Source organism: Apodemus sylvaticus, chromosome 4, assembly GCF_947179515.1.
Source record: "Apodemus sylvaticus chromosome 4, mApoSyl1.1, whole genome shotgun sequence".
NCBI lineage: Eukaryota > Metazoa > Chordata > Mammalia > Rodentia > Muridae > Apodemus > Apodemus sylvaticus.
The window spans coordinates 56,108,732-56,236,744 of record NC_067475.1 but is presented as its reverse complement, the minus strand read 5'-3'; the positions used below and the strand labels follow the sequence as shown (position 1 = coordinate 56,236,744).

The window sequence follows — 128,013 nt, the reverse complement described above, 5'->3', positions numbered from 1 at the left end:
CCTTGAACGTATGTAGCTGATAATGGCCCTGAACGCCTACTCCTCCACCTTCACGCGCTAGTACGGTGTGTGTGTGTGTGTGTGTGTGTGTGTGTGTGTGTGTGTGTGTGTGTGTGTGTGTGTCTGTGTGTGTGTGTGTGTGTGTCTGTGTGTCTGTGTGTGTCTGTGTGTCTGTGTGTGTCTGTGTGTGTCTGTGTGTGTGTGTGTGTGTGACACCGTGCCTGGCTTTGGCGCCTCTTTTTCTAGCCATTAGGAAAGTGTGCAGCCCAGCTGTCGTTGGGTGTGATCTGCAACTGAGAAAAGTGAAGCTTAAAAGAGTTAAACTTCCTCTCCAGCTCCCAAACCAGAGACGGTGGGCGGCAACAGGACCCATTAGATTACTGCAGCCTCACCCTGCAGGTGAGAGGGTCTAGCCTCATGACACTAGGCATGAGGATGTAGCGCGGGTTATCACCAGGTGGGTGATATGATAGAGCATGGTGACGGATAGGAGGAAACCTGCCAGAATTCTTCCCTCTGTTTTTACTACAATAATACTGAATATGCAGATACCTTCACGTGAACCTGTAAGAGTTTGCATTTCAAGTTTAAAAATAAATATTGAAAAGCCTAGTAAGTTCAGTTCCCTTCTTTTTAAATTAAATTAACTTTTTAAGTGTGTCACAAGTAAATATCATGCAGAACAAAATACCTGCCCTGCTCTAACCCCTACACAGCCATTGGATGGTAGAAACCAGGTACCAGCGGATTCAGGTATCCATAAAGACATGGAGTCAGCTCCATGAAGACAGCCCAAAACAGAGATTCCAGGGCTTACCATTTTCCAAGAAGCACCAAAAATGTGGATTTGAGGGCAAATATATGTCTCTGAAATAATGATACATGATAAGTAATATTATACAGACAAAATAAGATAGATAAGCCAAAGCCCTCATTCTAGTAACAACCTAGTAACAGGCCTTAGCAAAACCTAGACTGAAGAAATGCCTCTGGACATGATGGAACCAACTAGGGTTTCTCTAGAAGACAGGGTGAGTGAGGGGGAGGCTGTGGAGGACAGCCCCAGACTCACGTGCACATATGGCTGGGCCATCGAACACCAGAGAATCCGACATCAGACTGCACTATTACCTTCTGTTAGATCCTTACCTGAAGATGTTCAGTAACCCCATGTCAGTGGAAAAACCTACTCACCACCACTCAGTTACATTAACTAAGGAGGGTTTTTTCCCTGAGATGTTTATGTGTTAAAAATATCAAATATTTCCAGACAGTGGTGGCGCACGCCTTTAATCCCAGCACATGGGAGGCAGAGGCAGGTGGATTTCTGAGTTCAAGGCCAGCCTGGTCTACAGAGTGAGTTCCAGGACAGTCAGGGCTACAAAAAGAAACCCTGTCTCGAAAAACCAATATATATATGTGTGTGTGTGTGTGTGTGTGTGTGTGTGTGTGTGTGTGTATGTGTGTGTATGTATATGTATATATATACACATATATATGTATATATACATATATGTATATATATACACATATATATGTGTGTGTGTATATATATGTATATATATAAAATATTAATCTCTAACAACATTAATTAATAACAATGCTTGTTTCCCTCTCAATGTCCTAGCTGATATCTGGCGTAAGTTCTTTGAAGCTAATGCTTGCTGCCCTGTGGGAATCGGAAATAGCCTTGATTACAATCTTCACCTTAAATTGAACTGACAGACCCCATGGTGTAGTGCACAGAATGGAGAGATGGATGTATTTGGAACAAAGTCTAAAACATTAAATTAAAAAAGAAATTCATACGTCATGCTGTGTAAGGTTGTGGGTCCCAAGTCCACTCCGTCACAGGACACAGCTGCTAGGGGGCAGGAAGTGGGAGTTTGACTGCACTTATCCCAGTTCTGTCCCAGGGCTGGTGTTGGGCTATGGGGAAGCGGAGGGTCACCGCTCTGGGTAAGCACAGTCTGAGGGTGGGACAGCCAGAGCTGTCTGGGGGGCCGGGGGAGGGGGGTCTCTGGGCCTAAAGCGAGGCCGGGGATGGGGGGGAGCAATCTGGTTCTCAGGTTCTTTCTTGGACACCCAGGCCCCGATTCCGTGGAGGAGCTGAAAATGGAGTGGGGGCCTGCAGGCTGATCTAACCCAGGGCGTGGCTGGGAGGGGTTGGAGGACTTGGGGGGTTGGGGAAAGGGGTGTGGGGGAGAGGGGAGCTCAGGTTGGTCCTGTGGGGAGAATCCTTGGCTTAATGGTGTCAGGCTTGGGCCTTCTATGGGAGATTGGATGTGGCTCTAGAGACAAAGGCCTTCTCCATGGCTACCACGGTGGATACCGATGAAAAGAGGCAGTCCATGGTTTTAAGACATTTACTGTCATGGTGGAAAGTGGATGAGTAAAACCGTACCCCCCTTCTCAGGGCGGGCCTGAGGTTAAACATCTTGCAGGGCAGAGTGTCTGGGAAGGAAAGGTTATTGGCTAAGCCTCCGGGGCTCCAGGTACCGCATTAAAATGGAGGTGTGCCTTGAGCCTGTGTGACCTGTCGTAGTCACCCTACCGTAGTCACCGTCCTCTACCTGTGGAGGGCTCGGGGCGTTGCCCTTACATGACTGAAGGCCACATATATCTGGAGGGCTGCAGCCTCAAGCCCAGGAACAGGCCAAATGGCTACCGTCCCTACAGGGTCCCCGGGGTTTTGAACCTTAGCTCAACTGGGAACAAGGCTGCCTTCCGCGGTCCCACAATGTTGCCCTTCTGTAATTCCAGCATTGTGATGTGGAGGCACAAGGTCAGAAGTTGAAAGTCATCGTTGGCTCCCCAGAGGTTAGGGCCAACCTGAGGCACAGAGTGCGTTTAAGGCCAGCCTGGGCTACATGAGTTCAAGCATCAATTCTCAAACATCAAGGAGGAGGAAGGGACACGCCCCATTCTTTCTGTCTTCTGTACTCTCCTGGTACTGCTGGTGGTGCTCGCATGTGTGTGTTCATACAGGGGTTCCATGTGTGTCTGCATGTAGAGACCAGGGTCAAATCTCTCTCTTTCTCTCTCTCCTGTGTGTGTGTGTGTGTGTGTGTGTGTGTGTGCGCGCGCGCATGCGTGCTACTGTACTCACAGAAGTCTGAGAACAGCTCCCAGGAGTTGATTCTCTTCCACCGCCCTCCCTGTGGGATCCAAGGAATAAACTCAAATGGCTCTGGTAACTCAGATGTTACCTGGAACTTGCTGATTCAGCGTGACTGACTGACCAGCTAGCTGGCCCCAAGGGTGAGCCTACCTCTGCTTCCCCAGCCCTGAGGCCACAGCCTTCACCATCATACATGGCCGTTGTGGATTTGGTTTTGGTTTTGGTCTTTATTTTTTGTTTTTTAACATAGGAATCAAAATCATGTCCGGCCTGCCCAGCACGGGTGTTATTGCCCGAGCCAGGTCGGCAGTTTCGCTGACCCCTGTCCAGACATGAAGTCCACGCTCTACATAGACTGCAGTCTTAGCTAATGGGAGCTACCTCTGTTTGCAAAGCAGTGTCAATTTTTCATTATTTGTTGAATGGGTTTCCTCCCATGGTTGGGTTGACATGCTGAGGCGGGGCTTCTAAGAAGGTAAAAGGCCCAGAAGTCCCACGTGGGAATCACAGCTCGAGAGCCAGGAAGGGGCCAGACAGATGCAAACGAATCCTGCTGGGAACCCCAGAATCCACCCAGTGCCACTTGGCACAGCCGGAAACCGCCGGGGAGACCTGTGCCAAGGAGTGTGTGCTCACGATCCTGATCGGGGAAAGCCAGAGCAGATCAGAGTCCGCTGTGTGGACAGCTCAGTGCTAAGATCACAGACCGGGCAAACATTACACTTCACTTGCGATCGATTGATCGATGCCTCTCAGTTTAACAGGGTCTCGAAGCACCGGGAGATATGGTGAGTGTGTTTTTCTTTCTAATCACAGCTGTTATCAGGCGCCACCTCTGGGAACCTGTGTGTGAACTTGAACATGGCAAGGAACAGACACTGTCTCAACACACAGGTTTCTTGCTGTTAGGTTTCTATTTTGGGGCCTTTGAAATGCATCCAAAAAGCTTTCCTTCCCAGATGTTTGGTTTTCCCAATTAAGGAAAGACATCCAAGCTCAGATGGTTTAGTAGGGGGTGTGGCAAAAAGCCCCCAGAGGCTGGGCCAGGGAGCTGAGGGCGGACTCTTCATAGGGATGAAAGACAAGCAGCTGCCCATCCCCCACCCCATGCTTCCAGGTGGCAGATGATTTCCTAAGCACTTCCCATTCACCAACGCTTAATCTTCCCTGCCGCCCCAAGAAGCAGGAGCTGCGGCTGCCCTTGCTGCTGCTGCTGCTGCTGCTGCTGATGATGATGATGATGCTGATGATGATGATGATGATGATGATAATGATGATGCCGTTAATAACGGGGGAAACTGAAACACAGAAAGTTCAGTAAACTGACCAAAGTCCCAAACTAGGAAGTGAGGCTGTGCAGTCTGTGATGCTAAGCTCTGGGCAGCGGCCCCCTTGCCAGGAATCAGGCATGCCGATGGCAGCAGCTTGCTGAGGGACACCACCAGCACTGTGAGCGAAGGAACCGACCACGGCAGGTGTGTCTGTTTATTTCACCTTTGGACTTTGCTTTCCTGACAGAATTTCAGAGGCTCACAGCTCCTTATCCTTCAGTGCACCTCCCCGCCTAGGCAGCCAGCTACAGGAGTCACACATGTAACCCCAGCATTTGAGAGGCAGAGGCAGGAGGGTTGCCGTGAGTTTGAAGCTCATCTGGACTGCATAATGAGTTCCAGATATCCAAGGCTACCTGATGAGATGAGAGAGAGAGAGAGAGAGAGAGAGAGAGAGAGAGAGAGAGAGAGGGAGGGAGAGAGAGAGAGAGAGGAGGGAAAGGGAGAGAGAACATTCAGGGAAATGGATACTTAGTCGCGCACCTCCTGTGACATGGGCCACATGATCTTCCCAAGACCCAAGCACTATGCTATTCTCAGCTAGGCTGGAGAGCTGGGGAAGGCTGAGGCAGTGCTAGCTGGGTGATGGAGACTTACGGTGCTTTCTTTACAGATGTTGAAGGTAAAGTCATCCGGGGTGGGGGTGGAGCTCACACTTTCCCATCTGAAATCCGTTTGCATCTGTGGTCTAGTGGCTGTGGGCTTCTGGGGAGCAGACAGAGGGGCGTGCTTCCCCTGTCACTGCCTCACTCCTGCCTAGCGCTCACCGCGTGTGAAAGATTCTAACAGGGGTCCAACCACCTCAGAAACACAGACAGGACTGGGTGCCCATTAACTACGTATTAGAGTCTCTGCTCCTGCCAAGGTGGGCAGAGCAGTGTCCTCCAGGGAAGGAAAAACAACCCTCGTGTTCATTTAAGGACACTACAGTCACCACAGACTGGCACCCCACCCTGGCCCACTATGCATGGCCTAGTACTTTGGTATTACTAATCCTATTGCATAATCAAAACTTCCATTCAAAGAGTTATTGCCTGAGGTTGAAACTGAATATTCCAAATATTCCAAATATGGAGAGAGAGAGAGAGAGAGAGAGAGAGAGAGAGAGAGAGAGAGAACAACATCCCTGGAATCCACAGGACCCCCAGTGAATACCAAAACTCTGAGGATGCTCGAGTCCCTTATAGAAAGCGGCGTGGGGTCACCACGGGCCTAGGCTCACTCTCCCACGTGCTTTAACCTTTCCGAGGTTACTTATAAAACCAAACCCAGTGCCATACCACACGGTTGCATGTGTGGTTCAGAGAATAACGAGAAAGTTCAGTGCACGTTCAATGCAGATGCTCTTTTTAATGTTTGCTCCACAGTTGGTGGGATTCCCATGAAGAACTCCCAGGGTTGACTGGATGTGGTTTGGGTTGCATGATGCTATACATAGCGTTAGTTAATGAGGCACCCATTCCCCTCGCCACCACGAAATGCGTGTTAAATAACCGTTAGAAAATGCTGCTGCTGTGGGGAGGAAAGTCAAGCCACAGCGTACACATTCCCCTCAGGACACTCTGAGGGTCTTCTCGACACACCACACCCAGGCCTTCCTCTGGGATCCTGAAGTTGGAGAGGGGAAGACACTTTCCCTCACTTCCGTGCTCTTTCCAACTTTGTGTATTTTAACGTTTTTAAAAATAACTCTATAGTGATGTAATCCCTATAGCACGTCATTGACGCTCACAAACTGTATGCTTCAGTAATGCTGCAGATGCTGACAGATTACACAGCCATCTCCACAATTTAATTTTAGAACATCCTTGTCACCCCTAAAGACACCTGAATCCCTTCACAATGACTCCCAATTTTTCTACCTTCACTCCACCCCAATCCTAACCAACTATGGCTTGCTTGCTTCCTGTCCCTGTAGGTTTGTCTGTTGTGGACATTTCACATAAATTGGATTGTCCAAATGTGACCTTTTATGACTAACTTCCATGGTCTAGTGATTTCAAGGGCCCCTTATGCTATGAAGCACATCTGAGCCTCATTCCTTTTCGGTGCTGAGTAATACTCCATGTTTGGATATCATATTATACTCATCTGGGATAGAGAGGAGCTTTTCGGACCAGGTCAGTTCTTTGCTTTCAGTGCCAGTCCTGGTCAGGGAAAACATCCCAGAAAAGCCTTCAGCGCGCCCATGTGCTTCTCCACATACATAGCAGGGTATGATTTTTTTTTTTAAATAAATTCAACACAAAACCTTGATGCTGGCTCTCTGGCTGGTCTGAGCTGACCTTGGGTCAATGATTTGGGTCCACTCAGCAGGCTCAGCTCTGAGTCAGTGTCCAACCCTGCAGCCTTTCTTCCCTCTCTGATCTTTCTCTTCAGCCTTAGGAGGCTCTGGCAGGAACCTGGAAGCATTCGCCCCACATGGTTGCTACTCCAGCCTCTGGCCTTCGGTGCCTGCCCTTTTGTCCTGGGGGATGAGGAATCTCTAAGTCCCGGCTACCTAGAGACTTGTGGAGGCAATGGGGACAGTCACTCAAATGAGCCAGAGATGGGGAGGAGTCCAATGATTAAAAAGTGGCTTTGCAGAACCTGTTATATCCTGGTGATGCACAACTGGAGGCGGGGAACGGGGGGAGTGGTGGGGCTGGGGGTGGAGGGGGTGAAGTTATCCACGTCTCTCTCATTCTAGAGGACCTGTGAGCCGGGAAACTGTAGCACCTGGGCTAAACTCAGCAGGAGACTGCAGCTTCCACCGCCACTTATAAGACGGGGGCGAGGCAGAACATTTTGTGGTCCTTTGGGCGGGAAGCAGGCTCCTTGACAAGCACTGTTGGGGATCCCCGATGGAGTCCTAACCAGGGTATGCCTGAAGAGCTCCCCCTTCTATTTCTAGACGCACACCATCACCCTCTTTTCATCTTCACATTCCGTGCTACTTCCACTTTGTCCACTAGATGGCGCCAGACACCAATAGTTGAAGATTGAAGCGTTGGGCCTAAGAACAGCCGCTTCAGCTATGGATGGATCTTGAAAGAATGTCAAGGTCGCCTCCCCCGAGTCTTCTAGAATATATTCTTCTCAGGTGCATATTATCCCTATAGGTGCTTTTTATATCCATATTTCTGAAGAGCATATTCCTGAATATAAGTACTACTCATGAATATATTTTCTAAGTCTCCTAACCTCTCCCCTTTCCTATCATTTGCCACAGCAGAGAAGTAAGGCAGACTCATTACACAGTCCTCAAAATTATGACATTAAAAACGAAAATGAGTACAGTCACATTAAATCGTTGGTTCACCCTATAGTTCTGTGGGTGGCCTGCCCTGAGGCTAGGATGGACGGGCAGCATGCCAGTGTGCTGGGGAGTACCACAGGCTACCTCAGTGTCTATTCTATGGAGCACTGGGGCACTGGCTGTAGCCCACTGCACTCAGGGGTGCTCTCTGTGCTGGGAGGGACCAATCTGGAGGTCAGGGCCCCAGGGCAGTTAGTGGACCATGGAGATCTGTCAGACAAGGAAGACCACAGGCCCACAGACTTAGAAAGGAACTTTACACCTAGGACCCAGGCCTGCAGCCTAGAAGGAAAGAGACTGCAGGCTGCATTTAGGGAAGAGCTGCACTGGTCAGCAGAACAGGTGACAGTGTCTATCTAAGGGACAAATGCACAGAAAGGTCCCTGTGCCAATGCCCAGGCTCATGGATCCTGAATTAAGGACCCAGCAGAGGCTGGTAGAGGGCAGGAACCTGGGGCCTCAGAAACCTCAATGAACTCTCCTTAAGGCTCCTGAGGACCAAAGTGGTGTAACACACTGTCCTTTCACATTTTACGTCAGTGTTCGTTTGTTTGTTCATTTGTTTATTTGCTTGCTTGCTTTGGATCGCCGTCAATGCGGCCCAAGACAGAATTGTAAGCTTACTGAAAAGGGGATTTTGTGGTTGCAACTCAATTGCTCCTGTCTGAACTTTGTAGATGACAACTTTGTTGTTGAACACCCTGTGTCTAGAATAAGAATAGGGATGGGAAGAGCCAACTGTGCCAGCAACCTGCGTGTGGAGAGAGCTCCCAGGCCTGGCTCAGGCTCTGGATCCTGCCAGCTCTGGGCTGACAAAAATTACTATCACACGGCACATGTGTGGCCTGCGGGGCGACTCTGATGTAAACCGGAAGGGACTGACTTTCAGCCCTGAGAATTGTAGTGACCCTGCCCTGCATCTCCTCTGCAGAGTTTCCGCACCCTCCCATCCTTCCCAGAGCACACTTACCCCGGGGCCCCCTGAGCTGCCTCTCACCCCAAACTCAAAGAAGCTCTGAAATCCTCTTGTTTTACAATGGTGCCCTAAGGAGTGCTGACTGTACAGGCTGGTTTTGTGTGTCAACTTGACACAGGCTGGAGTTATCACAGAGAAAGGAGCTTCAGTTGAGGAAGTGCCTCCATGAGATCCTAAGGTATTTTCTCAATTAGTGATCAAGGGGGAAGGGCCCCTTGTGGGTGGTGCCATCTTTGGGCTGGTGCTCTTGGGTTCTATAAGAGAGCAGGCTGAGCAAGCCAAGGGAAGCAAGCCAGTAAGCAGCATCCCTCCATGGCCTCTGCATCAGCTCCTGCTTCCTGACCTGCTTGAGTTCCAGTCCTGACTTCCTTTAGTGATGAACTGCAATGTGGAAATGTAAGCTCAATAAACCCTTTCCTCCCAAATTTGCTTCTTGGTCATGATGTTTGTGCAGGAATAGAAGCCCTGACTAAGACGGTGACTTTGGACTTACAGTCCTAAAATAAGGAACTAGTCAATAAAAGAAAAGTCGGGGGGAAAGGTTGATCACAGGTCCTGTGAGCTGGTGATGCACCCACGGGTGGGTGTCCAGGAGGGTGTGGTTTAGGACAGAGGGCACATGCAGGAAGAGACACTGAGGAGCGTCCCAATGTCACAACTTCAGGCAGTCTGAGCCAGGAAGTCCAGGCTGTTCACAAACTCCTCTATGTCGCCTGGCGGACTATGGGGGGTGGGGGGCGGGGAAGGTCTGCTTGTCTGCACATACACAGACATGATGGGGAGTGGAGAAGTTGCAGGGAACTAAGTCACACAGATAGGAAGGGAGGTCACCCGGTAGGGATCCAGACAGAGTCCAGACAAACTAAAAGTTGACATTCTTCAAGTCCCGGGAGCAGCGGTACCTGCCGTCCGGAAACCTGGAGCACAGCAGTCTGGGTGAGCAAGGGCAGGTATGGTGTTGGCGTTTCCTAAAGAAGGGGATCTGAGAGAGAAGGGGGTAGTGCGTTAGTCACAGGAAAGGCCTGCAAATGTCCCCTGTCCACCAACAATAATGGGGACTGTATTCACCTTGACTCAATGATATGTCCACGTCACACAGGTGGTTTGTGGAGGAGCCAGGATTTGAACACAAGGCTAAAGCCCCACCCTCAGAATGTCTGTGGGCCTGTGTGCATGCTCTCGCACGCGTGCAGACACCTCCCGCCCCTGCTGAGTGAACCCCTCTGCTTACCCTGGAGTGTCCTCAGCTCTGTGGTCAGGTTCTTAGGTAGAGCTGTGAAGTGACAAATACCCCCTCTATCCACCAGTTCACATCAAAGAGCACTGCTGAACACACAAGGTTTCCTCAAGTTTTGAAAAGTTATTTTTTTAATATACGTGTTGTCATATGTGTGTGAAGGCATAGTGGGGTGTGCAGGCCTGTGGGGATCATAGGACAGCTTGTGAAGACGGTTCCTTGGCATGTATGTGTCCCAGGGATCGACCTCAGGTCGTCATGTTGTCATAGGAAGTCCCTTTACCTGCTCTGTCACATCACCAGTCCCCAGTGGGGTTTAAATAGAGCAATAAGGAGACTAGGTCCAGCACCAGAGTACATGGGTTCAAATCCCAGACCTGCTGTTTACCAGACTTGTGATAACTGACTACCTATTTTCCCTCACCATGTTTTGACTTTATCATCTTTAAAATGGGCTAATAGCACCTACCACATGTGGCTGGGACTATATATTAACTGAAAACTCATTGTGGAAAAAAGGCGTGTAAGAAGCACCCAGCGTTCGTTTTTTATTAATGCTGCTGTCCCTGTGGGGACTCCGATTCATGCTGAACCGTCTCCCACAGCCCAAGGCAATGAGGATGAAGCAATGACTCAGCTTGCAGCTTCCTGAGCTTAAAACAAATCAATGGCTGGAGGGGCATTGGGAGAGGGGTTGCTGGAAAATTCTCTGACCCCAGAGGAGCACTGCAGCCAAGCCAGCACAAGCTTGAAAGACCGCTAAGGGGAACCGAATGTGGCTGTAGGCCCTGCCCACAAGGTTCCCGCCCCATAGTGGCCGCATACTCCAAAGGCTACAGGCCGTGGCTATGTCATCTAGCCCTACCAAGGGCAAGACCCTCTTGGCTGTCCTGTGCCCTCGGGACTAGAAACAGGCCAAGAGCTAGCTGCCTGTGGCGTAGAAGAGGGAGTCCCTCTTACAGTGTATGTTGCTCTAGCTACAGCTTTGTATAGGAAGCCATTTTGTGTGCTTGAAGAGACCTCATTCCTAAAAGCAAAGGAATTCGCTTTGGGGACAGCTAACCTGCTCCCTTTGGTGTATTGTGCAGACACATTGAACACAACAGATAAAGATCTGAGAGTGGCCAGTCTGAAGGACCAGCAGCCTGTCTGATTGATATTGCCATTCTAATACCATTGCCATCAAAACCAAGGAGGCAGTACCCCCACTCCAATGAGCTAGGACCATGGTTGACTTCAGAGAACTCAGTTCTAGTCCCAGTTGTGTGGACTGTGCCTGGAGCGAGCCACGTGATCTGACATTCCTCAGTTTGCTAACAAAAGCTGGGAATACTTTAAAAGTCAAATTATGACCGTGTTCCTGCAGCCTGTCTAGAAGGGTGCAGGTGGTTGGTGTCAGCACCGGAACCGGTATCCAAACAACATCCGCAGGTCTATGTGAGGCAGCCGCCTGGAGCTGCTTGCTGGCCTTCCTTCATCAGAGGCCAGATCCACTGTGGAGGAAGCAGTTTTAACCTTCCCCGTTTCGCCCTCAGAAGCTGCAGACTCCTGGCTCTACACTGGCCCCAGGATCCCTGTCTGCTGAGCCCACGCCCATTCACACGCAGGCCCATCGAATGCCAGCACAGTACCTTGTGGCTTCCTGGGTGGCACTCCTCTCCTTCCCGCCCCAGGGGGGTACACAACCGCAGGCCCCGCAGCCACAGGCTGATAGCACAGCAGGTGCCGGCCCCACACTGGATGTCTCGTTCACAGGCCTACCGGAGAGAAAGGGCCAACCCGTTAGTGTCACCCAAAGGAAGAATCCGATCCGGATCAGGATCCGAAGGGGGCGACTACGCGCCTCAGATCAACAGGACACCTTGGCCTGTGTCTAATGCCACTGCTTGTCTCTTGGGAGGGACACTCGGACTCAGCAGAGTACCAGACTTCAGTCTGGGGAACCCTTCCTGCTCAGTGGTGAGGCAGTCCCTGTGCCTGTTCCCCGGGAGACCCTGTGTTGGAAGGCATAGCTTTTCTAATCCCAATTGACACTGGTAGAATGTGATGAATTAGAACTCTGTGGTGACGGAGGGAGGCTCCTTCGTGGTCCAAGCCCCTGGTTGTTCGCTGCTGAACTTTTATTGTCCTTTGTCCTCCAGCGTCCATTCCAAGCTGCCTCTCTGTGTGTCTCTCATCCGGTAACCCACAGAAGCCTGGTGGACAGTTATTCCCCGCCCCCACCCCTTCTCTGCTGTCCTCCCTGGATCCCTGACATGGATGCATCCTTCTAGGTTGGGCTTCTTGGACCTACTGGGTTACCAGGTCATGGAAGAAAGTTTCAAACAAGCTAACTTTGCGCTGAAGCCAGGGTCAGGAAAGCAAGTAGGGCCTCATGAAGAACCTGTGGACCTGGCCACTACCCAGAGGCCGAGTGGCTTCAGAGCTGAGTTTTTATTGGTTATTCTCCAGTAGCAGGCCACAGAAGACCTTCAGGCTGCCAGCACGGGACGTGACAGGGCCTGGAAGCTCCAACCTTTCTATCTGAAAGGATGAGGAAGGAAGCAGAAACCAAATCTTTTCATCACCCAGAGAAGGTGCAGGTGGCAGTCATTAGCAGCTAATCTCTAGCTCAGCAGGGCTGCTTCTCACGCCCAAGCCAGCCCCCTGAGAACGGTAGGGGGTAGGGGGGACGTGGGCCCCAGGTGGACTCTTCTCCCCGACAACGACAACGGTAGGCATGGCATGCTGGGAGGTTGGTCCCTACAGCTGGACTCTCACTAAGGAGCAATGGAAGGTGGAGAGGTCAGGAGGTGACTCCTGAGAGTCAGATGAGGAACATCAAAAGGATATGGGAAATGGAGGGCGGCTAGGCATGCCGGCCTCCCTTCCCCTCAGTCCACTGTTCTGCTGCTGCTCATCTAGTCATTCGCTTACCCCTGTGACTGACCTGACCTTCTGTCTCTGGATTCTTATTAACAGATGCCTCACCTCCCCTAGGCCTCTCTACCTGTTGCCACTCTGGAATAGATGTTGGCGCTGGCTTGGTGACACTGTGACATTGGGTGCTCTGAGTACCCCCATCCCTCACTGTGTGAGGCAATCCTAACTTCTCTCCTGGGTCTGAGCCCTGGTCTTCTTGACGGCTTTTGTCAGTCACTTGCCCTGTGTGTTACATTGAATGGAGTCTCTTTCCTTTGCAACCGAGGTTGTGAAAATTAAAATTTATCCAGTTCTGGGAACTGGCTGGCATCACTCCACACTTACCTTGGAGGAAGTTGAAATAAGAACTCTTCCTTTCTTCCTGACCTTTACCTGGTGAGCTCTTAGGAGAAGCACTGTGCTTTGGTTGGTAGTTAGCTCAGCCTATGACACAGCGTGTACCTACATGACAGGAGCACAGGTGCAGTAGGACATCTGAGAGGACGCCATGCTCTGAGTGATGTACTTGGTGCCCCTGGTCTGAGCCTCTGCTTCAAGGTTAACATGCTTGGGGTGCAGTCTGCCAATGGTGGTGCCACCCATCTCCCCCTGGGAGGCCACTAATGAGTGAAAGGGGGAGTTTAAGCATCCGTTCTAATAGCCAAAGTGGAACCGAGAAGGGACCCTGTGTGATGGCTGCCCTGAGGTCACAGCATGCTTGTGAGCTAGCACGGACAAGTGAATCAGACACAGATGAAAACCGAGGTGCACACAGGACAAATGGGGCTGAGGAAGGGGCACAATCTGACCTGTAAAGAAATTTCCTATGGTGCACACCAAAGAATCTCCATTTTACTAAAGACTCAATGTCAAAATCCCAGTGCCCTCCTAATGTATTAAAAATGGTATTCTATTTACCCACAACTTCTCAAAGGCCAACTCTGCCTGCCAGAGTGAGGTCTAGCCATCCGAAGTCACAGGCAACCCCACTCCCAGGCAGTGACTGCCTCCAAAGTCCCTTTGCTTTAGATGATTTGGAGCAGAGCCTTTGCAGTTCTCTGTACACGCTCTACGCAGAACCCCGATCTTGGCCCCCAAGCCAGGTCCATGGAGAATGCTTGAAACTTACCCCTGTGATCACCGCACAGTCGGACACAGTTGCTAGGAGGAGCATGATGAAGACTTGCACAACTACTCTCATGATCACTTGGGGCGAAGACAAACACTGTCCGCTCTGGTGCCGCGCACGGCCTCCTGCACCGCCTTGCACTAGACAAGCTGAGAAGGCCGAGCTGTCCTGCCCTATCTCCTTCGGATTTATATAGTCGGATCCAGGGCTGCCTCTAACTGCCTCATCTCTCTCGTCCTCCCAGCACCGGCATTATTCAGATGAGCTCAGAGGCGGAAGATGAGACCTGAATCTCCAACAGCATCCCATCACCGTCAGAACGGATACAAATGGATGCATCGGGGACCTTGACAGTTGCTCTAACTCTTCCAAGAGCACCACACTTCAAACAGTTGTGTGTGAGTCACTTGATATCCGTTTCTGTCTCTCCATCATTCTTTGCTGCTTGGGCCAGGAGGATGGCTTTAGTGATGAATTAAGAGATTTGCAACATTGATTTTCTTTCCTTACCCACACTGAGCCATGCAGCCCACAGAAGTGCTTAAACTCTCATACTTAAGCTATCAAGCGTTATGTGAGCATTTACCCTGGATTCAACACAGAGGTAGTTGAGAAGACAGAGGGTGAGGTGGTGTAGGTTGCTGAACTTTGAAAGGTTAAAATTCCCAATATGGAGACAGAAACTGCATCTGTGGTGTCGATGCTTCTCACAGATACACAGGTGGGGCTGCTCTCTCATAAGCCCTGGACAGACACCTGTGTGCTGGTTAATCTTTGATGTCTAATTGATTGGATTCAGAATCACTATGGTAACACACCTCTGGGTATGCCTATGAGGGTATTTCCAGCAAAAAGAAAGTGAGGCAGAAAGATCTACCGTGACTGTGAGCTCTATCCCCTGAGCTACGGGCTCAGACTAATGAAACAGTGACCCGGCACCAGCAGTCAGTCATCTGCCCACAGTGACCGGGCACCAGCAGTCAGTCATCTGCCCATACCCCTGGCTACAGATGCCGTGCTACTTGCCAAGCCCTGTTCCTGCCACCTTGACCTCCCTGTCGTGATGGGCTGGACACTCAATCTCTGAGCCAAAATTAAGCCTTTGACAGCCATGACAAGGTACCTAATACAAGCAGGAAATGCCCCTTGACTGTTTACCTGGAGGAGGACCTGGAGATAAGAAAGCGCCCGGGTTCCACCCTGGCAGCACCTGTAGAGAAGTGAACTCAGGCCACACTGGCCATGAGGGTGGCCTTATGTTCAAGTTCAGATAGCTGATGGGAAGGGGACCCTGCGCATAGCCCTTCTTGTTGGAGGGAAGCCCTCCAGCTTTCGCTACTACAGACAAACCAGAGAGGCACACCAGTGGATCCCTTACTGGGCCATCGTCTTCTCTCCACATAATAAGAGCTAGTGTTTTCCAGGGAGTGTTTGTTTGTATGTTAATGTGGGGTAAGCATCTCTGGCCCAAAAATCTAATATTTAGATGTCTCCAAAATAGAGAACTTTCTGACATAATGTGACCCACTCAAAATTCTACACCTTATAACCTTGTTGCACGCACAAAACTATTTAAAATACTATAGGAAATTGCCTTTAGGTATGTGTGTAAGGTGATCATGAAACAGACAGAATTCAAGTTTAGACTCAAGCCCCACCTAAGATATACCATTGTGTATATGCAAATATTCAGATCTGCGGTGGGAGTGGGGGGGACCCTCAAACCTGGGACACCCAAGGATTTCAGAGACAAGGTACTCAATCTGCAGTATTACATGGACAGTTGTTTTCCACTGTCAGAGATTTGGGAAACACCGAGTGCACCAACCTGGCGAGTTTCTTTCTGTAGAACTCTCCGGGGTCTGTCATGGTGGCACAGGAAGCGGCCTGTGGTACTCCTCAAACAGACTAGCCCACAATGCCATTTCCTCAAGGCATTTTGTGGAAATAGGGTTCTCACATGCAAACGTCAGCAGGCATCCATAAACAGTGAGAGAAAGATCCCAGTGGGGCTGGACCTCGTGGCTGCGAGCCAGAGCCCCACAGACAGACACACTGACTGTTGAACCAAGCTACTTGCTGGAGTCATGACTTTGAGAGCATCACTAATCCTCAGAGCCCGTTTTCTAAGGGCTTGTTCTCACCACCCTCCCTGGTTCCTTCCCAGAACACACAATTACCACGAGGAAACTGTAACCAGGAAATCTTATAAAGCAGCAGCACTGGCTGAAAGCATTTTTCTTCCTCTTAGATGGCAGTGCTTGAAGAAAAGCCAGCTTAACTAGCTGGGCGTGAGTGACAGCTGGTGACTGGCACTCCCAGAAGAGACCCTGGCAGCTTATGGGCTGGCATTGCTCCGTTCTTCAGAAATTCAATTAGGCAAGCATTCACTGAGACCCTCCCCTGTGTCAGGACCAGGAGCTGCTGGGCACAGGATCAAATGCACCAAGAGTAAACCCTCTTGGCACGATCAGGGTGGCTCTGTGGACAATGGGACGTGCTATGTATAAAAATATGGGTTCCCTTCTGAGAGAAGCAAGCCAAGCACCTGGAGAAGGTGTGCAGGACAAACCGTTAGCAGATCTCTTCACTTCTGCAGACATGGTAGGAGCTTGTGGGCAGCAGACAACATACAGAAGAGGACTTGTGGGAGAAAGCCATTTGTACATGTGCAGATCGAAGAGGGGTGGAGGGAGGGGAGAGGAGGGGGGAGGGAGGGAAGGAGAGAGAGAGAGAGAGAGAGAGAGAGAGAGAGAGAGAGAGAGAGAGAGAGAGAGAGAGAGAGAGAGAATATGAGTGTGTGGTGTACCTGGTGCATGTCTGGCCACAGGATTGGCAAGAATAAACCCTGACTTGGTTTAGGCTCCTGAGATGGTCTGGAGGTCATAGTCACTGGTTTTCCAAAACAATGAGTCTTCCTTCATGGGCCTTGCTTCTTCAGCCTGAACTGGGCCCTGTCTTGCATAACATGTCTTACAATGTATCACCTCTGTTATTGGTTCCTTATAGTGAGGTGGCTGTGATACATTTTAGAAAAGAAGATAAGACATTAGCAACAATGTGGGGCAGTGTGGCACATGCCTTCAATTTCAGCACTTGGGAGGCAGAGGCAGGTGGATTTCTGAGTTAGAGGCCAGCCTGGTCTACAGAGTGAGTTCCAGGACAGCCAGGGCTACACAGAGAAACCCTGTCTCGAAAAACAAAACATACAAACAAAAAACAAACAAACAAAAAACAGAAAAAGAAAGAAATTAACAACAGAATAAAGGGAACTCCAGCATCCAGCCTTGAGTTCTTAACCTGGAGCAGTTGTCCCCTAATTCCTTATGATGAACTTCAGAAAAGAGGGAAAAAAGGTGTTTATTTTCACTAACTTCTAACTGAATTTTTATGGGGTTTTTTTCCATTTTAATTTTAGGCTAAAACCTACAAAATGATTCATAGAATCTATGATTTTATCACCGAGGAAAAATACAATGATTTTAATAGCATTACTACTGCTACTAACAACTCAAATATCCCTTCTGCCCATCACTACATGGAAATTGTGGTGTCTGTCAGACCATTTCTAAGTTCCTGACACGTTAATAAAAAATCTTACCCACTGCCACATTACAAACATGTTTTAATAGATACTTTTGATAACTGTATTTCAATATAACTGAATTCCTTTTTAATATTACTTTGTACATCTAAAACCATTAAACCAGAACAGGCCATAAGCTTTGACTCGTGGTACAAAATAGCAAGAACTCCTGAGGTAAACACTGTAAATTTAAAGAGAAGGAAAAAAGGACTTGGATTATTGTATATAGGATCATGAACTCAGGCTGGCCATCGGAGAGAATCTGGAACTACACAAGGAAGAAAATGTTAGGGGCTGGAGAGATGACTCAGCAGTTAAGAGCACTGACTGTTCTTCCAGAGGTCCTGAGTTCAATTCCCAGCAACCACATGGTGGCTCACAACCATCTGTAATGGGATCAGATGCCCTCCTCTGGTGTGACTGAAGACAGTTACAGCATACTCATAAAATAAACAAATAATTTTAAAAAAATACATTGTCAAGAAGAAAAGAAGTAATGGGAGGCAGGTGGGGGGAGCCAGTTATTTCCAAAAAGGAACCAGACAGAGACCAGACAGAATAGGGACTGAGAGTTGCCGGGTATCTTAATAAGACCTACAGCTACAACAAAATACCTCTGACTGTGTGGTCAATAGACAACAGAAAGCTACTGCTCATAATCATGGACTCTAGGGAGCTCAAAATCGGGGTGCTGGCAAATCCAGTGCCAAGTGAGGGCCCACTCAGTGCCAAGTGAGGGCCCACTCAGCTTCACGGCCCCTCCCTCCTCACTGCAAGCTGTCCAGCATCTTTCTAAGGACATGAACCCATTTCTGAAGGCTCCATCCTCCTAACTAAATCACTACCCAAAGGATCCATGTCTCTAGCCTCTCCCGTCGAGGATTTGGTTCCAACATAAGATTTAGAGAAAACACAAACTTTGAGACTGTGATAGGATATAGCATCTACATGGAGAGGCCTTGAAAAATACGAGTCAGGTAGATCCAGCCCTGGTCCCTGAGCTCCCCAGCCTTTGTACAACTCATGGTCCCATAATCTTATCTTTAGCACTCCCTAGATTTCAAAAAAACTAGGGATCAAGTACCCTTTAGTCCTTAGAACCAGAGTCCCCACCCATGTAATTTTCACACCACAAACTATCTGAGCTTCAAAATAACTGCAAGTCTTTTTTATTCTACAACTGAAATAGGTAAAGAGGAGACAGAATTGCAGTAGTATTAAAGAGCATCAATTTCCTACAGATGAGAAATCTAGCAACCTGGACTGCCTCCTGCTTGTCACCACCTAGCAACCTGGACTGCCTCCTAGCAACCTGGACTGCCTCCTAGCAACCTGGACTGCCTCCTGCTTGTCACCACCTAGCAACCTGGACTGCTTCCTGGCAACCTGGACTGCCTCCTAGCAACCTAGACTGCCTCCTGCTTGTCCCCACCCAGCCCACACCTCAGGAGCAGACCATGCAACTCTTCCTGAGCCAGTGGGTGCTGTGTGGTTTCTGTCCTGTTCCTGGCACTTCTTCCTTGTATCTTTGCTCAATGGATTTCTAGACAGAACAGGCTCTGCTTCCCCTTCCCATTCTCTCCTGGACCTATGCCAGCCTTCTTGCTCCCATCACCCAGACAGCTGCCTGCGTCACCCTTCACCTTGTTAATGCCTAAAGTACCATCTTCACCATCTCCTCCCTTGCTCTGCCTCTTGTGCCCTCGACATGAGTGCCTCCTCTCTCCTCTCACACTAGCATTTCCTCTAGGTTCCCTGGTTCTCTCTGAACTCTCCTATGCTTCCTTCCACCCATTAAATGACTTTCCTGAGGTTGCAAATTCATCCCAAAGCACCACAGCCCCCATCGTGCTAATGATCTCAAGTCTGTGTTCCTAGGCACTTGGCCAGCAGCCTCTTGGACATCGCCCCGTGTTGGTACCTCTCTGACACCTCTAATAAACCCCTGTCCCCTGGCACCTCTTTCCATCTGCCCTCCTAAGCGCATTCTCAGGGCTCATAATTGTGAATAACAGAACACAGCCTGGCTTGTTTAAATGGAGAGGAAGTTTAATGAGGCCCTTAAGAAACTCATTGAATTGCTGGGTGTCTTGAGAAACAGGATGGAGCTCCGTGTCCAAGAACAAAGCCCAGAATCAGAGCACAGAGCTTCCCAATGAGGATCACGCCTTCTGAAGTCAGATCTCTGTGGACAGCCAGGCCAAGGGCTTTTCCCTAAGTGTTGCTCCATTCTTGTGGAAAGCTCTTAAGTATACAATGTAACTGTGTAACTACAACAATGTAACTAGTTCTCAGCCCTGCCTCTGCAAGGCCAGACTCCCAGATGCAGACAGAAAGTTCTCAGGCAAATGCCAGCCCTGTTTGCCAGGTGCCACGTCTCATCTGCTTGATTAGCGTCCCACAGACGCTGGCAGGTGGATTTCCTAGACTCCTGAATTTCCCTGCAGCCCTTAGTCACTGAGCTCATCACGTGACCGCCACGGCCTCTTCATTTTCCATCTTCACTGCTGCCAAGGGGTGGTCCCCAATTGGACCACCCCTCAGTCTAGATCCTCTGCCATCCATCCTCCTAGAAGCCTGGAGATCTGTCCTCACCTCCCTGAAGGCAGATGTCTCATGGACTCCCCACTGACCTCGATATCAACCCCAGGTCCTGAGCACATGCCCCCAAATCAAGCCTCTGGTTTTGAGCTACATGGCCAGAATATCCTTTCGGCTTTATCTCTTTCTACCATAACATTCACCTTTCAACAAGATGAAACTTCTTCAGCTCCTCGCTGGACCGTCCTAACATCCCTGATCTTTCCATATCCTGTTCCCCAACTCCAATGCTGACCAGGATTCAAGCACCAAGTTTCTGTCTTGGTCCAGCCCCTTACTGGTGGTGTGAATGTAAACAAGTCATCTTTTCTCTCTATAAACAGCCCTAGCTCCCCCAAAGTGTTGGACACTGCAGTGACTGAATGGGTAGTTTTCAAAAAAGGTAGGTCCTTATGTCATTTCAAACTGTGAATATTTTTTTAACTAATTCCTTTTTAAAAGGCAAAGTCTTTAGCCCTGGCTGTCCTGGAACTCACTATGTTGACCACACTGCCTTCAGACTCACAGAGATCTGCCTGCCTCTGTTTCCCAAGGCCTGGGATTAAAGGCATGAGCCACCAAGCCCAGTTTAATTTAAATTGTATGTGTGTAGGTATTGTGCCTGCATGCATATCTGTGTGTCACATGTATAGAGTACCCATGGAGACCAAAAGAATGTGTTAGATTTCATAGATCCCCTACAACTGGAGTTATAGGCTATTGTTTACTGTCATGTGAATGCTGTGAATCAAACCCAGATTTTCTGCAAGAGGAGAATATGATCTTAATCGCTGAGCCACCTCTGTTTCTACACACACACCTCAACCAGTGTATCTGACCATCTCTGAAAGTAGTGTTGAGAATCTAGAGAGGCAACACAGTCTAGTGGTCTGAGTTTGATCTCTAGAACTCACAATGGAACAAAAGAACCTACTTCTCAAGAGTTGTCTTCACACACACACACACACACACACACACACACACTACAAAAATACAAATAGTTAGATAATTGTTTTTTTAAGATTTGTTTTAAAGATTTTGTTTATTTATTTATTTATTTATTATGATGAGTACACTGTAACTGTCTTCAGACACACCAGAAGAGGGCATCAGATTCCATTACAGATGGTTTTGAGTCACCATGTGGTTGCTAAGAATTCAACTCAGGACCTCTGGAAGAGCAGTCAGTGCTCTTAACCACTGAGACATCTCTCCAGCCCCCTTTTTAAAGATTTATCTAATGTATATGAATACACTGTAGCTTTCTTCAGATATACCAGAAGAGGGCATTGGATCCCATCACAGATGGTTGTGAGCTACCATGTGGTTGGTAGGAATCGAACTCAGGACCTCTGGAAGGGCATCCAATGCTCTTAACCACTGAGCCATCTCTCTGGCCCACAAATAGTGTTTTAAAGCAGGGTTTGGGGCTAAGGAAATGACGCAGTAGATAATGAACTTTCCACAGCAACAGAACACGTGAATTCAGATCACTTGCTCCAGTGTTTTTAAATGGGCTCAGAGCACACCTGCAACCCCAGAAGTGCGAAGGCACAAACAGGAGGATCCCTGTGGTTTGCTGGCTGGCCAGCCTAGCCAAAGTGACAAGCTCACACTCCAGGGACTCTCTCCCAAAAAGTGTGATAGAGAGTAATTGACCCGTGGGCCTCCCCATGCATGTCCACATGTGTGCTAGCATGTTCTCTCTCTCTCTCCCTCTCTCTCTCTCTCTCTCTCTCTCTCTCTCTCTCTCTCTCTCTCTCTCACACACACACACACACACACACATACACACATGCACATGCACATCTCAATAGTGGCCAAGAATTCTTGTTGACCACAAGAGAACTTCAGTCAGTCTCCAATGACTCCAATAACTCTCAGCCTAGTGGGAAGATACTTAACACTAGAGGCCAAAGAAGAAAAGCAGTTGGGAAATATTTCCACCTTTTAGTGCTGCCTGAGAGAACCCACGTCAGGACTCCTAGGCAGGCTTACCTGGTACTGCTTCTGTACAGCTAGAACTTGGACCAAAGAAAACAAGTGTAAGGAGGGCTCAGAATGTCCCCCCAGAGGTGTGAGCCATGATCCCTGTCCCTGGATTTGTGTTGTTTGTGGCCCTTGGTTTCCATCACATCAGCATGAACTCTCATCTCCAAATCCCAAAATGCTTCAGCCAGAAGAAGCTTCGAGATCACCATATAGTGTCCTCAGCTTGAAGGAAGCAGAACGCTCACTCACTTGGCTGCACAGTGAACACCACAGCAGGACTCAGGAGGCTGGGTACTGTGGGGACCACCCTTCCCTCATAGCAGGGACCCTCCTGTGTTAAACTAGGGCTGGTGTAGCTTATCCTGTTCACCCAGGACAGGTCATAAGCAAAGCTGACAGAGACAGACAAGCAGGCAGGCAGACAGACAGACAGACAGACAGACAGACAGACAGAGAAGTACTCCCTGTGTAGCTTCTGGCAACTTGATTAAATGTGATCTAGCTACTAATCCCTCTGTTCTGTCCTTAAGTGGGGAAACTGGGCGGCCAGAAACCATAGCTAATTTTCAGAGGCTCCCCTGGGTTGATTCACTGTGGTACAGTGTGGAAACCAGTTCTTTTCCCAGGAGGGAGGTTAGCAGCTATTCAAATTCCTTCAGAAAAGCTTTCTTCTTAGACAGCCTGTAAAGGAGATGGCTTTTACTGCCCTTCCACTGGTCGGGCCTGGCTTTCTTGTCCTTTGTTTAACAGCATCCTAGAGGGAAGGGAGGATGAACACAGATACCCTTGGGGTCTGGGTTGGTTTCCTCTGTTTGTCATAATAATTTAATGACTTAAGAGGCAGAACTCTATTTTTTTTTCTTTTTGGTGTTTGGTTGGTTAGTTTTGTTTTTAGATGAGTTTCTGCATGTGGCCCTGACTGGCCTAGAACTCAGAAAGATCTGCCTGCCTCTGCCTCTTCCTCTGCCTCTGCCTCTGCCTCTGCCTCTGCCTCTGCCTCTGCCTCTGCCTCTGCCTCTGCCTCTGCCTCTGCCTCTGCCTCTGCCTCTGCCTCTGCCTCCCTAGTGCTAAGATTAAAGGTGTGTGTGTCACCACTGTTAGGCCATAAATTTATTCTTTATACAAGCCAAGAGGCCTGATATCTAAAATCAAGGTGGCCTACAGCCTCATGGGAAGAAGGTGTCCTTGCCGGCAACAACACCTGTAGCTCCTCACCTTTGCAGCAGCGTCTCTGTTACCTCAGTTCTGTCTTTCCCATGGGCCACTGCTCTGCTCTTTATCATAAGGGCACTTGCCATTGGATTTAGGATTCATTCATAATCCAGAGCTACCTTATGTCGGGATCCCATCTGTTTGTCTGTCCGCACCTTCAGCAGCTCTACGGCTGGGTGCAGTAGGGTCTTAACTAACTTAGCTAATCAGCATCCTGACATCTGTATCAGGTCCCTGCCACCACATGCGATAAGGTCTCTTTGACTGTGTGGCCTTTTAAAACTTTCTAGGAGCAGTTCTTTAACACACACATATATGCATGCATTCACATGTGACCACATGTGCATACAAACACACACATGTACGTACACATGCATATACACCATACATGTGCACATGCGGACACTCTCTCTCTCTCTCTCTCTCTCTCTCACACACACACACACACACACACACCATTTCTGCTCACTTAATGCCCCAGGCATCTCTGTGTTAGAGGAAATCAGCCTTCTCACTGGCCCAGCCTGCAAGTTCAGGAAGGAATCCCTACTCACCTGTGAGAGACACCACAGGAGTGGTGGGCGACCGAGAATGGAGAGCAATGCAGCAAGCTACAAAGTTTCTGACCTCTTCTCCTGAGGGTCCAGAAGGAATGCACCCCAACATCATGAAGAACACATTCCTTGTTGGCATTCCTACTCAGGTCCAGCCCCCATACAAAAGGGAAGGTGTTCCCAGAGGAAAGTGGGGCTGGCTGTCGCTCAGTCATTTTCGACTCTCCTGGTCATAAGTTACAACAGACACCCATAAGCGTCATCATGTTCACAGAGACTGCCAGAAAGAGTCCTGCCATCATGTATGTCCTTGTCACATGGAGTAGGCTCTGTTATTTCCTATTCTAGTCTAACCCAGTTCATCTTTTCACCCAGGACCCAGAAGGGCCACTGTATACAGGGGCCCATTCCCCACATCTCTCTTCCCAACAGACATCAGCATTTCCTTTGTCCAGTGCCACCTCTCCTCTAAGTAGTTTCCCCAAAGAGCTCATGAGCGTGACTGCATTCCCAGCACCAGTGCGGACTCTCGATCAAAGTCGATCAAGCACACATGGGCTGGGTTGGCCCAAGCGGCAGCAAGTGGAGAGTTTAAAGTCTGTGCTCAGGGTAGAGGCTTCTTCCCACGGTTGGATGAATCAGAGGAGGAAAATGGGAGGCCTTTCTCTTCCACGGCACCATGAGACATTAGAGGGTTAAAGCTATCTGGAGAGAATGTTTTAAGGAAAAGCACTGCTAAGGATAACAAAACAAAAAAGATGAAAACAATCAGGACTGGGTAGGTGGCTGGGTTGGTTGAGTGCTTCCCTCAAAGGCCAGAAGCCCTGAGTTCGATTCCCAGCACAGTTTGACTCTTGAGTCTCTTTTTCCCAGCAAGTGAGACTCCGGCCCTTCGCCTACCAATGGCTGTGCCCTGCCCCAGGCAGCAGGTTACAGACAAGGCTCTCTTTTTATGGTGTCTAAAGGAAGGTGGGGCTGGTTATGAAGGGGTGTCGTTGGGTGGCTGTCTATTCTGATGGCTAGATTAGGTCAGATACTCATTTCTCATCCTGATAGGCTATTCATAACTCATCCTACTTCTCACAGTGCATCTGGTTTTAATCATGTCCAGCTATGCACAGGCATGTGTGGCAAATAGGTGACTTTTTCTAAAAGTTCACTTGAAGGGCAGAATTTGCCCTACTGCAGCAGGCACCCCAAAGCATGAGGAACGGATTATTTGGAGATGTGAATGCGCATAGCCTGACACAGGTGGAGTTGGGGGTGGGTCCTGAGGTTCTCAGTCATTTGTTTGGGGAGAGGAATAAACACAGGTGAAGACTGCTAATTACACTACTGCAACAGAGGGTTGTACGTAGCCAGAACTAAATGGGATGCAAAGCTAAGCTAGCTCCCGTGCTTGCTAGCCTCAGTGGTGTTTGGCATGGGTCCAGCACTCTCTATTGACCCATAGAAGCTAAGATCAAGTGAGCACTTCTAAAACCAGAGCCAACACACTTTGATGGTCAGGAGAGAGCTTCCTGTGAGACTTTGGTTGAGGGAGGACAAATTCAGTAGGAAATTCATGGCTAGCAACAAAATGGGTGGTTGGAACAGAAATGTTTATCCAGGTGGAGATCTGGGCATCCAAGGGACTGTGCTCCCATGGCCTGGGGAAGAAACAACTTGGATCACTCTCTTAAGGCTGAAGCCCAGCCGCTAAAAGGGAAGAGAGTGTTCAGTGCCACCAAGGCGTACACTCGGACATTTAAAATGACGGGATATGAGGGGGGGGGGGTATGTGCAAATCCTAACAAACAAACCCCCTTGAAAATATAGGCTGACTTCCAAGAGGACCTGGATGGAGTGTAGCCCCAGAGGCACAAGGCTGATGGACTGGTCAAGTGAGGAAAGACCTGAGGCTGAGAAAGAGCAACAGAACCAGCAGGAGACTGATTCCCTGCCCCCTAGTCCAGCCCCGCCCTGGGTGATAGAGTTCCAGAACTCCCCTGCACAGTTACTCTCATGGGAAACTGTAATGGGTCCATTAAGTGGCAAGGAGACCTCACCTCGTTGGACACACACACACACACACATACACAAACGTACACACGCATGCATGCACATACACACACACACATATACATACATACATACACACACATACACACACATATACACATACACAAATGCATGCACACACACACACACACACACGCACGCACGTGCACACACACATACATACATACACACACATACACACACACACACATTCTGCACTAAAAATGCAAGGAAGTCAAGACTGCAGGAAGGCATTGTCCCCTATCCATGCACTCAGCCCAGCCTGGAGAATTTGTCCTCCCTCAACTTTCTCGGTAGGAGCTTCATCTCAGCTGGAGCCCTGGCTATCATAATGCCCAGAAATCGTTTCAGGTTGAACGCTGGAAGCCAGAGCACAAGAAGATACACTGGAAGCAAGAATTGGAATCATTCATACCTATATTCCTACCTCTATCCCTACCTATATTCATACCTATATTCATACCTATATTCATACCTATATTCATACCTATATTCATACCTATATTCATACCTATATTCATACCTATATTCATACCTATATTCATTGAGTGCCTACTGTTGCCTTCTACAACCTTCTCAGTAGCCTCTGTGAAATAGGTAGCCCCATGGAAAGCCGGGTTCAGGGTGGTTGAAAGAACACCAGCTTTGAAATCAGCATTTAGGTACAACTCCTGGTCCACTCTACCCAGCCCAGAAGGTAGGTGGATCAACAGACTCCTGTCCAGGAAATATATCTGTTGGAGTGACATCAAATCCCATGGTGAGCAGAAGGAATGTGTCATGGAAGAAGGTAACTCTAAAAACAATATGAACAGAGATCGCTCAGCAGGCACAGAAGAAATTGTCCCATCCAGAATCAAGGTGTCATAATTGTGGGGTGCAGGCCCAGCTCAGTGTGTGTCGTGGGCAATGCGGATGCAGCTTGGAAGTGAAAAATGGGGGCACAAGGCTGGAGGCTTGTACGCTGCACTGCAGGATGAAGAAACACTGGAAGCAATTAGTGTATTAAGAGACCGGGATGGTGAGATGGCCCGACAGGAAAAAGTGCTAGCTGCAAACCTGATAACCTTTGGATCCCGGGAACCCATAAGGTAGAAGGAGGGAAGCGACTCCCACAGGATGTCCTCTGACTTCCACATGGACATCCTTGCATCCGCACAGGTAAACACAGAGATAAAGAACTGCAGAAAACGTTAATTAAAAAAATATATCAAGAGACCTTCAGCCAGAAGATAGATGGATAGGGTCCAGCCTGGAGATTCTGGGCCAGCTGACATCCTTTTCCACAGACGGGGTGGAAATAGAGAGAGCCCAGACACGACAGAGTAGGACGAGGCTCTAATGGATGGACTTGGCTGGCATCCGGGTCCTAGAACAGGTGAGAAGGAGAAGAGTGTGCTTAGAGTTGGTCTGGGAACATTTTGCAGATGTGGATGCTATATTTGCCAATGTGACACATGCAGGAAGAGAATGTATCACTGGGTCCCAGCAGGAAACAGAGCCCAGCAGAGCTAACCTTCCTCATTGCTATGACAAAATACCTAAGAAGGGCTTGTTTCTGTCTCACATTTTGAGGACACAGTCCATCATGGTACCTACTAATGGAGCAGCAGCCGGAGCAGGAAGCAGCTGCTTGCTCTGAATCCATACTGAGAAGAGGGGGAACCACTGTGGTTCCCATACCTTTCTCCTCCTCTCCCCACCCTCTCTATTAGCCCACTATCCCCATCCATAGGATGGCGCTTCCCACATCCAGGGTAGGTCTTCCCTCCTTTGTCAAATCTCTCTGGAAATGTCCTCACACACATGCACGCCCTCTCTCCTAGGGGATTCTAAGTCCAGTCAAATTGACAATGAAGTTTAACCATCAAACCCATCCAATGAGGGTTGTCCATGAATGTGCAGGTGTTGCATAGGCTAAATACAAGTGCAGGGCCCTGCAGCTGGGGACATCACAGTGGAAGAGCTACTGCCATCACCCAGGAAAAAGCAACCTAGAACAGAACAGGGAAAGGCTCGTGTAAGATGCCCTTTCAGAAGATCTTCCACTAAGGACAACCAACCCAGGATCTTGTTGCAGGATATTTGATCACACTGTGAACTCTGAGATTGTGTTATTTATTTAAGAAGAAAAAAAAAGCTGTTTCTAGTTGTGGTGTAGCTCAGCCCTAGCACACACCTTTAATCCCTCTGGCTGAAATACAGACACGCCCTTTTAACCCAAATAATGAAGGTAAAGTTAGTTTGTTCAAGAAGGCACCAGTGTTTGAAAGTGATGTCTAATGGAGTGGCAGACAAAGTGACGAATCAAAGGAAGCCTTGGCGGAATGGGATGAGGCAAACTATCGTGAACACAGAAAAAAGAAAGAGCAGCACAGAGAAAAAAAAGAAGAAAAGAAGGAGGCCATTTTACTGAGAGAGTTTTACAGAGACAGGTGGAAGAGAAAACTAGCTGGACACAGATAAAGACAGAGCGAGCGAGAGAGCGAGAAGGAGCCAGGAGACTAGAACAGATTGCCACAGTTAGAAGCAGAGAGAGAATCAGCCAGATTGGAGAGGAGTTTGAGCCAGAACAGCTGAGTTGAACCAGCCTGCCAGAGATCAGAAAGAACTAGAAAGGGTGAGCTTATTCAGCAGTAAGTCTCAGTGGCTGAAACTTTCTAGGCCTAGATAAGATTGTACAGAGACTAGGAACTTCCAGGACTAGGCCTAGGTTAGCAGACAGTGGCAGTAAGCCTTGGAGACAGCAATTACCAAAGGTGAATGAAAGATACTTTTACGGGATCTCACAAGGGGCATGGCAGCACACTGAAAGCTATTTCCCTTTTCCCACACATCCCTCCTGTGAGGACTCCATGGACAAAACCCAATCAGAAGGCAACACTAGAGCCAATGCTGCTGAACTCCCAAATCAGCCTCCCTGGACACAGCGGAGGGCAAAGGCAGAAATAGACCGAAGCAGCAGACAGACCCTGAGGCTAAGAAAAGACTTGGAGAAGAAGCACAGGGACGACCTTGAGTAGGCTAGAAGCAGAAGGTAGCCCAGAACACCAGATGGTCATGGCTAGACTTACAAACCCAGAGACTGGTAGCTCTAGGCCTTGAGAATCAGATTTGCAACTCCAGGCTTTTAAAGGCAAATACAGATGCTTACAGCTCTAATGTCTCAAAGCCAGGCCTGTGGTTCTGAGCTTCCAAGGCCAAAGACTCACGGCTGTAGGTGCTAAAGTTAGACGGTTTTACTCTAGATTTTGAGTGCCGTCAGCCCAGCAATAATGTTACAACTCCAAGCTTCAGATGCTGGGGCCCTCAGCCTAGACACCAGTGACTCTCTGGAACGCTTCCGGTTCTGCAGTCTAGTTCTTCCCCATGGCTTTTGCAGTCTCCTGCTTTCTGCTGACTCAGTTCTCCACAGCCTCTTGCCTGGTGTCTTCGCGGTTCTACACCGAGTTGTGTATACTCTGCACTTCGCCATCCTCTGGAATCTCTGCTCTTGGCAGTCTCTCTGGAACTCTTCAGCCACATTCCATTGCTAAGTGAGTCAAAGGTTCACTCACAGCCCCGAGAGCCCCAGCTGTACTCACAGGAATCCTTTGCCAGTTGCCTCTCTAGCTGCTGCTATTGCTAAGGATCTAGGGGGGAAACCCCAGGATGTTGCTTGCTGTCCTTATAACTAGCTCATCACAATCAAACCATGATAGAGACCAAAGTCCATCCAGGAGAGGCTTGTATTGGGACCTGATGTTGCAATACAACATGGGTAACAACTTAGGAAGAAGGCCTTCTGGCTGGTCAGAGGAGACTTAAAGAATCAGGCTGCTTCCTTAGAAAAGGGATGTGGAATGCTTATACCTGGCTTCCAGTGTCATTAACCACAGGCTTCATGTGTAAGTAGCCTCCAGTCCACCATTCCCAGGCATTTTGTTGAATCTCGGTGTGGGTACGTCTTCTCTTTGGTGGGTCAGGAAGTAAGCATGGGTGAGGTCACCTGGAGGTCACTGAGATTAATCATGATCTAAGTGAAATCTCCACGAGCTGGTGCAAGTGACTGCAGTGAGGCCTATGGAAACAGAAGACACAAGACATAACTTTGGTAGCAGCCTTGATCACAGTGGTCTTTGTATCTGGAGTACAGATTCTTTGGAGTAGTTAAAGCAGCTGGGCTACCATCATGACAGCCTAGCTTCTGACCAAAGAAAAACTACTTGATTGACAGTCCTTCTCCCAGGGCATCCAAGCACAAGAGGATGGTCTGACAGTCTCAATCAAGAACCAAGCAATTTAGCCTATGGAGGAAAAAGATTGAAGGGTGCTTACCATAGTGGTCCTCCTATGACATTGGCATGCTTAGTAGTTCTAAGAGGATATAACTCCTGTTCAAATACCCTGTCTCACTCCTAGTTCTGTTACCTTGGTCAACCTATTTAACTTCTCTGGTCCTCAGAGAAATGTTGGGAACTGAATAATCAAGACTCATCAGTGGAAGTAGATATCATGGACAGAGGGTATCACATGGCAGAGGGAAGCCTGGGAAAGGTTGAGGAGAGAGAGCTGGTGATGGGGCTGAGATGAGAATGAGGTCTTATGTAGCTCAGGTTGGCCTCAAACTCACTATGTAGTAGAGGCTGGCCTTGAATCACTGATCCTTCTGCCTCCCTCTCCCAGGTGCTGGGATTACACATGCACCACTGCACTCTCAGCATTATGCTGATAAACTATCTGTCTTGTTTCCCATGTTCCTCATTTGCAAATGCAAGCACCTTTGTATGCCAACCTCTGAGAGCTAATATGTTTCTGGCCCTACTGAGGGAGAGAATGAACAATAACACTGAGAACCTGCCTCTGAGAACCAGGACAGCCACCAAAGGTGACAGAAGGCAGAAGACAACCTGGAAGAGGTGGCAACAGAAGAGATGGACCACAGAGTAGAGAGGTAGTTGGAAGACCCTGAGTCAGTTTGCTGGACATTCAGTAGAGGTTACCATGTGAACAGTTGTGTTTGGGACTGGAAGCCAAAGAATGGCGCAAGGCTCAGCCTCTGTACACAAGGACGGTCACCTAACAAAAGCATGGGGTCCCTCCTCAATAGAGCTGCCCAAGTGCCTAAGCACAGACCTCTGTGTGATAAAGTCGGGTATGTTGGAAGTTGTCCTGGCAATTAGCAAGGACCTGCTTGAGCATGCTGAGTCAGCATTTAGGGCAGCCTTTTAATCCAGGGAGCAGTGAGACACAACTAGAGACAGATGTGAGCAGACAGGAGCTGGAGGAGGTATGAGTGTCTGGACTTGAACCTCTAGATGCTGGGCATTGCTACTGAGGAGTTGTTTGAAAGAGCATGGTGAAGTAACTTCTGAGGTAAACACTGGTGAGGTGGGTAGTATTATCATAGTGGTTATGACAAAACTTCTTCCAGGGTCCCAAACCACTAAGCAAAGTCATAGCCCAGGTTCCCAGTGAAGGCATGAGTCGCTCCTCAACGAACGAAGACCCTGAAGAGTAGGCAACCCAGTCCTTTACCTCCTACACAGCAGCATACAACAGCCTTGCCTCCTCTCGTGAACATGGGAAAGCTAAGAGGCATACCAATGTTCCCATGCTCAAATCCAAACAACAAATCCAAAACATCATCTAGAGATTGTGGTGTGAGAGCTGCCATGGGGGAGAGCGTGGTACTTGCTAGACCCCAGGAAAGTGCCCCAGAGCTGCACAGTGTGGTAATCACCCTGGCTGAGCCACACAAACACTCAGGGGTTAAAGCCTAAAATGTTCTCAGCATAATGCAGAGGAAGTACCAGGGCAGAGAGAACCTACTCACCCGCCCATCAGAACTCCACGCCAGGGTCTCACCCTGGAGAGGACATCACCTCCATCCAGTTCTGATTGAATTCAGCAATAAGCAAAGCCACCCAGGGAATGCTGAGATTCAGTGCTTTAGACTGATGATAAATCCGTGCTAGCCAATATCCCACTACAATTACTCAGCCACACGCCCCTGCAGAATCCTCTGGGAAGAAGGGAGCTAGCCTAGTGCAGGTGTTTTGCTGCTTCTCATTGAAGAATAATCCATCAGTTCCTCAAACTGCACAGAGAGCAAGTGGGTTATTGTTAATATTGTTATCTAATATAAACTTATATGGGCTTTGATACATTTGACGTTTCACTAAAATAAATAAAGGCAATTAAAGATGATTTCCTTGGCGACAGATTAGAAACCTTCCTCGGAATATTGACATTGGCTATCTGCCTTCTTTTTCTCCCTACACAAAATTTGGCAACTGGCTGTGTATTTTCTTTAAGGACTGAGACTGGGGTGGGGGAGGGAAACTTTCCATTCAGTCTGTATTCACTCTGTGGCCTGAAATCCTGAGCCACACATTTAGAACCAGTGACAGATCTGCGTCACATGCTGTCCCTGAAGGAAAGGGCGCTCAGCTCCAGTGTTGAGCTCCGGAGAGGGGAAAAGAGCCTCACAATCAAAAGGGCTGGGAACAGCCAGGAAGAAGAAAGGGTGTCTGTGCAACACCAGCAGACCTGCACTGTGTCTTAAATCAGAAAATACCAAGGCAAGGAAAAAGATCCTCGCCTTTCTTTAACACAGCTTCCTCCATCTGTCCATCCCCCCTTCTCTCCGTGAAAAAACGAGTGAACAACAACAAACACGAAGACTTCTGAGTATTTTAGTCAACAAGAACTTAATGTGCAGTTTACCCTGTGATTGCAAGTAATTCAGAAAGAGCAAAGAGTCTTGGTCCTGAGGGCAGTGCTGGGTGACTCACAGCAGCTGCTAGAGAAGGAAGGGCCTTGAGGCTGAGTCTGAAGGCTCCGGGCTCAGTGGGGAGGGTGCTGCTGTTAACTGTTGACGCCTGCCTGGGGGGGGGGGGGGTGAGTGGGAAAATGCTGGCATGCATGAGTATATTTTCTAACTAGGGAAATCTACAAAGAAACTACCCACTTAGGCTGAAAAAAATAAAACCTTAATGAGATAAAAAAAAAATCACAGATGCAGAATGAAAGGAATTGTAACTTCTAGTGGGAACCCCAAGGTTATATTTTTGCCTAAGATCACAGAAATCAATTCAGGCAATGCAGTTAGCCTCTGAGTTTGGGTTTCCTTCTTAGAAGCACAGTTGTTCCTTGGGGATCTTTACTGATGTGAAGACTTGATTGTCGATGTTTCTTCTCTCCATCCTGAATGGTTCCCAGATAAACTAACTTCTGCCTGAGTGTGGTGGTGCATGCTCCAGCACCCAGAGAACTGAGGCAAGTAGGGAGTTTGAGTCTAATCTGGGTTGCACAGCAGAACCCTCCTGTGCATGCCTTTAAATCCCAGCACTCAGGAAGCAGAAGCAGGTGGGTCACTGTGAGTTCCAGGTCAGCCACAGTTACACGGTAAGACCTTGTCTCAAACAAAAAACAAACAAACAAAGAAACAAACAGAGTAGAACCCTGTCTCAAAACAAACAGAAACAAGAAACTCAACCGCTTCTTTTTTAAACAGTCTTTTGGCAATAAGCCAAGGTTGGCCCGGCGAGAAAGCTGCTCAGGGGACAGCAAGATGACTCAAGGTAAACACGCTTGCTGTGCAATCTTGGTGATCTGAATCTGAGCCAGGAACCCCCTTTTTAAAACAAAACAAACCCTAGATGCGACAGCACACCTCTGTGCCCCAGCACTCCTGCAGTGAAAGGGGAGGTGGGGACAGCAAGATGGCCAGCTAGCCAGGTGTGCACTGTACAATGGAAGGATAAGGGAGGCCTTGTTTCAATGAGATGCAAGGCAAGAACTGATTCCCAAAATCTTTTCTCTGTTATAAGACGTTCCATGCTCAATCATATTAGGGCAGTGGAAGGCCTGTGATTGGACAGGAAAGGGGAGGCGAAGCTAGGAGTTGGGGAGTCTCAGAGGTCGCAGGAGGAGAAGGAAGGAACCAAAATGGAATCCGTCGTGCTGTTATCCAAAGGTTAGAATATTTGGGTTAAAACTTTTCTCATAATCAATTGGCTCTAAAATTACTGTTTTGGCATCTTGTGATTGTGTTTATAATACCTATAAATCTAATTGGCGAACTATTTAAGGTGGACTCCACCAAGACATGGTATTATGCCATGGCGGGGCAGGAGAGTTGACGGGTTGGTCTTTTTAATATTTCCTGCACCAGTTCTCTGCCCTCCACACACGTGCCATGGCACACACATGCCTGCAACCACACATCATGACATTTGAGAGATGAGGATGGAGGGGTAGGGGTGAGATTAACAAGAATACTTCTTAAAAGAATTCTTTAAAAGGCTGCCCGGCAACTCCATCTCTTGGAATGCTGGTCTCCGCTAGAAATACTATCATACTCAGGCCATCTTGGACAGAGGTCATACGACCCAGACTCATGGACCAACTCAACTAACTCCTGTAGGACCAGAAGGTTTTTCCCCAATGTTGAAAGTCTTCATTCTTTCCTAAGTTGCTAACTATTCTCTCAAAGTGTTTCATTACAGCTCTGAGCACAATATGGCCTAGTGGCTTCACATCCAGACCACTGGCTCCCATCACACCCACAAAAGTTGACATTTGAGAACGGTTTCCCACGGGTTGCTCACAGGTTCCTTTCAGGATCTGAACTAGATTGGCGACAAGAAATCAGCCATCCCTATGGCCTGTGCACACCTCCCACCTGGTTCTGAATCAACTGTGGACGTCACAGTTGGGGTACTCTGACTCGGGGGTGGAGGGGGTGGAGGGGATCCTTCTGAAGACAACTCAAACTGTGGATCCATTTTTTTCTTTCTCTTTCTGATAGACTTTGACTAAGACAGCAAACCCACTCTGTATAAACTTTGGAGGGTCATGGAAAATAAGAACTACTGGAAGAATGTTAGTGTTTCTGAGGACACAGCCCAGAAACCAGGTCTGCGACTGGACATAGGACAAAAAAGTTGGGCAGCACTCTGTGTGGTCCCATGTTTTCCTGTGTGTCATGCAGGAGCTCACAGGTCCGACACGGCGGGGGAGGGGTGGGGGAGGACTGAAAAAATACTTAATTTTTTATTTTGACATGATGGAATTACCCATGGTTGGTTTGTTTTGATTTTCTCAGTTTTCTGTTGGAGCACATTAAACCCAATTAAGTCTTATTTTTTAAATGATTATAAAAGGAAGGAAAATGATCCATAAAACAGAATGTGACTATTCAAATCGTCTAGAGCCGAACTCAAGCTCTCATCTTTTATGTCTTTGTTAGCTGATGTCTTTAGACAAGTTATTTAACTCTTCCAGGCTTTTTCTTTAGTCTTTTCTTAAGTCACTTAAGTACGGCATGTTTAAAACAAAAGGCCAGACCTACAGCTTTACTGTTTCCAGAGCCGAGGCACTTAACAGCCAACACAAGATGGATGACGCTAAGAGGAGGTTCTTGGTTTCCTTTGTGGAGACTGGAGGTCTAGAGAGGGGTGGAGCTATTCCCAAGGAGCCAGTGACCCAAGTTAGGTGTCACTCCCCGGCCATCGGAGCAGCCAGGTGGAAGAGAAGACAAAAGCCAACGGTCCCGCAGCAGACAGTGGATATGTTCTGAGGCCTCTGTGAGCGCTTGTGAGTTGGGGGGTGGGGTGGAGATCCAAGCTGTGCCTGCAGACCAGTGAGACCGCTGGCAGAGTAAGTGGCTAGACTTCCAAGGCACCAGAATAAAGGACTCGGGGCCGGGAGACACGCATGCAGGGATGCAGCAGCAGCAGCAGCAGCAGCAGCAGCAGCAACAGCAGCAGCAGCAGCAGCAGCAGCAGCAGCAGCAGCAGCAGCAGCAGCGTGTGGCTCCAAAGCCCTTTAAGGACACTGCACAATACAGGAAAAGAGGAGGCAGAGCCGCGGTGCTCCAGAGGCGGCTGCCCGCCAGAGGAGCAGCTCCAGTAGGCTCCGCTCTGCTGTGTAAATCTCGCTCCAAAGCACTCAAATTAATTTCAGTAAGAGCTCCCCAGAGCTCCCAACTGTGTCACCCAGACTCCCCCTGTCCTGAAGAAAAACAAGAAAAGGAACAGGCAGAAATTGTCAAGAAATTAATTGAAAACAGCAATGAGAGGCTCATGAATTTGTAATAAGCTAGTAATCTGTTTTCTCAAGGGCAGACTTGAATTCGTGTTTCTTCTCTCCCGTGTGGGGCTTGCTGACCCAGGGCCCCCAGGCTTCTGGGAAGAGACTTCCTGCCACCAACAAACAGCTGTTCCCCGGCTAGCAAAGCCACAGAAACGTACACCTTTACCCCTACCCCAGCCTCACCCCTACCCCAGCCTCACCCCACCCCTACCTCACCCCTACCCCAGCCCTACCCCAGCCCAGAAGCCAGAGCCACAGGCTGCAAGTAGTGTCTAGGGTGTCTCTCTCAAGAAAAGCTAGAAAAATCTTCTCTGGGTATTGCGCAAGTCTAAAACATTTATTCATTATGTTTGGATTACATGTCTGCACTTTTTGTGCAGATGGTTAAACCAAACCAGAATCTAAGCACTGTACAGCTAGAAGGAAACAGAGATTGGATCCCAGACCCCACGGCCACGTGGAACACGCAGGACTTAGGTGCGAGCGTGCCCTTTGATTAGCTGGGAGCTCTCAGGACTGGCCAAGGTCACACAAACAAGGAGAGCACAGGCCTACGGCTCCTGACTCTCTCTGCCCTGTGGCCCCTTCTCTGTTTAACAAGCCAGAGAAGAGGCAAAGACAAACACTGAGACACCGTGCCCAGTCCCGAGGGAGGAGTGGGGAAAATGGAGCATGAATGGCTGTGATGTTAAAAAACAATACTAATAATTCAAGCCCTGGCAGTGGGGCCGTAAAAGAACTGCGTGTGCTGCCAACCTCTTTGGGGGCATTGTTTCACAAGCCTGCCCCCGAGAACGGCTAACGACCTGGGGGAATGTGTCTCCCTACGAGGCTATAAAGCCTCCTCTTTATGAAGCTGCGTGTTTCTTTGTAGGTCTTGTCCAGTTTAAAAAAAAAAGGGGGGGGGGGGTAAATCGTTTTGGAATTAGAATTATAGAGCTGATAGCACCAAGGATTGTATTTTTTTTTTTTTAATTCTTCAGTTCCACTTCACTTTTCAAGGTTTAATTGTGGTAACAGAAGTTTTGATCACTGCTGCTTTCAGCGTGCCTTTCAGTGGCGTGAGATACACTCACATCCTTGTGCAACTATCTCCACCAACCCTCATGGAACACTGAGTAATGCCTCCCCATCCCATCCCTCCTCCCTCCCTCCCCCCCACAAACAGTCCCTGGAGCCACCCTTGGGCATTCTGTGTCTATGAATTTGATCACTGACTACTCTAGGTACCTCACTGTGAAGGGAGGCTAGACAGTACCTGTTCTATATTGCTGGTTTATTCTACATAGCCCAGTGCTCTACCATGTTGTGGTCTACGAGAGAACTTTCTTCCATGTTAAAGGCTAAGATGCATTTCACTGTATGTTATATGTCAATTTTGCTTTTGCACTCATCCACTGATAGACTCTTGGGGTGCTTCTTTTAGCTAGTCTTCTGATTAATTTTTGTCAACTTGATACAATTAGGGTCATCCTGGAAGAGAAAACCTTAGTTAAGAAAATGGCTCCTTAATATTAGCAATAGTTAAATCTATTTAGCGATTTTTCTAAACTAACAATCAGTGTGGGAGGACCCATTCCTCTGGGGCCATGCCACCCCTGGGCAGGTGGCCCTGGCTACACAGTAAAGCAATGAGTAAACCAGTGGGGGTGGGGGGCACAGGAGGGGAAGCAAGCTAGCAGGTAGAGTTCCTTCTGCTTCAGTCCCTGTCTCTAGGTTCCTCCCTTGAGTCCCTGTTGTGACTTCCTTGAATGATGGACTAGAAATCTTAAGCTGAAGTAAACCCTCTCTTCCCCAAGTTGCTTCTGGTCATGTTGCTTCTCACAGCAACAGAAGTCAAACAAGGATGGCTATTTTGAATAATGCCTCTGTGTTCATGGGTATACACAAATATGAGTCCAAGACTACTTTGAAATCCCTTGTATATGCCCAGAAATGTAATTATGGAGCCACTAAGTAATAGTCTACATTGGATTTTTTTTTTGAAGGAAGTATTATATTATTCTCCATGGTGGCTTATCATTTTATATCCCCACCCACAATTTTTCCACCTCTTTGCAACACTTAATTATTTCTAATTGTTAGGTAGTACTGTAATGATTTTGACTGTGGTCTTGATCTACAATTCCCTAATAACTAATTATGTTGAACGTCTGCCCGTATTTGTTGGCTATTTGTCTACCTTCTTGGAAGAAATGCCTATTCAAGCTCTCTGTCCATTTTTCAAATTGAGTGCTTCCTTGATGAATTATAGGGGTTTTTTTGGGGGGGGTATTCTGGACATTAACCTGTTCTTAGATATTTGACTTACAATACTTGCCCCATTACTGGTCGCCTTCTCAGCCCTGTGGCGTGGCCTTAGGCACACTAAAACTCTTCGTTTCATGTGCTTCCACTCACCTACCTTCTCTTCAGCTGTTTACTCAAAACCTTGGCTCTCACATGTTGGATCGATAAGACCCAATGCCACCAAGCTTTCATTTTATTATTCTTTTAATAAGAGTTTAATAGTTTTAGCATATGTTAATCTTAGATTCACTTTGAGTTTGGTTTAACATATGGTAAACAGGTCTGACTGATTCTTTGCATGTGGATATCCAATTTCCCAACACTGTGGTGCAAAGACCATCTTTTCTACGGAATCATTGTGCAACTCTTGTCAAAATAATCAATTGCATGTGCAAGGGCAACCAGTTTTGTTTTTAAGCTGGAAATTAGTTTCTAACAATTCCCAAATGCACCTTGAAGCATCTTGGCTATCTTACTCGTGCCTGCATCAGCTCCTAAGTCCAAGTCATGTATTCTGTTGTATTTGCAGGAGAGTTGCATCTTTAAATTTTGGAACCCTGTGTTTTGGGAGTAACCGTGATGCGGAAGTCATGGCAAAGGTTACCTCTTATTGGCAATTTGCCAAGTTTTCCCTTTGGAGATCAGCCTTGTGAGTGCATGTGCTCTGGTAGTGAGAATTGGGGTTGGGGCATATAAGTCAGATTCTGGGAATGGCAAGAAACCAAGTTTCCATCTTTTTTTTTTTCCACCATGCCCAATGGATGCTAACAACCAACAGAGACAAGCACATCCTCGGGAAAAAGCCCAGGAACGAACCTCCGTAGCGTCCTCTCAACTGGGCTGACAGCTCCCATGACACACTTCCCCTACCCCACAAGCTTAAAAGGACCCATTCCTTCCTATCACAAATCCCTCCAACTCCCATCCAGCTTTAGCTAGGGAACCGCATTTCCTGGCTGTTTCTATCTAACACGAAGTGCGCCCGTGAAATATTTCCTGACAGACTCTAAATGTTACCAACATCAATCACAGGATAAGCAGCAAACAAGCATGAGACAGAGCAACCATCTCTGTCCAATCCAAGGTGGTATTAATGAGGAAAACAAGATGAGACCCATAGTCCAGGAGTGACCTTGGCTTTGACCCCAGTCAGGCTCTTTCCTCTGGAGGGTGTATTCTCCCCACAGTTGGTATGAAAACCTCAGGTGACTCGCTTGGTTTTTGTTTTTTTGTTTTTTGTTTTTTGACATGCCCACCCTCACCGGTGAGGAAGAGGCAACACCAGGGAGTTTCTTCCTTCTTACGGTTTATTTCAGGAACCTTGAACTAAGCTTATTTCTTCTTTTGGCGGCTGGAGCTCTCTCCCTGCCTGACCTTATATAGCCTACTCAGCCCCGTCTGCCAAGAGAGATAGCCAGCCGCTTCCTCATAGGCCAACTAAGTGAATTCTTCATTAGCATGTAAGTGTGATAATGAATACAGCACACTGCACATGTACTAAAGTAATTTACTACCAGGGAGCTGCATCTGGCCAGCGCCATCTTGTAATAGAGATGAACAAAAGGTGGCTTACTACAGTTTTTTGGTGTTTTGGTTTTAATTCATAATGTTGTAGTCCCCTAAGCTTTTTATCCCATGGCCTGAAGCATCTCCTGAGGTTCTCAGAGGCCACTGTGGCCACCGGACATGTTGGATGCTCAGTTGCCCATGGTCTCTATTCTTCCCCTAGAAATTCATTACACAGGCAATCAGGAAAAAGCTCAACTCAGTTCACCATAAAAGCTGCTGAAACCCTAGGCCTGTGACTTACCCACCCCTCCCAGAGCTTCTGCTGCCCAGGGTCCCTGACAAGGGCCCTCACCTTTGGCTCAGTTGCCATGACTACTAAGAAAGGGCATCTCCTCTTTGAGCTGAGTGAGACTGGCTAAAGCTGCCCAAGGACAAATGAGTGGAGTGGGAAGAGGACATGAGGTTCTCCACCTCGGGAAAGGCATCATTTTTAGGCTTGTGTGTGGGGCGTGGCAGGCTTGTGGTCGGCCATGTCTGATTCTATTCTTTACTAGCTGAGTAACCTTGAGCAAGGCAGCCTTTTAAAATCTATTTCTTGTGTCTTAAAATGGTGCAATTAGCACAATACACAAAGCTTCTGAAATAAATGCTGATCTAAGCCACAGCAACGGGTAGACTATAAAGTGGCCCCACAATAACGGAGTCCAAAGTAACGGACTTCCTGTTATCTAGTACATCATAGCCATCTTAACATCTCACTACAGAACTTCTGCTCACAGGCTTGTTGTGGTGCTGGTGTGACAGGTGGAGTGTATGACGTTGGTAGTCCCACAATACTATACCAGAGCCGAAAGTTTTCTATCTCCTTGTGATACCTTATTATTTTAGTACAACATATTACATATTTGTGGTGGTGCTGGTGAAAACAGGCCAATCACATATAAAAACACTATAATTTGTACAGTACTGTCTACTTGGTAAAGGCGATAGATGAGTATTCCGTCCTGAGGGACCTAGTTATTCGGGGAGTCGAGGAGGACCAAGCCTGAAAGAGAAACGGGCGAGAAAAGAGAGCGAGATCGAGCAAAGGGTTGTCGTTGTCAAGGTCTGTTTAAGGAAAGGCTGAACGCCTGGTTATGAACACACCGCGAAGAGGAAGTAGGGAGGGGCTGAGGGGGAATGAATGCTAAAGGCACAGAAAGAGGGAAGGTCATCTGGGGCAGATGCTGCCTGTAGCTTGAAACATCTAGCAGTTTTTCTGGAGTGCTGGTTCCGCCTAGACAACCCCAGGTGCTCAGCCAAGATAAGGATCAGTTGATTCTCACGATGATCAGCCTTGTGTGAAGGAGAGGGTGGTTTGGCTGTTAACAGAAAGGTCAGTGGATTCTCGAGGTGAGAGCTGTTGAAAGTCTGGTTTCCCACAGTTTGGTCTCCCACAGACGAGCATGTTGTTAACTTACGTATACACTGTATCATACTTTCCCTTATTTACTTGGTTTCTACAGTCTATGGTAAGAGGCTGACTCTCCTGCTCAGCTTCATGCACCTGGTATGCGCCTCCCCTCTAAGCATGTCACTTTCTCTCTTGCTTTGTTCACCATGTCCCTAAATATCAAAGGACACTATGAATGGGGCCTGTAAGAGGTCATATTATGACAAGATTAAAAGTGTCTTAAGACAACAAAAATGAGTCAACACGAATCATTCAGCAGTCAGGCATGTCTCCCGCACCTTAGCATGATTCTGAAGATTGAGAGAGTACCACAAACTTTAAAGGACAGTGACACTGAACAGTGACACAGACATAACTTAAGAAGGGCTCTTATCAGTGCTGGCAAGATGGCTCAATAGATAAAGACCTTTTCCACCAAGACTGACAATCTGTGTTCAGTTCCTGAGCCCCACACGATGGAAGAGTAAACTGATCTTTGCAAGTTGTCTTCTGACCTCTACATGTGTACAATGTCCTGTGTGTGTGTGTGTGTGTGTGTGTGTGTGCAGTGCTCAGCAATAGTCACCACTTAACAAGTATTAGCTATTCCTTTAGTGTCACACAGTAGTTTTTCTTCTATCTGCATGTGTACATACATTTAAAAAAAATGTCAGACAGGCATGGTGGCTCCTGTCTGTAATCCTAGAACTCAAGATGGAAGGAAGGAGGAGGAGGATAAGAGGAAGAATGGAATACAAGGAAAGGAAGAAAGAAAAAGTAGCAAAGTGCTCATCTTGAGGCAAGCAAGCAGAGAAATGGCCAAAGAACTTGCTGTATCTCTCTGACCTAACTCACTAAGGAGGTCACAGTACGCTGTTGGAACAGTCGGGCATGTGCGGAACACAGGAATGCTTGCTGTGGAACACGATGGTGGATGAGTTTGCTCTGTGCTTACACCATGAGAACACAAACCAAGATTAGAACAACCCTGAAATGATTTATTCCATATCCTCTTGCCCAGGGAATGAAAAACTCTCTTTAAAGTGATCCACAGTTTCAAATCAGCCCTTTCCACCTTGACAGATGGGATTATCCTCGTCTCCCTTCTCCTCCAGCAATTGAAATACACCAATGGCCCAGAATTAATATGGCAGTTGATTTATGGTGTGGTGTCTGAAGGCACCTGCTCAAATCCTTGGATTCCTGGGAAGGGAAATAAGAAGACAGGACTTGGCCACTTCGTGGGACTGACTCACTGGCCTGTGATACTTAAGCTGATTGAGCAGATGAAGTCGAGGAGAGGCTGACTCACTCACCTCAGATCAGCATCCTCAACAGGAGATGATCCAGCCCAAGGCCAGGGGCACGCTCCCCTTCTATGCTCTTGCCCATTAATCTTCCTATACCTCAGCTACTTTATCCACAATACAAAGGTGGATATCTCTCAGGAGATGACCGTGGTCTTAAAATGAGATGAGAGATATGAACAGGTCTGCTTCACAAAAGGTGACTTTCCTCTCTAAATACCCAGTTCACAGATACTAAGACTGAGATCTAAGTGTGGAAATCTGTAGCATTAAACATTGTAGAAAGAGGTCTGCTTTGCTGAGCATGGTGACACCCACCAGTAACCCCAACACTTGGGAGGCAGAAGCAGGAGGATTGTTAATTGAGTTCAACTAGGTCAGCCAGGGTTACATGAGTGAGCTCCTACCTCGAACATAAAATAAAAGAAGAACATCTGTGGCCTTCTCTGCTGTTAACTGTTGTGGTGGCTGCCCTGTTTCTCCTGGTTCCTAAAAGCTTAGAGAATAGACAAGGAATGTACTAATGCCCTGTGTGACTTAGGAGCATACTATATACTGTATGCTATAGTATACATACCATTTTCTAGATCTCACAGAATGGAGGATAAGGAAGCTAGAAAGGGCTAACCTTGGCTCACAGTAGGAAGGTACAGTCCGCTGCAGACAAGGCCCAGCAGCAGACACACGAAGCAGCTGCTCACACCACATCTTCAGCCCAGATGGAGAGAAACAAACGCTGCTGCTTGGCCCTCCCTGTTTTTATTCAGTCTGAGACCTTAGCTCATAGAACGGTGCTGCTCACACTCAAGGTCTCAGTTAAATCTGTCCCTCCATGGTCACACCCAGAAGCTCATCTTCTAGGTTGACTTTAAATCCTATCAAATTGACAATGAAGATTAACTATCACAGAGAACAGGCAAGACACTTCGGTCCAGAAAGGTCTTGGGCCAAGATATCTCTTCTTTTTTATTCCTCCTTCTTATCCCTCCCATATCCCTTCCTGAAGCAGTTCTGTCATTGAGAAACAGAGGTTGTGCCCATCACACCCTAGAACCTGGTACCTGGAAACAGCAGAAAGGGACCAGGCTTTGGACAGGAACAGACACAGAGCCTGTTATTCATATCAAGTCTGCGAGGGTTGCTTACTCAGCACTGAATGTAGGATTTGTTTTCATTCTCTAGCTAGTGTGTGTGTGCACGCATGTACATGTGTGTTCATGTGTGCACACACACATAAAAGTCATCCACAACCTTGGTGTTGTCCCTCAGGAGCTGTGCAGCCTGTTTTCTGACACAGGATCCAGATACAGCCAGAAAGCTGGGCTGGCTGGCACTGAGCCTCAGAGGCCTGCTTGTCTCTGCCTCAGCAGCACTGCGCTTACAAGTGTGCAGCACCACTCCTGGCTTCATGTAGGTTCTGGGGGCTGAAGTCAGGTCCTCCTGCTAAGCATGTTAGTGACTGAGCCATCTCCCAGCCCCACCTCTAACATATTTGCTATGTAGAACACAAGCTCCTTGAGAAAGAGAATCTCACCTGCTTTCCTGTAACCCAGCTCAGTACTTGGCAAACTAGAGGCAAAGGTCCTTAAAGTAATTAAATCTGCAGTGAGGCCACAGCGTGAAGCTGGCTCTTGTTGCTGGACACAGCACTCAAAATGACAGCTCTGTTAAACTTCCTGTTCATCTGGCTTTCGCCAGCAGAGGCAGGATCCCTCTCCCCTTTGCATGCTATGGCATGTTGTCCAGTAAAGTTTCTCCCTAGGTAGTGGACACACTATAGACATCTGTAGCCACCTGTACCTGGAAACGGAAGCTGGAGATAGATGGGAAGGCAGCGAGAAAGAGACAGAGACCAGGACAACCCAACTGCTGATCGAGGTCCAAAGTTTAATGGGTGACTGAGAATTTAAGGTTTGGGGGTGAGACCCTTCCCCCCAAGGTTCAAGAGTCTGATCAGCAGGCATTGGCTCCACTGCACCACACTGCTTAGCGGGGGGTGGGGAGGGTGGGGGATGAAGTAGCCTGCATAATTCAGGAAACTGTAGACCTGGAAGAACAATGGACTTCACCTTAGTCCGAGTGCTCCACTCCAGGTGGGGGAGGTCTGTGGCTGAGGTCTGGAAATTCCTGCTCAGAAGGCTGAGGGAGGGGGGAAGCATAGACACCCAACCTGAGTTCTCCCCTATCAACTCAAAAATCCCTTTGGAGGTGACCCTTGAAGCTTTCTTTCTTATTGCTTATTGCTGTGAAGAGACACCATGACCAAGGCAACTCATATAAAGGAAGGCATTGAATTGGGAGCTGGCTTACAGTGTGAGAGGGATAATTCACCTGCAGGGACTGGCGCAGTGGGGAGCTTAGCATCCTGCTCCTCTGAGCCTGGCAAGAGCTTTAGAAACCTCTGAGCTCATCCCGCCCAAGTGACACCCTACACCCAGCAAAGTTCCTGAAGAGTTCCACCTCCCGGTGGCCATTAAAATATGAACCCGTAGAGGCCATTTTCATTGAAACAACCACATTTGCTGACCAGAAAGAATCATGTAAATGACCTGGTCTGTGTCCAGGGCGTTTTTGAAACATTTACAGAAAGAAGAATGTCTCCTTAATTATTTCTCCTGCAACTAAAGCTCAAGTTTACCTACACAGAACCTCAGCTCAGAGACTCTGGGAGCTTTCTGCTTTGCTGGTGAGAGCAGCCAGCGGCAGTGGGCGCAGGGTGGGTTATGTCCTGACTGCAGAGGTGTTTCCAGTGCTGTGGGTAGATATGAGCAGTGCCATGCCTGTGGCAAAGGTATGTTCTTCATGTGGAGTTTGGAGTTTTGTGAGTGGGTATTAGCACTTCCAATGTTGCCTAGGCTGATTGTGTGGTTGTAGCAATCTTAAGATTAATCCTAAGCAGCTCTTAACGGCTTGCAACCTAGCATGATTCAGTTTGCCTCTGCTAGATTTCTTAAGAACTTAACAACAAAAACAGCTTTCATCTACTCTGAATTTGTAAAGTGCCCGAAACTTCACTTCTGTGTATATTCTCTCCTGGAATTCTAGGACATCAAGAGTTTTGCAGGACTTGCCCAAGGTCTCAACAAGAGGCTGTGATCACATCTAACTCCTTGATGCAAAATGTGGATTGCAGCATAGACTGGCAGGCAGGAAGAAAACACACTCTGCTCCACCGTGGAGTGGGCAGAACCGAGCAGGTTATCTGTCTCCACAGCAATGGTTCTCAGCCTTCCTAATGCTGCGACCCTTTAATACAGTTCCTGCATATTAAAATTACTTTCATTGCTACTATAATTTTGCTGTTGTTATGAATTGAAATGTAAGTATTTTTGAAGATAGAAGTTTGCCAAAGGGGTTGTGATGCACAGGTTGGGAACCACTGTTCTATACCACCCTTTCCTCTGTGGTAAGAATCAGTAGTTCTTTACTGAGGGCATAGGCAGTGGAATAAAGACATGAGGATGTTTTCCTGCCAACAAGGACTTTGCTAGGGCAATAGCAGGGCTGATTGGCAATGGTATCCAGTTGTTACCCCACAGATAGGGTTTCCAGAACCCACCTGGGTCTATCAAGAGTCACGTCTCTGAGTAGAGTGACACATTGCCAATGCAGACATAAGCCTGCTTTAGCTAAGAGCCTCACTGAACAGGCCTGCCCTGAAAATACATTTAATACAGGTAATTTCTTTTCCATTTATTTTCAAGAATTCATTTCACTTACCCAATTCTAAACCAATAAATCTTAACATTAAATCTGATTTGATGTGCGATGCAGACAGTCTAATTAAGGCCAGGGTATTTTATCAGCTCCTCTAAGCTGTCTTTTCTCTGGTCTGTAATTTTTTTTAGGCTGGTGTTGATCATCTTTTTATTCATAAGGGCTTCATTCCCATTTGTCATGGTTGCATTAACTGGGCACCTAATGAAGGTTTGGATATAGAAGTCTGTATCTCATTTATCCTTGGGAACAAAATTAATAAAGCAAAGGAAAAATTGCTTCCTGTTACAAAATGTTTTTAGCCTACCTTGACTCATCTAAAATATATTTCACTGTGTCTTCTAGAATCAGGACTCAGCTTGGCTTTAGGACACAGTGACTAACTTTATCCTTCACTTACTGACAGTCACATCCCTATGCCCCTGCCTACTCCCTGGCTGCAGAAGCCTGAGTAAGAGTAGCCATCAGCCTCTTTTCCCACCCATTTGCTCAATACATGTTTATTTAGGACCTTCTCTAGCTGAGGCTCAGATGTAAAATAGGTTCAAAGAGGTGGGGGCATGGCTCATTGGTAAAACCTTGAAAGCACGAATACCTGAATTCAACCTCCAGATGTGTGTAAAAATGCTGGGCATGGTAGTACATGCTTATAATGAGCAACAGAGACAGGAGGATTCCTGGGACTTGCTGGCTAGGAAGTCTAGCCTAGTTGGTCAATTACAATATAATGAGAGATGCTATCTCAACTATCTCAAAGTAGGTAGACAGTTCCTGAGCATGATCACACACACACACTATACACACATAAGACATAAGTACACGGCACATATGTCTATAAAAATTTTCAAAGAGGATTCAAAGCCCAAGTTAAATATGTTGGCCAAAGTCCAATGGAAGAAAACTCTCTTAGCCACAGAACAACACTGGGAGGGAGCTGGAAAGCTCATCCGTTCTCTTTTTGCCTCTGATTCCAACTAGAACTTCTGTTAACACAAAGTCACCAAGTATCCATGATCCCGTGTGCGACTTGTGGGCTTTCTGGATTCATGAAGGTCCTCATTCCCCAGGAATGTCAGAAGAATGAATCACTAACCGAGTGGTTCACCCACAAGTCTGAGGATAGAAGCCCCAAATCAAAGTTTTCACAGAATAGTTTCCTTCTGAGGACTGTGAGGAAGAGATAAGTTCTAGGCTTCTCTTCTTGGCTTATAGACAGCTGTTTGCAGCCAGAGTCTGTCTTTCCCCTGTGCATATCTTTTTATATAAAGATGTCAATCGCATAAGGTTAATGCCTACCCTAATGTCTCCTTCATTTTAACTTGATTGCCATCTATAAAGGCCCTGTCTGCAAACATGCCCACAATCTGAGGCACTTGGGGGTTAGGATCCTCACATGTGAATACGGGGGAGATAAAAGTTTAACTTATAACAGTGACTCTGAAGCAGGTTTAACTACAGTTCAATAGCATCTGGCAGCATGCTAGGAAGGCTCAGAATACCAGAATTCCATGTCAAAATGAGCTTCACATTGTAGACACCTCTCTTCTCTGAACCCCACATGTCATGTCTAGAGTAAGCGGTGTGGACTGGGTTTCCACCACCTCTGCACCTGAGTTTCAGGACCGTGTCCTAGGCAGAGTCGAGCAGTATAGAGGGGAGGGTAACAGTTTAGCTCCATCACTTTCAAGCAGGGTGATCTGGCCAAAGTTTTGTTTAGGTTTAGACAAGATTCTCTGTGTAGCCCTGGCTGGCTTGGAACTCTCTATGCAGAAATGACTAGCTGCAAACCTGGGGCCTCTGCCTCCAGAATTCTGGAACTACAGTTGTGTGAGACTGTACCCAGCTCTCACGCTGAACTGTTTTCTGAGCTTTGCATTTTTTACTGTAACCAGAAGATAGTAATATCAGCTACTACCAAAAAAAAAAAAAAAAAAAGGGATGTGGTGATTAAGGGTGTGTCACTGGTCACATAGTTTTAGCTCGTCCACAGGAACCACTAATGCCATTAATACTATGAACAAAAGGGCTGGAGAGATGGCTCAGTGGTTAAGCGCACTGACTGCTCTTCTGGAGATCCTGAGTTCAAACTGAAGCAACCACATGGTAGCTCACAACCATCTGTAATGAGATCTGATGCCCTCTTATGGTGTGTCTGAAGACAGTACTTACATATAATAAATAAATTAATTTTAAAAAAAAGAGTCAAGTTTATATCTGGTCTCAAGTGTCCGTGGTGTCCACTGCTAGCGAGCAGGACACCACCGACCCCCAGCCCCTGGCACCCACCACAGTCCTGTGCTACAGCTTAGAGTGAGATGCCTGTGCTGGCGAGACTTTGGCATCCTAGTGACACGCCTTCCCCAGTCTCCGCCTTCCCTACCTTCTGTCCTGTTCTATTTGACTTCTTCTTCTTCTTAGAGTCAGGACTAGAGCTTCAGCTGATTTTTTTTTCTCATTGTACTTTATAATTTTACATAAAATATATAGCTTTATATAGAAAATCTAATAATAAAATCAATGTAACTATCGCACTTGGCGCAGCTTTCCAATGAAGCTGTGAAGCTCTGGCTTCCCGTGGACAGGAGACTGATGGACACAGCAATCTCTTGGTACTGTTATTTTCTCACGTGCGTCATCTGGATTGTAATCAACCTGAGGAGACAAACAGATTTTCTTATTCAAACTGACTCTTATAACGCATCAACCTCTCTTACACAAAGTAACCCATGTAATCCTCCCCACACCTTGATGAGCTAGAAGACGGTACCCCCATATAAAGGCTCCCCAGAGACTCGGAGATCCCATGGGTGGCCAGTGCCTCGGCCAGGATTCAAATGTATGCCTCTAACTACAAGGCCCCCCACATTTGATATTTAACACTCTCCCTACCACTCTCCTAACAACTCAGCAGGTTTATACATCCTCCTTCCAGCCCTCACCCCCCTGCACACACACACACACACACACACACACACACACACACATACACACACACACACACTCACACACTCACACATTCATTCACTTTTGGCCCTTCATTGTGCAGTTTTCTGTGGCCTTGGTGCCCCCTAGTGGCTCATTAGGGTTCACTGCACTGAAGGTTTGTGACTAAGCACTTGGGTGGGCCACAGGCCCTGGGATAACACATCTCTCTGCACCCAGAGCTGGACCCACCATTAAAGATCTCCCTCTCCCTCTCTCTCTCTCTCTCTCTCTCTCTCTCTCTCTCTCTCTCTCTCTCTCTAACTCTCAACTCTCTCTGTGTATCTTTTCTTTTATTTTTTTTTATTACTTTTGACAGAGCCTTTCTGTGTAGCTCAGCCTGTCTTCAAACTTACTAGTAGTCCCAGTAGGATAATTCATAGAAATCCTGGGTGCTGGGATTATGGTGGTGACACCATGGCCCACCAATACTACACCTAAGTGAGTTTCTAAGGAAGACTATGCAGGAGTCAAGGCAGAGGAAACAGCACCAAGACAGTATGTAAGATCTGGGATTCTGACCTGGCACCTCCTTCCCACTCCCAGGTGGGAGAGGTGGGCGTTCACAGTCTCTGTTGTACCTACCAGCAACTCTCAGTTCTCAGAGCTTGTTTGCAGGGAGGGGAGAAACAAAAGAAGCTGAAGTTAAGACTTAATGGTCTTTATATAAATCTTGCTCCGCAAAGGATGGCATCTAAACTCTCCTCTAGAAAGGAGATCATGGGAGTGGGAGAAGTGGGTTTAAAGGAAGGGCTATGGGGGTGGGGTGACAGAAATACATGGCTTAAGAGTAAATACTGGAATATCGAGAGAGAAGGAAGATCAACCAAACCAAAGTATTGTGACAATACTACAAAGAATCCTGAAGCCCTACGTGCATAGAAAGTCCTCAGGAATTGCTTAGCCAGCTTCTGTTTCTCCGTGGGCCTCACGTGTGCAGGTGGAGAAGGCATTCTATCCATCTCTGCAAAGTAAACACAGGAAAACTCCAACCCATGGAGGCCAGTGCTCCGATATGGGTGCTTGGGATTTCCCTACCATCATCCAGAACTGGCTTCCAGTATTCAAAGCTGAGGAGTCATCAAAATGCTAAGGAAAACAGAAAGCAATGCAAAACAGACGTCCCTATGAGCACCACCCTAGCTCCCAGCACCCAGCTGCTTCCATAGCGGTCCTTCCCCTATCCAGCTGGGCAAGACAGGGACCACAGCCTATCCCTGTCACTTCTACATCCAAATCCTCCCTCTTCCTGATGTCTTCTCTTCTCCTGAAAGGCCTACCTTAGACCTTAAGAAGCAGCTTAATCTGTAGGCTTTCTGAAAATCCTTTAATCATTTTTCTGGCCTTGAGATAATCTGATATACCCTGGAGACATATTTGACAATACTGGAGCCAATGTTCACTCAAGGGACTGAGTACTTAAAATGTGGTCAGTCTGAACTGCAATGTGCCAAAGTGCAAAATATACTTCATATTTTAAAGACTTAAGATGGGAGAAAAAAAAGAATGTATTTTTTAAATTAATTATATGTTAAAATGACTTCTTAGATACACAAAATCGTGTTAAAATTAATTTCTTCTATTTTCTTTATGTGGCTCTCAGGGTATTTAAAACTACAAGGTGGCTGGCATTATATCTGCTTGGATAGTAATGTGGCCTTTTAGAAAGGCAGACTGGGCTGAGCTGGGTTACAACTCAGAGGTGGAGTCCTTACCCAGGATCAGTAAGGTCCTAGGCAAGCTCCACAGCTGATCTTGGAGGGTAACAGAACAAAAGGGAAAGGTCAGGAACATTTTTACCACTTGGGACCACAGGGAGGCAGAGCTGATGATACTGTTTCCTCAGGAATAGTGTTTGCAAGCAGCAGGCTTTCTCTTAAGACTACTTGGGCAAACTTTGTTTTGTTTTGAATTGTATCTAACATGTTTTTAAACACAAAGTCTTAGCCCTGGCTGTCCTGGAACTCACTCTGCCTCCAACTCAGAAATCCACCTGCCTCTGCCTCCCAAGTGCTGGGATTACAGGCGTGCACCACCACTACCCGGCTAACACAAAGTCTTAATATGAGTTCCAGACTAGCTTTCCTACCCCAAGATACAACCTTCCCACCCAGTCTTCCAAGTGCTGGGGCCATCAGCATGCCCTATGCTGTACAACTCTAACACTATCTTTCAAGGGTCTCTCTAAAATGTTGTTCTAAAATTTGGATATCCCACATTCTGTTACCTGATAACTTGGATAACTTCTCCAAAGCACTTACTCCCAAAGCCCAAATTACACCACACAAATTGGAATCCTAAGAAAGTTAGAATTCTAGAACCAGGAGCTAGGGGAGATGTCTCAGTCAGCATTCTTACCTTGCAAACATGAAGACTTGGGCTTGGTTTCCAGATCCCATGGGTAACTAACTGCCTGGGCAGGGTGGCACATATGTAATCCCAACACTGAAGACGCTGAGATGGGTGGGGACAGGAAGATCCCTGGGGAAGCTGGCCAGCCAGGCTAGCCTAATCGAGGGTAATGGCACCCGAGGAATAAGACAAGGGTGACCTCCAACTCCCAGCTTCACAAGCACATGCATTCATGAATATCCACAAACACATTGAACCCAAGCATACACATGCATCAAGACACACATGAACATACATGTCAACACACAATTCTGGAAGCATAGCCAAATATGTGACTCATATTATAGCATTAGAAGGCTGAGGCAGGAGAATCACGTTAGAGATAAGCCTGAGTTGTAAAGTTAAAAAAAAAATAATTCTACAAGTTTCATTTTAACAATATGGCAAACGGTGAGCAGGTGACTAAGTCTTGGCCTCTTCTATTATGGGCACCAGATCAGAAATCAGACTGAGTAAATGCCAGAGGTCGGATTGCTATAGGAAGCTTAGTGCAAGGCATGCAGCACAGGAAGGGGTAGAGATGAGCCCTGGATACATCCTCATTATCATAAAACCTTCTTAGTGTAAATAGTGTGTGTGTGTGTGTGTGTGTGTGTGTGTGTGTGTGTGTGTGTATTTAAAATGACCATAACTTTTGACCAAATAATTCTACTTCTAGTAACTAACCATAAAGAAAAAATTTAAATGCACAATATTGGGCTATAAGAAGATTCAACCAGCACAGCAATGGGGCCACCAGGGCAGAGGAAAGGGAGGGAACACAAGAGCAACTTCACTGGTCACTAATAGACAGTAAATTCACTTTCGGTGTAGCTACGATAACAAATTTAGTGTGTTTTGCAACTATTACAAAGTAAGTAAAAACTTACTATCATGAAAAGCTACTTATGATAAATTCTGTAAAGAACCCTGCTACAGAATTCAGAATTGTATATACAGTATGTATGTAGATTTTGCTTTTAAAAAAAATTTCAAATAATACGTGTGCAAAGATAGCCATACGGAAAAGGTATTCTCCAAAATGTCCTTATCGAACTGTCATCTCTGCACAGTAGGACTGTGGGTGGTTAGCTTATTCTAAAGTTTTTAAACAAGGCATGTTGGTGTAATCCCAGCACTTAGGAAGTAAAGGTAGAAAGTTCAATACTTCAAGGCCAGTCTCAGAACATTACAAATTTGAGGGCAACAAGGGGTATATGAGATACTGTCTCTAAAAAAAAAAAAAAAAAAAAAAAAAAAAAAAAAAAAGGAACTTAGAAATTTTAAAACTCCGTTATTTTTTAAAGTAATAATACATGGTCTTCACTAACACCTAAAACTTAAACCTAATTTATTTCCCTAAAACTTCCAACGACCTAGCTATTAGAAGTATCAATGCAAATTAAATTTGGCACATGGTAGTAAACCACAGGACGGAGGTGGGAGAATTCAAGGCCAGCCTGCACGAACCAAGAAGGTACCTATATTAAGATTCTGACACTTTCCCAGCACCCAGTTTGGGGGTTCAACCTGTGCCATCTCTTCCTTTAGTCCCGTGTGTGCACCCCTCCCCATCGATCCTATTTCTCCGATGCTGGTGAAATGAGTCCATTTAAACCAGATTAGATTATGTTAAAGGCAGGTTTATTGGGAAGCTGCTCTCCGGTGGGTGAGTTCACTGGCCCCAAATACCAAGGCCAGGGAAGTCTCCATGCGGAAAGAGGGTGTAGGGAAGGAGGGGAAAGGGGGCATGCGTGCAGCAAAAGAAGAGAAGGAGAGACCAAAATGTCTAGATTATACAGGCAGAAACCTCTGGGGGGTAGGGCAGCCTCGCTCCGAGACTGGAAAGTTCGGGGTTGGGGGTAGGACATGCCCGGTAGGGGCTGAGGCATGCTGGGAGAACCTGGAGGCCAGGTTTGCTTTGCTATGTCAAGTTATACACCTCATTCTCTTGACCTAGGGTCGGAAACCGAACACTGACTTCTTTGCGATTGCCTATTACCTAGACCGGACCTGCCTGGTTACTTTAAAACTTAAATCAGGTCTACCTCTGGTTAGAACTGGAAATTGAACCAAAATCCAAAGGTTAAAAATCACTTAGATCAAGTGCTAGGCCAGGAAGAGGCCCTGGGGCCCGACTACAGACCTCCCTGCGGATGGAGAGTAATCTGAAGGCCCGGTACCCGGAATCGATCGCCAGCCGTCGCCGGTCCTGTGGAGGTAGTTATGTCTTTTCGTAAGGAGCGCGGACGCGGCTCCGCGATGAATTTGGTCCCTCTGGAGACGCCGTCCAGGCGCCCGCCTCAGTCAAGTCACATGACCGAAGCTTGCGTTGAAGGAGGAAGTGTTTTGCTGTGGGGTCCTGGCCTGGGGCAGACAGCGTGCGGGATGGAGGCGACTTTGGAGCAGCATTTGGAGGACACGTGAGTAGTGCGAGCGGCCGGTCCTGGGCTCCGGACCGGGGAGCTGGAGTGGGACAATCGGCATGGATGGCGAGTGTCTGCGGAAGCGTTTGGGGCACTCGGGGCTGCAAGCGGATGACTCCTGCACACGGCCGGGCCGCTCGTGACTGGATAGTAAAGTTTCGCTAGGCTCTGTGAGCTTCCTTGTGAAGCTAGAGTCTTGGGTCCAAGCTAGAGAGGCCCAATCACCTGTCATGTTGAAGTCGTCCATAGAGTCGAGTAGCTCTTCAGAAGTTTGGGAAACGGATTAAGTTTGCGGAAGGATGTCCCAGGTGTACTAAATTGAGTCCCCACAGTGCAAAAGCACACACGCATCTTCCCGCGTTTGTAATCCATCAGTTACTCAGCGCTTGTGAAGTAAAAACATCCCATAAGTTTTTTGGCTATATCTGTAAAATTTAAAAATTGGGAGGTGTAAGGTGGTTTACAAGAAGACACCTCCCCCTTGAGCGTCTTAATCCCCTCCAGGAGCAATTCCTGTTACTTAGATGTTTAAACAGTTGTCTTAATGAGTTACTGTCCGAGAGCATGCTTCTATACCAAGGACAGAACCCTAAAGATAACTGCATTGTTTGTGGCTTTGTGAAGCAGAGGTCTCAGTCTGTTGTGAGAAAATGGTTTATTTAAACAACTCACAGTTTTTCTTTTGGAAGTTGGGGGAGGGAACTTTTGTTTTGTTTTGGGGGGTTTTGTTTTGTTTTGGGGTTTTTTTTTTTTTTGGTAATTTTTAAAGGGCTGATTTGAAGTGCTTAATACTCGGTGCATAGAAAACTTGTTTGAACTATAATAATTTGAAGTATTTTCTTCAAATCATCTGGTTCATCTTTCTTGTGCTCCCAAAATTAGAATGAAGAATCCATCCATTGTTGGAGTCCTATGCACAGATTCACAAGGACTTAATCTGGGCTGTAAGTGTCTCCTACCAGCCTCCCTTTGAAGTTCACTGGGAGTCTTAACTTACTCTGCTACTATTTTCTATTTTTTATTCCTGTTACCTTTGGGGCACAGAGATTATCTCTAAGTAAGAGTAGATAGTTGAACCCTTTCTGTTGTTTTTTAAAGGCAGAGATGTTCCTCCCAGTTCTACTACTGTTCCTACTAAAATGATCTTGAGTAAATTTTAAGTGGTCTAGAAAAGGGCTTTAGATAAGGTCAATGATTACTGAATGTATTCCCTGTGCTGGGACTGTCAGGCTACATTATTGCCTTAATTGCCTCAATAACCCTGAAAATGGATGAGGCTGGCTGTTAGTCCAGCCACTCCCAACAGTAAGTTATTATTAGTAAAAATGGGGATTTCATAGTTAGACACATCTGATTTCAACCCCATTCTCCTATATGCTAACAATGTGCGTGCAGAACAGAAGGAGCCTCTTGGGGCTTCAGTTTCTTCATTGGGTTATTTGACTTCATACACTCACACACTGTGTACATATGTGTGTGTACATATTTATGTGTGTGTGTATATATATATATAATTTTGAAGAGTTACATGTGTTGGGCTCTTAATTATCAGACCCCATTCTTTTTTTTAATTACTCTTCATTGCCCTGGCTGTCCTGGAACTCACTTTGTAGACTAGGCTGGCCTGTAATTCAGAGATCTGTCTGCCTCTATCCCTTGAATTCTGGGAACAAAGGTGTGCACCACCACAACCAGCCAGGCACCATCTTAATGTTTTATATTATAAAACTTAAATATCTTCAACATCGCCAAAGCCCTTTATGGTTAAGAAATTAAACAGAAGCTTAAGTACCTTGCTGAGGGTCATACAACTAAAGAATGGTTGAGATAGAATGTTTTTAAAGCTGGCTCCAGAGCTTTAAACACTCAGTACAGCTCCAAGATGTGATATTCAATAAATTATAACAATTACAGATAAGGAACTAAGTCCAGAAAGGTAAATAGTTAAAGTTAATTAATGTCAGAAACTAGGAAACCCGGGAGTTCTTATAACTGATGCAGGTTTTTAAAGCTCTGATTTTGCTGGTATGATACCTGACAGAACTAATACAGTTATGTCTTACACAAAAAGCAGCCATTTGGAACAAAGGTAAATTTTTTGAAGCATTTGCCAAGTCACTAATGAAAAATCTTAAATGCACACGTGAAAAAAACTGAGTAGTAAAACCTTCAAGGTGTGAAGTTGCTGTTTCCAGTAGATTCGCAGGCTGCACTTTAGCTGTGGATTTTTTATGCAGTAATAGTCAATCGGGAAAGTCTGCCAGGGTGGTATATTGTGTGCTGCCTTAGGTTTAGTTGTAAACAAGCCCCTGTTGCCTTTATTTCAGGATCTCAGGTAAGCTAGATCCTGATATACCTAGAGCCTGATATAGTAAAAATACGAGCTAAAGCAATAGTAAAGAAGTGTGGGCATTTGCAAGGAGCCCAGCTGGGTATACTAGCAGGAATAGTGTTCACAGGTCTTCACATATGCTGGCAAGGTGATCTTACAACTGGACTTCTTGTTCTTTGCGGTTGAGCTTAGGAAAGGGAACTCAGATTTCCCATAAGGAACTAATTAGTGTCGACAAACCCCTAGTCCATATTGAATGCTTTTTGTCACTCTCGCCTTTGAATTGCTTGGTTTCAGCAAGGTTCCTATAAAATAAAGTTACGACCATCAGATGACTGGAATTGCAGCTTCCTTGTATGCTTGAGGAGGTGTTTAGAGATAGTATAGTGAGGGGAATAACTCAGAAATCGTACATGTCATTTACAACTTTGCTGATTTAAGAACAATCGCCAGACTTTCTCACTGATGGAATTAGCCAAGTACCAGGTGGAGATCATTTCATGTCAGTACTTAAATTAAAGGCAAAAGACCGTGAGCTGAGTTTCTTTTTCACAAATAAATCAGGAGGAGATACTATACTATAGGTTTATGCTAATTTTTAGACATTTTTCACTATTTTCTAGGCCGTGGTACCCTGTCCGATGAGCACGCTGGCGTGATATCTGTTCTAGCCCAGCAGGCAGCTAAGCTAACCTCTGACCCCACCGACATCCCTGTGGTGTGTTTAGAATCAGATAATGGGTGAGTACATATCAGCACGCCCCTTTCTTTGTATTTTGAAAAACTTGATTTGCCTTTTCCCTGCATTCAACAATAGTTCATTAGTCAATGTACCACAGAGCCAATGGAAATCCAGGCTCCATGACAGACCTTTATTAAAATAAGAGAGAACTGTCATGAGCTCTCAGTTTGTTCTTCCACCCCCAATAAAGGAAAATAGTATAAACACAAAAAATGACTAGTTGCATAGAATTCCCTAAAGTAGTGTCTTAAAGATATTTCTAGATGAAGGTCTTTATTCAAATGCTTAGTGATAAAAGAAAACAAAACTGTGGGGCTGGAGAGATTTCAGTGCTTAAGATGAGTGTGTGAGCCACAGGCCTGAGGACAAGAGCTGACATCCTAGCACCCCAGCACCCACACAACAAATACCTGTGACCTCAGCTCCAAGTCAGGGGGAAGGGCAGAGACAGGAGGATTGCTGGGACTTACTGTCTTCCAGTCTAGCAGAGAAAAGAGTCTCAGGCTCAGGGATAAGACCACACATCAAAGGATAGCTGCACAGTAAGAGAGGACACCCAGCACCTTCTATGACCTCCATGTGTGCACTTAGGTGTGTGTGCATGCCCACACTTGTATGTGCACACTTGCACAGACAGACAATATATGAACCTTAAAAATGCATTCTGTGCCGGGCGGTGGTGGCGCACGCCTTTAATCCCAGCACTTGGGAGGCAGAGACAGGTGGATTTCTGAGTTCAAGGCCAGCCTGGTCTACAGAGTGAGTTCTAGGACAGCCAGGACTACACAGAGAAACCCTGTCTCGGGGAGGATATGACACTTTGGGGGATGGGAAAGAAGGGGATATTAGTACTAATGTATGTATAATATATACACAGATTAAAATAAGGACCAGGAGCCAGCAAGATGGCTAAGCAAATAGACATGCTTGTCACCAAGGCTGATGACTAGAATTCCATACCTGGACCCACAAGGCTTATAGATCAGAAAACACCCTAACATTGTCATGCAAGCAGTGGCACACATCAGACACCAAAAAATAAGTAACATATAATAAAATTTCGGAGCTGGGGAGGTGGCTCAGTGGTTGAAAGCACACACCCCTCCTCCAGAGGACCTGCATCAGTTCCCAGCACCCACACTTGGAAGCTCACAACTGCTTGTAACTCCAACTCCAGAGGAACCAACACCACCTTCTGGCCTTCTCAGGCACCAGTGTGTATATGGCACACACAGACACATACACACATTAACTTTTTTTAAAATTTTTTAATTAAAAAAAAATTGGGACCAGGAAGGAGGCTGGGCTAGTGATAGTATATGCAATGCCCTGGATTCTAACTCCAACTATACCACCGAAAGCCTCCAGAAAAAAAAAATCAGAATCATATTGAGTAGTAGGGTTAAGGATTACTTTTTTTTAATTAAAAAACTAAAAGAATTAATTTCCTTTTTATGTTATAATTAGATTTACCCGCAACACTCAACTGTTTCATCCCCACCTGTGCTATTTATTGTTTCATTTTTCTTGGAGGAAGATTTGCCTCTTGTTCTGAAACTGTAGTCCCCTTATGGATGGGAAGTATGACAGAGGTTATGCATAGGAGCTTATGATTGGCACTTCTCAACAAGGACTGTCATATGTGCTTTTGTATGTAGATATAGATAATATGCTATCATCTTATATCCTAAACTAAACATATTTAATCTTATATTTAAGTCACATGGAGTAAGAGTTTGCTAACTATTTTCTTTTTGGCTTTTCAGGAACGTTATGATCCAGAAACACGATGGCATCACAGTGGCTGTGCACAAAATGGTCTCCTGACATCTGATGCCATCTCACCAGGATTCAGTCATGCCTGTCTCAGTTAGCTTGTAAAACTATTAAAGTTCCAGAAATCAGGCCATTCACTTAATATCCAGTGTGACTTACTTATTTATATGACAGCCAGTTACCAAGACATCAGTTAGGAGCATGGTGGCCTTGTTTGGGCTTTTGTCACTCCACTCTTTGGTGACAGTCACTGTAGTCTAGGATCACAGCCCATTATGGCCTAGAACTGTGTAGGCTGTATGGCAGACTTCAAATTTATGGTCTTCCTGCTTCAGACACCTACATCCTGGTATTATAGTGTTTGTCACTAAGGTCTGGGTCACTTTGTATATAGAACTTTGTTGTGGTCAATAAACCTGAGGAAAGTGTGGTTCATTTCTGGTCTTTTAAAATTCTTACTTAATGCTCATTTTTCTTTTTTCAGTTATCAAATTGTGAATTTTTTTTTCTCTAAAAGATCTCTATCCCAAACTATTTGTTTCTATTTCAGCTTCTTAAAATGTCTGTGTTCTTATGCAAGGGCACATGGACCAAACATTTCCCTCAACCTAAGTGACATAGGTAATATCATGAAGTCCTTAATAAGACAAACTATTTCTCATTATAAAATGCGATAGGTGCTTCTGGGTTTTGTGTGTAACTGAAGCCTAGGGATTACTATGGGCACCTGGAACTTAACTGAAGGAAGGCCTGTCTTCTTTGGTTGGTTGGCTGGCTGGCTAGCTGACTGGCTGGCTGGCTGGCTGGCTAGCTGACTGGCTGGCTGGCTGGCTGGCTGGCTGGCTGGCTGGCTGGCTGGCTGGCTGGCTGGCTGGTTGGTTGGTTGGTTGGTTGGCTGGTTGGTTGGTTGGCTTTACCCGAGACAGGGTTTCTCTGTTTAGCCCGGGCTGTTCTGTAATTTGGTAGACCAGGTTAACCTCAAACTCAGAGATCTGCCTGCCTCTGCCTCCCTAGTGCTAGAATTAAAGACATGCACCACCCAGCATGGAGGGACTACATTTTTAACATCACCCAGACCATTGAAAAAAGAGGCCATTTGAGAGTAAAAGTAGTCTTTAGCCTTCAGGAATTCTCAACAGTACTGCACAAGCAGGCAAAAGGACTGTGTGTTATGCTGCTTTGTGTATGCTGTGTGTGATTCACACATTGTGTGTGTGGAGATCAGAAGACAGCCTGTGGTAGTCTCTCCTACCAGGGGTTCTGGGGATCCAGCTCAGGTAGTTAAGCCTGTGCAGCAAGCACTTTTACCCAGTGAGCCATCTTGCCAGTCCCAGTTTGTTTAAATAGTGTCTACTGCTCTTTGGCAATTTAGTATTTCCCTATATAAAAAAAACTTCTAGAATATTAGAGAAAGGTGCTATTTACAGAATAAGGATTTTGAATAAGACATTTGAAGGCCTTAAGCTGGTACTTAAGAATGGTGTTATATAATGTCCTACTTTAGGCATACAAAATATATGTTTATCTGCACCACTGTCAAACCTGTTCTGAAAACATGACCTTTGTCGTACATCCCAAGCATCTAGAACAGTTCCTCGTGCACGGAAGGCATTAACTAAGCACTTGCTGAATATACAAGTCTAAGGGTTTTGTGGTATAAACTGAGCCTCCAAGAATTGAATGGATGCAGTAAAGGTTTCTAGCAAGAAGAAAGCAAAGAAAGGACAAACCAGAAAGACTATGCATGTGGTTTCCCAGACCCCTCCCCTGATTTGATGTATTGACTGTGAGATACCAAGATACTTGAGTTAAGCCAGTTCTCAATGTGTCTGGCCAAGGCCATTTGAATAACTATCTTTGTGAGCTTCCTGTAACTCACTGAGCCCCTGAGTAAACTAAAAACTCTCCTTTCTCCCCATTTGTTTTATTCTTTGACCTGGGGTACTGGCTCTTCATTCCTAGATTGACTGAAACTTACACCTCAGTTTTGGTGAGGTCATTTGAATGGAACCCTACCATTGACTCTCCAGTCTGCAGTTTGTTTATTGCAGATGTTGGTCGTCTTAGTGTCTATAATTATCCAAATCAGTTACTGTTAGTAAACCTTACTGTCGCCACTTCTACTGCGAACTGTTTCTGGCTCTAGGGAACATAATTTCTTGGGGAAAGCCAGGAAAATTCCTCAGTGTGCTGGATAGTTTTATGTCAACTGACACAAGCTGAGGTCATCTGAGAGGAGGGAACCTCAATTAAGAAAATGCTTCAACCTGGGGAGACTGCCTCCTATGGCCAGATAGGAACCCCAATGGATCCATAGGGACACCAACCCACCCACAAATCTTTCTAGCCAAAACTTATTCTGTCTACAGGAAGTATAGGTATTGTGGATGGAGGAGAGACTGGAGGAATAGCCAATCAATAACTAGCCCAACTTGAGACCCATCCCATGAGCAAGCACCAATCCTTGACACAATTAATGATACTCTGTTATGCTTGCAGACAGGAGTCTAGCATGGCTATCCTCTGAGAGGTTCCACCCACCAGCTGACTCAAACAGATGCAAACACCCAGAGCCAAACAGTGAATGGAACTTGGGGACTCTTATGAAAGAATAAGAGGAAGGATTGCAGCCCCTAAGGGGATAGAAACTCCATAGGAGAACCAACAGAGTCAACTAACCTGGACCCTTGGGTCTCTCAGAGACTGAACCTCCAAAGAACATCTATGGGCCAGACCTAGGCCTCCCCACATATATGTAGCAGATGTGCATCTTGGTCTTCATGTGAGTCCCAAACAACTGGAGCAGGGGCTGTCACAAAAGCTGTTGCCGGTATGTGGGCTATGTTCTTCTATCTGGGCTGCCTTGTCTGGCCTCAGGGGGAGAGGAAGCACATACCCTCACAGAGACTTGAAGTGTCATGGTGGATATATATATAGGAAGCAAGGGATCCAATCAGAGGAGAAGGGAAGAGGAGATGGGGTTAGGATTGTGTGCATCTGTGTGGAGGGGTGACCAGGAGGGGTAGTGAGGGGGGTGTAAAGTGAATAAGTTTTAAAAAAAGAGGAAGGAAGGAAGGAAGGAAGGAAGGAAGGAAGGAAGGAAGGAAGGAACGAAGGAAGGAACGAAGGAAGGAACGAAGGAAGGAACGAAGGAAGGAAGAAAAGAAAAGGAAAAGAAAAGAAAAAAGAAAAGCAAGCTGGGTGGTGGTGGTGCACGACTGTAATCCCAGCACTCTGGGAGGCAGAGGCAGGCAGATTTCTGAGTTCGAGGCCAGCCTGGTCTACAGAGTGAGTTCCAGGACAGTCAGGGCTATACAGAGAAAACCTGTCTGAAAATAACCAAATCCAAAAAACAAACCAAGAAAGAAAGTCAGGAAGACAGAAAAGAAAATGCCTCCATAAGATACAGCTGTAGGCAGACCTGTAAGAGCATTTTTCTTGATTATTCATAGAGGAAGGTCCAGCTCATTGTGGGTGGTGTCATAGGTTCTATAAGAAAGCAGGCTGAGCAAGTCAATACGCAGTATCCCTCCAAGGCTTCTGCATCAGCTCCTTCCTCCGGGTTCCTGCCCTATTTGAGTTCCTGTCCCAACTTCCTTTGAAGTTGAATAGATTTCAAAGTGTAAGCCAAATAAACCCTTTTATTTGCTTTTAGTCGTAGTGTTTCCCTAACTAAAATGCTTAGGTCTGATGATCCACTAGGCCTCAAAAGATTCAACATTTCCGTGTAATCATGTTTATTATAGTAAAAGGAGAACTGACAAAGAGAAATGGTGTTTGGGACAAAACAAAAAAGTAACAAGGTACAAAGTTCCAAGATCTCTTCTTCAGTCAAGTCACATAGAATGTACTTAATTTCTCCAGCACTGAGTTGTGATAACATTTACAAAATATCTTCAGCTGGAGAAGTCATTACACACTCAGTGCCCAGAGGAGGCTAATCACATGAGCATTTTCTACTAGCAAATGTCAAACTTCCAGGATCCCAGAAGGGAGTGTTTAGCATAAGTCAGATTGTCTGCTCCCTATAGAAACAGATAATAGAAATTCCCCTGAAGGCTAAGTTCCAAATGCCAGCCAGAGGTCAATTCTGTAAGCCAACTTTTGTTATGCTATGCTATGCTATGCTATGCTATGCTATGCTATGTATTCATTCATTCATTTATGGGGGGGAGGGTAGGGGTTGAAACAGGGTTTCTCTGCATGTACTTGCCTCCTGAGTGCTGGGATCAATGGCATGTGCCCCATGCCCAGTTTTGTGAGCCAACCTTTTGTTTGTTTGTTTTTTGAGACAGTGTTTCTCTGTGTAGCCCTGGATGTCCTGGAACTCTCTCTGGAGGCCAGGCTTGCCTCGAACTCAAAACTCCACCTGCCTCTGCCTCCGGTGTGCTGCCTGACTGTGAGCCAACTTTTTACAGCTAAGGACACTGAAGGAGGACACAGAAAGATTCAGCTGGGTGACTTTCTTAACCTAGTAGTGTTGTGCTAAACTCTGAGTCCCAAGGGCTGAAAAGTATTCATAAGTTATCAGATAGCACAACAATGGCAATAAGAAATTATGGTAAATTTTTACCAAATAGCTTTAAGGCCAAGAGTTAAAAGGTTATAGGCTGAGATAGTTATATGTTTAAAGACCCTGTAAACGCAACATTGGGTCAGTGGGTATGGTTGATGAAATATTAACTAATATCCCAGATAGTTTAACAATTCTCTCCTCTCATTAACAAGAATAATTCATAGTATTTTTACTTTTGGGGGGAGGGGAGAGGTGTAGGGACAGGGTCTGACTTTAACCCTGATTTGCTCAAACTCGGCAATCTTCCTTACTTTAGCACCTGGTGTGCTGAGATTGTAAGTGTGAGCTACCATACATAGCAGTAAGAAGTATTCTTGACCTAAACAGTCTTGTAAAACAAATATTAGCAACATTTTATAGCTTTGGAAACAAACCTATATATAACAAACCTATATAACCTCAAAGAGTTTAACTTGCTCAGAATTTCAAGACTCAAAATGCAAAGAGATTCTATCCAAACCAGCATTACCCACTAGCCCTCCACAGTTTCTGTATAAAAGGTATGTATGAAGGGGCTCATCTCTGAGGACTCCAAAATCCTCAGCCTATACATGATGCTGTTCCTCTCCATTTCAAATCTGGTCCTAGGGCTCCAGCAGAGCTATTGGTATGAAGCTCAACTTCATCTCTTCTAGCTAAATCACAGGTTTGCTTTAGAAGAGCAGCCATCCTGCCACTAAAGACCTTGGAAACAGTCCCGTGGATGGTCGCTAAAAACATTTTCTGGAGCATATAATTATCTCAGAGCTCTCTGAGAAGCATTCCTCTTCCTCTGGGTTTTGCCTTCTGCTGAATGTTTACGTGATCTTTCCCACCAACACAGGTATCTGCATCATCTGTCCACGGCTGCGATCACTGAGTGTCCTCCCAAACGAAGCCACCCTTCTTTAAGAATTTTAATAAGAAAAATTAGAGATGGGCTTTAAGAGGATGCAAAGTCCCATGTTCAAAACACAGAGCAAAGGCGCAGATTTCCAGAGTGAACAAACAAATCATACTTTGGCTCTGGTTTAAAACCTGGAATGTTGGCATAGAGAAATCAAAGGCACTTTCTTGTTGACTTTGTTTATGTGGAAGGTGGAGCAAAGGAAGGAAATTGGACTGGAATGTTGAATTATTCAGGTAATTTTCTAGGACTCAGCCTTAATCATTTCCAAAATTCAGTAAAAAAAAAAAAAAAAAAAAAGTTTCATTAAAATTACTGTTAGTATATATCTTCATGGAAAGTTAAAGTAATCAGGTTCACAAAAGCAAATAAACTGGGACCTGAAACCCCAAATCCGTAATCATACTGTTCAGTCAGTGAGCACAGACGAGCACAGGGCAGTCCGAGTTTACTCCGGATGCTGTGGGTTTGCGAATATGGACTAAAACCCAAGGACCCAAGTTAAGCATGTACTCTCTGGCGGAGCAGTATCCTCAGCTCCAGCACTGCCACTTGTGGATCAATAAAAAGCTCCCCGCCTCCAGAAGAGTTTTTTATGTTTCTCTAAACTAGCGTCAGACTCCCTGAGGGACTTTGGACAAGTGTTTCAAGAATCTGGAATCCCATCCCCCACCCCAGACTTGAGACGTGACCAGGAAGATTTTCTCCTTGGTTTACCCCCAATGGCTTTTGGCCTGAGGTGAAAAAAGTCTACCTTGTGGGCTGGCTGGAAGGCTGGACTGAGCTGCTCTCAGGTTACAGCCTTTCCTCCTCCCTCAGGAAGTAAAGTCCACTGGCAGGGGCGCCGAAACCTCCCGCGCTGCTGTGTTTGACTACAATGCGTGGTTGTTTTCACCAGGCAGCGGAATGAAACGCCTCAGAAAAAGAGTAACATTTTAGGAAAAATAACTAATTTTTCCTCCAACATTTCTTGTCTTCAGAGGATTCATTTGTTTAAAGGTAAGGTGAAGTGGAACTGGGTGTTGGGTTGGTCTTCTCAGGGGCCTGGAATGACTAAATCTCTCTGCCTAATCATATGATAGACATCACCTCTCTCTCTCTCTCTCTCTCTCTCTCTCTCTCTCTCTCTCTTTCTGTGTGTGTGTGTGTGTGTCTGTATCTATCTATCTATCTATCTATCTATCTATCTATCTATCTATCTATCTACACACACACACACACACACACACACCTGGCATCTGTTTAAACCTTCTAACAGACATTACTTTTTTAGACTCTAAGCACATGCACTGCACACACACCAGCACAGCCTGCTTTCACAATGGCAGATGAGGATAACATCTATTCCTCAGAACACATGCGTTTTCTTTTCTTTCTCAATATGTGGTATTTATTTACTCAACCTCTCTGTCATAGCATACTATGGCATTCTAATCTTGAATGCCTAGCATCTCTCTCCTAAGGTGGAGACTGGTCTCCTGCAGAATTGTAAGTCCACCATCACAACCAAAATATTTAACCTATTTAGTACCCTCTATTTCAAATCACTCATATTTCCTAAATGGGCTTCTCAATTTATTTTCCTGATCTAGTATCCTATTAAGATAAGTTAGTTAGGGCGTCTGGTTTCCTACAATACCTAAGTTCCATATAAAGCAGCTGTCTAAACCCAAGAGCCCCCCCCCCCATTTAACGTTTCTTTAGATTCAAGGGCTGGTTCACAGGACTGGATGGGTAACACATGGCTTCCTCTAAAATTGGCTTATAGTTGTTGGAGATCCTAAACACAAATAGAGTGGCCATTCCCATCAGGAAAGTGAGGTACTAACATCAGGCAGACTTCACATGTAACTACAGGGGAACAAAAAAGTAAAATCTAAGAACAATTGGCTTTATGCCATGGAGCAAAATAAAATTTAGTAGATTAACATGCACACCTATAATCGCAGCCTTCAGGAAGGAAGGACAGCCATAAGTCTTAGACCAGGTCGAGCCACATAGCAAGACCAGGTCTTAAAACCAACCAAAGAACAAACAAAAAAGCCCATTTAGCTTAGATCACTTTCTTGACTGCTTGGTCTGTTCTAGTGATCTCTGTGTGTAACATACCGGAAGCATCGTGATGACAAGGAGAGAAAAGCCTTCCCCTTACACCAAACCCCTGGATGGAGGATGGGGGTGGATGGTTGTGTCTCATTTTTTCCTGGTAAGTGTTTCTTTCCCCTTTACAACTGCTGCACTGTATGAAGAAAAGCTCAAAGCAGCCTAACAAGATCACTGAAGAAATCATGAGATTTGAGTAGACAGGAAGCCAGGAACTCCCCCAAACAGCTAAGATCAGAGGCCATCTTGCCTGAACCCGGAAGCTGAGCTGTTCCCCTTGAGAGAAAGGAGAAGCATTCTCCTCCAGTCCTCTCCTCTGCCTCTCTATCACCTCAGGCATGATTGGCAGTTCTACTTTGGCAGCATCACAATTGGGATTTGGGGACCGTATTTTTGACTATGTATGAGCTGGCACAGGTCATTCCTAGAAAGTACTCAGCTCTTCCAGGTGTGAGAGATGCTTATAATTCCAGCACTGGGAGGGGTTGGGGGAATTCTGAGGTAAGATGATTGCTGATATTTGAGACCAGCCAGTCATACATGGTGAGACTTTATCTCAAAACTAAGTGCCCACACAGAATACTTAAGACCCCTTATGCTGTTTTTGTCTACTTGACACAAACCTAGATGTATCTGGAAAGAGGGAATGTCAACTGAGAAACTGCTTCCATTGGACTGGCTTGTAGGCAAATTTGTGAGGACATTTTCTTGATCAATGATAGATTTGGAAAGCCTAGCTCACTGCCACACCAGGACAGGTGGCCCTGTGTTGTTTAGGAAAGCAAACTGAGCAAGCCACAGAAAACAAGCCAGTAAGCAGTATTCCTCCATAGCTTCTGCCTCAGACCTTGCCCTGACTTTGTTATGATCTATATAACCTGTAAGCTGGAAGGAACCCTTTCCTTCCCAAGTATTTTATCATAGCAATGTAAAGCCAGCCACGGCAGTCCCCTTCATTAATAGGGGCTGAAGATATTTCAGCCTGCTCTCCACAATCCCTGACATAACTTAAACTCGAATTAAACTCTATACCTGACCTGTACTGCAAGGAAAGACTTCTTGCCCTTGCCTCCAAGACACTGTTGGGATTGATATGTAAAAAAGTGGTGATGTGCATTATCAGCATGTCTGTTCTAGAACACTGGTGGATCCCATCATAGCTGTGCTGCAAATAACCCTGTGCATAATGGTACCAGCTCTATGATTCTTAAGCACCCCTAGATCATTCTCTTAACTGAAACATACTCACAAAGATACTTCTTTCTTCTTGGCATTTGTCCCCTGCTTGGACTTACAGTAAGCAGCCCACACGATAGGAACACAATTCCAGATGAGTGACAGACATCAGTATGAAATTGAAGGCAGGAAAACAATGCATTATTCTTCCCTAATGATAGGAAAGAGGGAGGGTAGAGGTCCTAAGCTAGACCTATGTATTATAAAGCTTAACAAAGCACAATTTGTTAAATTCTGGCTTCATTACTGAAGAATAGAATTTCTTCTCCCCTTCCATAGAAACATTAATAATGGGAAAGCTAAAGATGTTCTCTTAAGCCTGAGAGCCCTGCCTGATTGGGTCTCTTTTCAAATGGTGTATGCTGTTAGTGTAAGAATCTGGTTCTCCCACCCTTTTCTAAATTATTCTCAATGGATAACAAGTTACTTGATTAGTTACTTCTAATTAAAAGTACCTAATAATCAGGTTAATAATGTTATTTGAGCAACACGATAATGGTTATTTCATCACAAAATATACCAAAATGTCAGCAATGAACTCAGCTAGCTCACTGCTTATCCTAACGGGGCAATGCATTTATTTCCATGTAAATTATAAGCATGCTTTTCTATAAGACTTTTTTTAATTTATTTTTTATTTATTTTATTTTGGTTGTTTGGATTTGGTTTTTTCGAGACAGGGTTTCTCTGTATAGCCCTGGCTGTCCTGGAACTCACTCTGTAGACCAGGCTGGCCTCGAACTCAGAAATCCGCCTGCCTCTGCCTCCCAGAGTGCTGGGATTACAGGCGTGCGCCACCACGGCCCAGCTTCTATAATATTTAAGCTCCCCACAAAGTGAAAAAATTCTCAGAATGACTTGTGAGCTCCTCCACAAAAGCAGGTTACACTGTAACTCACCATACTTAAACTGTTTCTGGGTTTAGTATGTGTCTTAGTTTACTGCTGTGTACAGACATCATGACCAAGGCAACTCTTGTAAAGACAACATTTAATTGAGGCTGGCTTACAGTTTCAGAGGTTCAGTCCATTATCTTCAAGATGGAACATGGCAATGTCCAGGCAGGCATGGTGCAGGAAGAGCTGAGAGTTCTACATCTTCATCTGAAGGCTCCTAGGAGAAGACTGGCTTCCGGAGAGCTAGGATGAGGATCTTAAAGCCCACGCCCATGACACATTTCCTCCAACAAGGCCACACCTCCACTCCCTGGGCCAAGAATATTCAAACCATCACAGTATATCATACCAAACTGTTCAGTGAGGGTGGGAACCACATGTATATTGTTCATCAGTGTATGTTCACTAATGTATGCCTACTCTGAATACTCTGAATATACAGCCTAAAACACAGTAGCCACTCATTAAATACCTGGTTTTATTTGGTGGGGGGAGAGGGTGGGACAAACTCATAGATACATAAGTAGTCAAGAGGATGGATAAAGTCAGGGGTGGAGAGAGGCTACTGAAAACATGTTAAGTGCCAAGTGTGCTGGTACAGTTACAGGTGATATACCTGTAATTGCAGCAACTGGGAGGTGGTGGCAGGAGGAGCATGAGTTCAAAGCTAGCTGGGGCTGCACAGTGAAATACTCAGAAAAATAACAGATAAAGACAATTGGTTGTTCTGAGGTTATGTAGTTTTAATGAGGCAAACTAATTGGAAAAGTATTTCAGATGAAACCTAGATACTGGATATCCATTGGACAAACTGCAATATAGGCAAGAAAACAGGCCCTAAATTTAACCCAGTATCGAGAAGTAACTGAAACTACAGATCTGAGCATTTTGGGAGGTCAGACCACTAAGGTGTGGAGCAGAATCAGAGAGCAAGGAACATCAGAGACCAGAGTCGTTAGTCTATGTACTCTTGTAAGTTCTGAATGCCATTTACTAGAGTTAAAGGAGAGGGAGGAAAAACTCTGAATAGTTTGAATGGCGTAACCTTGGACAAAGTCTAAGGAACTTACAACCAAGAACCTGCTTGTTATAGTCTTTGTGCATCTGAAGTATAGCAACCTGTGTCTCCATTATAGACAGTTTAACTTTAAGGTTAAAGGGATAAAACCACCAGAGAAAAGGGGAATTGGACAAAATTGAGAGATCAATGTGGGGATGAATGGAATCATCCAGAGGCGACAAGAGCAGAAGTGTAGGCAGATACCTAGAGATTATCAGGAAAAATGATGAGGTCCCGGATAGAAATGGCAACAATCTGACTTAACAACAAGGACGTCTTTCAGAATTTTGTTCAGAGCACATAGGTTTTCAGTGGAATCCTTCAATTACAGGAAGTCAGACACAGCAGACTGTGATGAAACTTAGCAGTCTTGGAAGAAACTTATCTATGATGGTCAGGATAAGCTAAGATAACCTACAGAAGGATAGAAATTAAAAAGAGCTGTTATTAAATAAAATTAACCCTGACAACAGCCACTCTGATTTCACAATGAATCAAGGCTGATATCTCTCTCTCTCTCTCTCTCTCTCTCTCTCTCTCTCTCTCACACACACACACACACACACACACACACACACACACACACGGGGAGGGGAAAGGAGACAGAGAGAGACAGAGAGTTCAAAGACAGCCACAACTACACAGACAAACTGTCTTGAAAAACGAAAAAACCACCTCCTGCCCCTGCCCCCCCCCCCAAAAAAAAACAACAAAAAACTAAAACTAAATGCTTTTAGGTTGGAAATTAGGGATTGGGCCATTCCAATTTGTTTGATTTGGAGGTGAGACAACTGCAATGTCTGATGAAGCAGGACTGAGTCCTACCAACCTTCATCCAAGGCATGGGATCAAGCCTACGTAGCAGTCTGCCTGTTTAACTGAGAGAATATCGATATTGTGAAAGGTCTTTAGTATCTTTTTAAAGTCTACACAAGTTAATTAGGAAGTTAAAAGTTATAGAGAGCTGTTTGGGCAGATGCTAGAGCTCTGCCTTTGAGTTCCTGATACTCAGTGAACAGACAACACAGCCTGTGATTGAGCAGGTCACACCCATTTCACAGCTCTCAAAGCCAGACAAGAGAACAAGGAAAAGTTCCGACTGGAGACCAACAGCCAGCCAAATTCAAAAGATTACCTCAACAGAGGTAAACTGGAACTGATGACATATTGGCATATGTCTTTAATCCCAGTATTTGGGAGGCAGAGACAGGAAGATCTCTGTAACTTCAAGGCCATCCCTGGTCTACATAGTGAGTTCTAGGGCTTCATAGGGGGACTGCTGTCTCAAAAAAAGATGAGCATTCCATGGATATCAGCCACCCCACATAGCTCACACACAGGCTAAAGACTTACAGAATGACCCTTTACATTAGTGGTTCTTGTTCATAGGTATTCTGAACTGAAATAAGAACATTTGATAGTTATATTTGATGGTACAGTTTATTTTTTTTAAAGGAAAATTATATTGTGGGTGCCAGGAACTGAACCTGGGTATTCTGGAGATGCATCAAGTGCCTCTAACTGCTAAGCCATTTTTCCAGCCCCAAGTTTTGTTTTATACTTGCTTTTTTTCCCCCCTGGCTGTCCTGGAACTCACTCTGTAGACCAGCCTGGCATTGTACTTGCTTTCAAGTGAGAATGAGAAAAATGTTTAGGACTCTTTTCTTAACTTAGAAAGCCTCCTAGACAGTTGCCAATTCTCTGTCCCTTGCCTCCAGATAAGAAATACTATTCTGGTCCACTGGAGCTAAGCCTGCCCCGAGCTCAGCTGTTCCAGGTGGCCAGAACGGAGGGGTAGAGAAGTTCTCGGCAGCCTGGGGGGCGGGCAGCCATGCCCAGCCCGGGGCCGCGCGAGACACAAAGCCATAAATAAATAAATAAATAAATAAATAAATAAATAAATAAATAAATAAAAAAAAATAAAAGAAATACTATTCTGAAATAAGACTAGAAATGATCAAAGTGGGGTGGGAGTGGCCACAATCCCACAAGGAGGGATGGTTGTATACAAACAGAAATAGGGCTCCCCCCCAAAGGCATCTGTAATAAATAACTGCCAGAGACAGTATGTAAAGAAAAGTAGTGGGGAGTCGTCAGCCTAGGGTTTAAGTCTCAGAGCCTGTACCATCGTTGGCAACATTTGAACTTCAACTCTCACCTGTAAAATGACAGTGACACATCCTTTTCATAAGCTTCAAGCGGGGACTAAATGAGATATTTTCATGAATCTGTCCTGCCACTTTAAAGAGGAATGAACTGTTTCTCCTACCCCCTATTATATAACCAGAAATCACCAATAAGACAAATGGGTAATGTCTTAGTCAGGGTTTCTATTCCTGCACAAACATCATGACCAAGAAGCAAGTTGGGGAGGAAAGGGTTTATTGAGCTTACACTTCCACTGTGTTGCAGTTCATCACTAAAGGAGGTCAGGACTGGAACTCAAGTAGGTCAGGAAGTAGGAGCTGATGCAGAGGCCATGGAGGGATGTTTCTTACTGGCTTGCTTCCCCTGGCTTGCTCAGCCTGCTCTCTTATAGAACCCAAGAGCACCAGCCCAAAGATTGAACCACCCACAAGGGGCCCTCCCCACTTGATCACTAATTGAGAAAATGCCCCACAGCTGGATCTCATGGAGGCACTTCCCCAACTGAAGCTCCTTCCAGCCTGTGTCAAGTTGACACACAAAACTAGCCAGTACAATTGACCCCTTGTCAACTTGACACACAAACACATCACTATTAAGCTTCAACCCTTACTTTCTTATTCATCCCCAAGATCTGATACATTACTTTAAAAGTCCCACAGTCTTTACATATTAAAAGTTCAATCAAAAAAAAAAAAGTTCAATCACCTTAAAATGTCCAATATCTTTAAAATTCAAAGTCTTTTAACTGTGGGCTCCACTAAAATACTTTCTTCCTTCAAGAGGAAAACATATCAGGGCACAGTCACAACCAAAAGCAAAACTCAAACTCCAATGGTTCAATGTCTGGGATCCAACTCACAATCTTCCGGGCTCCTCCAAGGGCTTGGGTCACTTCTCCAGCTCTGCCCTTTGTAGTACACAGCTTGTCTTCTAGGCTCCAGCTGCCTGTACTCCACTGCTGCTGCTGTTCTTGGTGGTCATCTCATGGCACTGGCATCTCCAAAACACTGACTTCTACTGTAATTAGGCTTCACCAATAGCCTCTCATAGGCTCTCTTCATGGTGACAAGCCTCTGCTCCTATGCATGACCCCTTCATCAATTGTAACTGAGGCTGCACATTCACCAATGGCCTTCCATGGCCTCTCACTGTGCCAAGAGCCTCAGCTGCTCTTCATGACCCCTTCATGCCTTCAAAACCAGTACCATCTGGGTGACTCTTACACAGTACCAAGTCCAGCCACAGCACAAAATACAACTGTGGCTATCTCTGGAACACACACTCTCTGTGCTCTCAGAAAACACTTCCAAGAAGATTTCATCTCAGTGATGCTGGTCTCTTCTTAATCACCGCTAATTTCTTAGCTCCAGCTAACCAGCATCAATAGTCCCAGTAACACAAAGGTTTGCTTTAGTGGTTCTGGTATCTTGTCACTCACAGCTGATTCTTCAGCCCCAGCTAACCAAAACCACAGAATCTTCACAGTCAAAACATGGCCACTGTAAGAATCTTTAATCTTCTCTCTGAAATTTCACAAGCCAGGCCTCCATTTTTTGCACTGTTCTTAACATTGTCTTCCAAGCTCCTACAGAATTTTCCAGCGAGCTCTTAACATTCTAATGGCTTTTCTAGCTCAAAGTTCCAAAGTCCTTCCACAGTCCTCCCCAAAACATGGTCAGGTTGTCACAGGAATACCCCACTATGCTGGTACCAATTTGTCTTAGTCAGGGTTTCTATTCCTGCACAAACATCATGACCAAGAAGCAAGTTGGGGAAGAACTTGATAGCCTGTGTCAAGTTGACACACAAAACTAGCCAGTACAGGTAAGTACTCAGCCGCTGGAGCAATAGAACCTCTGGTAACAGTTCTAGGCCACTTTGCACTTAACAAGGACTCTGCATGCTTTGACTTAGGTAAACGTGTTTGTGATGGGAATGACCAAGACATTTGCAATTTTCTTTGTGGTCTTTCAAGAAGAGTTTGAAGGCACTTCAGAGCAAATTGGTTGGATTGGATCCATTATGTCATCACTGCGTTTTTTGGCAGGTATGGAGTGGGCAATAAGCTTGCTATCTATGGAGAATGACCACTAAGGCGCATGACCACACTGTCATTCCTTAAGGCTGAAGTAATATTAAAGTTCACCTATTAATATGCATTTTATCAATACGTAATATTAAAAGAAACATCAGTGTTTAAGATCTATTTAATTTGGTAATTAAGTTGGGAAAATTAAGGTTAAAAAGGAATCAAGGACAGGTCCTGGTGGTGCATGCCTTTAATTCCAGCACTCAGGAGGCAGAAGGTGGATCTCTGAGTTGAAGGCCAACCTGGTCTACAGAGCAAGTTCCAGAACAGCCAAGGCTACACACAAAAACAAACAAACAAAAAAACCTGTCTTGAAAAAAGACAGGGAAAGGAAAAAGGAATTAAGAATCCAAGTATTTGATTTTTTTTCATGCCTTGTGGTTTGTTTTGTCTGGTAAGGTTTTAAACCCAGAGAGCCAGGACTTCAACCTGAAAGTGAAACTATTCAGCTCTAATTATGTGATATTCAAAACAAACATTAAACCAATTTCTCCTTTAGTTCTAGTTGGTGTTGTAATATGGAAATTAGCCATTCAAATTTGTACTAAACAGAGGCCACTAGTAAAAACACGATTTTATTTAAATTTTGAATATACACCGGGCGGTGGTGGCACATGCCTGTAATCCCAGCACTCTGGGAGGCAGAGGCAGGCAGATTTCTGAGTTCGAGGCCAGCCTGGTCTACAGAGTGATTTCCAGGACAGCCAGGACTATACAGAGAAACCCTGTCTCGGGGGGAAACAAAAAACAAATCCAAAAAAAATTTTTTTGAATATACAATATCTTAAACCAATTGTTTATCCTCTAATCACTCAATGCAGAGTCTACAGGATGCCTGAGGAGGTTAAGTTAGCACTTTCCCTTTCTTTCCTTAAGGTCCTCTGGCTGCTATTATTTGTGACATACTTGGAGAAAAAACTACCTCCATTATTGGGACTTTACTTGTTTCTGGTGGCTATCTCATCAGCAGCTGGGCCACAAGCATTCCCTTTCTGTGTGTGACTATGGGACTATTACCTGGTGAGTTCACTATCAACAGCCTGTAACGATAAAACAGGAAACCTTCCTACTGCCCATAGATCCTAAATATATTATCCGATCTACATCATCTGATCTGATAACTAATGATCTCATTTCAAACTTTCTTTTTTAAAGGTTTGGGGTCTGCTTTCTTGTACCAAGTAGCTGCTGTGGTAATCACCAAATATTTCAAAAAACGATTGGGCCTTTCTACAGCAATAGCTCGTTCTGGAATGGGACTGACGTTTTTGTTGGCACCCTTTACAAAATTCCTGATAGATCTTTATGACTGGACAGGTGAGTCAGTCTAAAATTCTAAACTTTCAACACTAAAAATATAATGTTTAGCCCTCCTTTTGAATACTAGAAGTGACGTTTTAATAAATTTCTCTTCCTAGATCTAAGGTCACTATGAGACCCTAGCAGGTCCAGAACTTGCTGGGGGACCAGGCTGGCCTCAAAATTCATGGCAATGCTGAGGCACCACATAACACTGAAGATGAGAGGGAAATAAATATTTAATGAGAACATATCCCCTTCCTTAGAGAATATAAGGGAGAAATCTTCCTATTTGTCAGGCAACTCAGAATTCTCTTCCGAATTCCATGTATGAGGTACAACTGGAAACACTGTGCAGTAACAGCCTTAGAAAAACAATGTTTTCTTTTTCCTCCAACCTCTCACTAAAGCATCCTTCTAAGAAAACAAAAAAACAAACCTCTGCACTTAAAAACAAATCTGAGATTAAATGGGAGTATTTGTAAAATTATGTTCCTACCAGAAATCTTTATATATATAAAATCAACTAGGAATTTTCACAAAACCATTTCATAATGTTCTATCTTAAGTATTCTAGTGAAATGTATTTATGTCTATTTCTACCTTTATAGTAGTTTTGATTTCCCTATGTAGAGCACTACTTAGTCGTCCCACTGCAAACGGGAACCTCCAGCTGATACTCTTTTAGAAAGCCTAGGCAAGCTTGTTCTCTCTGCAAACACTTAGTCATGGTTTTATTCAGGACACCCTGAAACCAACGAAGTCCTCATCATCAAAGGCAAGACTAGCATATCTTGGGGGGGGGGGGGGAGTACTCCAAAGGCTTTTTCTAACATATTTTCCCCCATGATTCCTGACAGCTAAATCTTTATTTCCTACATCAAAATCCAGTCACAAAAGATTTAAAATATAAATTTGTGCCATTCAGATTATCAACCCACTTCCCAATCCCCTCCTACCCTTTAGCAAAAATATCTTCTTTCCAGTTTTCTGGCTTTGCAGTATCTAGGAAGCATGTATATTGTCAGTATAGACAATTGTATATAGATTTAAGTACTTTCAGTTAAATGTGGGAGGCAGGAAAGGAGAGATGGCTCAGCAGTTAAAGGCATTTTGCTTTTCTTCCAGATGACTAGAATTCCATTCCCAGAATCTATAACCAGACATTTCACAACTGCCTGCAATCCCAGCTCCAGGGGATCTGATTCTCTTCTGGCTTCAGTGAGAACACAAATAAACATACACACTAATAAAATATGTTTTTTAGGTAGCATGGGAGGCAAAGTAGTATTTTCAAGAATTAGTGGGTTAAGGAGGTTGGCCTCTTCTGAGCCTATGAACAGACAATAGCATGAGCTGAAAGGTTATTCTTATGTTCTCAATTTCTCTCTTCCATTTAGGTGCTCTTATTTTATTTGGAGCTATTACATTGAATTTGGTGCCTTCCAGCATGCTCTTAAGACCCATCCACATCCAATCAAACAATTCTGATATAGAAAACAAAGGTAGCAATTTATCTGCCACTGTACCAGAGGTATCATACAAGACAGAAACATCAAACTGCAATGAGACACAAGAGTCTTTCATCAAAGACTGTACTATGAAGAAATCTGGACAACCTACCAAAAGTTTAACTCTCTTAGAAAATCAAAGCGAAGAGTTCAGCGATAGGCCTCATATGAACAGGCTGTTACTTAAGAGCAATGACAGAAGTGACAAGAAAAAGTTTGTTTCATGGAACTGCAAAAACCTTTTAGATACTTCTCTCTTCAGAAATCCTTTCTTCTACATATTTACCTGGTCTTTTCTCCTGAGCCAGCTAGCATACTTCATCCCTACTTTTCACCTAGTAGCCAGGGCAAAAACACTTGGAATTCACATAATGGATGCCTCCTACCTTGTGTCTGTAGCAGGTAAGAAAACCTATTTCAAACCTACAAGGAAAAATGAACTTAGCTTGATAAAAGTTTATTAAATTTTGTTTTAAAACAGAAGCAAGGGAAAAGGGAGAAAGAAGAGAGTGACTGTGTGGAATATGGAAAGGCTAGGAAAAGCAAGTTTACTGAGGTTAAACAGTATTGTGCATTTTCTCATGCAGAGTTGGCAACTGCTGTCTTTCAGGTTCTAGTGGACCCTAACTTGCCTTACCCACTTTCAGGTGTCTAATACAGAAGATATCAATTGTTCATTGGGAAGAAAAATCTCAGCTAGAAAACAGGGTAGTAACTTGAAGGGTTGATTCTGAAGCTTGACTTCCCATGCCAGGCTCTTTGTTTTTTTTTTTTTTGGCTGTGTAACCTTGGGCAAGGCATTCTCTTCCATGCCAGGATTTCCTTTTTCTATCTATAGAATAGGCATAACACACTGCTTTCCCTCCCAGCTGTCAGTAATATGAATGTAATATATATGTAATTTAGTGTAGTGCCAGGCTAGCATAATGTTCTACTGGTATTTGATGCTACGCATGTTGAAATAATTGTAAGAGACAAACGACTGTTGAGTTAGCACTAATCCATAGGCTCCTGTTTAAAATAGAATGTAAGTTTAAAAAAAAAATCCACAAAACAATTATTTTGTGTAATCACAAGATGTTGGAAGAACAAATACTTAAGTTGTAGATTCTCTCAACTGACAAAACAGGAAGTCTGAAACAAAGAATGAGATTGGATGTTTTGCTCTAACAGGACAATTCTTGACATTCAATTTAACTTTTCTTCTATAGATTTCTTGGGTTAAACATCTTACCATGCCCTTACATATCTGAAGACACCTAGTTTCAAATGTTCTCACTGAACAGATGCTTCAAAAAATGCTGTTATATAAGAACAGTTTTGTTGAACCATTTTCTTTGACTGTCTGATAGAATCCATTTTGATCAGATTAAGGCTATACAAATTAGGTCAAATAGCATAATACAGTCTGTGTGCATCTTAGGAGACACCTGTAAAAACAGAGTAGCATCACTGTAGTCACTTTTTTTTGGAGGGGGTGGTGGTGGTGGTTTGAGACAGGGTTTCTCTGTGTAGGCCTGGCTGTCCTGGAGTCACTCTGTAAACCAGGCTGGCCTCGAACTCAGAATCTGCCTGCCTCTGCCTCCCAAGTGCTGTGATTAAAGGCGTGCGCGACCACCACCCGGCCTCACTTTAGTCACTTTTAATAGAGCAGTTTATGTTTGAACCCCTAAAATTCAAATCAACTGGGAATCATAGTGGGTTTTTCATGTAGGGGCTCACATGTGAAGGAAGCACTGGACTACTAAGCATTCTATCCCCAGCGTTACTCATGGTTCTTTTTTGTTGTTGTTTTTGAGACTTGGTCTTATCATGTAACTCAATCTTAGAATTTACCATGCAGACCAGGGTGGCCTGGATGGAATTCACAAGAGATCTACCTCTGCCTCCCAAGTGCTGGGATTAAAGGCATTCACCATGTCTGGCTTCATGATATTCTTGACGAATACTATTTTTGGTATTTTTAACTGATATGTCTTAGAATAGGGTAAACAGTAATGATGCTGAGTAGGAAAAAAAGTGCTTCTTAAACTTTACTCATTACATCATAGCACCTACATCCCAAATGACATAAATGATTTATGTATTTTCAAATTAACTTTAACAACCATCGGAGGTCTTAAATTCCAAAGCTTCATAAAAGAGTCCCAGTGTCTATATTTTTTAATGTAAGATTTTAATTTTTCTACATATGACTCCTCAGGACACTGAAGTTTTATATCCTCACTTGTAGAATCTTTGAAGAAACTCTAAGACCTCTTTAGACCACGCTCTTGTCAACAGAGATTCCACATACAATTAGAAAACACACATGACAACTTGATGATTTCATATTCACCTAGAGGCAGCATTCTGGTATTTTACTAGATATTTAGAAAAGTAAGGTACATATCCTATTTCAGAATGAAACCATTTTTCCCTCCTGTATTCTGGCCTCAGGATGGCATCCTACTCCTTTGGCAAAGATACACTTACACATTGATATTCTTACAAAAGGGTTTAGGAAACAGATTGTCTGACTTTGTATTCACTGTTTCAGGTATCACTGAGACAGTCAGTCAGCTCATTTCTGGATGGATTGCTGATCAAAACTGGATCAAGAAGTATCAATACCACAAGTCTTACCTCATTCTGTGTGGTGTAACTAACCTGCTTGCTCCTTTAGCCACCACATTCCCACTCCTTATGGCCTATACCATCTTTTTTGCCATTTTTGCTGGTGGCTACCTGGCACTAATTCTGCCAGTATTGGTGAGTAGACTCATTCAATAGTAATAAATGACTCAGTACAAGTATGAGTAACAGCCTTCCCAAGAATTCAAATTTTGTATTAACTTTACAATTAAAAAAAAATTACACAAGACTTCAAAATTCCTGTAGCTAGTTATATCCTGTCATTATTCACCTAACCATGTGAGGAACAGAAGCTAAGAGGACTAGCCACATAGAACAGGAAAAAGGAACACGGAGACCAGCAAGATTCCAACTCTCCTTGTGTTTACTCCTCTCCATCAGGCTCCAGAGGTCTCTAGGTCTTGCTAGAACACAACTACTAAGTCAGGTAACAGGGATTGTATCTGTGTACTGCCTTGTGTCCTATGTACTTTAAGGGCATTGTTCTAACAAGTTCTCCATATTTACCTCAAACTGACAAATCCTGAACTCAAATGGAATTAAAATGTTTAAGTTATATAGGATAGTATATGAAACTTAGGCAAAATCCCAAAGATGAAATCAGTTCCTGTGTTACCAGATTTCTTAAAAACCCGTGGGTGGTAGAAATCCACCCATTCAATATTACTGTAAGCACAGATTGCAAAATACTATTTCCTAATTGAGAAGGAAGACCATTACGGTTTGGGAGATAAAAATACTCTTGAACTATATAAAAGGTTAAGCTATTAACACCAAACACCAATGTTCCCTACAAATAAACCGAACACACGTTGCCTAGGCAATCCTACTTCTCTAGTTGACATCTATTCCCTTTCCTAACACTGGGGACAAAAAGCCAACCAAATCATACCAGGAGTCAAACTACTCAGTCTGAGTGTTTTTATTTATTTTCAAATGGTATTTTAAAAATTTTGTCACTCCTTTGTAAACATAAGACACTGGAGAAGTTCATCCTTAAAATGACTAACACTAAATTCTCATTCCCTACAGGTTGACCTGTCTAAGAATTCTAGAGTACACAAGTTTTTGGGATATGCCAGCTTCTTTGCTGGGATGGCTGTCCTTTCTGGACCACCAATAGCAGGTAACAACTAAGTCACACTCTGAGCAAATTTCAATGAAAAAATTAGAAATCTAGGATCAACGGCAACAGTACAGGTTTAAATGCTATATTTGACTTTACCCTATTTGCTCTTCCCTGATCACCAATACAGGAAAATATAATTCTGTAAATGTGTTTTACTTTACTGAAAATAACCAGTTTTACCTATTTTCTGCTTGCTGATTTAGTTAAAAATTTGACTACCTGCACAGAAAAAAATTATTCATTGCTAAAGGCTTAAATGTAGATTCTCACAGACCCAAGATCTCATCTACTGACCTAACCGACTGCTACAGTGTTTCCATGGTCCACAACAAGGAACTCACCTTAAAATTAACTTTGCTATTTTTAAATGATTTGTTTTGTTTTTGAAACAAGGTCTCATTTGCCCCAAGTAGGCTTCAAACTCCCTATTCACCCACAGAACCTTAAAAACTTTCTGATCCTTCTGTTCTCACCTGGGATTCTAAGTGTGAAATCAATTACCTGGTGTATGCAGTGGTAGGGAAGCAAATCAAATTCAGGGCACTCATGGCACACAAATAATCTGCCAACTGAGCCAACCCATCCTCGCTTTTGCTACATTTAGACTATAATTCAAAACAGTGATTCTGCCCTATCATCTAAAAAAGCAAACAAAAAAAATATGTATAGTGATGGAACTCTTAATCCTCCTCTTTCTGTCTCCCAAGTGCTAGGACTACAGGCATGTACCACCATTCTTGGCTTCTATTTCCTTTTCTTTCATTTTTTTTTTTAAATGAAAAAGAACAGACTACAACAGAGCAAATTAGAAAACAGAATCATTTTATTGTGATACTTTTATTTCACGCACACACCTAATGCATTATAAAATATATTTGTTTTCAATAAATCAGAAAAAAACTTTATAGTTTTTTCTTACCCAAAGTCTAGAATACTTACTACTATATGTAAGGATAAATGGAACTAATCCAAAAATTTTACTTGGGCAGTCATAAATTTTCTAACAAGTCAAAGGTAGTGGTCAGGCTACCACTAAAGGCTCGCATCAATTTTTAGTCTAGGAGTTTGTTGTTCACAGTATCCCAAGTAAGATTATGATAAGACACAACTAAAGATATCTCACTGACAGTGATATTATGTGGCTAGCATCTAGTTAAAGGGAGAGTTTTCAGGGGGGTTCTTATTTCTCTAAATCATTCCTCTATGAAATGATAAAGAGAACTTTATGAAGACCATTAGATCTCTTCCCAAGTACTGACTTCAGCAGCAACTACCAAAGAAATACTACAAATGGCTTTCAGATTATCTCAGTTCTTTGAAATGGAGATGTAGTTCAGTAGTGAACCATTTGCCTAACATGAAGTCCTTGAAAACGTAAACTAAAAACAGATAACTTGATTATTAAGAGGTATGGAAAACTATATGACCATTTTTACCTTTAAATCGAAATGTTTATTGGTAATCTTCAGAGATGTAAGAGTTTCATTTTTACTTACCCATATCTATTAACAAGTGAAAAGCTGAAATTCCTATAAAAGAATATAGGCATATTTAAGTAGCAATCTGGCAAACAGTAAATCCTCAGTCAAAATGTTTGTTTAAAATGGTACCAATGAATAAATAAACAATATACTTCTTTTTCCTGTATGGGAATGAAAAAGAAAAGAAAAGTTAGTTCTTTATAACATTTTAGTAATTCTAGGAAAGAAAAAAAGCACAAGAAAGCCATAGAAATCATGTAATTTTTATAAAACTAGACAGTTAAAAAATCTATAAATAGAGCACATGGGCAAAGTAATTACTTATATACTTTTGTAATTATGAATATGACAAGAAATATAGCAGCAACAAAATTCCTTCAAAGGAAAAGAAGCCAAAGCCTCCCCTCCCCCATGTACCCTTCCACACTGCCTTTGCCCCTCCAACCAGATTCTTTCTATCCTTTTCTATAACTAGTAAGAAATCCAATTTCATTTAATATGGCTCATATCAGACCCAGCACTCTGGCTGAAGGTGGTTAGCAGACTAAGAGTAGGTTAATGTCACAGCCCACTCAAACCTGCTATGTTTCGGCTGGAAGATCCAAAATTCTACCTTAGCACTAAGATTTAGCTTTGAAAAGTTGTGGGGAAATAAGAATTAATATTTGAAACCCTGTTATATTTCTAGTAAGCTCTAGAATCTGCCTTCTTTTACTGAGCATCTGATGAAAAAGATATAACCCTAATCTATCTATTTCCTTAACTTGAAATGGGTGTGGAACAGTTCAAATGTTAATTCATTTATTTCATAAAACTAACCATTTTGGACAAACGCTAAGAAAATCTTAAAAACTTTAAATTCTTTTGGTTTTCTAAGACAATGCAAGCTGCCTAGAACTTGCTATTAGTACAGAGTGACCCTGAACACAAGATGCTCCTACTTTTTAAGTGCTAAGATTATCGGCATGTATTACCATGCCCTCCCTGCTTTATAAAAATTTCTAATCACTAAACAGATATATTGGCTGTGTTAAAGTCCCTAAAGAAATTCATATTCTCTCTCTCTCCCTCCGCCCCCCCCCCCCCACACACACAGACCGCACACCCATCTCAGGTATTTCAACCTTGTAAGTCAAAGATGACAGAGAAACTGGTTATCTTTTATTAGCTCTGTGCATTATAGGAAAAGAAATCCATCCGAGGAGGTTTCTGTCCCTTTAACAGGAAAGCTATGTTATAAACTGACAGGCCCACTGCTATTTCCAGTCTATCTTCAGTTCAAATACAATACTGAACAAAACTTCTGATCCTTGCTCCACCATCTACCAAATTAATCTCAAAAGTTTTATCAGTCATGCTGACTTATAGAATTTCTTGGAAAAAAAAAAAAAAGACAGCTCAATCTTGTGGTCTGTTATAGTTCCACTGTGGAGATTAGAATGAGTGGAAGACAAGTGAGACAGTGGAGCAAAGTTTCTGTCTGGACAAATAAAAGGGAATACATTAACACTGAAGAGTTTGTAAACTACCCGTTATCAGGTGGTTAATTTTCCTCAAACCACACCACCCACCCAGCTTCACACTGACTCAGCATGAAAACATCAAAAATAAATCTGAAATAGCTCTAATGTGGTGTAAAAGACAGAAACTATCATTCTGCCTTTGCAAAGACCAAGAGTAGAGTGTCCCAAATACTAACCCTCTAATAAAACAGAGCACAGAGCCAATGCTTAAGTGGCCCTACTAAATCTTATTGTAAATTTCTATCTTGGAGCCTTTAGTGAGTTCCTATCTTAAAAAGGCCAAAATTTTAATTTGCTAAAGCACATTTCCCAAGATTTAGTCATATAATGGCATATACAGAACACAAATATTTTATAACACAACCAAGGTAAGAGATAATACTACTATACCCAACCAAAGGTCCTGAGAGATAAACAGATCAGGGTCTTACCAGGCATGGTGTATACACCTTTAATTCCAATACTTAAGAGGCAGAGCCAATAGATCTCTGTGAGTCTGAGGCCACCCTGGTCTAGATAGCCAGTTCTAGGCCACCAACTGGGTCTATCTGTTGAGACCCACATCTCAAAATAAAGAAATAAAATCACTGTATCCATACACCTTGGAAATTTGCCACTATGCCCCCTACCCAACAGAGGAAGTTCTCATTAAGCAAGTCAGTTTCAGAATTTTCAGTCTCATAGTTGAAGTACCAAGGAGCTTTGGGATAAGGTCTTCCTAGGTATATTTCAAGTTCTAACATGATGATAAATGAAAACATAACAGCAAGCCTAATAGGATTGCTTTTTTCTTCTTTCTTTACATTTATTTTTTTACTTTGTGAGTGTATGTGTATGGACATGCCATGCTGCAGCACATGTGTGGAGAACAAAGAACAGCCTATGGGAGTCAGTTTTCTTTCATCACAAGTCCCAGGAATAGAATTCAGGCTTTGAGGCAAGAACCTACCTGTGAAGCCATCTCATCAGCCCCCTAAAAGGACTCTTAGCTTAACAAATTCTGAAACACATGGTAATGAATACTTCTGAGCCTATTAAATTCCCTTTTCCACAACTTAACTCATAAATAATATAGAAAGTGTATTGGCTGACTATCTTTAAATCCAAAATAATAAATCTTTGGGGTAGTGATATGATGTTATAATGGCAAATTTTCCCACCATAAGTTTGATTCATGCACAAAAATACTAAAAGTATTATTAAAAAATTATCTTTAGGGAGATAGATATTGGCTCAGCAGTTAAGAGCATTTATATACAGCTCTTGCAGAAGGCCCAAGTCCAGTTCTCAGAATCCATACAGTGGTTTGCAACCATCTGTAACTCCAGTCCACAGAATCCAATGCTCTTTTCTGATCTCTGAGTCACCAAGCATGTATGTGGTACACACACATACATACATTTTACACAGACACACACACAGACAGAGGCAAAATATACAAACATAAAAAGATGAACACATTTTTTAAAATTATCTTATCTGATGCCCTCTTCTGGTGTGTCTGAAGACAGCAATAGTACTTATACTTAAAATTTTTTTAAAGTTATCTTTAGGCCATGTATATAAAGTACACAAAACATAAATGAATTTTCTGTTCAGACCTGGGTCCCATTCCTAAGGTACCTTATTAGCATGCGTTAAACACAAAATACTTGAAATACCCTTCTTAGCTACAATAATCAAGCTTAGATTTAAGTGGTCCCTAGGTAAGGCAAAAATTCAAGCCTGATTGGTATTAAAACTTGGGAGTAGTGAACCTTTGTCTACCATTAAAAATTAAAGATTGCTGGGCGTGCCTTTAATCCCAGCACTTGGGAGGCAGAGGCAGACGGATTTCTGAGTTCAAGGCCAGCCTGGTCTACAGAATGAGTTCCAGGACAGCCAGGGCTATACAGAGAAATGCTGTCTCGAAAAACCAACCAAACAAACAAACAAACAAAAACAAAAACCAAAAAAACCAAAAAAAATTAAAGATTTTGTATTTGGCTCTGGATCTCAATTAGAATTTTAAAGATGTTGGCATCTCAATTAAAAGTATAAATAGGTAGAACATTTAAAGCAAATTTTTCATCCAAATTGAAATATGCCAAAAGATTCCCTTTTCTGATAAGATTAAAATATTTTAAACTGTAATGTTTCAGACATAACATTCTCTTTAAAAGGTGTAAAAGGAAAGCTTATAAATGATTTGCTCTCGAACCAACTGCCATCTTAACTAGCACTATCAACATCATTATCAAGAACTCTTTCCTATAGTCTTTTCCTATAGTACTAATATTTGATAGCCATCAGAAAGTCACAGGACTTATACACATACACAGGAGGAGGTGCTGCTGCTCCACCTTCCCTCCCTTCTAGAAAATTCCATAGCTCAGATCAGTCACCTGTTTCTTACGAGTTATAGGTCATTCATGTCCATAGAACATGAAGATTCATCCTAGCTGACCTCACGCCACTCCTTCAACTAGTCCCCAAGAAACTTAACTGAAAGGTCACTAATCAAATAAAAAAAAAAAAATCAGTAAACAAATTCCTTAAAGTTAGCTGAATTTGAAGGACTATAAAACACACCAATTCATGTATTACATTAAATATAGGAAACATAGAGCTACCATAAAAGGGGCTGGAGCATAGCTAAGTAGTAAAGCACAGGCTTGGCGTGCTGTACATGGAAGCCCTGGGTTCAATACCCAGAACCAACTAATAAAAACTTCATGGGGCTGGAGAGCACTGACTGCTCTCCAGAGGTCCTGAGTTCAATTCTCAGCATCTACATGGTAGCTCACTACCATCTGTAATGGGAGCTGATGCCCCCTTCTGATGTATTTGAAGACAGCAACAGTGTACTCATATAACATAAATAAAACTTTAAAAAACTAACAGTAACGACAACAAAACACAACCAAACAAAACCCCCCTACAAACAGTATTTTCACTGCTCTCTTCACCAGTAATAACATCTGCAATCCCAGAACCAAACAAGCATACATCACATCATTATCTTTATAACACTAAGATGTTTTCTGAGTATAGACTTTTTATATGGACATTTAAATGTTTATTTCTTGCTATCACACAGTGAAACAAACATTTTTAAGAAGATGTTTTACTTAGGTTCTAGTATGTGCCATTGACCAAAAGATTTCAAGGCTTTTCCCATTCTTTTAAAGAGCATCCAGTTAGGAATCTAGCTCAGAGGCAGAATTTCAGGAAGAATTCCTTTGCTTTTAGATTTAACACATTTATCAAGCAGTTCTTTCTCATGTGATCACAGCCACCACCCCTAACCTTCGCTATAAGAGTCACCATAAAATGAGCCGAGCAGTGGTGGCGCACGCCTGTAATTCCAGCACTTGAGAGGCAGAGGCAGACGGATTTCTGAGTCTGAGGCCAGCCTGATCTACAAAATGAGTTCCAGGACTGGCAGGGCTACACAGAGAAACCCTGTCTCGAAAAACAGAAAAAACAAAACAAGAATCACCATAAAATGAAGTGCCGTGTCCCTAATTATCTCCAGTCTCCACCCTAAGACATGTTTTGGAGATCACAATGACTTTTTTAAATTTAATGTAAGTTTCCATTCAGATGAAAATGATCCAGTTTCACGTGAGACAGGTGAGAATCTCTAAGTCCAGTGGCTCACAATCCAGACTGAGAACAAGAGGCACCTTCCTTCAAAGTCTTAAGGTTTGCTTGAATGTTACAAAAGTGAGCATCACTTCATTAACAGAAACCATTCCTACCTTGCAGGCTGGATATACGATTATACACAGACATACACAGGCTCCTTCTATTTCTCTGGTACCTGCTATATCCTCTCTTCAGTTTCCCTTTTTTTTGTACCACTGGCTGAAAGATGGAGACGCAAACAGTCTGACCTTCCTTCGAAGGACTACAATCAAGGAAGAGCTAACAAATGAAAACCCAAACAAGCTACTGTAAGCAAAGGCTTAGCAGAAAAGTCTGTTAAGCTAAGGAAGTAAGCCATATAATTTTTAAGATTCCTTCCTACTTTATTAGCACTGCCAGGAATGTCCAGTTGGCGGAAGGAGTAATAAATGAGTAATAAAAGGACTAACAACTTAAATTGTTAGTATTTAATCAAATAGGTTAAAAACTGAATCCATTGATGCAATTACTTTACTATTAAATGAAAACCAGTATGTACTATAATAAATCAATCCATTTGTGCTATGGTAATTCTGTCATCAAAATATGTGACAATTATAAACTATTTTTTCTTTTATTTAAATATAGTAATTGTTAACTAGAGCTCTGGAATCTAAATAAAGCCTTACTTAAGTGACAATAATGAAATAGCCTCTCTAAAACAATTTACTGTTGTTTATTCATTATAAGTAATCTTTGTTTTCTTATTACTTTGTCTCTTAAGTTTCTATAGTGTACTGCTATCTAATAAAAATAAAATTTGCTAAAATAATCTTTATCTGATCATTTGAATGGTATTACTGTCCATCACAGTATCACCTTTCCACTACATTAAATTACCTAAAATATTTACATAAACATCTAGACAACTCTTCAGCTCTGTAAGTTTCATATAGAAGTTGAAGAGGTGGTTTTAGGAGGAAATACATTTAAATCAAAAGGGGTATGCCATTTATAGCTAATTAATAATGGTTCTTGCACTAAACATTTACACATGACAAGTGAACTCTTGGCTGTTTGTTTAAGAGGATAAAAAAGGGTTTTCTGAGCAGGGCATGGTGGCATATCCCACCATGAAATCCCACCAGAAATCCCAGAAGTCAGAAGACTGACTTGACACATGAACATCTTGAATTTGAGTCCAGTGTGGCCTACACAGGTTAAACTATGTCCAAAATAAAAACCATTTTTTTCAACACGACCTCCTTTAATCTCTTTCAGAATATTCCAACTATTATTATTGCACCCTTACTCTTCTTTGCTTAAAATATCTATTGGTTCCTTAATAAAGAAAAATCCTAAACTGAAAACTTGAATTTGTTTCCAAGATGCACCTTATTTGATACTTTCCAAATAAGCCTTTGTGCAAACTTTACCATCTGCTGCAATTCTTGAAGATGGCCTTCTTTGACCTGGCCCATGCCTACATACCATAACAATCCAACCCATTCAGTACTCAAATGAACACTGTTCCCAACATGTGGAATCTCATTTAATGTCTTTTACAGTGCTGGAGACTGAACCATTATCACCACAGGCAAGCACACTATCATTAAGCTACATCCCCAGCTCCCTGCCTAACGCTGAACTGGGCACAGATTGAGCTCACATTTCAATTTTCTCTACTGGTCTTGTTGATACAAGATGATGTGTCCACGGTATGCCATAAACTCAGGAGCCAAAATGAGTCTGAAATTTTACCTACCTCAAAGAAAGTAAGTTGCTCTTCTTATAGGCCACAGGTTTTTACATTTAAGAAAAAATATCTAATATTCGTTTTTATAATTTAACACATGCCATAACATAAATAAAATAAGAATATAGAGCTAGAGAGATGAGAGCCAGATTCTGGCAGGCCCACTTACATGTTCATACACAGTCTGGAGCTCCAAATGCAGGAATCGTATGTGCTTTTCTGGCCTCCATGGGCACCAGGCATGTACGAGGTACACTGATACATTCGGGCAAAACACCCATGCACATAAAAACTATAAAACAAAAAAAATGATACTCCCCCTTTTACAAACAGGGAACAGTAATAAATCTCAGCTCTACTATTTTCTACCATATGATCTCCTACGTTGTTCAACATATCTGAGCCCCAACTTTCTCCTCCTATCCACTACCTCCCTACCTTATGGATGTTAGGATTAGATGAAAATATACTTTCCAAGTAAAATATCCTTCATAAACAGTAATCACTACTTTCTTTTCTTCTGCCTTCTATGTTAAAAAGATAAAACCAATAGAAACCAGTCTGAATTTCCCCTTCCATTTGAAGCAGCAATTATTTTCAAAAGATTTCAACAACCTAGTCTCTTTCCAAACCTCAGCAAAGTGTCTATTAAATAAGACCAAGTAAAACATTCTACCTGGGGCTGCCAGGTTAAGAGCACTGACTGCCCTTCCAGAGGACCTGAGTTCAATTCTCAGCAACCTCGTGGTGGCGTACAACCACCTGTGTAATGGAATCTTCTGGTATGTCTATCTAAAGACAGCTACATTGTACTCTCATACATACCATATATAACAAACAAATCTCTCTCTAAAAAAGGAATTCCACATTGACTTAACTCAGATTTTATCAATCTTATACACTAAAATTTTTCATCCTACTAAGTGATAACAAGGCCCTCAAAACCTTGAACCTCCTACTTCCACCTCCTTGGTACTGGCACTAGAAGTATGTGCTACGATGCTTACCCTAATCTTTATTTTGCAGAGGGGTGACGGGAGGGGGGGGTGTGGCGGGGGGGGGGGGGATAAGGAGGTGCATTTTTTTCAATGTAGCCCTGGCTATCCTTGAAATTTTTCTGCAGAGCAGGCTGGCCTTGAACTCACAGAGATCCACCTGCCTCTGCTTCCAGTGCTGGGATTAAAGGTGTGAACCACCACCCAGCAAGCAACCTAGCCTAATCTTAATCTTCATACCACCTTCAAAAGCACGGTCCACAGTGCCCATTTTCCAAATGAATATTGAAAATCAAAGAAATACAATATTAAGTATGAGTCACAGCTCAAATAACATAAAACCACCCATTCTTCCTTTATATTATTGTTTCCTTCTTGTTACCTACTAACTTCACTGAAACAGCAATAACCTTGCTTTGGCTCAAAGCTAACCTAAAATTATACTAGAATGAACCCACTCCTCAAAATAAAACCACAACCATAACTGAGATGATATGCCACAGTGTATCAGCAATACAACTCAAGAAGATGAAAAATAAAAAGCTTTTAATAATTTTTTAGTCTCCCAATAGCAAATACTCTTGAACCATAGGCTAAATCCACTTTGCCATAAATATTCACTCAGGTTGCCTCACATTTAGTACTTGTGTTCTTAATATAGACACAAAAACAACAATAACAAAATAACCAAGTTATGTGCAATTGGCTTTTAGAACAGTTTAAAATTAAATTTTTATTAAGTGCTGGGTGGGGGCAGCATGTCAGGGACAATTAGCATTGCTGAGAATCACTAAGAAATATAGGACAAGTCAATTATTTAAGAAGATGAACCTTTAGGGCTGGAGCACTAGCTGCTCTTCCAGAGGACTTAAATTCAATTCCCAGAACCCACATGGAAGTTTACAATCATCTGTAATTCCAGTCCCAGGAAAGCTGATGCCCTCTTATGGATTACTTAGGCACCAGGCACACGTGTGATACACAGAAATACTTGCAGACAGGAAGACGGACAGACACTCATACACAGAAAACAAATTGAAAACAAAACAGAAAGACAAACCTATGGTGTTACCTGGAATTTCTGTGCTCTGACACAGGAGGACCTTTGAGTCCCAGCCCAGCCTGAGTACTACACAAGGAGGCTCCAACACATTGATCCACTCCAGCAGAAGCCATTACACTATGAACTTTTCAAGCAGAAAAAAAATGAGCAGTGACATCTTAGTAACAGTGTGGTGATAGATACATTTGTTGCCCACAACTTCAGCATTTGGAAGGGTGAGGTAGAATGGTCAACAAGCTGAGACAAGCCTAGACCTGACTTACATACAGCAAGATCTTGTCTAGAAAACAAAACAAAGCCAAGGACTACAGTACAAAACCCTCAACTTCAGTGAGGATCTTTAAGGAATGCAGAGAATGAAGTAGATCAGGGTGACTGGGCTGGTCAGAAGTGAGGGGGTTCCCTAGATCTTTAAAGATTTTTTTATTTTTGTATCTATTAATGTTCTGCGACATGTATGTTTGCTCACTATATTCATACAATGCCCATGGAGGCCAATCAGATCCCTTAAGACTAGAGTTACAACGGTGTGATCTGCTATGATGGATGCTAGGAATGGACCCAGGGTCTCTGGAAGAACAGCAAATGCTCAGCACATCCAGTCTGATGAGATTCTAGATATTTTATTTTAAAACCAGGACAAAGTGACTATTCTTAAGAAATAGGCGTGTCTGGATGCTTGACAGCAAGCAGTACACCAACTTTCTAGTATCTCTCCAAATTTTTGCTTCTCCCTAAAAATCACAAATCCAACTATTTCTACCTTATACAAGCCCAAGCTAGCATAACAAAAATCAGTGAAAATCATATAAAAAATTTAATAATACTTTCAGACATGAACTAAAGACTTGTAAAATCTTTTAAATGAGTTCACTTTTCCCACTGACAAACTTCCAACTTCTTTCCAGATAGGATTTCATTACGTAGTCCAGGTTAGCCTCAGTCTCACAATCTCCCAACCTTACCCTCCAACTGTTGGGATTACCAACTTGTGTACCATACTTGACCAACTTTTACAGCATACACTATTTCCACAAGTGACATATCTAGATGAAAATAAAGCCAAGGACTGCATTAACTCTTACATTCTTGTAGTGGGAAAAAGATCATTTTATTCCTTTAATAGTATGTAATATTATCCTCTAATATCACTTTTTAAAAGTGAGAGTTCAGAATGTCCTCCTTTCTATCTCAGAGCTAATCAGATTTTAATGTTATTTAGATTTAGATGCACCAACCTGTAAATCATAGGAGTTTGCAATATCAAGTAAACCAACATCATGTCTAAATTCTACAGCTGTCTAACAAACCCTTCTGTCACAGGACAACAACTCACCAAGTGGCAGGTATCTTAAAATATACAAATAACAGGCTCTGCCTAGCTGAGAACCAATGCACATGGCTCAAGAGGCACTCATCCTACTTACCTAAGAGAGAAGAGGCTAAGAACTTGTCAGTAGAGAACTTGTTTTGCAATGGAAAAAAACAACAGAACCTCTACTAAGACACAATCCATATAGACTTTTATAATGCCCCTACACATATTCTATATGCCACTTTTCACTTATCAGAAAGGTACAAGAGAATAGAGTAAGTCAATATTGTGACCCCCTTGAGTAAAATATAAGCTGAAAGTAGTCATTTCACTGAGTTCATTCTTTTAAGAAATATGAAGTCAGAGTCACTAGCAAACTAAATCCATATTTAAACCCTCATTATGTTTAATGACTTGATGTCAGTTTCTCTCAAGTGAAAATTAGTAGTTTCTTTTTGAGAACACTTTTACCACTCAACTCTTATGTGGAAACTGATACCAGGCCATAGTTAGTAAGATACGGGTTTATAATATGGAATTAAAAGAAACTTACCCTTTCCCTCTGTGCAGCTCTGACTTCCAACCCAGTTTCTATAGAAACAGGAGGACAATGCCAGTGCCAGAAGTCTGGCAATTAGAACTCATCTTTTAGTTGCTGAGTAATAAAGTCATATCCAAAAGTCAGCTATAGGTTTTGTCAGTAGTTCCTAAAAAGAAACCCAGGAAGAAAAAAAAAGATGTTTAACTAATTACTGTACTTAGAAGGCTATAAACCTATTATTAGGTTAAAAAAGGATAGGAATTCAACATTCTCTCTATATATAACCATATATAGATATGTACACACACACACCTCTCTCACTCTTCAGTTTAGTCATCCCTAAAGGAAAGCAAACAAAACTAGGTGTCTCAAAAACAAAACAAAAGCAAAAAACAAAAACCCTGATCTAATTCTCCACTAAAAACAAGTCTCTCATTTCTGAGGATAAAACAATCTATAATAAATGAATCTTTGAGCGCTTCCCCAGAGTTGCTGACATTGATGAAAATTCCTCTTAATCACATGCAACAAATTTAAAAGTAAAAACTATAGAATAGAAAATAATCTTGGCAAATATACTTCAGAATCCTTTATCATTAAGAATCTATACATTAAAAATACCATTCTTGTACCTAAACTGGATAATGTAAATTAAGACTATCCTCTGAATATCATATTTGGCCATATACATGAATATTAATATTTGTTTTCTCACTGTGTGATTTGGTATTATAGACTGACTCTTGTTTCTATGTGAAGAAAATTAGCCTGTAAAGTATATAATTTAAAGACAGTTTAATTAGGAACCACTCCTCAATTATGCCCATATCCACTTTCCCAAACGTCTATGTTGGAGGAAATCTCAGTGACAGAATACTTGCTGCACATGTAGGCCCTAGGTCCTACCCATAGCAAAAAACCAAAAAAAAGAAAGAAAGAAACAAACAAACAAACAAACAAAAAAACCCACAAAATGAAACCCAAAACACTAAATCACAGGGCGTCAACGTGTGTGTGTGTGTGTGTGTGTGTGTGTGTAGGTCTTGGGGATTATTCTATCTGATGATATGCATGAGGCATCAGGAAAGGGAAAAAAAAAACAACAACACATATTTAGAAATCAACCAAGGGTACAAAAAAAAAAAAATCAACCAAGTAAGATAGGCAAAACGGTAATCCCTCCTTCATCTATCTGTTAACTAAGGCTGGTTATTTTCTGCTGACCTGAAGCTGACTTCAATACTACTTCCCTTACAGAAAATAGTAAATGTCTAGTGTGTGTAAGAGTGTGTGTGTGTGTGTGTGTGTTGATTTTATCCTAGTTTTGCTGTTTTCCTGAAACAAAGAAAAAATATAAATGCTTCACAGTTAATTTTCACCAATGCAACTTTGGGACTTATACACAAGGAATAAGATTCTAATTATTAATTTTATCACACAGAATACTGTATCTAGACCAAAAGCAGTTTCTTAAATGTTTTTGTGTGTGTACATGGTGTCAAGGTTCAAACCCAGTGCCTCCCAAACCCAGGCAAGCATCTGCCAAACCTTAATGTACATATGAATTATCTGAAGATTTTCACCCCATCCACTAGGTGTGAGACGAAGCTCTACAATTCTACAGTCCTAACACCTTTCAAGTGATTATAACGCGCTATTCGGCTGGGACCATGTTTTTGGCAACAGGGTTCAATATGTTCAGCAATATACATATTGTACTGAACCAAAGTTGTACTGGTTTTGTTGTTATTGTTTTTGTTTTCTAACAATTCTCAAAAGGCTGTGTATTTCTTAGTATGTATAAACTGTCTCTAGAGCAGTGGCTCTCAGCACTGGCAGCACAGTAGAATTACTTGGGCACTTATACAAAGGATGAACAAGGCTTTGCAGAGTCACTCCATCCACCGCAATTTAAATCAATCTGAAGAAGAATGTTAACTACTGGAATTAAAATCCTCAAAGTTCCTCGAGGAGTCAGGGTTGAGAACTCTGCTACAGAATGCAGAAAATCCCAATTAAGGAGCACAGTTCACTGAAGTATTTCTATAGACAAAGATATGATAACATATCCTAAGCACTTGGGAAGTAAAGACAGAAAGACAGAAGTTCCAGATCACCTTTTAGCTATATGGAGAGTTCTAGGCCTACACAGGCTATAAGATGCTATATCTAAAAACAAACAAAAAGTGTATACCAAACTATAAGATACTTATCTTGTGAGGCTAGTAAAACTATTAATATTCAATTTCTATATACTAAAATATAAATATATGAATATTGATTTTTAAATATTCATTAAAATGTTATAAAAATACATAACACCTAAGTGTTAAATTTGATGACAGTTCTACTGTTGACATAGGTGCACTAACAGGCTCACCCATATTAAAAAATGTTATTAAGCCCTTTTCCTGGGTAAAAAAAGTAATCCACTAGTTACTTGAAATTTATACAATAAACAAGCAATTTATACAATTTAAAACCTCTGTTTTGCATAGATAATAACCATTTAGTGGAAAGTCTTTGCTTTCTTTTTCCAAGACAGGGTTTTTCTGTGTAGCCCAGGCTGTCCTCCATCTCAGAAATCCGCCTGCCTCTGCCTCCCAAGTGCTGGGATTAAAGGCATGCGCGGCAGTGCCGCCACCACCTGGCCAAGTCTTTGCTTTTAAAGACAGTCTTACTTTCGTATCTTAGATGGCCTGGAACTTGCTACATAGAGCAGGCTACCCTCAAACTCAGGAATTCATTCACCTGCCTCTGTCTCTGCCTCTACCCCTGGAGTGTAAGAACAATAAAGGTATGTACTACCATGAGCAACTAGACCCTTTAGATCTTAGAATAAAAATTTAGTTTGATACCACTAGAAAAAAATATGAAATACAAAAATCATATTTCACAAACTATATATGAATACAATGGAAACTGCTATATTAATTTAATAAAACACAAATACTATGAGGCAGCAGCTGACGTACCAGAAGTAAGGTCATTCTGAAAGCTCAGGGGAGTCAACAGTTAAAAGCCTTAAGAAACAAAAAAACTGAATAACTACAAAAAGCACTAACTGATACTTCAATGGTATAGCACAAACTTAAGCATGCTAGAAGCCTTGTTCCAGTATCTACAAAATAAATTTTAAAACACATTACAGAGGAGCATCATGATGGCTCAGTAGGTAAGGATACTTGCTGTGAAAGCCTGGAGACCTAAGTTGAGCCCTATGATTCCACATGAAGGTAGACAAGGAAAAACAACTCCATAAAGTAGTCTTCCCAACTTCATGTGTGCCTACACACATACCTCATACATACTTTTTATGTGTAGGTTTGTGAACCACACGCCAGCCTGCTGCCTGAGGCGAGAATAGGCATCAGATCCCCTGAAACTGGAGTTCTAGCAAGCTGTGAGGTTATGGGGAATGAAAGTTAGGCCCTCTGGAAGAGCAACTTTTAACTTCTGAGCCTTCTCCTCAGTTCCAATAAAAAAAAAGTAAACAAACCCCCAAACATATTCATGATCTTTATATTATAGAAATGCTAATTTCCCTTGGCCCATTAAGGCATGCATGTGCACCTGCACACATGCACACACATACATAGAACTGCTTTCAAATACTTCAGCCATATTATTCATATTAACATCTGATATCTCAAGGATACCTCTCTAAAGTTCCTTGTTATGTTTCACTTAGTCAAAACACAGAACTTTTCTCATGTTGTGTTAGCAATTTTTCTCCAACACCTGTGTGTGTGTGTGTGTGTGTGTGTGTGTGTGTGTGTGTAGTGCCTAGGGATCAAACCCAGGGCCTTATGCACCCTATGGAATGTGCTCAGACACTGGACTACATATCCACTTCTTCAATTAAATAGTGGCCCTTCTTTGTTGGTAAGGTAAAATTAAATACTAAGGAAAAATTAGTACCTTCAAGAAATAACAGATTATAAAACTACTACTTAAATGACAAATCTTTTCTGTTTCATTTTGAGGCAGGATTCTGCCATGTAATACTGCAGACTGGCCTCGAACTTTTATTCTGCCTCCAGAGTACTGAGATTGCAGGTATGCACGCCTCACAGCATGCAGCACTTAGGTAGCAACTTTAAAAAGTCAGAGTATTTACAGTTTTGTTCTGTTTGCTTCAACAATTTTGAACTTATCTTCTGGGGAGCCCCACTTCTCAGCTCTGAAACATTACATTTTTCATCTACTTACACTTCTTTTCAAGTATACCTCCTTTGCTCATTCCTCAATCCTATGACCCTTGTTCTAACCTCTACGCCCTATGCTCTCAGAGCAGTGTTATTTAGCAAATAGCCAATGACCACAGAACAGCAGAATTATCTGAGAAGCTTGTAAAGGAACAACCTCCTAGACCATGCTGGTCCTTAACAAATTTCAAAGTAGCTAGAATGGAGAAACAAAGAGCCTACTTCTTAAATACTGCAAATGTTAATACAATATCATTTGCAATTAAATACCCACATTTTCTCAAGTTTACAGCTTTAATCCTATCCATGGCTTCCACAAAACAAACAAACAAACAAACAAACAAGGCAAAATTAATGAACATGAGAGCCAGGACAAAGGCCTGCTTAGAATCCTGGGTCCACAGTGTCAGATTAGAACATAGAAAAGTCAAATAAGACAATATGTAGAATTTGCAGAATGCTTGGCATTTAGTAATTAGTAAATGGTTGCTATCAGTGATCCATCTCTACTCCCATTTCCTCAAATTTGCTTGCCCTTTGGAATTTCCTGTTTTGGTTGACCCAATCACCATACTAGTTTTCCAGGACTTAAGTCTGTGCATCCTTTCCATTCACCAAGCTGCTTTATTCATGTGTTTATCCAACCTGTCTATCAAACTCCCTCCACCATTCCTTATCCTCTTCTAATAAACTTTTGTTAAGCCTTTCTTATCCATCCCAACTTAAGAAACCTATTCATATAGTCATATCCATTATTATCTATGGAAGAAAAGTAAAACATTAGCAACTGATCTGTTACATATTTCCTATTACCTCAAACTGCTAAACTTTTCCCTGGTGGTTGATTATTTACCTCGTTATATCAAGTTTCTTAAGTAGTGTATAGCACTTAAGAAGTGTATACCACTGTTACAATGGTAGAAACTACCTGATACTTCTATTTCCTACTCTCAGAATCTTGGTTCCCAATATCCAGTTAATAATCAAACTATTAAAAACTTACAAAAGACGAATATTACAATCAACTGAGTTGAATCATGGTAAATACTTTAAACCTTTAAGCTCAGACGCCACCCCCCCCCCAAGACTTGGCCATACAGTAAGTCCAAGTTTGTACTAAGATCCTGTGATGTGGAGTCACATGCCTGTAAACTCAGCACTCAGAGAAGCAAAGGCAGGAAGACCTTGAGTTTGAGACCAGCCTGGGCTTCTTAAAAGACCAGTATCAAAAAAAGTCTAGGTAAATAAAAAGCTTTTAACTTACTCAAACTATGGGACTAGTAATTTACAAAATCTAGGTTGTTTTACTTAAGGCAATACTTCTTTTCAATTTTAACCACTGCTAAGCTTTTAAAAATGAACTCAATTCAGAGGTCTCCTGGAAGAATATGCTACATCTAGATTATGCTAAAGACCCTGGGAAACCACACAAATAAATTCATAGAGCAGCTTCCACATTTCAAAATCAGAACATCCCACCAGTTAATTATCCTTCAATGCAGCTAAGAATACTAAATTTCATGAATATCAGTTTCAGAACAGTTGCTACACTGTGTACCTTCTCATTTTTGCATGTTTTTATATAATACATTTTAAAATGCTGATTTTAAACATTTCCCCCTCATTCTTCAGATGAAGCCTGAGTCCTCAGAAAATTTAGCAGTGCAACATAATTCTCCCGTTAAAATATTTGCCTACTGGGCTGGAGAGATGGCGCAGCAGTTCAATTCCCAGCAATCACATGTTGGCTCACAACCATCTCTATTGGAATCTGATGCCCTCTTCAGAAGTTTCAGGGACAGCTTACTCATATAAATAAAATAATGTATGTATACTAATATACATAAAGTAAATATATTAAAAAAATATTTGCCTACTAATTGGTAAATACTTAACTAGCAAGAAAGAAAAATATAATGAAGACTGGCATTAGCAGCAGTAAGATCCTTGGAGAGGCAAGGGTCCGTGAATTACCTCATAAGCAAGCTTAGCTTTACAACACCTTACACACACCAAGAGCCTGAAAGTTCTGGCTCCCTCATTTGCCCCTCTCATTTATCAGTGATACACAGTACGCTGTGCGGCTGAGTCACCCAAGGGCCCAAGCCTACCTATGGAGTGAAGTAGCCAGTGCGGACCAGCTACTGTAGCTACCAGAGTCCCTACATCTTATGGATGTAATGAACAGTTCTATTCAAAATCTCTAAACCCATTTAAAACAAAGTGAGGAAGTTGTTTAACAGACAAAGAAGCTGTACTTGCTTATTTGATTAATGTGCAGGAAGGATGCTCAGGCTACTAGGATAACTGGACAAGGAAACTGGTAAAAGTCAGACTTTTCAACACTGCCCATTCATTTCCCTCAAGTTGCAGTTGCCTAAATTTCATAATCAATCTCTTTGAGGGACAAGAAAACAAATATAAGACCATTTTGGATAAAATATTTTGCATTCCCAATAATAATAATATTAGTAACAATAATAACCCTTGTGTTTTGATGGCCATTAAGTCCTCTAGCACCATTAAATCACCAAGAAAGGTGAACATCAAGGTTAATGACAAATGTCAAAAACTTAAAGAAGACTGCAAGGCTCAAGTCTGTATCAAATGCTGACATTTTGGCTTCCACATTAAAATATTTTTTTTTCAGATAACAAAATATACTCTTAAAGCACAGAAGAATTACCAAGAACAAAGTTTCAGGCTTTTCTAAATACCTAGGTGAGGGGAGGGAGTTTAAGACCAGCAATGTCTAAAGACGTCCAAGAGAAACATAACCGAAGCTTTAAACGCCCTCACCCTAGTAAGTATACTTTTGACCTCTAAAAAACCCTCTTACCTGTTTACAAGTTTATACAGCTGTTTACCACTGGAACACCACCTTGTAGAGTATAATCATGGCATCCTTGGTTGATAATCACCTGTTGCCTAGCAATCATCATCCCGCATGGAGACAAGACAGCACTAGGGCTCTTCCATCCGAGGTTAAAATTCAAAACAAGCCCAACAAGCCTGCATGTCAAGGTGGTCTTCGTCTGCATCTATTAAGTTTAAAACTGGCAAACAACCATGGTGTCTGAAGCCAAAGGTGCAGAATTGCTGGCTTCCTCTTGAACTCCAGCGTTGTCACTGTGCACTGAAGTATCCTGCTGCCAACAGGGGAGTTTTTCTCCTGTACTGGGAACAGGCTTCCAAAGCTCAAGAGCCCCTGTACAGGATAATGCAGGAACTAAAGGCAAACAAAATCCTCCTTAAGGATGCCTCCATTTTTTTCCTCACAATCTGTACTACCAACCGAAGTGACTGGGCCTGAGTGTGCGTTCGAACCTATGAAACCGTCACGGTGCATGCGCATCCAAGGCATGTGGAACCACAGGTCAAATAAGGCACAGATACCAAGTAACGGTTCTAATTACAAATGCTAGCTCTCAGGAACTCTTCATCCATTCAGAACTAAACCCATCACTGCATAACTCTGGTAAGAAGCCCCTGGAGACGGAGGAGCTCCTCAAATGTGTCAGGAAAGGCTTTATTAACATCATCATTAACATTTAAAAAGCAACCGGAGCATTTCTCCTTCTTTTGGCAATTTGGTGCAAATGTTAAAAGTGCAAGATAATGCAATTTCAAACTTTTCTTCAAATTAAAAAATGAAACTAAAGCCAAACGTGATGGGTGAACAAAATAAATCAAAACTTAAATTTCAGGAACTCCGGCTCTTCAAACCAGCAAAGCCCCCGACTCGTGCACCGTAGTGAGGCTTAGAGTGCTTGCCCCGGCTTCTTGCATGCCAGCAAACAGCACCCTCATCGTGTTGAGGACCGAGAAGCAAAGGATCCCCTTCACTGCAAACAAAGGGGGGTCACTGTAACACTATGATCCTTCAGAATTGACACACCGTGATAGTCAAAATGAAATTGATGATCTCCCTGCTTCTTGCTCAAGACATACGAGATCTGAGCAGCAGCAAGGACCCCCTCCGCTGCAAACAAAGGGGTCAAGGTTTGCCGTCAATTCACTTCCAGGCAGAAAAACATTTTCCTCAAAAGAAACAATTTATTTAGAATAAAACAAAAGCAGCTCAACTGTGAGCCCATGTTTGAGTGACAGCTACTTTTAAGCTGTGTGAGCCATAAAAAGGGTTTTTCTTTACTTTTCCAGAAATCTTGTGTACACAGCACAAAGCAAAGAGGTCATTTTTCCACTTAAAACACCGGCATTGGCATCACAATAGCAGATACACAATGTTAAGCTGCCATTTTAGTAAAATGCACAAAATACTAAACAGATTAGCTTTCTTCCATCAGAGGCCCATGTAAACTCCACATAAGCCACTTCTCTTCAAAAAGGTCCATTAGAGCTTTGAATTCCGTATCTTCATCCGCTGTTCACCAGTTTTGCTTGCGGGAGGGGGAAAAAAAGGTTATTCAGTACAAACGTTTACAGTATTAAAAATATATATATTTCCCCTATGCCATTATAGATGAACATAGTATTAACAAGACCTTCCTGGTTAGTCCACTTTAACTTCAAAAAGCACCAATAATATCCACTGGCACAAACCTTGAAATAAATTTACTATATGAATACACAAATAACAAATAAAACAATAGGGTTTGACTTTTTAAAAAACTGTTATCAAGGACTGAAAATATTGTTTATCCTCAAAACAAAAACAAAAACAAAAACAAAAACAAAAAAAAAACCTGACTAATGTATGGCCAAATGTTCAGGAAAAAGCAAATTTATAATCAACCAATATCTTCTAACTAAAAAAGTGGAACAGAAAGATGGAGTTTAGACAAACTTTTAACCCCTCTACACTTAGTTCTGTAATTTATATAGAGTAATAAAGACTACTCCATTACTAGGTAGACAGGGGTTAAAGCTACAAAGCCATTTATGAACCACCTTTACCTATATGTTACCAAAGACAGTAGGTGTTACTTTCTGTTAAGAAAACACACAATTTGCTAAACAGTCAGAAAATAATACTTCAGGACTCATACTTTTCAATTCTGTTCAAGTTGTACACATGAGAACTCTTCATCAAATTTAACAATTTACTGTAGTTACCTGAAATCATTTCCCACAATTATGGAACCAGAAAGTTAACAAGGTTAACTCTGGTTCTTGTTCTCACACCTTACTCCTATTTCAAAACCAGACTTTGTAACAAAGACAGGAAGAAAAAAAGTTCAGAAATTGTCTCCATTTTTTTTTCACTTGAGTCATTAAGGCCCTCTTCAATAGAAGATCTCATAATTCTGTTACTACAGAAGTTTTGATAAATGGTTCTTATATGGATACAAACTGCAGTTCAAGCTGTGCCTGCAAAATGAGCAATTTTACTAGCTGAAAAAAAGCTAACTTAATTTTTAAAAAAAGATTAAAGAAAAAGTCAGTGAACATCTGCCCATAACATAGTTTTTAAAATAACTATGACTCTGAAAAACACCTTTTACTGCTATGTATCAAATGATCTAAGTGAGTCAGTCACAAAGAGTTTACCACCTTCAAGATATAACAAAAGCTTATAGAAGCCAGAGGTTAATTCTGAAAGGAAAACTACCTTCAGTTTGATGGTGTACAAGTACACATTAAAAATTTAGGTTTCTGTATGAAAAATTCTTTACAGGGAAAATCTCTATTACAACCAGCAAACACTAGTCCACAATTAAGTAGAACCATTTGCTAGAAGCTAAGTGATTGCTTAACTTTCCATAAACTTTGAAGCTGTGATCATAAGTTTTAATCTTATTTTTACCAGTATATTTAACACAAAAGTAGCATACTTTAAGAAATTTTCTTTCTATTCATTTTGAGTTTCTGAAAAGATAAAAAGCAATTACACTAAAGTACTAAGTTAAAAAAAAAAAGGGGGGGGGGCTGTCAAAATAAACATTCAGAGATGCCAGAGGAGTGTGTTGGATCCCATGGGACTAAACTGGGAACCAAACCTGGGTCCTCTTGAGAGCAGCCAGCATGTGGTATGAAGACATACATGCAGGCAAAACACCCATAGGCATAAAATTTTAACAATTTTAAAAGAATATCCAGTATGAGATTCTGATATGGCTGATACGATTGGAAACATTTGGACTTTGCTGTCAATCAAATTCTGTAGGTTTAAGTGGCTAATTGACAAATATTATGAACCTGCACAAGAGTAGGCAACACAAATAAGATGGCACTTTGTGGGTAAGCACCAAACTAATTTACATAATACATACATTTGGGAATGGCATCAAGCCACTGTTTCAAAAATACTGAAGCACTAATTGATCAGATCTAATAAAATGTAGCGGTGTCAGATAAGGGTTCAAATAAACATGGAGCAAACCATCACAACACATTTGATTAATAGTAAAATTAGATGTCACAGACCACTCTCTAACAGCAAAATCATTTGCCCAACTATCTTATCAAAAAATAAAAATAAAAGGATAAAATAAAAAGTAATGGCTAGTGAAATTATTTAAACTGAAAAAAATCTACCTAGCTAACTAAAAACCGTACTTAAACTCCATGTACACAGACTGCACTTGCATCAGTTTCTAAATAGACGTGTATTTCAAGCCAAGTGTTGCATTTTTGGAGGCAAAAGACACCCAAAGTCTTAGTTGGGAGGATTTCAGTATTTTTCCTATAGGCATACCTTTGTGCTCAGAAGCCAAGTACATTCTTTTTCTCAAAACACTCCAAATTAAAATAAAAATCATAAATACATAGTAAATAACAAAAAGTATGATGTAGTGATGTGGTTTTCATACTGACATGCTTTATATACAGTCATAGTGAAAAACTAAAATTACGTGACTTTTCTGGGTCACTTTACTTTACTGATGCAATTTCAAATCTATGAGCTTTGATAACAGAAAGAAAACAGTTGGGCTCTGCAAGGCTTTGAGTAAGTCACATTCACAGAATAGAAAAATGACCATGATCCAAAAACTCAAGTTCCTAATCATAACTAAATACTGGGCCCAGGTGAAGTCCTCAATACTTAAATCGAGGAAGAAAATCATATTTAATAATGACCTTAGAATCATAAGTGATAGCAGAAGGGCACATAAAAACAAACAAAAAAAACATTATTATAAAGTAACAGAAGCCCTTATTTTTTAAAAACCAGATCAAATCCTCAGCTCTTTATTTTGTGGGGGGAGGGCTTGGTGGGGGGGGGGAAATCTGTGCAGGTAAGTTAATTACAGGTACACACACACACCAAAAAAAAAAAAATTTAAAAAAAAAAAGTTTTCTAACACTGAAATGTCAAACCTCTCCAGCCAGGCAGCAGTCAAAATATTAAACATTAAATTTCAAAGATATTTAAAACACTGTCACCAATGCAACGCCACTACTTTTGTTTAAACATTAAAAAAAAAAAGACTGAAGGTATTTTCTTCAAATATATTGAGGGCATTTTACAATAACCTTTTAAAAAATAAAAGGATTACTTATAAGCCTGAAGACAACTCTTACTGAAACCAGAAATTTAAGTGGATATAAAAAATTTCATTTTTGGTTTTGAAGTATGCACAATAGAACTGTATTAGCTACATCTCTCTGTCAATAAGAACACTATCGTGCACCTAACTTACCAACAAATTCTCATTTTAAATGCATTTACTCATTTCTTGCATACCAGTTTAAGATGTAAATGGTTTATAACACAAGCTTCAACTTTTGCCAATTACTGCTACAAACATGGGATACAAAACTCAAAAGCTAATGATATAAATGTTAAAGCAAACATTCTGGGAATAAACTCCTGATTAAAATAATTGGACTTTGCAACACCTGATCAATTCTAGTCACACAATGCTTCTAGTATAAATTATCTATGCACCAATCAAATCATTTTCAGTACAGAGTAAATATTATCAGAAGGTTCTTCTCTCCAAATTTATGATTTTAAAAATTGTGGTTTTTATCATTTTGAGGATTTTTTTTTTTTAAAAAAACTCAAGATTGAAAAAGGAAAAAAATAAAAAACCTGAAGAAAAAGAAAAATTATGAGGGTAAGAACTCCTAATTAAAGCACATCTATCTTCCTGCTACCTTCAGGGCATCCCTTTCACTTAATAACTAAACTGCCCCAATATCTATTTTAAGGAGGTTTACAAAAATATATATATAAAAAAAACCCAACTAAACTAATTGAAAGAAATTTTCATCTGATGCTATATCCCATTACACACATCACAAAACAAGGAACCTTGTCAAAGTAGTAAATACAAGTTACACATGGACTTTAGGACGCACCACGGACAATGATCATGACCAGGTAATCTTCTTCAGATTTGGCCAGTGCCTTGGCAGGGGAATCCAGGAACTGCTGAGAGAACTCACAAGGTGGGAAGGCATGAAGAACCCCGGTGTTTTCCTTGTCTTTATTGCCTCCCACAGGGAGGCTGATCACCCCAGCTGCCTGCTTTTGCTTTAAATAGGACACAAGGTTCCTAAGTGGCCTCTGAGTAGAGGCGGCAGTGTCTGATGTGGCCGAGGAAGAGGAGGATCGGCTGTCAGAACTTCCAGGTACAGCCAGGAGAATGGCATAACCATTAGGCCCTGCCACTTTGATGCGACGAGTTACTTCATCCAACTTGGGCTGGTCCAAACGGAGCCGCTGAGTGATCTTGAGCTGGGCTACTTTGCCTCCAGTTGAACCTTCCACAAGTAGACTGCTAGCAACTTGGAGGTCACCCTGCAATAGATGCATGTTGGAAGGGAAGTTGCTGTTCTTCAGTAGAAGCATGCCCTGCCAAGCCAAACAGAGTTTGGGAGAGGATGCTGCCGCAGGAGCTGTCCCTCCATCCTGTTTCTGGGAAGGTGGCTTCTGCTTTGATGAAGAAGTGCTGGCACTGGGTGCATTGCCATCAGATCGGTCTTCCTTTTTCACAGGGTTTTTTCCCTCTGTGGGAGCAGCTGTCCGGTGCTTCCTATCCCGTTCGGCTGATGCAGAGTTTTTCCGGTCTCGCTTGTCACTCTGGCTCTTCTCCAAACTGCCCCGTCTGTCTCTGACTGGGGAAGGCCTTTCCAAGAGTAGAAGCCGAGATGATCGATCATTGTCACTGTTGTAGCGATCTCTGTTACTGCTCAGTTCTGGACTTCGGTCAGGAGAAGGAGTGCAGTGACGCTGTTTTCGAGGCCGGTCACTCTCAGGTGATCTATCAAGATGCCGTCCTCCACTTTCCTCAGGCAGCCTTCGCTTCCTCGGCTGGTCCCTGCTGCTTGGTAAGTCCCGATCACCCCTGTCCCTGTCCAATGACCAGCCATCCCTCCTTCGATCCAAGCTATCCAGTGGCTCATAAGCAGAAACAGCACTAGTTGCAGCACGAGCACTGCGTTCTCGAACTGGTGGTGGGGGTGGCGCCCAGTCAGAATCAGGATAAAGGTCCCTATCACGATCTCTGTACAGTAAGGGCGGTGTCCTGTCCCGAGCACTCCTCAAAGGGTCAGGGGCTCGATGTCCAAAAGTATCTGTCACTAGTTCATAATGGGTCAAGGGCAGAGGCTGGAGATATTGCTGCTGGTATCGATGTTCTGTGTCTGCAAAGTCTACCCTAAGGCGACGATCTGGGCCACCAAGTGGGAATCCACGCATATGGGTCCAGGCAGCATGAGCTGCATCCAAGCTTTCATACTGTATATATGCCCAACTGTCGCCTTTTCGGTAGTCTATGGTTCGAATGGTGCCAAATCGATCAAATTCTCGTGCCAGGGCAGCAAGAGGCACCCAAGGTCCCAGACCACCCACCCAAAGTCGGGTAGTGGGTGTGGCCTTACCATAACCAATCTTGATTGGATTCCGAATTATAATTTTGCCAGACATTGCTAGTTTGGCCCTGTGAGACATGTCTAGATTCTCAAATTTGAGAAAGCCATAGGTGCTGGTCTGGCCACGAGAGGGTCTCTTAATGTCCACTTCTGTGATGACTCCAAAACGATCAAAAGCCCTTCTGAGATCATTTTCTGTCACAGTGATATCTAAGTTGCCCAGGAAAAGTGTCCGGTTGGCACGCTGATCATCCTCAGGTGATATCTCATCCACTTCTCGGAAAGGGGCAGCACCTGCTCCAGCTCCCACCCTCGGCTCCAGACTATAGGCTGGGCGCACTCGGTCGTAGAACGGATAGTCTCGTTCTCTTTCCAGCTCCCGGGGCAATGGTGGCGGGGGTGGTGGTGGCAGGCGGCCGAGAGCCAACTGCTGCAACCGGTAGTCTCTGTATCCCAAAGCAGCACCGCCCGGAGAAAGCGATCTCTGGCCTCCACCTCCCCCAGGGGCGTGCCTGTGGCTCCCCACAGAGGTTCCGACCACGCTGGACGACTGAGCGTAAGTATCTTTGTCTAACGGGGAGCGGCTGCGGCGCCGGCTCACGTACACGGCTTCTATCTTCAGAGGCCGGTCATAGAGCACCAGGCGGCCTCTGGCATGCTTGGCCGCCCTCGCGTCCTCTGGCCTCCGGAAGTTCACAAAGGCTACCCGCTCATCCCCGCTGCCAGAACCTGAGAGATGACTGATTTTGACACTTACATCACCGAAGCGTTTGAACTCGTGAAACAGTCCGTCCTCCACCGCCTCGTCGCTCAGCTGGGACCCCAATTCGCTTATCTTCAGGGTCTTGTACTCCACGCCGTCCCCGCCGCCAGGCGCTGAGGAGGCGGCCCCGGAGGAACGTGACTCCCCGCCTCCACCCCGGGAGCTGCTGCGCGACTCGCCCCCGCCTGAGGAATTTTTGGTGCTTGGGGAGCTGTAACTGTGCAAGCGGCTACTGGAGCTGCCCCCACCAGTATCATACTCGCGGCTGCCGCCTCGGCTGCTGGACTTGTCCAGATGAAGGCTCCGCCGCGACCCACCGCTGTCCGTCTTCCCGCTGCTGCTTCCATTGCTGCCGCCAGAGCCCCCTAACTTCTTGCTCCGTTCCCCGCGAGAACTGGAGTCCTCACCACCACGGGAGCGCTTGGGCTTGACTGGCGAGCGCTCCTTCCCTTTCATTGTTGAGGGTCGCCGGAGGTCGTCTCTGCGGAGCTGACTAACCCGCCACCCCGCGCTCGTTTCACACAGCGGACTCGCACGCCGCCATCTTGGACTCCGCCGCGGCAAAGGCTCCCGCCCCGCAGACCTCATTGGTCAATTAATTCACTCTTCAGCCTTCTCATTGGAAAAAGTATTTGTCCGTCTTTACATCTCCCCGCGCTCCGGGAAGGCGCCCGCCCCGACGCTGTTATTGGGTTCCCAACGCCCTAATCCCAGTACCTCATTGGTTATATTCGTTGTCTATCTTAACGGTTCCTCGCGCCAGGCTGTAGCTCCGCCCCTCGCACTTCATGGTCACCTGACCCAAAGCCTAGAAGCGTTGATTGGACAAAAAGTCTGCCCTGTAACGGTACTTCTAGCACGGCGAAAGCAGCGATCCCACCTTCTCTTCCCTTTCATTGGTTTGTGGCCACGTCCTTTAAATCACTACTTGGGAAGTCTGACCATCAGTTCAGGCGTTTTTTCCTGAGAACTTGGCTCTCTCCGATCTCGCGAGAGACAAAGAGCTCGCTCGCTCACTCGCTCACTCGCTCGCTCTCTTTCGACCCCAGTCTTCCAACTTCTCCGGCGGCTGAAGAAAGTTTAAATCTGATTGGATGTTGACGAGGAAAATGATTGGATCAAAGCGCTGTCCATCACTCACTTAAAGGAGTAGGCCCATAAACTGAGGCGTCTGAAGGTGAAAGCCTAGACCACGCGCTTGCTGTGCGACGTCACTTTGCTGTCGCGAGATGGTGACAGTGAGTCAGGCCCGCCTCCCCGCGCTTTCGGCGTTCTCTTAAACATTTGTTAGGTCCTACGGCGTACTTGCCTGTGCTTCGGTCCTTCGAGTCTGGAACTTGCGAGCTCCGCACTGTCCTGTCTGGGCGGGACAATGGGCTCGGTGGTCCTTCCGGCTGCTGGCCCTCGATCCGCTTAGGCAGCTGTCCCGGGAAGTCCAGCCGACACCATCTTAGTTAGCAGCCTGAAAAAGCCCCACCCCCGTGCGCGAGAAAACGCCTGCCCGGTCTGTGCGGCTGGCTGGGGCGGTGAGTTCAGGGTTCACCGAGCCTCGGGTCACGCTGACGCCCTGGGCGGTACCGAGTCACTGCCCGCCCGCGGACATAGGAAACAGCGCCGCGGAGCCCTGGCCGGTTTCTGGCCACCTTAAGGCCGCAGTGACCAGTGCTCGTCCGGGCCTACTGACTGGTCCGACCTGCAGGACCATTTGCAGACCTTTTTTTGCTTCCTGTTTTATGCTGTGAATCCGTGTAAAGTTTGGATTTGTAAAAGATTTGTGAAACATAATATAGCTTAATGTGCTTAGCTTTAATATGTAACGCTTCTCACTGTGCGGACACTACATTTATCTCATTTCTTGGACCTCAGCACTCCGATTAATCCGTATTAGGATCCAGTAACATGGCTGCCTTGCCCCCTCCTATATCCACCTCCTTTGACTCCTTTAACCGTGATTCACGTCTAAACGCCTCCCCGTTCCCCACCTCGGTGACCCCATGCATCTCTATGGAGTCTCTAAGCTTGTTTGTGATCATGAGATTAGATGGGTAGTCTATATCACTGGTGTTTACCTCCTGGTGAAGGGAAATAGGCTTTTTTCAGTCTCCCCAAAAATGTGCCTAGGAGGGATTAGAAAGATTTTAGTATTGACATTCTAAGACTGAGTAGAGGATGTGTTTTAAAACAGGACATTTTACAAGGTGGTAAGAATGCATCCCCCCCAACCTGAATTCTAAATGTATAAGCTGCTTGAAGATTATATACAACCTGATTAGCCCTATTCCAACCGTTTTGTTTTTTTGGTATATAACCCTGAAATTGGTGAACATCTGGGCCAAAATCTCTGGATCACATCAAGATTTGAAAGAAGCCCAATATGTAAGTTATAAACCCCAAAATACTATGAAGCATAGACACACTTGTATATTAAAAGTAGCGATTATGTGGCTTTTGGAACACCTGCATCCCAACTGCTCTTAAGGATAAGGATCACAAATGCTTCATTAGCCTGAATAACTTGGTAAGATTCTGTCTTAAAGCCACCCCTACACAAAAGTCTAGAGACACACAGCTCAGGACCCTTGGACACCTATGTGAAGCTCTAGGTTCAATTCCTAGAACAAGAAAAAATTTCTTTTTTAAAGATTTATTTAGCAGGGCATGATGGTGTACCCCTTTAATTCTACCACTTGAAAGTCAGAAACTTGCTGATCTCTGTGAGTTCGAGACCAGAGTTATCTTTGTAGTGTAGTGTAGGCCAGTCAAGGCTATGTAATGAGACTTTGTCTTTTGAAAAACAACAACAACAAAAAAATTATGTGAGTGTCTGCATGTATGTTAGTGTTCTACTACCCAGAGAAGTCAGAGAGAGTGATAGATCCCCCTGAAGCTGGAGTTCCAGGGTTGTGAGTCATCAACCTGGGCCCCTGGGGAAACAAACTGTAGTCCTCTGTAAGAGCAGCAAGTACTCTTTAACACCCGAGCCATCTCTTCAGGCCTGAAAAAATAATGTTTAAAAGACTGTAGACATAAAATGCCATCAGTCAGAGAAAAATGTGTATTAATAAACTACCAATTGTGGTTTTAAAAATTGTGAATTGCATATATACACTTACATTTTCATTGAAATTGTTGAAAGAGATTGCTCTTAGGGGCAGGGCTGAGGCTCTGGGATTACCAAGAGACTTTTTGGTATTGTGAATGAAAATTTTCCTTGTAGGACTTTAGTTTAAAAATATACAATAGTGGAATATTTTCTAAAGACCACCCCATGTTCTGAACACAGTCTCAGCAATTATAAGATCATGTCAGGTTTTTTTTTTTTTTCAAGTCTATAATCCCATTCCCATTCTCTCCTGCTCCATTATTCTGTTACAGGCATGTCTGATACATTTTTGCCTCAGATGTGGAATCTACCATTTCTACAAGAATAGTTCTCTTTAGTGGAAAATGATACTGAAAAATAAAAATTTGGATACTGGGAGTTAAAATAGTCATACACATAATCTCTACAAAAGCATAATGAACTTTTCATAGGTGTGTTCATCTATTTTAAGATTATATGAATACTACAAAAAAGGAATTGAAGTTAAACCTTAACCTGATTACTCAGTGTAATAGTCAATCCAGAAAAACTTTGAGTGACTGTTTTCAGCCTAAATTGATTAACGCAAGTGACTCACTGATGCAAAGGTAAGATAAGGACCAGTCAGTGTAGTTTCCCAGACCTAATGGTGGGGAAAGCAACCTGAGAGCTAGAAAGGAGAACTGAGAAAAAGAACTGAAGGAGATGAAAAAGGACAGCTTAGCGGCTTGTCCTTTGGGAGCTTCAGGGAGCTCCATAGAAGCAGCTTCTCCCACATCAGACGGTGTGAGGAAGGCTTCCACAGGGACTCATAGCCTTCCTGGAGCCAAGAGGACTGGTAAGTTTAATGCTAACAGTAAAGGCCATCACCTTTTGACGGTAAGGGTCAAAATATAGCCTGTTACATATGTTTGCCCATGACAACAGAAAGAGGACCTAAACCTTAAAAGTATAATCTTTATTCTGCTTGAATTTGACTTTAAACAAATGTTCACTGAAATAGAAATCAAGCATTTAGAAGACTTGCTGTGATTAAGTGATTTATTGTGTTGTCATTTCCTTTGTGTTCTTTAAGCACTAAGCTGTGTAAGTGAGGTTTTAGCAACTTGTATTTACACAGGTACCTTGAAGAGGATAAAAGTACCTGAGAAAAGATAAAAGACCCATGGTTTAAAGAGCAAAAACTTGAAACTCTTCTTTGGGTGTTGTCAATAAAGTTGTTGAGATACAATCCAAGCTTTCCTCTTGTCTTCAAGTGATCAGTGGCCAGCTCTAGTAGGGCAACTGCCTTGAGTGAGGAGAGTCATAGTGTTTATGACTAGAGTTAAGCTAGCCACAAATTCCCCTAGCACCATAGCAGTATGCCTTTGGTCAATCTGTTCTGTTAGTGCTCTGCTGAAATCCAAGAAATAGTGTCGAGGAGCTTTTGTGGCCCTTGTTTCTTTAGTATTGGCCCATTGGAGTTATACTACTCAAAGCCTTAAGGGAAAGTTACTACTAGCTTTCTCTATAAAGTGTTTTTCCATCTCCTTTAAAATTAGTCCTAAATATAAAAGGATAAAGCAAAAGTGTATGCACAACTTTAAAAATATCAGTACAATTTCAATGTTATTTCCATCTTCTTGGGTTTTATTGTGTGTATATCTACACAATTATGGTTGCAATGTGAATTTATTGCAGATGTTGAGAGCTGTTTAATTTCCTGGCATATGCAAGCAGGCCTAAAGCTCGAGACTGAGCATTTATTGCCTTCCATAATAGTAGATTAAAATTTTCTTTCTCATCTTCTGAAGTAAAATGAGTGGTCTCTTGACAGCAAGGTTTCTTTTCTCTGACACCAAGAAGAGTACATATTTTATCTATGAATAATCAATCATGTTGAGATCTAGTTTGCATTATAAAATGATGAACTTACTTGTGGTTTGTGGAAAGTTTTAAAGACAGATTTTTATATGGTAGGCTGGGGCAGAAGGACGATTAAAATTTTGAGGCTAATCTAGGTTATATAGTGAGTTCCAGCTCAGGCTAGGCTACAGAGAAAGACCTTGTCTCAAAATATATGTAAGTGATAGTACAGCTTACTCAAATAAGATCTAAAAGTCAATGAGTCTTAGTATACTTACAAAGCTTTACATATATATTCTTTTACTATTGTTGTAAAAAAAAAACATGCTGTAACTTCTTCATGATTAAACTCTGTTATAATTAAATCCTTTATCTACCTTATAAGGTAGTGATGAAGAGCATAATCCAGCCAATTTGGATTAATACCAGCTATACTCTGGGCCTTAGAGTTACTATCAGTCCCTCTGGACTTTGGTTTTATTATCATATAGGAATTATCAAAAAATCTAAATGGAATCTTTTCATTGAGATTAAATGGGTTAGAACATATAAAGAGCTTAGAAACAGCTCTTGCCACACGGTAAGTGCTTTATGAATATGTTGTATGACACTTACTAGGGAGACATGAACAAATGTCTGTTTACCTTGGATAGGGAACCAATTACAAAACAAAGTACAGATACCACCCAAATCCAATCTGGTGAATCAATGAGTTTTATTGGCATTCCTTACAAAAATATGGGTGAAGAGTTAACCATAGGAACAGAAATGGCGCAAAGATAAGTGATAAAAGCCCAGCCCAGTACACCACACAGCGGGTTGGAGGTTCTTTCCAGGTGGCTAGGTTAGCTTAGGCTTCTGGGCAGCTCAGCTGGTATCTTCTTCCAGACATCTTGTTTTGTTTTCTATTATGAGCAGTGAAACGACGGAGATAATCTTATTCTCTAGAGTGGACTGGGTAGCTAAAGGATGGGGAATACATGGTGGAAGTGCTGGGTTAAAGAGTATATTGAATCAAGTGTGATGGCACACGACTATAATCCCAGCACTTGCTAAGGAGAATCAGGCATACCTATATGAATTCAAGTCCAGCCCGTTCTACATAGTAAGTTACAAGCTAGTCTGAACTACATAATAAAACTTTGGGATCTGAGGTAATAGGCCTTTTCCCTCCCTCAGTGATGCAGATACAGGCCAGATTAGACCGTATTAAAAGTAGATAAGGCAGGTTTATTAGAAAACAGTTCTCTGGTGGGTTCATCAGTCTCACAGGTGATGGTTAGTAAAGTCACAAGCCTAGGCTAAAGGGAGGAGGTTTTATAGCAGTAGGCAAGAACTGTGTCCAAAACTGAGCCCCGGGGTGGACTGCAGGAAATGTTTAGATGAGGAGTGATGATATTTAGCCTGAGGTTTTCTCTGTGTAGGTGGGATTGGGGGAAAGGAGGGCAGATGGGGTTTCCCAGCTTGTGCAGAGGCTCCAGCCTAAACGGGGTGGGGGTGGGGTAGAAAGGAGGAGATGAAGAGTCAGAATATTGAATGTTAAGTTTCACAACACAATGTAAAGTTGAGTTTTTAAAATATATTTTATTTCTACATTCATCGGTGATTTGACTGCATGTATGTCTGTGTGAGGGTGTCAGATCCCCTAGAAGAGGAGTTGCAGGCAGTTGTGAGCTGCCATGTGGCTGCTGGGAATTGAACCCAGGCCCTCTGGAAGAGCAGCCAGTGCTCTTAACCCCTGAGCCATCTCTCCAGTTCTGTCAAATTGATTTTTAAAATGATCCAGATCTTATTGATCCATATTACTGGCATTATAACTTACAAGTATTATTTATTTTTATTATATATGTATGGCTATTTTATCTGCATGTATGCCCATGTAACACATGCATGCAGTGTCCATAGAAGCCAGAAAAGGGCATTAGATACTCTAGAACTGGCGCCTGAATCACTTGTGAACTGTTATGTGAGTGTAGGAACTGAACCCGGGTCTCCAGGAAGAGGAGCCAGTACTTTGAATGACTGAGTCATCCCTCCAGCCTCTATATCATTTTTAACCAAACAAATAAATATAAAATTAGTCCTCTTTGTGGTTTTGGTGTTTTATTTCCCTGACTATTACTAGATATTCAGTCTATTGTCACTTAACTCTGTGAAGTTTACATCATTATATATTTCTTCATCTCATGTATTTCATACCTTTTGCTCATCTGTTAAGTATTACATCATCTTACATGTATTGAAGTTTTCATATATTCTTGATTCTAATTCTTTGCAGGGTACATGCGTGGCAAATATATTTGTACATATATATTTTTAAAGATTTCTTTATTTATTATATGTAGGTACACTGTGTAGCTGTCTTCAGAAACCCCAGAAGACGGCATCAGATCTCATTACCCATGGTTGTAACCCACCATGTGGTTGCTAGGATTTGAACTCAGGACCTTCAGAAGAGCAGTCAATGCTAACTGCTGAGCCATCTCTCCAGCCTAATTTTTCTATTTATACCTTACCTTTTCATTTAGTTTAGGCTTGCATTTTATTTATTTGTTTGTTTGTTTATCTATTTATTTATGGTTTGTTTCTTTGTGTAGCTCTGGCTATCCTGTAACTCACTCTTTAACCAGGCTGACCTCAAACTCAGAAATTCTCCTACCTGTACTTCTTGAATGTTAGGATTAAAGATGTGTGCCACCCCTACCCCCAGGCTATTAAATTTATATTTAATAAATTAATTCATGATTAGGTATATTAACCTTTTGTAATTACCACAGTTTATAGCTTATTTTAAAAATGCTCATCACTTCCCCTGTATTGTCACCGGTATTTGCTTAAGTTCTGTTCTTTCTTATAAATTTTATTATCAATTCATTAAACCTTATGGACATCTACCTCTAATTGCGGTTTCATTATCTCTATGAATTAATTTAGAGAAATATGATACATTTTGAAAAGCTTTCTTCTCCGGGCAGTGGTAGCTCATGCCTGTAATCCCAGCACTCTGGAAGGTAGAGGCAAATGGATTTCTGAGTTCGAGGCCAGCCTGGTCTACAGAGTGAGTTCCAGGACAGCCAGGGCTACACAGAGAAACCCTGTCTCAAAAAAACCAAATCAAAAATAAAACAAACAAAAAAAGAAACAAAAAAACAAATGAAAAGCCTTCTTCATTTCAACACCTAGGTCTAACTATCTTTTCATTAGGTTTATTTCATTTTCTTCATCAATTTTTTTATTTTAAGAATACTCTTAAGTGTCTTTTTCATCATTGTTAGTATTAAAGTTCACTGACATTCTGGAAAAGGAATACAAAACTATGAAAAGCTTAGGTTTCAGCTAAGAGAGCCTTGTATATCAGACAACTAATCATTAATATGTTCTATGTGATATTCCAATAAAAATATAGGGAGAAAATTATATGACATGATCTCAACCCAGAATTTGCTCCAGTAGGCCAAACCCAGGTATACTTAAAATTACTGAGAGTCTAATTCTTTGTGTCTTAGACAATCTCTTGGGCTGGAGAGAAGGCTCAGTGGTTAAGAGTACTGACTCTTCCAGAGGTCCTGAGTTCAAATCCCACCAACCACATGGTGGCTCACAACCACCTGAAACCATATGACATATACATTAAATAAATAAACTCTTTTTAAAAAAAAAGACAATCTCTTGCTTTTTAGTCTGGGCTGGTCACTGACCCTACAATCACCCTACAATCAACTCCCTAGTCCTGAAAATATAGGAATACACTATATTTTAATACGCCTGGTTTTAAAATATACAACTTTAAGCCAGTTCTAAAATAAAAACTAATACAAATTTAAACAATCTCACTGTAAATGATTAGAGAAAGACAACTAAGCACAAATCAGGTAGCCAGGAGACTTTCATATATTTATTCTAACAGTTCAGCCTATGCAGAATGCACCAAATAGAATTCTGAGTAAGTAATGTTTTTTTAAAGGTGCTAGCCCTAAATTTTTCACTGTGTAACTCTGGCATTAAGGCTTTTGTGAGGGTATGCACACAATAAGAATGTGAGCAGTTGTTAGGGGTGAATTGTAAGATGTGTTGGAAAATCTCAGAGGCTCAGGAGCAGGATGAACAAATTGTACCCAGGGGCCTAATCATTACTGTAACTGTCAACAGAGTTGACTCTTATTTCAAATCTCTTTATATATAGAGAAGGAATTCTTCCAAATAGTTGAAGTTAGTGTACCTCTATGATTCCTCCCAGCTTTGAAATTTCCAGATCCAAGAAACAAACTTGCAGTCACCTGGGTAAAGGCTGGGTCCCAGAGAACATTGGTTAAAGAGGGGTTTTAGGCTAGACAGTTCTTGAGCTCTCTTTGGATCAAAATTGCAAATATTCTAGGGTCTGGAGCAAGTGTTTCTGCATAGTACTTTGTTTAGGTGAACTGAGAGGGGAGCAGATTATTTCTTTTCCATTCAGTCTTTCAGGAACAGAGAGCTTTCTGGGAAAGTAGGTGGGTATCTGTGAATTAACACATAGCTATTAGTTCTGTGTGGGCTTGGCTGCTTTTTCAACAAAGGACTTCATCTAGACACATGAAGGAGTTCTTTTTAGCATCTCTCCTAGTACAGTCCCCCCCCCCCTTTTTTTTTCAATGAATCACTTCTACAACCTTCCAAACAGCTCATTTGGCCCTAAGGCACTGTGCTAATCAGTTCTTGATTTAGCAGTTTAAATGATCTTTCTAAAACACAAATCTAGTGGCCTTCTATATGTCTTCAGATAAAGACATGAATTTTCTTTTTCTTTTCTTTTTTTTTTTTTTTTGTCACCTCACTGGTTTATTCAAACCCAAGTTTTACATAAGTCCTGACATTTACTTAGGGTTTATGACTTTGGTGAATTGCTGCTTCTGCCTCCCTGAAAGACTCCGTAAGGTTCCATTCAGTTCCACCCTGCAGATCCCAAGGACTGAGGTGGTACCACATGGACACCTCGGGAATCCGTGCTTCCTCATGGTACCTTGTAGGTTGAGAGTGAGCAAGACATGAATTTTCAATGTAAGACCCTTTCCCACAAGCCCCCATGTAGTGTGACCTCTGTAACTCTAGCCTTACAATGCTCTCCATCTACCCCACTGGCCTGCTTCCTGGCTCAGGTAGTGCTCCCATTTCAGGTCATGTGTCTGTCACCCTTTAAGGTGAACTCCTACTCATACTTCAGGTATCAGCTCCAGGTCACCTTCCCCAGGTGTAGGTCATACATACAGGTATGGCATAGGAGATAGATAGATAGATAGATAGATAGATAGATAGACAAGTTAAACCAAAGAAAAAATTCAGTGAGTTTAGAAAGTATTTTATACCATGTGACTCAAATATCTACCCTCTTCTCATGAAGTTTTGCATATAAAACCCAGAAAATCCTGCAGTAAGGAAACCCTGAACTCATTTGGCTACAAGGTGTAAACCTGAATTTCCTAGAACATGTTCTGGGCAGCAGTTCTGTTCCCAGGAGATAACCTGGATGCCTGTATTCATGGTATGTCTGGAAGCAGCAACTGGTGGTAAGAGTTCTAAATGCCTCTTAGAAGGAAGCTCCCAATTCAGATGCCCCTGGAGTCCAGGCAAATATAAGATTAGGAGTCTTCTGGTTTTTAAAGACAGAGTTTCTCTGTGTAGCCCTGGTTGTCATCTCCCATCTCTGTAGACCAGGCTGACCTCAAACTCAGAGAAATCCACCTGCCTCAGCCTCTGGAGTACTGGGATTAAAGGCATTTATGGTCCAAAGGATTTAAGAGTCTTAAAAGAACAGAAGGTGAGGCAGGCAGATCTCTGTGAATTCAAGGCTAGCCTAACCTACAAAGTGAGTTCTAGGAAAACCAGGATCTGCCTCAAAACAAAGCAAAACAAGTCTTAAAAGCAAACTTTCTAAATGGTTGTTGAAGCACCAACTGAAGAATAGGCAGCACAGTAAATACTTGCTGAGTGAATAAACAGGGACATGGTCTCGGAGATGACAACCCTTAACTACCGGTCTCAAGTCCTGCATAGGCAGAAAAGTGTGAAGTTAAGCCTGATATTCCAGTGTGGATGAGGGCTCTGGTCTCTTTAAGCTTTAGGAGTTGGTGTATGGGCATTTTTAACTAGGTAGTAAAGACTGTAGCGTAGCACACATACTGCATTCAAAGGCATTTACCTAGTAACTAGATTTTATTGCATTTTTTAAAAGTGTGTGTGGTGTTGGGGGGGGTGGGACAAGGGAGGGGCCAACCTGTAGATTCTGTTCTCTCCTACCATGAGGGATCTGGAGATCAACTCATGTTTTCAGGCAAGCAGCAAAGACATTTACCAAATAAGCCATCTTGCCATCCTCCCACAGTACCCACCCAGTGACTCGATTTCAAGACTTGGGCTGGAGAGATCACTAAGTGGCTAAGAGCACTTGATACTCTTGCAAAGGACCCAGATTTGGTTCCTGACACCCATATGGCAGCTCACAACTGTTGGCAATTCCATTTCCAGGGACCTGATGTCCTCTTCTGATCTCCATAGGCACTAGATATACACACGATGCACTTATATGCATGTAAGCACATAAAATGAAAAAAGTCTTAAAAAATTTTGAGTTGATATGAACACTTCAATAGTAACTAAATTGTAATAAACTTTTCTCTTCTCTTCTCTTCTCTTCTCTTCTCTTCTCTTCTCTTCTCTTCTCTTCTCTTCTCTTCTCTTCTCTTCCCTTCTCTTCTTTTCTTTTCTTTCTTGAGACAGAGTTTCTCTGAATATCCCTGGCAGTCCTAGAACTCACTCTGTAGACCAGGCTGGCCTCAAACTCAGAAATCCGCCTGCCTCTGCCTCTCAAGTGCTGGCATTACCGGCATGGACCATCACTGCCTGGCTGTGATAAACTTTTCAATGGCAACTTATTCTAGGTTTTAATATTAATTTCCTTTTTAAAAAGATTCATTTATTTTATCAGAAGAGAATGGCAGGGCCCTTGGAACTGCAGTTTAGATGGTTTTGAACACCATGTGGATACTAAGAAACGAATCCAGGTCCTCTGCAGGAACAACAAGTGTTCTTAATGACTAATCTGTCTCTCTAGAAACCATTAACTTCCTTTTTATCAAATCCAATGTTTTTCTCCCTTCATCTTGGTATCTTTCGACCATCTTCAACAACCTCTCCTCCTTGCTTCTCTCCGTCCTTGTTTCTTGACCTATACTTTGAATTTAATTTCATTTCAACCAGTATTTATTGTCCACCTCTGGTGTACCAGACACCAGGCTATCACCATCCATATATTAACTCATTCATCAACATTAATTGAGTTCCTACTGGCTTTGGGCAGCCTGCCAGGGACCAGAATACAGAGATGAAGGAGCTGTAAGAAGCTGCCCCTCCTGGCAGGGAGAAGTGCTAACTGTATCGTGGGGTGGTGAGGTGATGAGAGAGTGAACTCAGTGCCTGGGCCCTCTGGAGAGGAAGCAATTACTTGTCTACAGGGGACATAGTTCCAAGCATTATGCTTGGCATGTGCCAAACTTTCAATACATATTTATTACAGAAACAAATCTTTCCAGGCAAAGAGAATAGCACAAGCGGGGTCATTAGGTGCTGGATAAGTAGCGACTTCCAACTCAAGGGACAGAGTATGAGGAATGGGAGGGGATAGTGATGAAGATAATGTTTATCAAAAAATTGCATTGCTCTGTTGTTAACACTTGTGAGTTTTATACCAATACATGTTTAAAGCTATATTATATAATATTAATTTATAAGTCCAATGTAATACATTTATAAATTAATGACAAAATTATTTTCATGATACAAGATACAGAAACTAAAATAGGAAAACTGATATATATAATATATATATATATATATATATATATATATATATATATATATATTACAGAGTCTTCAGCAGAGCAATGGTCATCTTAAAGCTGATGGTGAGATTTTTTTTTTACATTTAACAAAACTGAGAATGAATTGCTGGGTTATAAGTAATGGATTTTGTAGACTAAAGTTTGGCACCTGCGCTAGAATCAAAATCATATAGCACCTTATTTTTAAAAAGAAATTCCTGAGCTCTGGCCCCTGTAGTCACAGAGAAATTAGAATCAATAGGAAATACCGTGTATGTGTATGTGTATGCGTATGTGTGTGTGTATGTTTATGTTTTTGAGTACCTACCTCTTAGCCTTTTTGTTCCACTCAGGTCTGTTGTCCATTAGACCCCTCCCTACCTCTACATATGCTAGGCTGCTTTACTCAGTAAAGTAACTACTCAGTAGTTAGTTCAAATGCTAATGACATCTTTTTAAAAATCTTCATTGCTACATCCAGAATACAGTTGACCAGTGGCTGGATATCCTCTGGTCCAGTAAAGTTGACACATAAAATTAACCATCCACAGGTCACTTAAAGCTAGATTTTCAAGAAGGAAGTGATGCAATCACACTAGCTGGTAACTGCTTAAGAACACTCTCTGGCAGCTAAGTGGGTCGTAGGAGTCAATGGGGTAGGGTAAATTGGGGGTGCAGGGTGGGGGTGGCTAGAGAAGATGGACGATAGGAGGATGTCACTGTGCAGGGCGGTAGCAAGGTCCTACTATTTCCTGTTGATGACCCTGTTCCCCTTACTAGTACTACATAGCAAGCTTTCCTATCTGCAGAGCAGGAGTTTGGGAAGGACACTATTAGGCACTTCACACTTGAGTTCTTCCGTGTCATTGAGGACAATGTTGGCTGGGCTTGAGTTATCTCTTCTGGGCAGAATATTCACTCACGGTCGTCAGTTGGTACCAGCTGTCATCTCATGCACAGAACCTCTTCAGCACAGTCACTTGAGGACATAGACTTCTTACATGGCATTTGGCATCATTCCAAGGGCACAAAGCAGAAGCTGCCCAGCTTTTCTGGCCTAGACTCAGAAATCACACAATGTCTCTTCTATGCACTCGCTTGAGGGAAGCACAGTCACAGTCCTGTCCAGATATAACAGGGTAGGGATGAGACTCTGCTTCTCGATGGGACCCAGCCAGTTCACACTATAAAGGAGAAGATGAGATGGTAGACATTTGTGCCAATTAAGATGCATTAGTGATGAACTCTGAGACATCAATAGTGCTTCAGTGTTGCATCAAGGAAAGAAAGAAAAGCCCTTCCCCTGAGGTAGTCCAGCCAAGAGTGAGTCCAGACTCGAGTTCTCCGCTTCACATTCCCTGTGTCTTCCATTCTCTGGCTGCCTGGTGTATGTGTCTGTCCCTGTGTGTCTGTCTGTCTCTAACAAAGGATCGATCTATTAAACAGTATAGAAAGCATCACATGGGTAAAGAAATAAGATACTTCACAGAAATCTTTAGCAGACTTTTACAAGGCGTTAAGTCACTGGCTCCAGCTATTCCAACTAACCAGATAACAAACATTATTATCAACTAATATCCATAAATGGTTGCTTTCAGCCTTTATGGTTGATTCTAGGAAGTTGTTTTCAACCTCTCTCTTTGCTGCTTTCAGCAAATGATAGGCCCACATTACCTGGGTCGGGGGCATTGAAGAGTACACAACTCAGTGTTATAACTGTGCATTAGCTTGGGTTTTAAAAGTTGTCCACTGGGAAATCCAAGGCAATAAGGTTGATCGTTACATTGTTCCCTTTAAAGGCAGGTTAAACAGTTTGAGGTCACAGTAGGCTAGCAGGCTTAAGTATTTCTGTGACCTTAAGATGTATTATTAAATCTGACTGTGTGTTCCAGCAAAAGTTTCAGGCTGTTAGAATGTAAGAGATATTTTTGGAATATTGCATCACCACAGACACTTTGGCCTATCTTTGGGAAATACAATCTGACACAGTTCCCAGTTGACCTCTTCCCATCTGACCTTTTATCTTCTTTTCTGTTTTTTATACACAACTTCCTACAAGGTCTCCCCAACTCAAATTCAATTCTAAAATATAATTTATCATAAAACACACATTCCCTGTATTGTACTTTTACTATTTTCGTAATGTGATAATTTGACATTCCAGGTGCTGTGGAGTGAGGGAATGATAAAAGATCTTTGAGTTTCCCTTTCTGAAAAATTCTGTGACCTTTTCATGAAGTGCATTTTTATTTTATTTATTTACTTTTAGATTTACTTTGTGTATTTTATGTATATGGATACTTTGTCTGCATGAACATCTACACAGCAGAAAATGGTATCAAACAGCTCTGAGATGTCATGTTGGTGTCAGGACCTTTGGAAGAGCAGTTAGTGCTCTTAACCACTGAGCCATCTCTCCAGCCTGACCCTGTCATTTCTTATTCTTGGATATTGGTTTGCAGCCTCTGTCCATCTGCTGCATCGCCCTGGTGCAGCTCTTTCTCGCCTCAGTCTTCCTGATGATCCTTTCGCATCCTCCTTCCCCTTGCTCCCACTCACCTTACACACCCTGCCTATTCAGTCATTCCCACATCCTGCATCTAGCTTTCCTACCTCTTGACCATTTCTAGAGGAAGCCTGTTCTTCTAACTTTCTACTATTGGGTCTCCTGGTAAGTGAGCTCTGAAGCAGAGTTTATTATGCAGGGTGTTTCTTAAGGAGTGCCTTTGAGATGGACACCTGTTGAAGGAGAAGAAAAGAATAGAATCAAGAAAAGAGGAAGCTGCTGTGTGATCCTATCACAAACTCAGCCAGACCCTGGGGGCTCTCAGGTTAAGAAGCCCATCCCTTCAGAGATGTCATAGGATGCGAAGACCAAGAAGGCTGAGTCTGTGTTTCTGCTTCATTGAGTTTTGAGCTGGGCCACTGTGGCAGAGAGCATGACCTTGTGGTGTCCTGTAGCTCTGTGCAGTTGAGGAAGTCTTATGTGGAGGAAGGTGGCTGACTGCCACTCTTAGCAGTCCCAGCAGCCACAAGTCCTCTTTTCATTCAGTCTTCAGCAAATTCCATCTAGTCTCTCTGCTTTGACCTACTCTCTGATTTTATCATTATCATTACTACTAGTGATAGTAATAGTTAGGTGTGTGTGTGTGTGTGTGTGTGTGTGTGTGAATGATGTGTGTGAGCGCAGGAGCCACAGCACACGAGTGGAGGTCAGAAGACAATGTTCATGAGTCAGTTCTCTCCTTCCACAATGGGTTCCAGGGATCAAATCAAGTAGTCTTGTGCTGCAAACGCTCTTACCTACTGTATCATCTCACTGGCCCGCCCAACCCTACCCTCAGTTTTTTTTAAATGAACATTATCTTGTTTTCCTCCCATCTCTAACTAGATTATGAATTATTTCCACATGATGGTCATCCTAGGAGAGAGAATACACATATTTATAGTCAGGACTTAGGTGACATTCAGGGCTGAGTGAGTGCTGGAAAGCACACCCATTAGTTTGATCTCAGCTGTCCTCTCCCCAGCACCCAGCCAGGATCCTTTTTGGTCTAACAGGTTGATGTGAGTATTTAACTAATTAGTGGCTATAAAGTGTTGACTAAATGCCAAGTATAATTACAGTGAGTAATTACTTTTGCCCAGAGGGGAAGAATTCCAGTCACTGTGGCATGAGGGAATGATAAAGATGGTGTACTCTCTAGGGCCTGTGGGAACAGGATCTGTTTTCCTGTCCTCTCAGGGTCAGACTCTGAATGCAGGTCGCAGACATAGGGCACTCCAGCAGTACCTGCCATGTACTTATCTTTTTCTTTATAGATCTAATATAGTTCAGGGGAGAGGCAAGATATTCTGAAACACACTGCTTGGAACTGCCACGGATTGACATTCATGGGGACCCGTCCTCTTTTGGGTCTCAAGGGGTATCTCTGCCACTTCACAGTGTCTAAAATTTAATAATAGCCTCCACTATCATAATAACATATTAGAAATAATGCACTCTGGAGCTCCCTAAATGGAAATTTTTTTACGTGGTTTTTATATTTAGTTTCTCCCTCTGGGCAAATTTTATAAATAACCATTGGGAATGCTGAACAGAATTCAATTTCCATATTGATTCTGTTTCTCTTTCCATGTAAGAAACACTAAGAAATTTTATATCTGTGACCTTTCTCCCTGAAGGCTTATAGAATTATGTAATATAAATACATAGGGAAGAATGTAAATATATAGGAAAAGCAAGGAAAGAAAGGTGCAAAGATCATGTAAACAATTGATAAGAGACCTTATATATATGTTCTTATATATATGAATATATATATATTCAGCACAAGATGTTGAACCAAGGATTTCATATGTCTCAGGCAAGTACTCCACCACTGAGCTACATAGCCACTACCATGTAATATCTGGAGATCAATCCAGATTTGTTTCGCTATCATTACTTATCATAGTAAAAGGTGTAGGCTGCACTATTCAACATCAGCTGAATACTTACTATGTGTCCAACATAATTCAAAGCTTATATATGTTATCTCAATTACATCTCAACTTAGCCTTGAAAGTAGCTACTACTGTTAACCCATTTTATAGAGAGGAAACTGAGACCACAGGAATTAAGTAATTTATCTCCAAGTATCAGTCTGGTTCCTGAGCTAGGGCTCTTTGTAGCTTTTTGCTATAAGCTGAAGTACCCTATAGCATGTAGGCATCCTATTTCTATACAGGAGAACCAGGCAGGATATGGTCCTGAGTTCCGTGAGAATACCCTTGTATCAGTTATCTGGAACCTGGGAGAACATTTTTATCCTCTTTAGGGGTACTCAGAAGTTTCTTGGTAAAACTTTTCTTATTCTTTCCTTTAAAAATCATATTGGCTGGGCAGTGGTGCTTCATACCTTTTATTCCAGCACTTGGAAGGCAGAGGCAGGCAGATTTCTGAGTCTGAGGCCAGCCTGGTCTACAGAGTGAGTTCCAGAACAGCCAGGGCTATACAGAGAAACCCCGTCTCGAAAAAACAAACAAAAAATTCATATTGAAGATTGAACAGCCAGCCTTGTGATACTAGTCTAGTCCTAGGATGAGGCCCAGCCCCTGGGTGGAGCTTTCCTATGCTCAGGAGGTCAGACCTAAGTACTGGTCCTCAGAGTGAAATTTGAGTCCATGTTCATTATGTGTTCTCACTCAAGGTTGACTTTTCTCTGGAACAAAATGTTCTCTCTGAAAAGGGAGAAGCACTTGTCCTCTGATGTCACTCTGGCAACTGCCTGCACCCCCGCAGCACTCCAGTAGCACATCTGTCCAGTATCTCTCCACCTCACTGCACTGCAAAGCTCCTTGGGGGCAACATCTAAGTCTGTGTCACCCTGTGTAGCATCCCAGGACACACTATGTGTAGTATAGATCAAGTTCCAAATAGCTGCCAGAGAAGTAACGAATACTATGAATGGCACACTTTACTGGTAAACTATCACCACAAGCTATAATAGAATACCACTTTTCTGAAACTTTATATATCCAGTTAAATTTTCAGATAAAGATTTTTTTCAGTATACTATTTCAATTATTTCTGAGCTGAGAGTAATGATTCATCATGGTTAAGAATACTAGACATAGCTGGGTGTGGTGATATGTATGCACCTTTAATTCCAGCACTTCTGAGACAGAAGCAGGCTCTGTGGATACAATGCCAGTCTGGTCTACAAATTGAGTGTAGCCAGGGATACACAGAGGAAAAACAAAAACAAAAGAAGAAGAGGAGGAGGAGAAAGAAAGAAGAGGAAGAAGAAAAGAAAGAAAGAAAGAAAGAAAGAAAGAAAGAAAGAAAGAAAGAAAGAAAGAAAGAAAGAAAGAAAGAAAGAAAGAAAGGAAGAAAGAAAGAAAGAAAGCTAGGCATGGAGTTGGTTGGCTGGGTTCTTCCCCTGACTTTTATCACTTGCTACATATTGGTAGTTAAGGGTTTGTGCTTGATGTGTACATTTCCTCCATAATCCCATGGTCAAAACAATGACAAAAAATAAAATATGTCAGTCTGAACTTGAGAACTAGATCTGGTGTGTGGGAACTCCCCCTATGTCAGGGTGCTATCAGCTTGGGGCTCAGTCAGGCCTGCTGCAGATTTCTGTTGTCCCTGAGAACACGACAGAAAACCACTTGAAGACCAAGCATGATGGCATCAAGGTCTATATTTCTGTTGAACACTTTTCTCAAGAGGCCACAGAGAGCCTTTGCCACACCCAAGTGTCATTTATTCAATACGATGTGACCCTGCTCATGGGAAGCAGAGATTTACTGGTCTTCTGAGGCCTCTGGTGAAATGCCTGCTTGATCAACTGCCTGATTGCATTACATGCTCCAGATTCAGAGAAACTGACCTTGCACAAAGGCCAGGTCCCACAGCAAGTTACTCAGGGCCTGCATGAGTTAGTTCCTCTCTCTTCCACCTCACCCTGGTTCCCTTCTTCCTCTGGATGTTAGGATGGATTCTTCCCACATGCCCCCACAGGATGGCCACCACCATACCTAACTCCCCAAAACTTGTCACTGCTATCTCAAAAGACCTAAGACTGCATAATATTTATGTCCCTGGATATAGCATTGTTGACTCAAGTCGCTGTAAAAAGCCAGACATTGTGGTGCATGCTTGTGATCTTTAGGACACAGGAACAGGAGGATCAGGAGCTCATATCCACCACGGGCTACAAAAATTCTGTCTCAATCAACAACAAAAACAACAAAGAATGCCGTGAAACCGGCACCTACTTTTAACAATTCTGAGACTGGGTGAGAAGAGACGTTGTGTCTAGGGTCACACAACAGAGTCAAGAGATGAACCGGTTTCTGGACTGCCCTTTGATAATCATGCTGGACTGCCTTTTGAAGGATACTCTCCCACTCCTGCTCCCTGAGGAAATTCTCCTTTAGCTCCCTCACAGTACCAAATGAAAGGCAAAAGGAGAGATTCTCAAAGGTGTATGCACAAATTCAGGCAAGAGTGGTACAGCTTGAGTCAGTTTTGCCATTGGGTTGGGTCTGGAAGGAGTTTCAGTGTGTGTGCATTCATGTGCATGTGTGTCACACACGTGCCCATGTGGGTATGGGCACTTGAGGGCACATGTGGAGGAGCCCAGAGGTCAATGTTAGTTGTCCAGTTTATTTTTCAAGACAGGATCTCAGTCCTAATTAGTTTTGATTGTTACCTAAATACAGTCCAGGATTGTCTGAGAAGGAAAGTCTTGACTGAGGAATGGCCTAGATCAGGGTGGCCTGTGGGCGTGTATAAGACGATTGTCCTGATCAGGAATTGATATAGGAGGGTCAAGTCCACTTCCAGGGAAGGGGTCTTAGGCTGTGTAAGAAATGTAACTAAGCACCAGCCCGAGCCAGCAAACTAATGTGCACCATTCTCCAATGCTTCCTGCTGCACTCCCTGGCCTGTGAGTGAGTTCTCTGGTCAGATGTAATGATACTGTGTGTGTGTGTGAGAGAGAGAGAGAGAGAGAGAGAGAGAGAGAGAGAGAGAGAGAGAGAGACATAGCCCTGTTTTCAGGTTCCTGCCTTGACTTTCCTCCACGTAGGACTGAGACTAGGAAGTGTTTTTCTTTTGGTCAGAGTTACTTATCATAACAATAGGCAGGAAATGGTACCTGGAGCTCCTGGATTCCCCAA

General features: G+C 43.3%; 4 protein-coding genes and 2 long non-coding RNA genes across 8 annotated transcripts; 3 read left to right on the top strand and 3 right to left on the bottom strand.

The window, feature by feature from the left end:
- Positions 1–9,588: 9,588 nt before the first annotated feature.
- Positions 9,589–14,065, bottom strand: Prok1 (prokineticin 1). The gene is made up of 3 exons (XM_052179497.1): positions 13,994–14,065; positions 11,595–11,720; positions 9,589–9,708 (listed from the first exon to the last, which is right to left on the bottom strand). The coding sequence occupies exons 1-3, from the start codon at positions 14,063–14,065 to the stop codon at positions 9,589–9,591; spliced, it is 318 nt and encodes a 105-aa protein (XP_052035457.1).
- On the top strand, positions 11,652–20,853 carry LOC127682831 (uncharacterized). 2 transcript variants are annotated; one of them, XR_007977433.1, is made up of 3 exons: positions 11,652–11,922; positions 14,238–14,391; positions 18,821–20,853. It is a non-coding gene; the product is annotated as an uncharacterized LOC127682831 (long non-coding RNA). The 2 variants fall into 2 exon arrangements; XR_007977434.1 differs by lacking the exon at positions 18,821–20,853 and adding an exon at positions 16,245–16,487.
- A 25,420-nt stretch (positions 20,854–46,273) lies between these two features.
- On the bottom strand, positions 46,274–51,819 carry LOC127682829 (uncharacterized). The gene is made up of 3 exons (XR_007977432.1): positions 51,653–51,819; positions 50,169–50,258; positions 46,274–48,964 (listed from the first exon to the last, which is right to left on the bottom strand). It is a non-coding gene; the product is annotated as an uncharacterized LOC127682829 (long non-coding RNA).
- A 2,029-nt stretch (positions 51,820–53,848) lies between these two features.
- Positions 53,849–59,396, top strand: Lamtor5 (late endosomal/lysosomal adaptor, MAPK and MTOR activator 5). The gene is made up of 4 exons (XM_052179496.1): positions 53,849–54,108; positions 54,994–55,055; positions 57,067–57,184; positions 58,952–59,396. Exons 1-4 carry the CDS (start codon positions 53,912–53,914, stop codon positions 59,010–59,012), a joined length of 438 nt encoding a protein of 145 aa, XP_052035456.1. The 5' UTR covers positions 53,849–53,911; the 3' UTR covers positions 59,013–59,396.
- A 5,806-nt stretch (positions 59,397–65,202) lies between these two features.
- On the top strand, positions 65,203–87,944 carry Slc16a4 (solute carrier family 16 member 4). Of its 2 annotated transcripts, XM_052179494.1 has the most exons (9): positions 65,203–65,422; positions 66,512–66,629; positions 73,781–73,913; positions 74,832–74,975; positions 75,111–75,272; positions 76,655–77,167; positions 79,305–79,516; positions 80,432–80,525; positions 87,283–87,944. In XM_052179494.1, exons 2-9 carry the CDS (start codon positions 66,546–66,548, stop codon positions 87,450–87,452), a joined length of 1,512 nt encoding a protein of 503 aa, XP_052035454.1. In that variant the 5' UTR covers positions 65,203–65,422; positions 66,512–66,545; the 3' UTR covers positions 87,453–87,944. The 2 variants fall into 2 exon arrangements, with proteins under 2 accessions (XP_052035454.1, XP_052035455.1); XM_052179495.1 differs by lacking the exons at positions 65,203–65,422; positions 66,512–66,629 and adding an exon at positions 73,652–73,690.
- A 13,111-nt stretch (positions 87,945–101,055) lies between these two features.
- Positions 101,056–109,062, bottom strand: Rbm15 (RNA binding motif protein 15). The gene is made up of 2 exons (XM_052179493.1): positions 105,288–109,062; positions 101,056–101,419 (listed from the first exon to the last, which is right to left on the bottom strand). The coding sequence occupies exons 1-2, from the start codon at positions 108,151–108,153 to the stop codon at positions 101,397–101,399; spliced, it is 2,889 nt and encodes a 962-aa protein (XP_052035453.1). The 5' UTR covers positions 108,154–109,062; the 3' UTR covers positions 101,056–101,396.
- Between the last annotated feature and the right edge of the window lie 18,951 nt (positions 109,063–128,013).

Coding starts and splice junctions, on each gene's coding strand:
- Prok1 (XM_052179497.1), bottom strand. CDS start 14,065: ATGAGAGTAGTTGTGCAAGTCTTCATCATGCTCCTCCTAGCAACTGTG. Junction 11,721..13,993: donor ACTGTGCGGTGATCACAGGG/GTAAGTTTCAAG, acceptor TCTCTCCGGTAG/GCCTGTGAACGAGACATCCA. Junction 9,709..11,594: donor GCCACCCAGGAAGCCACAAG/GTACTGTGCTGG, acceptor CTTCTCTCTCAG/ATCCCCTTCTTTAGGAAACG.
- Lamtor5 (XM_052179496.1), top strand. CDS start 53,912: ATGTCTTTTCGTAAGGAGCGCGGACGCGGCTCCGCGATGAATTTGGTC. Junction 54,109..54,993: donor GAGCAGCATTTGGAGGACAC/GTGAGTAGTGCG, acceptor TCCCAAAATTAG/AATGAAGAATCCATCCATTG. Junction 55,056..57,066: donor ACAAGGACTTAATCTGGGCT/GTAAGTGTCTCC, acceptor ACTATTTTCTAG/GCCGTGGTACCCTGTCCGAT.
- Slc16a4 (XM_052179494.1), top strand. CDS start 66,546: ATGACAAGGAGAGAAAAGCCTTCCCCTTACACCAAACCCCTGGATGGA. Junction 73,914..74,831: donor ATCACTGCGTTTTTTGGCAG/GTATGGAGTGGG, acceptor TCTTTCCTTAAG/GTCCTCTGGCTGCTATTATT. Junction 80,526..87,282: donor TTCTGGACCACCAATAGCAG/GTAACAACTAAG, acceptor CCTACCTTGCAG/GCTGGATATACGATTATACA.
- Rbm15 (XM_052179493.1), bottom strand. CDS start 108,153: ATGAGGTCTGCGGGGCGGGAGCCTTTGCCGCGGCGGAGTCCAAGATGG. Junction 101,420..105,287: donor GGTCATGATCATTGTCCGTG/GTGCGTCCTAAA, acceptor CCCTCCCGCAAG/CAAAACTGGTGAACAGCGGA.